Below are 112310 nucleotides of genomic sequence, written 5' to 3'. Positions count from 1 at the left end.
TGAGGAGGCGGGGTTATGGTGAACAAGTGAGTGAAGAGGCGGGGTTATGGTAAACAGCGGCATGAGGAGGCGGGGTTATGGTAAACAACTGAGTGAAGAGGCGGAGTTATGGAAAACAGCGGAGTGAGGAGGCGAGGTTATGGTAAACAGCAGAAGGAATTCATAGAGGAACAGTTTCAGGTTGGGGTCATCCTGAGGAGGAAGCTGTGGTTGACAGTTTCTGCACACACTGTCGACAGTCGCACTTGAACCAGAGAAAGGCTTTGCTATGTCTGTGAGCCTCATCTGGGGAAGGCTTTGCCATTCTCCTAGGTCAGAGCCATTGGTGTCTTTGATAATGGCCATGCCCATGCCAATAATACACAATCACTCAGGGCTCCCCTACTCCATGCAGGTCATCTGAGAGCTGAGTGCAATATTCTATCCGACTTTTAAAGAAAACCACAATATATCTCAGGTTATTATGTAAAAAGGAATGGTAACACTTCCAAATTCTCCTTATGAAGCCTTTATTGCCCTGCTACCCAGGCAAATAAAGAGAATTACAGGCTGATCTCCCCATATGGACATAGATGCAAAGATTCTTAATGGAATATTTTCAAATTTGATTCAAGAACATACCAAAAAGATATTTATGGTTTTATTCTAGACATGCAGTGTTGTTCAACATAACTAAATCAGGAAACGTAATTCATCACATAAGTGGTCCTGTGCTTGACTATATTGAAATAAACTAACACCCAAGTTTCTGGGCACACCTGTGGGGATATTTCTTGATTGGATCATTTGAGGTGGGAAGACCCACCCTAAGTCTGGGCCACACCTTCAGGTGACACTCTACATAAAAGAAATAAAACACGGAAGCTTTTTGCTTTTTTACCCAAGTTCAATTCCCAGCATTCACATGACAGCTCATAACTGTCTATAGCATGCATTTGACTGAATAGACATGCATCTGACTGAATAGGCATGTATTTGACTGAATAGGTATGCCTTTGACTGAGTAGACATGCATCTGACTGAATAGATATGCATCTGACTGAATAGACATGCATTTGACTGAATAGGTATGCATTTGATTCTGCTAAAACACTTAGGACTCACTCTGAATTTTAGGTGAAAAAATATTTTGAGTATACAGAAAAGAGCCACAGGAACAGACACCAGTGAGCCCATGGACCACTTATCATGATTAACTCCCCATCTCCTGCTTTCCTTTTTTATTTTATTTGAATGTTTGTTATTTAACTTTCTGAGCATTTCATACATGAATACACTGTATTACATCATTTAAAGCCCTCCAACTTCTTCTTTGTTCTCTCCTCAAACTAAAGACCCCCCTTTCTTCTATATCACACACACACACACACACACACACTCATGCACACCCACCCACCCCCTTCTGAATGTCACCCACTATGTTTATTTTAAGAAAATAAAGCACAGAAAAATATAGTTAAAAATCTGATCTTTTTCCTTTTCTTTCTTTTGCTTTTCTTTCTTTTTGCTTTTTTTTTTTCAAGACAGGGTTTCTCTGTAGCTTTGCAGGCTGTCCTGGAACTTGCTCTTGTAGACCAGGCTGGCATGGAACTCACAGAGATCCGCCTGCCTCTGCCTCTGGAGGGCTGGGATTAAAGGTGAGCGCCACCACTGCCCAGCTATGCTATTTTTCATATTGAGTTTTAAGAAATGTTTGTCAATTTTGGAATCTGATCCTTGAGATTTGATGTGTACTCCCTGTTGTGTTTACCCGCTCTTTAGTTAAATAAATACAACCAGAAGGCTGGCTTTTTGCATGCAAACCAGCAATAATACCACACCAGCCAACTCCTCTAAACTTCCTCTGCCGAACACCAGACAACTAGAACCTCTCTGCGCGGTGTGCTCTGTGCCACCACTGTGCACAGGAGCCTACCTAAGCCTGCTGGTTCCCCTTGTTCTTCTTGAAATCACACAGACCTCCTTTCACCTTTTGCCCTTTGCCCCAACCCACAATGGGCTGGGCACTCCCCCCATCAGTCACTAATTAAGACAATTCCCTACAGGCTTGCCTGCAGTCTGTCCCGAGGAGGCATTTTCTCTATCGAGGCTCCCTTCCCTTAGATGACTTTAGCTTATGTCAAATTGACATAAAACTATCCAGCACACATCTCCCTTTCTGTGGGATGCATTTGAAGACCTCCAGTAGATGCCTGCAGCCTTGGATGTTACCAAACCCTAAGTATATTGCATTTTTCCCTATGCACACCTAACTATGTTAAAAATTCACTTCCAGATTAAACACAGTAGAAAATTAGTGATGGTAACTAGCAGAAGACTAGCAATCCCAACATAGGATTTGGTGGTTGTGGGGTTTTTTTTGTTTTGTTTTTTTGTTTGTTTAGTTTTTTAGCTTTTTGAGATAGGCTTTATCTGTGTAGCCCTGTCTGTTCCAGAACTAGCTCTGTAGATCAGATTGACCTCGAATTCACAAAGATCTGCCTGCTTCTGCCTCCTGAGTTCTGGGATTAAAGGTGTGCGCCACTACCATAGCCCAGATGTTGCTGTTGTTCTTATTAAACACATTGTTGCTTAAAGGAAGCCCTTTGCATTTCGAGTGGAAGATCTGATTTTTCCAGGCATCAGCAGCCCTGTACTTTGGAGACATTTTTAAGTGCACTAGAAGTCTCCTGATGCAGACGCTGTGAACGCTCACCCAGCCTCATCACCAAGGTGGTTTACAGCAGACTGTGAGGCTGTGTATGCACAGTGCAGATTTGCTAGACAAAGATGTAAGTCATGGCCACCGTGATGGAGCAGAAAGCGGGGGACATTATCACACCACTGAGAATTATGCTACAAATTCTTTATTTCTGGAATTTTCCAGGTAGTATTTTTCTGATAGCAGTTGACCACAAAACTACAGGGTTCATAACTGTCTCTGATTTCAGACAACCTCTGAGGATTTTGGAATGTAGCCCAAGGATGGGGGAAATCACTGCAATGGAGGTCAAGGATTCTATCCTATGGCAACACAGGGGAGATGCAAAGCCTAGACTAGATGCCATGAAGAGCTGCATTTAGTTTGGGTTCTTTTCCAGACTCCTCTTTAGGTCCAGAAGCTCAAAGAGACTGATGGTGCAGACATCTAGGTAGAGTTTGCCTTTGGCTCCACTTCCTGACTAATGGATACTCACTCAGCACCTGAGTGTAAACAGAAATAGGTGCTGGTCTTCCATCTGACACAGGATACTTCCAAAACTTCTAGTCCTGTTCCTGGAAAAGCCAAGCTTCTTGCCCTGGCTCCAGCGCTCACATGCCCCATGGCCTCTGGTTCATCTATGATTTTCCACTCAGTCTTGTTTCTGGTTTTGAAATGTTTATCTTTTTTTTTTTTTTAGCTGACTTTATGTCGGGGACTCCTCTCTTAAATTCTACCTGTTGCTGTGATGCACTGGGAGCAGGGCCGCGTGCTGCAGTATGTCTTCTTGCAGGGTGTCTTAGAAAGCATTCCTCAGGAGCCACAGACTTAACCTGTAGAATTTGCAAGGATAAAGTCCATGGAACAGTGTACAGAGGAGCGGAGGTGACCAGAATGGATCTGAGCATTTTTGTTGCCAGAGCCAATGGAGAGTCTGGTCCATGTTTGGCTCCCAAGATCATTTCCTGTTTGTTTTTTTTTTAATCCACATTCTATCGATTGTTGCTGTCTCTGAGAGTCACAGCCTAGAAAAGAATATATATGGCATCTCTTGGCCCATCAATATGTTTCTTGGAGTAACTTGATTGACAGTTTTCATAAGATTATGTACAAGGAATGGTGAAAAACTTTGTTGTGGCCTCTGGAAGAAGGGGATGTGGCCGCTGGTCAGAACAAACTGCCGTAGCGTCCTCTGTTGCCAGAGCAGGCAGTGGAAGACAATAGGGATACCCAGCAGAAATATGTTACAAATTATCCACCTCCACACGCCTTTTGCATCTTTCTGTCTAGCTCGAGTGCTATTTCCTTCTGAGAATGTCAGATCCAGACAAAGAGGGCAGCAGAGGACAGGGGCAGGGCTTCAGTGATCCTGAGCAGTAGGCGGTGTGGACAAACACAAAGAAGGGATGATGGGACAGCCCTCCATATCTACTGATAGCTTCTTTTGTGGTTTGAATCACAGTATAGGCTTCTTTTAAAAACTGGGGACTAGGTGTGGGGGTGCATACCTTTAATCCGAGAACTCGAGAGGCAGAGGCTGGTGGATGCCTATGAGTTTGAGCCCAGTGTAAGGAGTTCTGTGAATTCATGGTCTATGTAGGGAGCTCCAAGAAAGCCAGGGCTGCATAGTTTCTATTAATTAATTAGTGATGCCAAGAATGGAACCCAAGAAGGGCTGCGTTATACTGCCCCATATTATAGGTGAGCAAACTGAGGCTGAATAGTTTTCAGTCACCTAGAGAGGGGGCATTCTGAATCTCTGCCTGGAGCTGCACAGATTGGGTGATCAAAAATCCAGGTAGCAAGATTCTCTTCTTTTCTGGTTCACCACCGCATCATAGGACATACACGCTTCTACATGAGCAACCACTGAAATGCTTCCCAGACTCATGAGTGCACAGACTGTCCTGTGCCGTCAGGGGGTTGAGGGACTACCATCTAGCCTGCTGACATGCGTGTTTTGAACAAGATGGTGCCCATCCATGATGGCTGGGGCCAGGACTTGTTTACATTTTAGACACGCTGTTTGGAAGACAGTAACCATCACTGTGACAAACTGAACTGTGTGCGGGAAAGGGTACTCTTTTCCCAAACGTTTCTCGGTGACATTGTTTTTCTAGGGAAAGTTCCACGGCACACTTTTGTTCCTTTGCCCTAACCTGCTCCGCACCTCCACACAGGATGGAGAGGGTCCAAGTGTTTTCAGTGCCCCGTTTGTATTCTCCCTCACTCGTCAGCACCACGCTCACCCCAGCCTTCTTCTGATTCCATCTGGGTTACACAGACCTGAGTTTGAGGATAGATTCTGCCTCTAACGGGTTTGTAGGGTGTGAGAAATTTCATTCTCTGAAATACCTTTTGTAGCATAATTTAGCGTATCCAGAAGATTGAATTCTGAATGTTGTCATTTCTTTGAGCGCATGTCCGGAGTTGACCAATAAGCAACACGTAAAGGTGGTGCAACATTCTTACTGCATCCCGGATAGATGCACGCTTGTTATCTATTGAGCAACAGCATCCGGACAGCAAGGCTTGTTAGCATGTAAGTCGGTGGGAGCTCATGAACACATTTGAAAAACATGGTATTTCCTCCTCACTCACAGCGGGTGACAGTATGAAGTCTCCAGAACAGTAGCCTGCGTCTGCCTGGAATAGAGACTAGGGGGTGGCTGCCTACCCGAGAAGTCAGCAGTGTTTGCTTTTGAAGGAGGAGGTGGCAGAGCCTGAGAGAAAGGAGGAGAAGAGGAAAGAGAGGGATTGCCTGGTAAGACAGGTGAGAGCTAGGGTTGGGGTGAATAGTTACATAAACTTGAGGAAGACATTCTGCTTTCTATTTTAAAACTTTATTCCTAATCAGTATGTGATTATTAAATACTCTTGTGAGGCATGGTATGATGTCTCAGTGTATGTAGACATTATGGAATGATTAGATCAGGCTAATTAGTAAGTCCACCACCTCAAACAGTCATTTCTTCATGGTGAGAGCATTTAAAATCATGTCTTCTGACTGAAATGTATAAGATATTGTGGTAAACTATGTTCGCTCTTAGGGTGGGTCGGTGGCTGCAACAAAGTTATGGTTAAATAGGAGGAGAAAGCTCCGGTGCTCCAAGGGGTGGTGGGGAAATGGGGAGGGCAGACTGGAGAGAAGAAGCACCAGTGAGGAGCATTTGATTTGTTGCACCTGCAGAGGACCCAGGTTCTGTTTCCAGCATCCACAAGGCAGCTAACGACTGTCTGTGACTCCAGTTACAGAGGCTCTGATGCCCCCTTCTGGCATCTGTGGGTACTGCATGCATATGGTGCATGTACATACATGCAGACAAAACACTGATACACAGAAAATAAAAATAAATCTTTAAAACCCTTGCTGTCACTACAGCATAGGATCCCCATTTGTCTACCCAGGCAATCAGAAATTCTGCTTAGCTGCATGGGGGCATCCAGGAGGGGGCTGATTGGAAGATGTCCCAAGTTAGAGGAGCATCAATAGCCATTTCCTACAGGATTGGAGTGGAGCATGCTAGGAGCTGTGGGAAGCTGCTGGTTCCTGTGTAGAGGTGCACTGGCCTTCCAGCTGCTCAGCAGCTGGCTGCATACCACTGTGTTATGTTTGGAGCTGCTTTGAAGGAAAATTATTTTGGTTCCAAGTGATAGTATCTAATTAATTCAAGCTGGCCTAAGAAAATCTGTGTCTTGGGAGATGTCCTACTCTGATTGACCAGACATGAGTCAGTAGCAGCAACAGGATGGCATGGAGTCTCATAGACCAAGGGGAGGAGAGGGGGAGGCTTCAAACAACTGGAGCATTGCTTAGAGAAACAGCCCCTGTCTAGCGCTATTGCTGAAGCCCCTTGGGAGTCCAGCTTCCGTGTCTCACTGGCAAGGATCTGCCAGACACCAGGACCCAAGAGAAACAGTTTCTCCAAGGAGTCAACTGCTCCCTAAAAGGAGATGCCAATCAATTGTAAGTAACTATGTGTACTATGCACTTCTCCTGGGACATTTAGACACTCCCAAACATGCTTCATGCCATGAAGAAAGAATACCACACTACCCCTTGGGGGTATGAATGGTACCAGCTCAGTTTTGGTAAGTTGTAGTGGATGGTTGCTTTTTGTACTAGTTACCTGTCAGTGTGACTACTAGTTTCTGTGTTTTGTCACAGTGGTCAAACACCCGACAAGAAGTAACTGAAGGGAACATTATTTCGACTCCTAATTTGAGGGCAACAGTGGATTGTGGCAGCAAAGGCATGAGGACTAGATTGTGATATAGTTAGTTACATTGTGTCTACCGTCAGAAAGTCAAGGGAGATGAATGCTGGCTCGCTCACCTTTAGTTTCCCCCTCAGTCCACATGATGGTGCCACCTATCTCCAGGGTGCATCTGCCCTCTCCAGTGAACCACCCCTCACAGTGATGCCCAGAGATGTGTCTCCTAGGTGATGACAAATCCAGTCAAGCTGACACTGAAGATGGACCATCGTGCCTTCTGTGTTCGCTGTACGACTTTGGAGAGTTGATGAGGTGACACCTGCGTGATTTCATCTTGGGTAAAAAAATGACATGGCAGTGACTGTTATGTGCTCTTGGTCCTGTCTGGAGAGGGACACAGCTACCATGTGTCAGATATTTCCTCAGAGACCCTGGAGCATGCAGGCTGTGTGAGACAAGAGGAGCCTACGTCTTTCTTCCACTACCCTGAGTCAAGTCACACTCTCTAGAGACAAGGTGTAGGGCAGAAACTGACCAATCACGAGCTCTGATGGAGGAAGGTCATTGGCTAATAAAGAAACTGCCTTGGCCAGCCTTTAGGTGGGTGGAGTAAACAGAACAGAATGCTGGGAGGAAGAGGAAGTGAGCTCATATGCCTTAGCTCTGCTCTCTGGGGCAGACACGATGAAGCTCTGACCCGGGATAGACGTAGGCTAGAATCTTCCTGGTAAGCGCACCTTGTGGTGCTACACACATTAATAGAAATGGGCCAAGCAGTGTTTATATGAATACAGTTTGTGTGTTGTTATTTCGGGTTATAAGCTAGCCAGGCGGCCGGGAGCTGGGCTGTGGGAAGAGGCCCGCAGCTCCTACTACAGAGCTCTTTGCTCATGTCACCAAAGACCCATGATAATGCAAGTCCCCTGAACAACATCAAGACAGGAAGGGAAATACAGCCCTAGGGAAGGAACGGTTGATCAGGAGTGTAGAGGAACTCTTGGTAGCCATGTGGAGAGTGCTTTGAAGGCAGAGGCCCTGGGGGCTGCTTTATGAGACAGGAAGCCAGGGAAATAGCTCAAGAGGGAGATGTCCCAACCACCCAAAGCAGAGGTGATAGTACCTCTGTGTACCGCAGCCTGGATATTAGCTGTCCCTGCAGAGCCCGTGTGTTCAAGGTATGGTACCCAGACAGGCACTGTTGGAAGGTGGAGCCCAGTGGGTGTTTTCCCTGCCACATGGGGGAGGCAGACCCTCACAGGCAAGAGTGGGCCCCAGCCCTTCCTCCTTTGCTTTGCTCCCCAGACAGTGTGAGTGATTTGCTCTGCTGCCCACACCTTCTGGGAAGTGTTGCTTCGCTACATACAGGGCTGAAAACAATGGGGGAGATTGATCAGGGGACTGGAAACTCCAGAGCTTGGGCCAAAGCAAGCATGCTCTCCTTCTAAATTGATTCTCTTAGCTGTTCGTTATGATGATGGAGACATGAGTAACACATGGTAGGAAAGGCAACTGGGTGACGGTTCAGGAAAATGGAAGATGGCAGGGGAGTAACGGTGACCGGCCCCAGCTTTCCAGAGTAAGCCACTGATACCTCGACTCAACACGGGGACAGTGATGACGAGCAGGTGTCTGGGGATAGAGAGGATATGTTGAATTTTGCTCTTTTTGGCTACTCTAGTCTTTCCTTTGGAAACTCATCCCTTTTCCATACCGGGTCTGTGGTTCTAACAGGATCAAATGTTCCACCTCTCTGTCCTAGAAGTGTTTGTGTGTGTGTGGTGGGGTGGCCAACCCAGGCCACCAGACCAATGTGAAATGAGTACATGACCCAATCAGGCCAAATCAGAGTTAGGTCACAGGACTTTTCCTGGAATTAATTGGGAAGGAAAAACTAGGACGTCCCAGGGAGGGAATCCCAGCCAGTCTGAGTTGCTAGTGACCATCTTGTTACTGTTTTGGGAAAGCATAGCCCAACCAGTGGCAAGAGAGGCCTGATTGTCACCTATGAAGCATTCATGGCCAGCCATAATTGAAGCTGGCTTTCTCCAATACACAAAGCAACATACAGCCATTTCCTTAAGTCAGTTGCAGTTGACTTAAAACCGATTGGTTCAGCCATAGGGATTTGGACTCTGGTCTTAGCAAGGGAAATAGGGCTTGAGGAACACATTGGGGTGCTAGAGTGGAGGTGCGACCTCAGAGTTGCAGGGGAGAAGATGGGTGTGGACAGAACCATGGGACGACCTATGGTCTGGAAGCTTGTCTAGGGATGCACTCAGAAACACATCTAACTCCAAAGCACTAACAATGCGCTGCTCTTACAAAAGCACTGATTTGGAGCAGATGGAGAAAATGCTTTAAGACAGAAGAAGGGGCCTGGGGAGGGAGACAGATCAGGTAGTAAAGTGCTTGCCTTGGAAGAATGCAGACCTGAGTTCAGACCCCCCAGCCAGGTGCGGCGGAGTACGAGTGCACACACCTGTAATGCCAGCAGTGGGGAGGCAGACAGCGGAGGACCCAGCTCTGGTAGCCAGCTAGTCTGGCTGAATTGGCAAGTTCCAAGTTCAATGAGAAAACAGTGTCTCAAAAACTAGTAAGGTGCTGAGCAATAGAAAAGACAACCATGTCAACCTCTGGCTTCCACATACACCTTCACCTCTCTCTCTCTCTCTCTCTCTCTCTCTCTCTCTCTCTCTCTCTCCCTCTCCCTCTCCCTCTCCCTCCCCCTCCCTCCCTCTCCCGTTTCTCTCTCTGCAATAGCACCAGCGTTTTGTTCTATACTGAAGACACAGTCTGACATTTTGGAAGCATTTTTAGAAAGGGGGAAAAGAGGTTCCCCTGAAGACCGTTTTCAGAGTTCCTGCCATGGGGATGTCACTGTACTTCTCTGAGACTCTGCAGAAAGTGTGTGAGATAATACGTACTTTGGGTATTTCTCTGCTAGGACTTGAGGTGTTCCATTTATTTCCCCAATGCTGTTGAGTCACCAGAGATAGTTAACGACCGTTTAAGGACATCTCAACTGCTGAGCCATTTCTCCAGCTACCAAGGAGCTCACTGTTGAGTTTTGACTACTTTTTAATTGTTTACAAACAATACCGCATGCGCTCATAGTGCAGGGTAGCAGCCGGGCAGCACAGACTTGAATAAGTAAAAGGGAGAGTCCTTCTTGTTCTCCCTGTTCACGCTGCTCTTGGGGTCTCTTTCAGTTGCACTTTTCCCTGTGTGAATTTGTGTGTCTATGACCCACACTTATATATACACATGTGCACACATCCTTTCATACGTCACACATACCAGGCCATTGTTAACGTATTTATGACACTGACATCTTTGCAAAGCCATTACATATAATAGAAAAGTACAATAAACAAATTCATTTTTAAGTTCTTTAAATAATTTAAGGGAGGCCATAGCTGCTTTTTTTGCTAACAGCTTTGTTAAGTATATGTATGTGTATATATATATATATATATATATATATATATATATATATATATGATCATGCAGTTTGCCCATTTTAAGTGCCCCGTTCTGTGGATTTTAGCATGTTCATTGACTGGTATAAGCATCATCAATTATAGGAAATTTTCATTATATAAAAGTAAGCCCTTTGTTAAGTGTGGTGGTGCATGCCTTTAATTCCAGCACTTGGGAGACAGAGGCAGGTGGATCTCGAGTTCAAGACCAGCCTAGTCTATAGAAGTGAGTTCAAGACAGTCAGAGGTACACAGAAAAACCCTGTCTTGAAAAACCAAAAAACAAATAAACAAGTCCCTTAATTTTTAGCTCTTGCCTTCTCAGTACCCTGTGTCAGCCCCATACAACCACTAATCTACATTCTGTCCCAGTATATTCATCTGACTTGAATTCTTTCATACTAATAGACTTATATGATACATGGCCCTTTAAAAAGATTTGTTTTTATTTTATGTGCATGTTTGCCTACATGTATGTATGTGTACCGTGTACCTTCCCTTCCTGCTGCTTTAGAAATCGGAAGAGGGTGCTGGATCTGCTGGAGCCAGAGTTATGTATGTTTGTGGGTGCTGGGAATCTGGCCCAGGTCCTCTGCAAAAGCAAGCGGTCTTAATGCCTGAGTCATCTCTCCAGCATCACAACCATGTTTTAGAGAGTTTCTTCGTTCCTATATACATTGATATGTGGATACTGTTAGGATAAATCACTGAAAGGAACTAATTCTGAATTAAAGGATATATACCCTAGCATTTTGACAAATAAAGCCAAGTTGTTGTGCAGACATCTCAGGAGCATGCTGTTTCTGTCCAGGAATAAGTGCTCCTTCAGCATCCACCTCAGACAGTGCCATCTCCTCTGATTTAACATCCCAGGTTTAATTTGCACTAACCTTATTATGAATGAGGTTAAGACATCATTTCCTGTAATGAAGAACCATTTATGTATCCTTTTCTGTGAACATTCTCTACATTTTCTTCGCCTTTCTTCCATGTTAGATGGTAGGATTTTGATTGGTTTGTCGGAGTTTTGTATTGATTAAAAATCTGAGTTGATTTCTTTGGGACTAAATAAAAGAAAAAAAATCTGAATGGAAAAGGCCCCTTTCCACATGTGTTTTTTTTTTTTAACTTCTAATGTGAGTTGCTACTTTGTAAATAAAAGAACTTTGAAATTTTCTTTCTTATGGAATCAAAGTTATCCATCTATCCTTCTATATGTTTGAGGGTATTGAGTCATATTTTCTTCAAAAGGCCTCCCTTATGGGGCCATTGGGGTGCTTGGCTCAGTGATCAAACTGTTTGCTTTGCAAGCCCAATGGCCTGAGTTCAATCCCTAGAACTCATATGGTGGAAGGAGAGAACCTCTGACCTCCACATATGTGCAGTGTCATGCATATCCCCTCCACACATGTCCAGTGGCGTGCATATCCCCTCCACACATGTCCTGTGGCATGCATATCCCCTCCACAAGCAAATAAATACAAATTCTTGAAAAAGAACAGCTTTCTTCAAAAATTTCATATTCGTGTTTTATTTGTTACATTTAAATCCCTAGAATTTATTCCAACCTTCTTCCTGGTTGTTGTCCAACTTCCCTACCATTTTTCGAATAAACACGATTCTCTCAGGAGGCTTGAAAAGGCTGTACCGTAAGCAGCATTCCTGGGTGGGTCAAATTTCAGTTCTACTCCACCTTGGGGGTCACTGTTGCTGGATAACATTTCAATATAAACATTGTAATTAGCTTGTCTTGTTTTCAAACAGCCCAGCTGGCATTTTTATTGGCGCAACGCTAGATTCATAGGAGAGCTGGTACGGTACAATGAATCTGCCTGAAGCACTTGGCAGGATGAGGAATGAGAGAGCTATGTGGAAATGTCCCCAGTCCTGAAATACTTTGTTCATCACAAGTGATAAGCCCTAAACGATGACCAGGTTCCCTCTGGTTCGGATGTCGGGGACATCCTGTCAGCATGAGGGACGCTGGTGGCCAGATTCCAAGGAGCCTGAAAGAGCGTGGGATATTCCTGTAGGGTGAGAGTCGCTGCTTCCCAGGCTGAGATCTAGGTTCAGGGCTAGACTGGGAAGACTCTGGAGGCTGGTAATCTTTGAACACGACTGGTTGTCCTCAGGCCTCCAGCCAGCGCTTGCTAACAGCGGCAGGAACGCTGGGGCCTCATGAGATGCAGGCAGGTTTGTAGGGTCTCTGTCTGCTCTTGGGACAGAGATAAGGGCCAGTGTGCTTCCAAACAGAACAGGAGCAGCAGCTGTGGTCATGGCCCGCAGAACCTGCTGGAGGTGAGTCAGGGTCTCCATGGAAGACCTTTGGCTCCTACAGTCCTTGACACTCCTGTCTAGAGACAATCCGGCTTGGAAGTGTGGGTTCGTCTTACAACCATTCAAGAGGACACTTCTGAGCAAACAGGGTTCTATTGCTGACCTTCCACACAAGCCTACAAACCAGGAAGAACCCCAGGATCTGGGCGGTGGACCTGAAAATCACTCACTTGCCTACAGTATCTTTGTGTTAAAATCCACACTTTTTATTTGTAAGTCTTTTACTTGGGATAAAAAGCAGGAGAGATGGGTATTCTAGGGGAAGGCGGCTGGAGCCGAGATTGTGAAGGAGTGGGGCTGAGACTGTCTCCCGGATACGTTCCATTTCTAACTCTATCTGAAGTCTCCGTGGAGACTAGTGTAGTACCCAGTTAGGGGATGAGCAGCTTGTTGAGCCCCTAATACAGATATGGCCATGTGATGAATGAAGAAAGCCGAGAACCAGTTCCAATTGCCGTGTTTCTTTCTCCCGGGTCTTTCTATCACTTTCCACCGGACGTCTGCATTGCTCCGGCTACTCCGTGATGGGTTACGGTTTTTCATGACATGTAAGTCCCACCACTGACTCACCTTTTATCCTACACATATCATCTCAGTTACTTTTCTATTGCCATCACAGAACAGGCTTAGAGTCTCTGACCCTCGTGGTAGGGAGTATGGAGCAGGCAGGAAGAAGTAGTTGAGAGCTCATCTCTGAGCCACAAACACAAGGCAGAGAGAGAGAAAGGCAGAGGCAGAGTCAACTGGAATGGCATGGGCTTTTGAAACCTGGAAGCCCACCCCAGTGACACACCCTTTCCAACAAGGCCACACCTCCTAATCCTTCCTAAAGAGTCCCAGTAACTGGTCCCATTCAAACATATGAGTCTATGGGGCCATCCTCATTCAAACCACCACACATATTATCAGAATACCCTAAATTCCTCAGGGTTCCTCAAAGTAAGGCACCACCTTTCCCTGGTCTCTACCTCCCTCGTCCTGGAATTCCCATGCTCTATGTTTGACTGACGGGACTCTCTCAGCTTTTAGGTCTGTGTTCACCTGTCACAGCCACTGCTGGCCATGTGGCACACATTCTGAGGATCATGGGGCTTGATGGCCTCTAACATCTGCATGACAGGCTCCGCCGTGAAAACGCCCCTTCTTTCTGCCTCTGCTCTGGAAGGTTAGCTGCCTGTTGAAACATCTCAACGGCATGACTGACCCTGGTCATTAGTGGCAACTTGTGACTTTATGAGTCAATTTGACATGGACACTGCCAAGATAATATGGCCCTATTTCCTCCCCCTCCTTCTGGATCCCTTTCCAATACCATCCCTTCCCCTCTACTTTCCTGCTTTTTCTAGAGTGAATGACAGAGGCAACTGTTTCCCTGGTGTGCGTGTGTGTGTGCATCTGTGTATCTTTGTGTGCTTGCACGCATATGCTGAACATCAGAATCAGCTGAAAAACACATTTACCGATGCAGGCTTCTCAATCCCATCCCAGACCCTACAACCATTAGGTAAGAAGGGGGCACAGACTGCCTCCAGGAAACGGCAATATCAGTGCATTCCTTGCAGCCAGAAGCTTAGCTCCTAGCATTATATGTTGAGAATATCACTGATACAGTATGGACTGTGCTCCCTCTAACTTGTTAACTGGTGTAACTTACCGTTCTTTCTCGGCTTGTCAGGGTCAGCTCTTGACCTCCCCTGAAGGGCCTCTAGAATGAGAGCATCTTCTTCACAAAGGTCCCTGACACAGCTGGTGGATGTAGCCCAGTACCTCTCAAGAGGCATTTCCCCACTGGTGTGTGTGTGTGTGTGTGTGTGTGTGTGTGTGTGTGTGCGTATGTGTGTACACACACACACGTGCACAGCTCTGCTTCATCTGGGCCCTGTGCTCAATCACAGGAACGGCGCAGCCTTTTAGGAACTAGGCATCTCCAGTGTCCTTTGGGAGAACTGGGAACAGTCTGTTTTCTTTACATGTGCAAACGATTGGGTCAAGTGTTTCATGGGAACAGAGTAGTTTACATAGCATCCCACTGCAGACAGGAAGAATAGACATGGAATTTACGAGGAAATTGTGGAATTTATAGGGAAAATAATGTCTAGGCCAAATGCCCACCTGTAGCAATCTTGAGCAAACAGTACAGAGGACCACTACCCTACTGACGGCCGTGAACATGCTTATTTCTCAGATAGCATTATGGGTTGTTTTGTTTTGTTCTGTTTTTTGAGACAGGGTTTCTCTGTGTAGTCCTGGCTGTCCTGGAACTTGCTTTGTATACCAGGCTGGTCTCAAACTTATAGAGAGCCACCTGCCTATGCCTCTCAAGTGCTGGGATTAAAGGTGTGGTACATTGTTTTTGTTTTTTTATTTTTTAAATTTATTTATTTATTTATTGAAGATTTCTGCCTCCTCCCTGCCACCGCATCCCATTTCCTTCCCCCTCCTCCGATCAAGTCCCCCTCCCTCATCAGCTCGAAGAGCAATCAGGGTTCCCTGACCTGTGGGAAGTCCAAGGACCACCCACCTCCATCCAGGTCTAGTAAGGTGAGCATCCAAACTGCCTAGGCTCCCCCAAAGCCAGTACGTGCAGTAGGATCAAAAACCCATTGCCATTGTTCTTGAGTTCTCAGTAGTCCTCATTGTCCGCTATGTTCAGTGAGTCCAGTTTTATCCCACGCTTTTTCAAACCCAGGCCAGCTGGCCTTGGTAGATTCCCAATAGAAATGAGCATTTAAAGATATAAGTGGGTTCTAGAACTTGTGCTTGGCATGAGGGAGGTCCTGCGTTCAATCCTTAGTACCAGAAAAAAAAAAGAGAAATAAAATAGAAACCTAGATTTGTAGCCTTTCTGGAAATATCTAGAAGATTAATAGTCTCCTCCTGGAAAGTAACAGTGATGTGGGAGGTGAGGGATGGCGGTACCAGAGCCTGAACGTGGTGCTCTGTCGGTGAAGGAGGCTGCTTGTTCTTTTCCCACCGCACAGATAGCTTAGACCCGAAATAATCACACAGAAACCATACTATTTAAATCACTGCTAGGCCCACTAGCCCTAACTTCTTACTGGCCTTCTTTCTCCCAGTATTCAGTCCAGTTTTCCCCGCCTACCTAAGTTCTGCCCTATCAAAAGGCCAAGGCAGTTTCTTTATTCATTAACCAATAAAAGCAGCACACAGACAGAAGGGCCTCCTACACCAGTGCCCTCCATGCTCACTTGGCAGCATTACTGTGCTGTTTGGTCCGCTTTCTTAGATGAGCTCAGCACTGTCAGCCCCCATAGCTCCAGATCATGAGTTACCTGGAGAAGGTCCCTTATCCACTTCCCGTAACTCGGGACACCAGCTCACAGCCAAGCTGAGAGCACCTGGCTGCACGACCCCCTCACGTTCCTTTCCCTTTAAATGGTCAGTCAGGAAGACTACCCCTCTGCTGGCATCTTCTTGCCCTTCACCCGGATCTGGCTAGCTGGTCTGTTTTTCTCGGAAACTTGGCACCCAGAGCGAGCATGCCTTGTTATCACCTGACATGGTTTTCCTGTAAGGCTGAATCACCCGCAAAGGCACCAGCTGGAAGTCAGGGTCTGAAGGAGGAAGATTTGAGTATCACATCCTAGGATTACTTTATCTGGGAGGTGTGTCCAAGGAAGTATCTTATCCCAGAGGGTACAAGGGTCTCTTTAGGGTCACCTCTCTGTCACGCTGCTGAGATGGTCCTGTGATTGCTCTCGTAAGCTGAGGTTCACAGGATCCTGGGCCATGGGTTTGAGGGTAAAAGTAACAGAGGAAGTAGGTGTGGTCAGCAGGTCTTCAAGAGTGGTCCTGCAAGCACTCCCCGCCCCCCCAGCCAACCTATTCATTAAACAATTTTAAAATGATGAAAAAAGCTTAGAGACTCCAAATTTCATTTTAAACTGTTGAGACAGAACCATGACTTTAATTTTATTCTAAAAAAAAAAAAAGACACTTTATGGATTCCACTACCAGTGGCATCAATTTGTCATTTCATAAATCTTGAAATGTGATTTAATTAAGTGGTGTTTTAAAGCATTAAAAGGCACCCGGATGTCTAGCTTGCTGAGGCACAGAGCACTTTTGTCTTGACAGGGAGCAAGCAAGTTTCTCTACAGAGAAGTGTCTTCAAGGAGGTGAAAGATAAGACAGAGTGACAGGGACATGTCCAGTCATTTCCAAAGAGGGACCATGTGGATAGATGGCTCCCATACCAAAGTCTTAAGCCTTTAACTCTGTGTGTTGCGCATGTGTGTGCATGCCTGTGTGTATGTGTGTAAGAGGACAGTTGTGGAGTTGATTCTTTCCTCTTAGATCTGGGAATTGAACTCAGATCTCTAGACTTGGTGGCAAGCCCCTTTATCCACCGAGTTATCTTGCTTACCCCTTAAGTTTATTTTCAATGTTTACTTGAAAGCCCTTTTCCTATGGTTTGAAATAGGTTTTTTTCCTGTAAGGTTTATGTGCTGAAAGTTTGGTCCCCAGTGCAGTGGTGGAATCTCTGAGAGGTGGAACCTAATAAGAAGGAGATGAGTCATGACTGCTTTTTGTGGAAGAGTCATAATGATATCATAATGGTATCATGAATCAGGTCTCGTAGTTCTCAAGAGGATGTTCTTATAAAAGCTAGACCATCCCTTGTCTCTGGCTTCATCTCTCACATGGATGTCATCTGCCATGTAATGACATATCACCCGACACCAGCGCCATGCTGCTTGGACTTTCTACTGAACAGAATCATGAACCAAATAAACTCATTTTCCTCATGTATTACCTAGGGCCAACTGCTGAGTTACAACTACACGGAATGGACTAAGACAGCTCCTGACACACGAGGAAGAAGAACAAGGCTCAGACAGTTAGCCAATGCTCAGCCACTTGGGAACAAGCTCAATAGGAAACGGTAAGTTAAAAGAAGAAACTGCAATGTGATCTTCAGGCACAGTGAAATTCTGTGTATGTTTGTTTCTGTGAATATCTAGGCCTAAAGAGAAGAAACTCAGACGGGAAATAGACCAAAATGATGATGAACTTGTTCTCTTACTTTGTTCGTTACTTTGTATTTTTCATAGTTCTTTAGTGAAAATATATGCCTCTAAATTCTATATTCTACATTGAAATAAATATGAAATTCTACATGCATTGTAATGAAACTGGATTCTGACTAAGGGAGGGAACTGCGCTGGATTCCATGTTTCTTACGAAGAGGATGATTAAATATGTGTAATCTGATCAGCTCTGACAAATGAAGCTTGGGCCAAGGGTGTAATTCATCACATGGAATCTCTACTGGCCTTTGTAATTTAGGGGTGTTGGGGAACCTGCTACTTCCCAGGGGGGTGGGAAGGACAGTTTCCCAGGTGGTGTAGGTCCCTGCGGAGTGTGGAACCACCTTTCTCTCTGCATAGTCTCTTGACTTCCGCTGGGGTCTTCTCAAATGTGAGAGGCAGCATCATGTGTGATACCATGCAGTGGTGTCTGCTTCCCTCTTCTCCATGCTTTTATAGTGAAGAATATACAGATATACACACATATATGTATATATGTATAAGAACATACATAAAATATATGTATATTCTTAACTATATAACTATATATAACATGCATATATGTATATTCTTAACGATATAATATGTAACTATATATAAAATACATGTACTATATAATATATCATATATAACTATATATAATATATATTCCTAAAAAAATTTAACCCACACAGCATAGGACTTGGAAAGCCAGTGCACATCATTTTAGCATGATTCTTTTTTTTTTTTTTTTTTACAATGCCTGCCACTAAAGTTGTGTTCTCCAACAAAGAGCCCAAGAGCCCCTCTCAGTGCCCCAGACTGTTTCCTGCCTCCTTCAGCACGGCCAGCTGAACTGGCTAACAGGAAAGCAGGCAGATACTTTCCTTGCTTGCAGCAGGACAAGCGAAGATTTGAACTCATCTAATTTTATACTAGAGATTAAAAATGTACTCCAGTATGCGCAAGAAATAAATCTGTAGGGACAGCCGTGTTTCCAGATTCTTCATTGACACTGGCTTGGTCCAGGCTTTCAGAGGCCTCATTCCCACCCCCTACCCAGGCGCGTTTTAATTTCACCTGTTCCTAGTTCTTGGCTTGCTTCAGAAGGAATGGCTAATGCTTCTGGCAACGGTACTTTATTAGGGGACGGCGCTCTGTTATTAGATTGCATTTTATTATTTCCTTTGGATGCACAGGCACCTGATATTGGTGCGCTCTCCCTATGGGTCGCCACTGAGAGATGCTGCCAGAGAGGTGGTTTTATTATCTTTGTGAATGTCTGTGCAACCAGATGAGAAACTCAAACTGTCCAGACTAGAGGACAGGTGCCATTGCCATGTTCTAACTGGTGGATCCCACTGTCCGTGTGCCCAATAAGCCCCTTGGGCTGGTATTGCAGACTGGAGGGCATAGCTGGCTTTCTTCTGTCTGCTCCATGAGATCAGAAGGCATCTAGCACAGCGATCCTGGCCTCTTCACACAGTGGGTCTAGTTTGCCGTCACCCCCTAGGGAAATAAATGACACACACCTTTTGGCCAGATTTATATACAGTTTGATGTAGTATTAAATACACCTTGAGCTTCCACTGGGAGCTTATTTGCAAAGACTACAGGCAGGTAAAACATGAAGTAGCCTCTAGCAGAGTCTTAGTGGATTTCTGAAGCTCTTACTCTCAGGCACAGGGAGATAGACACATGCCCACCTATGGGCCAGCAGATCCCTCAGGGCAAAGAAACGTGCAGAAAATAGCTAATATACTGTGGGTATACTCTAATTGTCTCAGAAGTCTAGGTGAAATAAATAAATGGAACAAAAATCACTTTGAAGGAAAATAATAATGAAACACATTATTAAAGTTAAAGAAACTAAACACAGACCTTATTTCCTTCCAATTCAATCATATATGAAAGCTGGCTCAGCTTCATTTTCATTCCTCTGCTGTCTCCAGTGCTTGGAGAAGAAGCTGGGCAGCACAGCACTCCAGTGTGAGTGAGTGAGTGAGTGTGTGTGTGTGTGAGAGAGAGAGTGTATGCATGTGGTGTGTGTGTATCATGGTATACGTGTGTGTATGTGTAGTCAGATTTTTCTTTGGGTCACCAGCTCACAAATAACGACATGGGAACTTAATAATTCTAAAGGCTTGGTCTTTAGCTTAGGCTTATCTCAACTAGCTCTTATAATTTAAATCAACCCATTTATATTAATTTCCATTCTGCTATGTGGTGTTACCTCATCTCTGTACTGCCCATCCCGCTTCCTTCAAGTCTAGCTAGCTATTTCAACTTTCTTCTTCCCAGAGTTCTCTCTCTGCCCAGAAGTCCCACCTACACCTCCTGCCTAGCAATGGGCCAATGGGCCGTTCAGCTTTTTATTACACCAATTACAGCAATACATCTTTACACAGTGTAAAAATATCCCACTACATTTCCCTCTTTTTGTCTAAATAAAAAGGAAAGGTTTTAACTCTAATACAGGAAAATTACATAATATAAGAACGATTATCAAGTAAGAATTACATTCATTCACAATGTCAAGTTCATTTTTATTTGACAAATCTGAAGAAATTACTCTATTATTTATTCTATCTTGATGAGTCCAAAGTTTTATACCAAAACCATTTTCTGTCATAACTTGTATGACTGTCCTAAAAATATCTTTTTAAACTTTGGAACATTTTTCTAGATAGATAACTTAAGTTTGTATGTTTCTCAACCTTATACACTTTACATCTTTTTTGTAAGTTTTTTTACTGAATTTGATAGCAAGGAAAGCTGTATAACTTTAACTGTCTAGGCTCTAATTCCATCAGAGACCCTAGAAGGATATGATCTTACCTAAGTAAACAGGAAGCATGAAACAAGCAACTTCTAAACCATAGACACAACAGAGACAGCTGGCTGCCTGGAAGTCCCCCAAGGTTCCTCTGCAACATTGGGGCATCCATCTTTGCCATATGGGCCTAGAATATTTGACAGATTTTACTATGAAGCAGGAATTTTGAGGGACTGTTCTACTTTGTCTTAACAAAGCTTGGCAATTGCTTTCTTTTGTGTCCTGCTTGTCCAATTTGAACAACATACTGTCAGCAGTCAAGGAAAGGGCAGTTTCTTGCCCAGTGGCTAAGTTTTCCACAATGAAAACAGATTCCATGTGAAGGTTCTTTGATGCCCATCATCCATATTTTTTTTAAGGTAAATTGATGTTGCCAGGAGCAGATGTGTCTCACTATCATAAAAAATCTTATGTTGTTAAAACATATTAAATGCCATATTCTGTAGATCTCTGAAGTGTTTGAAGACCACCTATCTATCTAAATGATATCTGATTAACCTTGAAAACATACATACATAACTACAAGTTTATTTGTTATAATGACTGCTAACCTACATTCCTTAATTATCCTAAACAGTTTGTAAAAATAGCTTTAAGGACTAGAACTTTATATTACATTGTTAAATGAGATGCATAGGTACAATACCTTAAATAGTAGAAACATATATACTGTATAACAAAAAACTTAAATTTGCACCTGATGTGGGAGTGTCATATATCAATCTGTTGATTTCATTGGCTAAGCAATAAAGAAACTGCTAGGCCCATTGGATAGGCCCACCCTTAGGTGGGTGGAGTAAACAGAACAGAATGCCGGGAGGAAGAGGAAGTGAGGTCAGACTCCGCAGCTCTGCTCTCCGGAGCAGACGCAGGAGAGACGCCATGCTACCTGCTCCAGGGAAGACGCACGCTATGAAGCTCCGACCCAGGATGGACTTAGGCTAGAATCTTCCCGGTAAGCGCACCTAGGGGCGCTACACAGATGATTAGAAATGGGCCAGAGCAGTGTTTAAAAGAATACAGTGTCCGTGTAATTATTTCGGGGCATAAGCTAGCCGGGCAGGCGGCTGGGGGTTTTGGGGACATAACCCCGCAGCCCCGCTGCCCCATATTACTACAAATGGCGCCCAACGTGGGGCTAACTGAACCCACTGAAAGCCTGAGAAAGCTTGGGAAAGAGTAAAGCATGTTTTCTTGATTGTGACAATTTCTCTGGTCTACTTTGCTTGCTAGAGGCAAGCAAGCGCCTCATCTAAGAGAGGCTTCCTGACTCAGCTTCAGCTGCAAAGCCTGCAGCTCATTAAGAGGTCCTGCCACGAAACATTTAAACGGTGTTGATGAAAAGCTGAACACATGCTTTTCGGTTTTCAGCCGTAGCAGGAAAAAAGCTGTGCCATTTAAAAATGCTGGCTTTCTGGGCCATCCTGCAAGGGCAAACTCTGACTGTTTGAGACAGGAGGGCCGGCTACCAAGAGAGGACTTGAGTGTTGTCTGTTGTAGCTCGCTGGCTGGCAGGGACCTTGAAACGCCATGAGGCTGGAAAGTTGAGGAATGGACTGGATCTAGCTGGCAAAGCCACGCCTTCAGTCCTACTGATATTGCTTGGTAAATTAAAGACTCATGTGGTCAGAAAAACAGAGAGAGATACAGTAAAGAGATTCAAAGACAGAGAAAAAATTTAAATGATTTACAGTGTTAACAATATATACAGACTAAAAGTTAAAATTCTTAAAGTAAACTTCTGTGACTTCAAGGTGTGGTAGCACACACCTTTAATCCCAGTGCCTAGAAGGCAGAGAGGAACAGATCTCTGTGAGTTCAAGGTGTGGTAGCACACGCCTTTAATCCCAATGCCTGGGAGGCAGAGACAGGCAGATCTCTGAGAGTTCAAAGACAGCCTGGTCTACAGGGTTATTCCAGGTCAAAGATGTATGCTCAAAAAGCAAAAAGTTAATCTAGGAATGTCTCAGATTAGATTCTTAATCGCCTAGTGATTTAAAGGCGTAAATCAAAAGTGCTCCTGGATAGTAAAAAATTGCAGATTCACAATAGGACAGATTCAGACCACTGAATGAGTCACACTGTTGGATGAATGTACGTTGGCTTGGGAGAGAGAAGAAAAAGAATATAGAGAATAAAGTTAATGGTTTTTTTTAAAAAAAAAGGTAAAGTCTTTAAAGAGACAGAATAAAGTAAAGTGATAGAGTAAAAATAAGCTGCGTAAAGATGAAAAATTCACAGAGAGTCTGGATTCTTTGTATTATTGTGTTTTCTTTAAAATTTTTGACTGTGAAGGAGCTAAGTACAGAGAGACATTTCATTACATGGGCTGCCAAGCTAAACCAGAATGGATATAAGGGTATTACGATTTCAGAATTTGGGTCTAAGGATCTGATGCTTTGGAGAGAGTCTTCTTTTGTTTTCACAGAGGATGAGACTCTATGGATTTCTTCTATTCTGATTTGGTATGATGGACCACGTCCTCCTGAAGGGTTGCTGTGAACATCTTCAGAAAATTGCTTTGCTCAACTGCCAACTGAGATGAAACTAGCACACAGGTTATACCATGAAAGACCTAATTAACGACGCCCCCATTCAGCAGGAAGCAGTTTGGAGAGAAAAAACTGCGTCCATGTTCCCAAATATAGTTTATAAATGTTCTTTTACATTTAAAGGGGGATATGATATAGACATGAATAATTTGCATTAGTATTGATTTTGCCTTATTGATAGAGATTTAAGGTCAATTTTGTTATATGTATAAATGTTTCTGATGTAACTTTTACTTGATAACTGTTTTGTTATATGTAATTTTGCTATGTTAAAGTTAAAGCCTTCCTTTTTTTTTGTTTAAACAGAAAAAGGGGAAGTGATGTGGGAGTGTCATATATCAATCTGTTGATTTCATTGGCTAAGCAATAAAGAAACTGCTAGGCCCATTGGATAGGCCCACCCTTAGGTGGGTGGAGTAAACAGAACAGAATGCCGGGAGGAAGAGGAAGTGAGGTCAGACTCCGCAGCTCTGCTCTCCGGAGCAGACGCAGGAGAGACGCCATGCTACCTGCTCCAGGGAAGACGCACGCTATGAAGCTCCGACCCAGGATGGACTTAGGCTAGAATCTTCCCGGTAAGCGCACCTAGGGGCGCTACACAGATGATTAGAAATGGGCCAGAGCAGTGTTTAAAAGAATACAGTGTCCGTGTAATTATTTCGGGCCATAAGCTAGCCGGAGCCGGGCGGCTGGGGTATTGGGGACGCAGCCCAGCCGCCGCTCCATATTACTACATGCACCAATGCAAAATATTTAAGACTAGTAGTTCCTTTTTTGTTTTAAAGGTAGATTCAATAATCTATCATCTTATCATTCATATAGAGGTGCGTCTGTGTCATGGAACATGTGTGTGTACATGTGTGTATACATGTGTGTAGTGTATTTGCATGTGTGCACATGTGTGTGACTGTGTATGCATGTGGTATATGTATATGTGTATGATATGTGTATGTACCATGGTATGTGTGTTCATGTGTGCGCATGCGCGTGTGACTGTGTATGTGTGTGTGCATGTGTGTGATATGTGTATGTACCATGGTGTGTGTGTGTGCACATGTGTGTGGTATGTGTGTGATATGTGTATTGTCATGGTGTGTGTGTGTATGTGTGTGATATGTGTATGTGACATAGTGTGTGTATGAATGTGTGTGTGTGCTGTTGTCTTTCATGTGCCCCAGGGAACAGGGCTCTTGATGTGAATTTGAAATGCAAAAATAACCCTAATTTGACTGTAGGCATGACTCCCTGACCAACTCAGCTAGAAACTGTGGGAGTTCTCGGCGGAGGCTGGGTGCAGAGCAGGGGCTTCCTAGAGCCTTACCAAACTCCAGGTCTTGGATATCACACTGGAAGACTGTTTCTTCATTTACCACAAGCTCCACCAGATTCCAGTCTTCTATCTGCTCCAAGATGATCTCATGTCCATCTTCAGCCAACACAGCTGGAAAACAGGGAGTGACGTGGGTGACATGGGGTGACATGGAGTGACTCCAGGTTAGCCTGTATCTATGTCCTCGTAGATGACAGCAGCTGGTCTCGTCCCTGTTGTTTATGGTCATAACCACCTGCTGGGTACTTAGATGGTCTCTGATCTCCATGTATCCTTATAGTCTCAGGAAAGCAAAGACAGATACCCAAGTGACACACCTCTAGGTTGTGGAATTACCCAGACTTAGAGGATCTGTTAGGAAATGACCCATCTCTCAGAAGTGGCCACTGCGTGTTCCACACCTTAGCCTTATAAGGACAATGGTCAGTAGATCTTTTCCTGCTTATGGAGATATAATTCAGTTGCCTTTCTAGAGGGCAATCCATAGCATAAGCCACAACCTTCAAAAACATGTTTTGAGAACACTGCACATAAAAGAAGCCATATAAGAGAAAAAAATCAGAAATACAGGTAGATTTTTTGCAACATGATGTTCTTTTTATCATATAATACCAAAATTCTGTGAACAATTCATAAGTCTGATAATAAAAGCATGACTGAGTAATAACGCTATGTGTTCATAATGAGATTTTAATTTGGAAATTTTACCGTTCTAGGATGGTGAGATGGCTCATTGGTTAAGGGTGCTTCCTGCCAAGACTTACAACCTGAAGTGGGAGAGGACCAACTCTTGCAGCCATCCTCTGATGTGCACATGTGTGTCATGATGTGGTGGTTTGACTAGAGATATGGTCCCCATAGACTTTGTATTTGAATACTTGGCCAATACTGAATGGCACTTTTGGAAGATGTAACCTTGTTGGAGGAAGTGTGTTACTGTGGAGGCGGGCTTTGAGGTCTCGTATATGCTCAAGCCATGCCCAGTGTGACAGTTCACTTCCTGTTGTCTGTGGAGCAAGATGTAGAACTCGCAGTTTCCTCTCCGGTACCCGTCTGCCTGCATGTCACCATGATTCTCACTAGGATAATGGACTAAACCTCTGAAGCTGTAAGCCAGCCCTGATTAAATGTTTTCCTTTATAGGAGTTGCTGTGGTCATGGTGTCTTGTAATGACAATAGAAATCCTAATTTTAAGACACATGATATACACACAAACACATACACATATAATATATACATGTAAACATTAAATAGGAACTTAGCTGGGCGGTAGAGAGGGTCTCTCGGGACTTTTGAGGAATGGTAAGCTGTTTGGGCTGGTAGAGGACGGTGTATAACAAGAGAGTTGGGTCTGTTTTACCCTTGACACCAAGGAGTTGGCAAAGGTGCCTGAGTGAAGAACAGGAGTTAGCTAGGCAGTGGTAGTACACACCTTTAATCCCAGCATTCGGGAGGCAGAGGCAGGCAGATCTCTGAGTTCAAGGCCAGCCTGGTCTACAGAGCAAGTTCCAGGACAGCCAGGGCTACAGAGAGAAACCCTGTCTCAGGGAAACAAAAAAAGGGGAACTTTTGAAATAGAGTAATACTTGTGATTACAACAAAAATAAGGATATAAATGTGTAATATATTAAGAATATATATGCAGTATAAATTAAAATATGTAAGAAAGAAGAGCCCTGTGTGGTGGCACATGCCTATAATCCCACCTTTTAGGTAGCCTGAGGCAGAAGGATATTGAGTTAGAGGCCAGCCTGTGCCACAAAATGAGAGCCTGTCTCAAAAGTCAAGGAAGAGAGCAAAGGAACTCAGTGTCCTTTGTCTCTGTGGTGAGATTATGTGAAACACTGACTTTTATTCTCTTAGCGATCTCTACTATGTCTATAACAATCAGTAAATTTGTTCCCCTCCAAGACAGTGTCACTCTGGCTGTCCTGGATGTAACCCTAACCTTAACCCCATGGCCTCAAACTCACAGAGATCCATCTGCCTCTGCCTCTTGAGTCCTGGGATTAAAGATGTGTGCTACCACTGCCCAGCTCAGAAAACTTTCAAGAAGAAAGCGTATTCGTTATTCTCACCTATGAGTCTGGGGCCTGCTTAGCGTTTACAGCTTGTGGCTCTTTCCCAGAGGTCAGCCACATATAACTTGTTGACTTAAATCTCTCTTCCTTTTCCTTATCCTTCCCCTGAGGATTGAACCTAGGTCTTCAGCGCGCTAGGCAAGTCTCCATTACACCCCGGCCTACTACGTATCTTGTCTGTGGTTAACAAGCCTGGCAACCTAGTCAGCTAGCCTGCCCAGGGCCATCTTCTCCAGTTCCCCTGATGTGCCCATTGCTCCACACATCTTAGAGTTGGTATGTCCCATTCCTTTAGCGTTCTGTGTGCAGCGCTGAATATCTCTGGATTAGAGGGAACAAGGCATCAGATGCGGTCATGTTTTTATTTTCAAGTCTAAGCATGCCAGTCAGTTTCAGGATGGAAAAACAGACATTTCTGCCAGTTAATTGCATTTAATTACAGAGACAATTGCTGTTTCAAAATGTTGTCCTGTCCACTTCTTCATCTTTCAATCAGCTCGAGAGCATCCAGCCCCAGCTGTGAGCATTTTAATTGCATAATTTTGATTTCACTTTTAGAAGGAAACTTGAGAAAGACTCAGTGAGGGTCTCCATTAACACGGTCACGCTCTTCAGGCACCCGGAGGCAGCCCTAATTGACCTGCCTCGGCTAATGCCTCTCTCCAAAGAACGCCTGCATCGTTCCTTTGGCGTATTTATGCTATTGTATCCTGTTCGAGTGTCTTGATCTTAAACATCTTTCAAGAGGGCACTCGGCTTGGACCAGCGACTTTTTAAATGGAAGTGGTCCAGCTGGTTTGGAAAGGCAGCTCCTCGTTGAGGGAGACATGACGTCAGTCCATGGTGGGGATTTCTGGCCTCACCTTCCCCTGCCCATAGCACCCTTCTCCCTAACAGGAAGTAGCTGCACATGGGAAAGTGTCCTATGGTCTCTAGGACCCTAGGCTTTGCATGGTCTGTAGACCCTCCTGGGGAGTGGACAGGAATCTGACAGAGACAACTCAGGAGTCTAGCTGTCATTCTGCTACAAACTCCCAAGGCCAGCTTTCTAAGACCTAAGGGACTCTGAGAGACTGGGGCTACCAGGACTAGGCAGGTGGTCCCTCAAGAGACCTCAGGAATAAGAACCTCCCAGCTGTCCCTGACAACCCCCTGACGATGCATGCCCCTTGACTCCCATCTGACTGAGCTTAGATTGCACTTGGGTTTGGAGTATTAGAGACAGAGTTACTCTTAGATGACAATCTACAAAAGAAAGGGTCATCTCTCCTTCTAGGGGCTGCCAGGTATAGGTACCTGAGCTCTGAAGGGGCAGGTCTCTTGACCCAGCCCTCCTCTGGGTACCTGGGGTCACCACTGTCTCCCCAAAGCAGCAAACATAAACGGAAGCTGAGTACCCACCCACTTCCCTTGTGGCTATTGGCCACCGGCCTGGTTTATACTCAAATGACAGTCTCAGGACATCATCCCCTTCCTGTCAGAGAGGAGTGACAGTGAGGCTGGCTGTAACATGGCTGGGGCAGGCTTAAGGGATGAGAGAAGAAGACACTTTGGAATCCCTGCAGCTCACCAAATGCCACCACTCGGCATGGAGGGGCCACGGTTTCCTGAGTTGCGCCTGGTTTGTCTATTCAAAGAAAGGTCAGATAAATACGCTCCCTAAAACAAAGTCTGTGCACAGGCAGTGGCTAAACTTCAGCATAAATCAGCCAGACGTGGTAAGCCACCCGCAGAACACCCGCCTCTTTGAAGTGGCCCCTCTTTCCTCACAGGAGACCTGGATAAAGTGGAGGCGACAGGAGAGGCTCCGTCCTCACGGAGCTGGCGGAGTCATGCGGTATCTGTAGATGATGTAAATGCTTCTGGGTAGGAAGTCGAAGTCCACTGGCTTCTCTCCTTCCTTTACACAGAGCAGACATGATGCCAGCGACCATTAATGAATACAGCTAATGCATCACTGGGGATGGAGGCTATCACTTGGGAGTCTTGACTAAATAAAGATGGATTCTATTTTTAATGGTCAGTTTCAGTGCCTTCCAATCCCTTTGAATGGCTCGTTTGGCAGGCTCAAGTACAGTAGACAAGGAGCGACCGTGGCCAGGGCAATTACTTAGCTCTCTTTTAAGGACTGGTTTAGTGGAGACATTTTTGCTGAGCGATTATAATTCATGGGTAATAAAGAACAGGAGTGTTCAGATTGCTTAGGGCATGGTACGATCAGAAAAGATCAGGCATCCTTCCAAAGACAGCAGGGCTTCGGGAAATGATAAAGGGCTATGTTTTTAAAAGTCCGATGCAGAATTCGGATGCAGATTTTACAGAGGAGGACCTACCAGTAGATCTGCCTGCTCAGTGTTAACACTGGTCTAAAGCGGGGGATGGGGGAGCAAATATTCCCTGCTTTGTTGCTATTAACACCTTGGCCCTTGTCACCAGGTCCTCTGTAAAAGTTGGCAGCTGTTATTAGATGCATTATCAAGCATGGGTGTACTCTACAAATCAGCCACCTGCAGATACCTTACAAACCTCTCCAGCCATCCAAATGCATCCAAATGCTCCCTGTCATCTTCTCAAAACACCCTTCCCTCCCCCAGAGGGAGCAGCAGCCTGAGTCTGTGGGCTTGGCTCTGCCAGTTCCCTTACCTCTGTACTTCTTGCCTCTCTGAGGTCGGAGAACCACACACTCAGTATTCACCCATCCCACATCCCTCTCCAATCCATATCTGCTTTCTCTACTCTCCTCCCTATCCCTCTCCTTCATCTACCCTTCCTTTACTTTATTTTTTTTGGGGGCAGGGGGAGCAGGCTAGTCTTGTGCTCATGATCCTCTTATCTCAACCTCCTGAATACTGGTGCTACCCTGACTGATTCTTCATCTTCCTCTTTTGTTGTTCTGCCCGTTTCAGAGTCTCATGTAGCCCAGGCTGGCTTGAATGCCTAATCCTCACTCTGCTTTCCAAGTGCCACAATTGTGCACAGATGTGTACTGGTTCTGTCTCTTTCCAAGAGCCACGATTACAGATGCGTGTGCACTGGTTTTTTCTTTCCAAGAGCCACGATTACAGATGTGCACTGGTTGTTTCTTTCCAAGAGCCACGATTACAGATGTGCACTGGTCTATTTCTTTCCAAGAGCCATGATTACAGATATGCACTGGCTCTATGTTTCTTTTCTTCTTTAGTAGATTTTTGCTGAAAAATAAGTATATCTAAAATATCAGATTGTAAATGTAAGGCGGATGTGAATCTGAAAAAAAAACCTTAGAAATTACAGAAAAGGACAAAATTTTAAAAACTACCCGGATTCTACCCTTTGTGCCTCTTCCCTTATCTACCTGTTTAAGCAAAGAGAGGTTGTGGTATGCAGGGAACTCAGAGGCAGGCTCTATCCCTAGTGCTGGGTTTACCCAACCCAGCCTCCCACCATCCCACGTCACATGACCGATGTGTTGCAATTTATCTAAACCAATTGCAGTTTCTGGTTGTTTCTACTGTTTTTCTTTTACCAACAATGCCAAAAACATTGGTAGTATGCCACCTGTGTGTGGGCTTTTTCAGTTAAGAAGACACCTAGAAATGAAGCCATTTGATTTCTGTGGTGTGGGCTGCATTTTATAGACCCTTCATCTATGGTGACTGACCCATTTGTCCTCCAATTGGAAACATGTGAGAACATTCGTTCTCTAAGCCTTCCATGACTGACAGCCCCGAGTGCATCTCTCTTTGGAGATAACGAAGGCTCAACAGTTCTGGGCCCGTTCCTTCTGGAACCGGCTCACATACCTTCTGGTACTTCTACATTGTCCCCCACTCTGCACTGTCCATCCCTGGCCAGCTGCCTGGTTCCGTCTCTCCCTGCAAACATGGGGCTCTATTTTTCTGATGAGTAGTTATGTCCTCAAAATATGCCCTCCTGGGGTGTGTAGCGTTAATTGTCTGCCTATTAAACCATGCCTATCCCAGTCAGCAACTGCAACTCCGCCCTTACCCGCAGCCGGAGGAAATTCTGTTCCTTCAGGCACCAACTCCCAACACTACTAAGAGAACTTATCTAAGTCTCTGTTCCATTAAAGAATTCAAGATTCAAAGGCTGAGGTAGAACCCTGCTTCCTAGAGAGGCTGAATAGCAAGCAGCTCATCTCCTCACATCTCCCAAGAAATCCTCGGGTTGCTCCTCGCTCCCCATTATAAACCCTTCTCCACCTGGCTCCTCCCTACTACTTCCTGTCAGCTAGTTGCTGACTCAGCCTCCAGAGCACAGGTAAGTTTTATTTACTTAAACACATGTTTGCATCATTAAATTTAACATGAGGGCTGCTGCTCTGGTTGAATTGTGCCTTCCCGATTTTGTATGCTGAAAGTCTAAACTCTCTCTGACAATACTTGTAGACAGGGCCTTTAAGACATAACGAGGCCATAGGGGGGCCCTGGTCTGACATGATTAGTTTCTTATCCTTTGTACATTTAACTAGGAAGCTAAAAGCATGTGAAGTTTTATGTGTTTGAAATGGAAAGTGACCATTGAAACCATGGCCCCTGCCTGGTGCTTTCCAGTTTGGTAGACGGCATTGCCATTCATTTGTTGCTAGCCAGACGTGGATAGATGTTGGTGGCATCCTCTTTACCATTGTCTACCCAGTCTCTTGTCCTAGGGAGTTCACTGCTGTTACTTGGCATAACTTCTCTTTATGGCTGTCTTGATCCAAGAGGTTCTCATTACAACCCGGGGCGGCACCACCAAAGTCCTTCTATGCCTCTCCCCCTTCCACCCGTTACCCTCTACTTGTGTTCAGAGCAGCTGAGGGTTCATTTCCCTGCCTGAAGCTTTCAGATGGCCCTGCATGTGTTGCCCTTCTGGCGTAACCTCCATCAGTTCAACATCTCAACACTTATTCAGACCACCAGTTCCTGAAGGGTCAGGTCTTCTGCCTGCAACGTCCCTGTACCAATTCTTCCTTCAATTTTTCTTTTTGTATTTTTTGTTGTTGTTGTTGTTTGTTTTTTGAGACAGTTTCTCCGTAGGCCAGGGTGGCCTTAAACTCACAGACTCTACCTGCCTCTGCCTTCTAAGTGCTAGGATTAAAGGTGTGCACCACCGCTGGGCTCTTTCTCCATTTGATCCTAAAGTTTAGTCAGTAGCCCGGGGATGGGTTTGATCTCATTGGACCCTTTATCCCTTCTCCTCCTCACTCTGCCACATTAACTCAATTTCTCTGCTTCTCTCAGCATATCTCTTTATTTATCATATGTGGGTGATATGGTGGCTATTCTTGGTTGTCAGCTTGAATATATCTGGAATGGACTGCAATCAGAAATGGAGGGCATGCCTGTGATTCAGAGCGTGTGGCTGGAAAGAAACGCGCCTTTGAACCAGCTCTTGAGGCGAGATGACACACCGTCAATCTGGGCCAGGCCTTCTGATGGAAGCCTATGTAAGGACAATGGGGAAGAAGGTTCCTTTGTTCACCTGCCTGCCTTCGCTGTGCCAGCACACTGTTGAGCTTACTTGGGGACCCCAGCGTATACAGAAGACTTTCTGAGACCCCCAGCCTCATGGACTGAGCAACTACTGGATTCCTGGACTTTCCATTCACAACTAGCTATTGTTGGGCCGCAACCTGTAAGACATAAGTCAAATTCATATATATATCCCATAAGTTCCGTGACTCTAGAGAACCCTGACTAACACAGGTGGTGGCTGTTTGGTCCCTTGGGTTCTTGGAGCTGGAGCTTATGCCGTGACATTCTGGTAACCCCACTGTAGATGGGTTCCCATGCACCCTCTAGTCTGTGAGGGTTTAGGCATGATTCTCAGCAATCAATGCTCTCCTGAACACATACATCCTGATCAACAGTGAGCCCATCTGCCCGAGTCTATGCAGACAGACGTTTAACACAGGCCTCACTGCATAGATGAAGAAGCACAGGATAGAATCTCAGCCCTGTCACTCCATGAAGGTCACTTATAATATTTCTGACCCTAAATTTCCCAGATTGTAATGTGGGATTAGGTACTTTTCCCTCTATTTGTGTATTTTGCCTGGTAACACTCAGGGTGCCCACAGATCATATTCGTTTTCAGGTTTCTATCCAAGCAGTGGGGACCAGAGGGAGGAGGGGCTAAGTTATCCTATGAAGGCTTCCTGGGGTATGAAAAGGGAAGGGGGGCCTAGGTAGAGGACTCGCCTGAGTCCCGGGGGCTGAGGCTCAAAAAGAGGCACTCAGTGGGGTGGCCCACCTTGCAGACCCTCCAGGCGGTAGGTGCGGTGCTCCACAGACAGGCCCACCGCGCTGTAGGGTCCGTAGCGCAAGGTCACTACCGCATGCTTGGGCATGGTGCTTCTTTCTCCCTGGCTGCCGGAGGTTGTCAAGGACTGGAGCAACACCTGCTGCTAGGCAACTGCCCTTCAGAAGTGTGGGCGTGGCTATGAGCTGGGCGGAGCCAAGTTTTTCTTGTTCCAAGTCCTCAGGCCTAGGACCGAGTTGCTAAATAGCCTCATAAACTTACTCAGTCTCCCCCTGCTGTGGTAAGTGCTGGTAGGGAAAGGGCGACCACTGACCAGCTATAGGAAGCTACGCTTCAAAGTTGCCTCGTTTTGTCAGTAACCGTCGCTCAAGGTGAGTTGCTGCCTGCCGTTTGTGTTTACTCAGCAGAGGCTCAGGAGCCTTGGCAGGCCGCGCAGGATAGAGTCGATGCATTTTCTCTACTTTCTGCCCTGTGTTTGATTGATTGTTTATACATACATACAAATAGTCGTGTCTTTGTTTTGTTGAAACCTCCCGAATGCTGGAATTTACAGGCATGTGCCCCCACGTGTGCGAACATGTTTTCAATTAGTCCATTCTCCTCTGGAAGCGTTTCCACTGCTTACTAGCTAACCTGTTCGGCTGAGACAAAACCTGATTCACCAAACTCACCCTTCACTCAGCTCTGGGGTTGGGATAAAGACCCAAAAGAGTCTTCGTCTGTCTGTCTGTCTCTCTCTCTGTCTCTATCCCCCTTCTTTCCTCCCTCCCTCTTTCTCCTTCACCTCCCCCCCCCCCCCCCCACACACACACAGATAATCCAGGGAGAACCTGGAGGCCCCATGGATGAGAGACGCCATGATAGGGCAGCCTCACAGCCTGCTTTATTTTGGCCGAGGAAGACAGAAGCGTTTGTTCTACAGTCCTGAGATTCAGGGGTGTTTTGTTTCCCCCACAGTGATTAGCCAAGCCTAACAATTACCTTTTTAGTGAACACAACACACATTTATGAAAACTAACATGGTCGATATTTTTATAGGGTTATGAAAAGTACAAGGATTAAAAACTCGTTCCCATGAGTTCTCCCAACATATGCTACTGTTGTGTGTTAATATCAATTCTTTCCACGTGTTGCCTGTCCTTCTGTGACACATATGGGTTGATCCCCATTGCCAGTAGAATTCTGACTTTTGGAGGGGCACAAAGAATCTCCCCTGAGCTCTGTTTCACACTGGCAATGCAAGGCACAACTTTCCCCCAAACAGGAATTTGGTGTTGTGAAAGCTAATGGTCTGTTTATATATTCCAAAACTTTTTTTTCAAGACATTAGGTCAGACAGGGACCTTAGCAATGAATAAGTATTAAGGGGAAAACCAATAAGCTAAGATAATGTGGGTTCTCAATCCAAACATTGCAACTCTCTACAACCGTGAGGTTCAGATCAACCAATCAGCCGTGCAGAATCTTTTACACATGCGCGTAGCTTTTTCCGGGAACTTGAGTTTACAGCACCACTGAATAGCAGGAAGTGAATCACAACACGGCTGAGCACAGCGATCTACAGAGAAAGGCTGCACAGTCCGGGACACCGGACTTCATCCTGGTCAATATGGCCTCGTGCCTTTTGGAAGGACCTAATTGTTCTGGCTCGTTTTATGCTGTTGTGCCCAAGTTGAGACCCCCAACAGAGGGACCACTGGAATCCAGCCAAGTCCAAGATGCAAAAGCAAAGTTTATTTAGCGCAGTGTGGAAGTGTAAGCCAAATAAACCGTTTCCTCCCCGAGTTGTCTTTGGTCGTGATGTTTCATCACAGCAATAGTAACCCTAAGACACTAACTATTGGTTTTCCCTAAACTTTGTATACTTTTAGAAGACAAAAATCTATTCTTCATTGGAGTACTACTGATTGGATTACTCTTTGTAAAGCCTTTAGAAGGACGTTCTTCTTGATTTCACTGCTAATCTGTTTTCATATTTCATCTCCTCCTTGTTTGTGTGTGTGCCTAATTATATGTGTGTGCTGTGGCGTGCGTGTGGAGGTCAGAGGTCAACGTGTGGGGCTTGTCTGTCTCTATGTGGGTTGCAGGGTTATCAGCCTTGGTGCCCAGAGCCTGGATTGACCAAGCCCTCTTATCAGCCTGCTACCCGGGGTTTCCTGTTAGTTTTGGTCTTTTGAGACAAGGTCTCTCTATAGAACCCTGGCTGTCCTTTAGCTTGCTATGTAGATTAGGCTGGCCTTGAACTCACTGCTACCTTCTGAGGGCTGGCGTGAGAAGTGTGTGCCACCATGCCTGGCACGGCCTTGGTTCTAGATACCATCTCTCTCACTGAACCCAGAGTTGAGTGATTTGACTAGACGGGTATCTTAGTGTTTCTGTTGCTGTGAAGACACCATGCCCACAGTAGGTCTTATAAAGGAAACCATTTCATTGGGGCTGGCTTACAGGTCAGAGGTTTAGTCCATTATCATCATGGCAGCAAGCATGGCGGAGTGCAGCCAGACTTGATGCTAGAGGAGGAGGTGAGAGTTAGATGTCTGGATCTTTAGTCATCAGGAAGAGATAATGACACTGGGCCTGGCTTGAGCATTTGAAACCCCAAAGATCTTACACAGGTAGCCACTGCTGCTAGGAATTCATGGGCACAATAGTTAGAAGTGTCTTCCCTGGCTAGCTTTCATAGTGCCATGTTTAGAAAATAGCATTTCATAGCACCCTTTCCTCTCCTCTCGCTCTTAGATTCTTTCCACATCCTCTTCCACAATATTCCATGGAGGAAGTGATATAGGCACTCAGCAGTTACTTCCTGTCTGCATCAACTACAAATAGAAGCTGCTCTGAACATTTCAGAGAGGGACGCTAGTCTATGTGTATAAACACCGGAAGGCAGTTTGGCACAATATCCATTCAGCAAAACAATAGTAGTAGGTTCCCATCTTTGGGTCTGGGACCTCCCTAGCCACCGTTTTTGACCAGGTTTGTATGTCGTATCAGACATGAATTCCTCTTGTGGAGAGAGCCTCAGATCCAGCAATAAAGTGATAGGACACTCCCATGTCAGACACCAATGAGCACACTTGCCTGGCAAATTGGTACTGTATAGTGCGCAGGGTTGATAGCTAGATCAGAATGTTGCCGCCTTTTCTCCAGCAGCAGACTAGATGCACATTGCAGCAGTATGAAAGTTAGCACACTTCCAGCTCATGTTTAGCTTGATTTATCAAGTAGTAGGGTCTTATCATCTGGTTGGTAACTGAAAACAATGGCAATGGCTTGTATCACTTTGGGGGGCAGTTCATCATAAGGTATCCTATGACCTAATGACCCTGGGACATTCTGGGAGCAGCATTGTTATATGATGTTTTTAACATTCTCTAAGTATTTTAAAGTTTATGCTGTCTTCTTTTCTCTGACCCATGATTTTTAGAATCGTTTTCTAGATTCTGGAATATTCTCAGTCATTTCTCATTGACAAGTGCTTTCTCACATTCTGTCTAATATACCCCTGTGCTAGCTTTTGTTTTGTCTGTCCCACAGAAGCAGAGTCATTGGGAAGAGGGAAGAGTTGCCTCCATCAGATTGGCCTGCGGTCCAGTTCAGGGGGACGTTTTCTTGACTAACAATTGATGTGGGAAGGTCTATTCATGTGGGTGGTATGACCCCTGGACAGGTGGTCCTGCACTGTATCAGAATGCAAACCGAGTAAGCCATGAGAGCAAGCCGGTAAGCAGCGCCCCTCCACGGCCTGTGCTTCAGTTCCCGCCTCCAGGTTCCTTCCTTGAGTTCCTGCTCTCCCTTCCCTCCGTGATGGAGTGTTCAAGATGTGTAAGCCAAAGGAATCCTTTCCTCCTTAAGCTGCCTTTGGCCACGGTATTTGTACAGCAGCAGGAAGCAAACGAGAATGCTTCCCCAACAGCTCCCACATGTCCGTCCGAGTTCCTTGTCTCCCTCAACAAAGTCTTTAGCAATATTCGACACATCTGTTTATGGGTTTCCCCAAAGCTGCTGCCGTCCTGACTCCTATTTGTTTTCTCTGCTGCGTTCCTGTCGTGCACATTATTTCCTCGCTTTGTATTTCTGACTGTGAACTCATCTGCAATAGACTGTGTCCCACTGTGGGTGTTTGATGTGTGCAAGGTGGGAAGTGGTTTTGTATGTGCCTCTCTGAGTCTTATTGTAGCAGGCCAATTTGACCTTTTAAAATGATTGTGTTAAATTCAGATTTTTTTCATCTTCACATGGCAAAGTTTGTGGTTTTAATTTCTCATGCCTTTCTTCCCCCTACATCGACCACCTTGAGTGGATGGCAGGCTTTCTTGCCTCGCCTGGGGCGGGGAGGGGCCTGATGGGAAGAGTTTTTCTAGTCCTTTTTGGAGGATGAAGATTCCTCTGGGAATTGTGCTGGACATTAAGTAGTTCTTCCACCCTCCGTGGGCTTGCACATCCTGTCAGCCCCAAGGGGCGGTGTGCGGGTGGGCTGGAGGGGTCTTGGGCTGGCTAGCTTTAAATGTCAACTTGTCACCACCACCTAGGCTCACCTGGGTAGATCAGGTCAGCCTGTCGGCACATCCTTGGAATTGACAGTTGGTGGGAAGACCCACCCTGAACATGAGTGGCCACTTTCATAGGCTGTGTCCTGAACTGTGTCAGAGTGAAGGAAGCCTGCTGAGCATTGCTAGTGCACAGCAGGGGTCCGTGTGTATCTTCTCTCTCTGATCCTGGCTGCAGATATGGTGCTTGAGGTTCCCACCTCCTGACTTCTCAGCCTGGAACTGGAAGCCAAATAAACCCTTCCCCCCTGCATGTTGCTCTTGGACAGGGTCTTTCACACAGCGACAGAGTGAAGCTAGGACAGACAGACATGTCATGTGTAAACCTATAGCTCCTGCTAACTATGGCGCCCTTCTTTCTGGAAGGTGAGCACTTTCTGTCTTCCTTCCTTCCTTCCTTCCTTCCTTCCTTCCTTCCTTCCTTTCTTTTTGTTTTGGAGACAGGCTTTCTTTACACAGCCCTGCCTGTCCTGGAACTTGCTTTGTAGACCAGAGTGGCTTTGAACTCACAGAGATCTCACTGCCTCTGCTTCCCAAGTGATGGAATATTTTTTTTTATCTTCTGAATGCCAGTATATAGGGTAAATATTTTCCCTTTAAATATATGTTTTCATAGTTGGAGGAGCCCTTCTGCATCAACTCAGCCTGCCATATCACTACTTCTCAGTTAGAAACAGAGAGCATAGACAGAACTCTTGGGCCCATGACATTAGGGACAGAGGTAGGAACAGAAACCCCTTTAAGAGCTAGAAGGAGCACATGATATGAGTGGAACCAAAGAGAGTTGGTTTAGAAAGGTCTTTGCACCTGATGTGAGGCCAGCTCTTCCCAGGAGAGCTTTGTGCTTACCCTTCATATGTAAAGGGATTTTGAAAGGAAAGCTCAGAAAAACACACACACATATACATACACACATACACATATATATCCACATACATACACACATGTTGAAATACATATATATATATGTGTGTGTATATATATGATGAACTGACCAAGGGAACAGCTACTGGTGTTTCCCCTCTAAGGAGACTACTGTTCTAGAATAATTTGGAAACATCTGGTTGCTCCTATGCCATTCAGAGGGATTCTATCTGCCTTTTTCTCCGGACATCAGCATCCACCCAATGGAAAGGAGGCATAATTTCATATTGTCTCGACTTCCTGTTCTCTGTGTTGTCTGCCTTTTCATGTCTGACTGTTTGGAGGCCATCTGCCATATGTGTGGCAGGTAAGAACAGCGCACATTGCTTTCATCCTCTCCTCCATCCTGGGGGTATTCTAAGCCATTTTCCCTTCACCTATGCATGTCAGTGTTCTGCTGGGAGGGCCCTGGGGTCCCCATCTGGAAGACTCCATTCTGGCACTGTGGATTGCTCATCTGTGGAGAGGGTCTTACAGCCAGGACCAGAATGAGCATGCATTTGTGAGCCTATAGCAAGAATGCTAGGTCTTTACGATAATTAGTGTTGGCCTCAACGTTCCCACATTACAGGTTGGGATTCTATGGTCTCAAAGCCCGATAGCACTCCCCAGGATCTTTAAGAAGTATGGAGTGCCCCTGGGCTTGTTAGCCACGTGATGGGGGAGAGTCTTCTGTTTTGTGTTAATTTCATTGGTTAAATAAAGGCCCTAATAGGACAGAAAATTAGGTAGGCGGAGTAGACAGAACAGAATGCTAGGAGAAAGAAGCTGAGTCAGAGAGTCGCCATGATTCTCCCACCAGACACAGCCGCAGGTTAAGATCTTCCCTGGTAAGCCACCTCGTGGGCTACACAGATTATTAGAAATGGGTTAGATCAATATGTAAGAGCTAGCCAATAAGAGGCTGGAACTAATGGGCCAGGCAGTGTTTAAAGGAATACAGTTTCCATGTAATTATTTCGGATAAAGCTAGCCCTGGGCCCCAGGAATGTAGCCCGCCACTCTTATCACAACAGCCACGCATCTGGCCTCAGAGACTGGAGGTTTTATCTCTACTTTATGCTGCCTGTACACATGTTTGGACATCCTTACAGGGAACACCTATCTCTATACTGAGTTCCTGTCGATCAATTAGAATGACATATGAAACCTGTGTCTCCCTCAATCACAATATGGCCTGCCATTTACATTAGCAAAGACTTAGTTCCCTTTGTCCTTTTTCTTCCATGGCCCAGTATCTTTTATTTTTAGATGCAGAATCTTTTTAGGCTACCCAGGTTGGCTTCAAACTCCTGACTTCATGTGATGTTCCAAGCCTCATTCTCTGACCTTGGTGCTGGCAGAGTCTAGATACAGGCCATTGAGCTGTGAATTTGTACCATCTGTCGGTAGGAACAGTAACATCGTCACTTTTCTTGGCATTACATTTTATTGAATACAGACTTATAGTCCTTATAAATATCTGGAATAGAATACTTTCAATATACTGTTCTTTATTCATACACGTATTTCTTTAAAGCACAGAACTATAAATTAAAATGTACATATACCATAAATCTAGAACTATATTATAAAAATAGAACCCAAACATCAACTTCATATATAATTTGGCAATGTAGCAGTATGATAAGGTGGCCATACTTTCAGTGCATCACTGCTTCAAACAACTGTCTCATTTTCCATCTCTTTAGGGACACATGGGAGAGTCTCCTTTCCCAGGTCCCCACAGAGCAGCCTGTGGCCACGGCTCAGTGTTGCCTTTGTTCTTGGAGGGGGAAGGCCAGCTTCCAGTCTCTTCCTAAGGGAGGAGGTGTTCCCTCCAGCCAAGGGTCTGCCACTCATGAGTCTTGACACCCTCACAGTGCATGGTTTGATATATCCAGTAAATACAGTGAATTCATTTCCTGATAAAGAACTGCAAGTATAGGCTTGGTTCGTCCAGATCAGTAAGTAGTTCAAAGATCACACAGACAATGCCTGCTGGACAGCGTCATCCCAAAGGGCTCTGCGACCATGCAGCCCTTACTCACAACCCAACCTTTAATCTTCACAGCCTTGCCCAAAGACTTAGTTCCCTCCGATATCAAATGAAGAAAATTGGCTCACTCTGTTTTTTCTTTCTGAATATCTGCATGAGATTATCTGAACTCAAGGAAGACTGCTGTGGACCATGGAAGGAAGGTCTTTGGGGGTATAGGCCTCTGTATTTTAATTTGCCTCGGGCTATATGTGTATCTGCGAGTGTGTGGAGAGATGGTGGCGGGTGACAATCCAGGGCTAACCTCTACCTTCATGTCTTATTGGGTCCATACCATGTGACGAGATGATGCATCCTGTCGTTAGGCAGAACTACTATGCACACCGCTGGGTGCTGCTGGGAACAAAGTACAAATGTTAAGTTTTTGCAGATCCTAGAGGAAGCTCCCAGCCCACCTAGGCTGCTTCCAAGCTGAGCTAGTCTCATTTCCACTGGTAAAGGCCAGAGACCACCTTGAAAAACAATGAGGGACTCTTTCTCCTAACATTCCAGGTTTGTGTGATGCCTCCCCACACAGCCTGATGGGTTGGGCCCACGAGGACAGGGGAGCAACAAAAAGCTGGGCTGGGGGATGGGAGCAGGGTTTGGTAGGGTCTGGCTCCTGCAGGAGGTCGGGCTAGTGGCCAGCGTTGAGATTGTTTGCCTTGGTTGGGTCTCTAGTGTGTTCCTTGGTTGCTGCTGGCTTGCCCTCAGCAGGCTGCCGTGCACTGCAGAGATCTCTCATGTCAGCAAGGCTTGCTCCCACAGCTTCTGCAAACTCCACGGAAGAGGTCTCTCTGCAGCTGTGAAAGCTGGAGATGCAGAAGAGGATGGCCTCAGGCTGGGGGTTGTAGCAGGCTCCATATCCGTTGGGGACCACGGGGCCATAACAGCAGAACATCTCCATGGTTGTGGGCACCTGGAGAAGGGCACAGGTCAGAAGCAGCTTACAGGGGCATTCAGCCTGGAACCTGTTAGGATGTGGCGGGTGAGTCCCTAGTTCCTAGGACCTCGGTGCTGTTTGTTTCCCTGTCTGTCTCCTCATCCTGGATTTGACCAGACTGAATGTGTTGGCATGAATGAATGGACATGGCTAGGGTAATAAAGAGGAGCCATCGAGGTGCATGGTGTCGAGGGAGAGAGACCCCAACTCACTCCCCAGTGCGCAATTGGCTCTGCTTGTAGAGCTGGAAGCTCCCAGGGCGACCTGCTGCTCCGGCTTGAGCCAAGACTTTCCTTCATCTAGGGGCCATTTGAGGCGCTGTGGCAATCAGGCTAATTTACTAAACAGCACCCTGGTGGCACCCAACCATTAGATGGCTTCCCACAGGGAGTAATTTATGAACTGGAGGAAATCTGGCCCATCTTCTCTGTTGATTTCCCCCAGATCCGTAATTACTGTCAGTACCGCCTGGCTGGCCTGATTTCCTCCCCAAGGCCCTCCCGTGCACAATTACTCGGCACCGGGCACCTCCAAACCTGCTGTCACCTGGAATTTTAGTTAATTGTCTAAGATGTTTTGAATTCAGAGGGTTGAGGCTTTGCAATACAGATCTCCGACCAAGAAAGTGTGTCTCTGAAAGCTCAGGCCATCAGCGCCACTTTCGGGCGGGAAAGAACGGCTCACACCCCACCCTCATTTTATCAGTTGGTTTTTGGAAAAGGAGAAGGGATTGTTGGGCTCCTGTAATGTGGGACAGAGTCCATGTTCACTCCACAGGTTTCTGGTGCTGTGTTCTTGGGCCTTCTCAAACGACACTGGCCATTTTAATGGGGCAGAACAAGCCATCAGTCTTGCTAATAGAGTCACTGCATTGTCAGATAAATTTGCCGTGCAATGCCTGAGGCCATGAAGCCATTCCAGAGTGCTCTCTGCCCATGGATGGTTTCCTGAAGAATTTATGTTGTAGTATTCTGCTCTCATTTATTCATGTCTGCAAGCTCACGGCTCTAATGACAAGATTAAATTACTGAGTGGGCTTTTATCCTCAACATTGCTTTGTCGGCCCCCTTTGCCGCCCACGTCCAGCGGTTTGCAGAGAAGGTGACTTCAGGAGGCTGGCGTGTTCATGTGTGCCCTCCCCTCCCCTGCAGCTCCCCACTAAAGAATGTCATTTTGTCCCTGTAGTTTTGGTTCTTTAACACCATCGGCATATGTACAGCACCAGGCTGGTGGCCTGGCTGTTCATTCTCATAATCCAATCCCCGTGACCTAATTGGGGACCCTCCAAGCAGGCCTGTTAGGCTTCAGATCCTAGGGTCCTCTGCAGTGGAATAAAGTCACATGACAGATGGCAAAACAGTACTGCAGGACCCCTAGAGCCCCCAGATGGGTGTGTTCTCAGGCTGCCTACCTTGGCTAAGGAAGCCTGTGGCCATTTCTGCTTAGGAGGTAGGAGAATATCAATTCCCTGAACATTTAGATGATTCTACAAAAGGGGACAGAACACTTAAGAAATAGAGCCTCAGACTGGAGAGATGGCTCAGTGGTTAAAAGAACTTGGAGCTCTTCCAGAGGACCCAAGTTAAATTACCAGCACTCATATCCGGCAGTTAGCTCACAGTTGCTTGTAACTCTAGCTCCAGGGGCTCTAACACCCTGTTGTGACCTCTGAGGGCATCAGCAGACACAGCATACACTCACATACATGTACACATACCTAGAAATACACACAAGTAAAGATAAAACTTGTTCAAAAATAAAAAGAAGAGCTGGGTGATGGGGTTGAGAGTGAAGAGGGTATTTGTTGACTTCAATGTTTGATGGCACAGTAGAAAGGATATGGTTGACAACAATGACTCAAATAGAAAGGACTTTGAATGTTCTCTAAATGACTAAGTTGATAGATAAACCAACTAGGCTGATCTGACTGCTCCCCATTATATGCAGATAATTCAGCATACACTGTACTCTGTAAGGATATATAATTATTTTTGCAAATTGACATATATTAAATATGCAAATATACTCATGAGTGAGTGAGTGAGAGAGAGAGAGAGAATGTGTGTGTTGTATGTATGTTAAAAATAACAGAGACAAAGATTCCCAGTCATTAATGTTTTCAGAAACTCCTTGGTTCTACTACGAGGCCCTGGTCACACATACAGAAGCTGTACCTGGCTGGTGGAGAGGACAAACCGGTTGCTCATCAAGTATGTTTCATCCATGAACATCTCGGGAGGTTCCTTGCACAGGTCCCGTGCCAGCTCCCTCAGTGCCAGCAGGTGGTTGTCAATGGCCATGCCTGTTATGGCCTAGAAGTCAGGAACACAGAAGACAATGAGACCTGCATTTCTCTCTACCTTCTTTCCCCTTCTTGTCTCTCAAAACCGGGGATGACTCCAGCAGTCACAGCCCTTACTTAAACTATTCTGGGTAGAGAGCCGGTATGACTGTATGATCTTCTGCTCAGGCTGACTGCTTTATATGTGGCCTCTGCTCCTGGACTTCCTTCCTTCCTTCCTTCCTTCCTTCCTTCCTTCCTTCCTTCCTTCCTTCCTTCCTTCCTTCCCTCCCTCCCTCCCTCCCTCCCTCCCTCCCTCCCTCCCTCCTTCCCTCCTTCCTTTCTTTTTTTGGCTTTTCAAAACAGGGTTTCTCTGTGTAACAGCCCTGAGTGCCCTGGAATTAGCTCTTGGCTGGCCTTGAACTCACAGAGATTTGCTAGCCTCTGCCTCCCGAGTGCCAGGATTAAAGGCACAAACCACCACTGCCCGGCCCTGCTCCTGGACTCTTGCATACTGTCGCTGTGTCCAGAGAGGGCTGGGATCTACTTTACAAATGTCTGGATGGAAGGTAGGTGAGCCCATCGCCTGCTACAGAGCTGCGCCAGCATGCTACTATAGCACAAGAATGGGCGAGCCTGCTCCCCGCACCAGCCTGCTCTGGCCAGGTAAAGAGCATGTGGGGAAAAGGCTGGCTCATGTGTTGGATCCAGGAATAGGGGAGGGGCGTCAAAACTGTCAGGGTTAGAATTGCACCATAACTAATTCTTCACCTTCTGACACAAAACTGGGACAGGGTTCATCACCCAGTTGGGACAATGTGTAGACTCACTGAAATTTGATTCATAATCTCAGGAATGAAGTCAGGAAGTAGATTGCTGAGCAAAAGCTCTGCTGATGCTAAAGGCAAAAATGTTAGCTGAATGATGTGGGCTCTCTCTCTCTCTCTCTCTCTCTCTCTCTCTCTCTCTCTCTCTCACACACACACACACACACACACACACACACACACACACACTCACACACATGCACGGATATGGTTAAACTCTTCAGTAGGTGGAGTGGAAGAGGGAGAACTTCAGGATGGCCTGAGGAGAGGATGCAGGGACTGGAACCAGGGCCAGAGCCTTCTTCTAGGTCTCTCCACCTTGAGGCCGGGTGGATGGCATCTACACTCCTTTATTTGCTTTTTGTCTGTGATTATGTGTTTTTTTGGGGCAATCGCAGAAGTGGGGAGACTCAGGAGACTGTTCCTAGACAGTAGTCATAACCTGGTTACCACCAGACTAATCCAACTTTTGGGGTTCGGTTATGTATGGTGGCCATTTAGCTGTTTCAGTCCCTGTCAGGTTGAAACCATTCTTTCCCAGTGACCTTTGCTTAGGTTTACAAGGCACATATTCATATCTGACAACGGCTCTCCTTCCGTTAAGAACAAATGCATAAAGATGCCACAGAGGCCCCGGTCTCTCTAAAGTTATCTAATTACAGTCTGAAAAGACAAGTTATAAAACGTCAGTGAACTTTATTCCTAATTTATTTATGTAAGGTGTTGCTGGAGATGGACTCGGGCACCTCATACATGCTAAGCAAGTATTCTACCAGGGAGCTACAGCCAGGTCCCATGGTTTGGTTCTTATATGCCCTGTTGGTACAGAGAGGAAGGACTCCAAGCCCTCCCCGGTAGGGGACACTTTTCCTCTCTCCGGTGACCTCTCTTTACCCTTTCACTGTGAAGGCCCACCCAGGGAGTTGTTAAGCAAAGCAGCCTGCTCTTGCTGCTCTTGTCAATCAACAGTCCTTCAGAGGGGTGGTAGCCATGGGTCCATCTCGGACCTCCAGGAGCTACTCTGTCCCTGATGCTGCTACCGTGGACGGCAGAGGTCTGTGTCGGTAGTCACCATTGTGTGAACTGCATGTAGCTATAAACCAAAAACAGAGGCTGGGAAGGAGGAGTGTTGAGAGACAGGAGAGTAGAGAGGGGGCCTGAGCCACCATGCCATCCCATGGGGGTGGGGTGGGGCTTTCCTTTCTATCTCTATCAAATAACACTCAAGCCGTCTTGTTCCTGTGTCTTTCCCCTGCTGCCATGGCTGACTGGTACTACTGTCACCTACCAGCTGCCTTCTTAGCTCTCCTCTCTCTGCTGCCCACTCCTGGATCAGTGGCTTTTGTCTGATCCCACTCCACGGGGCCAAGGCCTTTCTAGCTACTCCTTCTGATATTATTTATGTTCATTGTTCTTAATTCTGGCTTAAGAGCCAACTGCATTTTCCAGACTTGCTTATAAACTTCATGTTAGAAGAAATAAAATAGTAAACCAGGTGATGGTGGCACAGGCCTTTAATCCCAGAGGCAGAGGCAGGTGGATCTCTGTGAGTTCAAGGCCAGCCTGGTCTACAGAGTGAGTTCCAGGACAGTCAGGGATACACAGAGAAATCCTGTCTCAAAACAAACAAACAAACAAAAAGTAAAAAGAAATAAAACATTAACTTCTGATTCCTCTACCTACCCATACTTCTCGGTCTTTCCAATAGATCATATTTCAGCTCTTTGTGTTTGAGCAACAGCTAAGGCTTAGATGCTGTCATTATGTAAACATTTGCAGTTGGGTCTCATAACGTATTACACTTAGATCAGAACCCAGGACCTATCACATGTTAAGCAAATGCTCTGCCAGTTTAGCTATAGAATTTCTTTCTTATTAAACTTTTTGTTCTTCTACTTCTAACTAGTTCTCAACTGCGGCCATCACGTCATTTGTCCTCTCTCTCATCCGGCCTCTGCGTACTAATTGCTCTCTAGATGCTGAGTAGCTGTTGACTTCCTGTCTCCTTTTGGCATCATGGGCGAGTCCTTCTACTTCCTTTTAGTTTGTGTGTGTTGAACCTTCTGGTTTTTGTTAGCTTTGATGTCTCATTTTTCTCTTTGGAGACATGCAGCCTTTAGTAGTTTTATAAGAAAGATTATTTAGTAAGTAACAAACGCTAATTTCTTCTGTCTAAAATGTCTTTTTTCTCTCTCCAAGTCTGATGACAGTTTAGCTAGGTATGGAAAGCCCCTGAAGGCCTGGCTATGCTAGCATCGGTGGCAAGCTCTCCGCCACTGAGCTTTCCTTTGCTGTGTTCCTGAGTTGCTGTATTGATGATCCCTCCACTCTCCAGTTTCTCTTTCTGAACAACTTTTATTTGGGATACTGTTCACCCAAACAACCCACTGTATCTTTCTAATATCTCACCCATTTTTTGTTTGTGTTTAAAGCAGTTTGCCTCATATTGTCTCACAGTATTTCCACTGAAGTTTCTACTACATTCCTTCCTAGAACTTTATTTCTTGATAATAGTTTTTAGACTTTCCCGTTATTATTTATAGAAAAAGAAATCTTGAAAATCCATATTCTGAAAGTTACTAGTCAATGAAATACATTAAGAGGCCATGCTTTGGGGCTGGAGAGATGGCTCAGAAGTTAAGAGCACTGACTGCTCTTCCAGAGATCCTGAGTTCAGTTCCCAGCAACCACCTTGTGTCTTACGTATCATCTATAATGAGATCTGGTGCCCTCTTCTGGTGTGCAGGCAGAACACTGTACGTAATAAATAAATCTGAGAGAGAGGGGGAGAGAGAGAAAGAGAGAGAGAATGCTTTTAGTAAGTGATTAGGACATGAGTGTTCTGTCTTGTCAAGGCTCCTATAAGAGAGCCTCCACACAGCTCAGCCTCCTTGCCTTCTACCACATGGACATAGCACATCCTTCCAGTCTGGAAGATGCAGAGGCAGGAGCCATCTTGGAAGCAGGGACCAACAGCCTCCCTGCTATCCCCTTGATCTTAGACTCCCAGATTCCAGAAATGTGGAAAATCTCTGCTCTTGATAAATTATTCGTTCAAGGGATTCTATTAGAGCAGGCCAAACAGAAAAACCCATCAAGCAACCCTCTTCTTTCCATACACCCTGACTTTGGGTGCATCCAGGGTGCCTGAGCTACCCTGGGGTGCTGCAGTGCAGGTCGCTGGGGTTTCCAGCTTCTTTGCTGGTACCCTAAGCCACTGTCGTCTACTCGACTTTCCAGCTCTAATGCTTTGCTGTCGTCTTTCCTCCAATTTTCTCTCCCTCTGAGTGTTCTGGAAAATTTCAGAGCGGGGGACATTCAGCTCTTGTTTGACATGCTATGTTGAATCAGAAGCCCTTTGACCCTGGCCAGCCACAGTTTATAGACCAGTTTTCTCCAGTATCACACAGCTTCTGTTTGCCAAGCCACTCCCACAATGCAATTGTTTTTCTTTTGCCCCACGCTGGTGTTACAGACAACCCAGCTCTTCTGCTCCTTTGCAAGCTGCACACACTGAGCTGCTCTTCTCATCGCGTGCATTCACAAGACGCTTGCCCCTCTCATCGCGTGTATTCACAAGACGCCTGTGTCTCTCATCACATGTATTCACAAGATGCTTGTGCCTCTCATCACGTGTATTCACAAGATGCTTGTGCCTCTCATTGTGTGTGTTCACAAGATGCTTGCCTCTACAATATGCTGCTTTCTCTCCAGGGCTTGCTTGTTTCCTTCCTTCCTTCTTCTTCTTCTTCTTCTTCTTCTTCTTCTTCTTCTTCTTCTTCTTCTTCTTCTTCTTCTTCTTCTTCTTCTTCTTCTTTTTTTTGTTTTTTGAGACAGGGTTTCTCTGTGTAGTCCTAGCCCTGTCTGTCTTGGAACTCACTATGTAGAGCCAGGCTGACCTCGAACTCACAGAGATCCGCCCGCCTCTGCCTTCCCAGTGATGGGATTAAAGGCCTGCACCACCAACTCAGGCTTCCTTCTCTTTCTTAATCCTTCCTGCCTCACATTATGGACTGCTTCCCCTGGGAATTCATCTCAGCTTTTCAGAGGAGGGGAGAGAGAGTGCTCCTCCATGTTCCCTGTCACTCCTCACGATTCTCTGAGGTTGAACAGAACTTTGAAGCTCCTCTAGCTCAACGCCGTGTTGAACTCCATACTGACAGTGCACAGGGATTTGTTTCCGTATGTAGCACACTGCCTAGCATGAAGCAGGACAAAGGATAACTCACGGAATACAGAGAGGATTGTTGCTGGCATTTGGTTCTCACATGTTTCCAAAGGTGCCTCACAGACTTTAGGAGGTGGAGTTCATTGGAAGGGTTTCCTATGATGGTGGGCGTGCCCTTGAGGGGATTGGGCACCCAGCTCCTCCCTTTCTTCTTTCCCTTTTACTTTAACACAGAAGGGAACAGTTTTGTTTCATCGTGGCCTCCCTGTCATGATATACTGCCATTCCACAGACCTTAAAGTCCTGGAAGCCACCAACCATGGACTGACACCTCTGAAGCTGTGAGCCAAGGCAGCCTTTCCCTTTTCTGTGCCAGTGGGCTGGCTGCCTCAGCTATTTTGCTGGAGTAATGGAGAGCAACATTTTTGAGACAAGAGTCTCACTCATATACCAGGCTCGCCTAGAACTTGTGATCCTCCTGCTCTGGGCTCCTGAGTACTTGGAGCACAGGTTAATACAGTGCTTAAACAGAACAAGCACAGCTATTAAGATGATTAGGGATGGAGTCAGAGGAAATTCTACACTGATGATTCTAAACCCCAGACATATTTTGTGTTTGCTTTCAAGTACATAGAGAAAAATTTCGTCAATTCTTCTCATAGATTTTTGCCACCCTTCTGGTTGTTTTTGAGTAATCTGTAATTAGCATATTGATCACTAGCTCGAACCCCATTGTTTATATGCAAATAGTGGCTTTGAGATATTAAAAAATAAATTATTCCCTCAAACTAGAGAAATAGTCCCCACACAATTTTGATTTCACTATTAATTTTCAGCAAAGACCTTCAGTTCACAGGCAACATAAATGAACATATAGCAATCAAAAGGGAAAAGTAGCCCTGGGTGATAATAAATTCTGACTCCTTCCCAGTGTTCCAGGGACCAAGCTACAAGTATTCATAGTTATGGTTATATCAACAGATTTCACATACTATTCACTGTTCTCTGGTGGGACCTGGGGAGGGCAGGGAGGCTCTGCTGCCCATGTTGTAGAAACAAGACCTGTCCAGTGGTAGAAGTCTGTAACCAATCCCAGCCACTGGACAGACTGAAGTAAGAGGATCCCACATTAAAGGCCAACCTGGGCTAATAGTGAACTCAAGGCCAGCCTGGGCAACATAATGAGACTTTTGTCGCAAAATGAAAAATTTAAAAAGAAAAAAAGGACGTAGCCTATAGCTTAGTGCCAGAGCACTTGCCTAGCCTGTGTAAGACCATAGCATCAATCCCCAGTGCCACAGAATAACTTAAAAATGAATAAAAATCAGAGTTGGTAGCCTTGCTGAGTCACTGAGCAGTTGGTGTTGGGGAGGCACCGCCACTCACCATGACTGTGTACCCAGTCTGGGCCTGGATGGCTGACTTTAGCAGCTGAAGTTTCTCAGAAGCCTGTGGACAAAGGAGAGGGCGTAAGGGCAGCCGGAGCCAGAGAATCGTGTCGTGGAACAGAGTGCGCGGGCAGCCACGGCAGCCTCACGGGCCTCCTTGTGGCTCCTTAAGGCAGAGAGGGGTTTACCAGCGTGGCAGCCTTGTGGTCGGTCATGGCTTGCACAAAAGCTAGAGCCTCTGGCGTGGCTGATCTGATGTTGTCCACCCGGCCTTCCTGGAACCGGCGAATGGATGCACTCTCGTAGGTGGGCACCAGTCGCCGATACAGCCTGAACAAGACAAAAGATGGATGGCAAACAGTAATTTGTTCTCAGGGAGTCATAAATACTGAAAGAGAAATAGCCCCGGCAGGCTTTATTTTCATAGCTCTGACATGACGTGGCGTAGTATTTCATTTTAATGTTAATAGAATTCTAGAGGAGAACTCCAAAGATGAATGCCGGCAAGTCTTTGATGTGAAGAACCGTGTACACTTTTATACACTGGGGATACCGTGTTGATATAAATGAAGAGGTGATGGTTGCTTTTGAAAAACAAACACCACCAATCTGTAGGAAACCTGGAATTTTCTGTGAGGCCCAATGAGTGTTGATTGATGCCACAGCACAGATGAAAGGGCAATCCATCATACCTCTTAGGGAAGCCTGCTTTATTTTACATGGATCAGCCGTGGCCTCTGGCCAAAGCAGGTGAGGAAGGGGAGTGTGGACGGATGCCCAGGCCCACAAGCATGTCAAGGTGCCTCTCATGGGAAGGATTGTGCCTGGCAGCCCCACCCACTGTTTTCGTGTCCTGGCCATTCTAGCAGAGCTCATGCTGATGACGACAAAGCCCTTCTCCCTGAGCATGGAAACCAGGTGAACACGGCCAGGCTTGCATCCCTGACCAGCAGAATCCCCACTTCCCATCAACCAGTAAAGTCTGTGGAGTTGAGGGTAAGGAGTAAGACAGCAGAGCTCAGACCAGTGAAAGCCTAGTGAGTCGTGACTCTACGGCTTACTACCTTTATAGGGTGTGTCAGCTCCTGGAGGGACAGTTTGATATGATAGGAAACTGGGTGACAACAGAGCTCAAGATGCTTGCTTCTACTAAGAGTATCTCCAAACAGTCCTCTGAGAGGTGACATTTCCATTGGAAGTCTGTGAGCAGATTCACAGCCAGGGCAAAGGTCTGGAGGCCAAATAGTTCACAGGAGGGCCGCAAAGCACAAGGGTGGGCGCCAGGAGTACCAGACAGCAAGTGTTAGTCTTAGTTGCGCATGTCCAAGCCCTCTCTTCGTTGATCGTTTTGGAGGGACCAATGGTGGTGGTAGAGAGGACAGACAGCAGACTTGAGAGACATCTGGAGAACTGATATGGGGGTATGTGGGTGCAATAAAGGGAAAATAAGGAGCCTCTAGTCTTTGATTAGACTAACTTGGGGTGGGGTGGGTGTCATTGCTTCCATGCCTTGAACAAGGCTTGGAAGACCAGGGAGATAGGGGTCCCACCACAGGGGCTCAGATGGGTGGCAGGAATCAGGTGGAGGACAGTCTCTGCAGCTTCTTGGTCTTCCTAACCCGCCTGATTACCCTGCTCTGCATGGCAAGCTCTTGGGTCCCAGCTCAGGCAGTTCCCCCAGTTAGGACACTGTCCTTCTTCTGGAGTTTGATTCTGACCTGAAACCTACTTCAGATGGCAACATCTCCTTGCAGCTGGCGTTGGCCACCTCCAGCGCTCTGCCCGACCCTGAAAGTCACACCTCCCTTCGGGATGCTTCTAGACTCTAAGGCACCCGATTTGACAGTTGACCTGGGTGCAGGCTCATCTTGCCTTCACCCACCTGTAGAAGGCCAGCTGGAGGGCCACCTGGATGAAGGCATCAGGGCTGTATTTCTGCTTCTTAATAAATGTTTTCCCATAGTTGTCAAACTTATAAACAATGAAGTCCAGATTCTTTACTATTCTGTGGAAGAGAAAGAAGATATTCTGCGTGTGAGATGGGCCACCTCTACCACAGAGCCCACCCAAGCTTTCTGAACCTGGTCCATGCCCTCGTGGTCCAGAAGGTGAGTGCACAGCCCTTATCCTCCAGAAATGCCCTAGGGTATCAGAGACCTACCTTCAGCTATCATGCCTTTCTGAAAAGCTCAGCCTAAAGGGGCCTTCTAGGGAGAGCTGAGGTGGGAGGAGCATGGAAATGAGATATTTGCATGGGCAAGGTCAGCCTCACCCACACACCCCCACCTGCTGGCTGCCTATAAAACAAGCCTGAAAGAGACTGTAGGAACAGGGGTCCTGTGTCCCTGTGGATCCTCAGCTGTCCTAACAGTTAACTTCTCAGCCTGCTGTCACCCATGGACAACAGGACTTCATATCTGACCGTCACGGTAGCTCCAGCAAGGGCGGGGGCTTTGCTCATTTATTGCTTTACATGTAACAGAAATCCCAACTTATCTAGTGACTGCCGCTAGGTCTCGCAGGACACGCCTATCACTCTCAGAGTGTCCCAAAGCTTCCCTGTGTCTACACAGAAACACCTATGCCACCCCCATATTGACCAGTGCCATCCTTTATGAGTTAGGGGTCTGGTCTGACTGTCGTGGGGGCATTGCCTGCAAGGTGTATGCCGTTGTCTCAGGTCCTACAGGAATAACCTGTAACTGACAAATACTGTCCCTGGGACTGTAGCCATCCGCTGCCCCAGCCCACCTTAAATCAGTCCTCCTGCCTCACATGAACTGAGCTCCTAGGAGTCATGCAGCTGCTTGGGACAGGAAAGACCCCTACCTTTCGACAGATTCCTTGGGCAAATTTCTCTTTCACCATGGCCGCTCAGAAACCCCCTCCCCACACTTGGCTCACCTAGACCCGCCACATGTCACAGACTGTTCAGGTTCAGGAGACTCCTCATGCCCTGTTAGGAAGAAGCTCGGGGACTTAGGAGCGCACAGGGTCAGCTCAGGTCCCTGAGAATAAGCAGATCCTTTCTGATCCTTCAGCCATTTTCCTGACCCTCCTCTGGCCACCCACCCACTGTGGATCCCCATCGTAAAAGCTGAGATGTCAGCATCACTCCATGGACGCCTGGAAACCCCTTCCACACTCACTAAAGCTAGGCAGCCTCGACAGCAGCTCCACGTGAGGAGACCCCATTCTAGGTTTCCCAGCTTGGCCACACTGTCCTGCTCACCCGTGCTATCCCCTCATTGGCTCCCCCACAATTGCTGCTGAGGAGGGGCTCCTCAGCCTAAGCAAGGTAAGCTCTTCACAGCGTGGTCCAGATTCTCTTTTATGTCCCAATTCCAGCCAGCTTCTCATTTGCTGTCTCTATAGCATCCCGGATATTTATGAACCTTCAGTGGCTTAAACAAGCCACCATGTGCCTCCTCCCTGCCTGCTAGTCCCTCAAACTGCTTTCATCCTTCCAAGGCCTCCCTTGTTATCCAGGCAGAGATCAACCCTTGTCCACCGTCAGCTTAGGGTCTGTATGTCCGTCTGTTTTGGGCACTTCATGCCTTCTACCTCATTTGTTCTGGGGTCTGCTTCTCCCGCTAAAGTCTGGAGGATAAGCCCAGGGCACGTTCCTGAGTTCCCAGTGCTTTGCCACAAACCTGACACACTAGAGCTCTACAAGTCTGAGGAGTGAGTAAATGAGTGTTCTCACACTCATCTCCTGCAGGGACTGACACCCACAGTCCTTCTGCCTGTGTCCCTTAAGGCCCGAACCAGCCCCTCTCCTGGGAAAAAGGCCCCCTTGTCAAGTTGCCGTGTAAAGCCAAGCAAATTAAAATAGCTTGGATTCAAATGACTATTCAAAGTGGTTGTTTATTGCATCAACTCCCGGCCTTGACTCTGCCTACTCAGGTGAAACCTACAGGAAAAAAATAGCTTCATGTTTGCATTTTATGAAAATGGTGGATATTTGAGCAAGGTTATTTCCTGAGCCATGACTCCTCTTTAGCTTGACTGCTTTTCCGTGAGGGGTGAGAGTGGGTGGAGCCTGAAGGGGAACAGAGTCCCAAGGGCCTTTGGAACCATCCAGGGTGCTTCAGCAGCTGTTGAGGGGGCAGAGTGGGCCCCTAAAGGAAACTTAGGGTTCCCCTCACCTTTGAAGTTTCTCTGCCGAGGAGGCGAGGTGACCTTGAGTTTCTGGGGAACATTTCCACCTCAGTCTCCTGGGGGCAGGGAGCTCACTCACTGAGTCAGCTCGGACTAGCTTCTTGTTGCTCTTCATCCTGCAGACACAAAGGGACAACAGCCTCCTGAGACCCTGCAGCAGGGGACTGTGGGCGGCATTGCTTTCCCGTGCAGCCATCTCGGCTGCTTCTGTGCATGGCTCCTGGAGTTTAGGGGGTCTGAGCTGCCCACAGAAGCACCGAGCAGATAACAAACTCAGCGAATGACAGCCAGGAGCCCATCCGCTTCCGCCTGACTCCCAAGTGCGCCATTTGCTTCTATATGCCCTAGTGTTAAACCATGTTCAGGTTTGTGGAAGACTTGGGAATGACGTAACTAGCTGTGTGGTTCCGTCTCCAAAGGTTGGTTTGTGTCTCAATCACTCCAAAGACTCTTTGGAAGAGACTGAGAACCTACACGCGTGAAGGAGATGCTCGAAGAGAATGAGCAAAACCAGCTAAAAGGAATGCAGTGTGGTTAAGGCACAGAAAAGCAAGGCTTCACCCTAGCCAGCATGAAGGCTGGGGACCTAGCTGGTGATGGAGGGGATCTCCCTTTGTGCTGAGCCACCAAGTACCTGTTGCTGGTCTCAGGACCAACAACAAAGATGAATCAGAGGGGCTGGAGAGGTGGCTCAGTGGTTAAGAGCACCGGCTGCTCTTCCAGAGGTCCTGAGTTCAACTCCCAGCAACCATATGGTGGCTCACAACCATCTGTAATGAGATCTGGCACCCTCTTCCGGCGTGTGGGCCTACACGGAGGCAGAATGTTGTATACACAATAAATAAATAAATCTTTAAAAAAAAAAGATGAATCAGAGCTTCCCTGGATCAAAGCCTGGATCCCCTGCGTCTTCCTGTCTGCCCAGGGTTTCCTGCCCAACCTGGACCTCCCGTCCGTCTGTCTGGACCTCCCGTCTGTCTGTGGCGCACAAAGCTCTTTTCACAGTTCTCAAGCTGCTTTCCAAATCCATCTTTGGCTCAGCCGCTTTCTGGACTGACACCCCAGTTTCTCCTGGCTTTTCACGGCAGCACTCTGAGGCCTTCCTCTGCTCTTCCCCAGACTCACATATGTTTCAGCAGGTGCTCCGTGCACTGTACCAGAACGATGCCATCAAATGGGGAGTGCTCACACACCACACCGCAGGTGCCGTCTTGGCCCACCACAAACTGCAACAGGAAAGAGGCGGGTGAGCTGACCCTGCAGTGGGCATTTCCAACTAGGCTCTGGGCCTGGGTTAGGACCTCCTGGCCACTGGGGTATTTCTCTTTCAAGGATACCGAGGATCCCCATCTTTTGAAAAGGATGTGCTGCAGGCGCCTGAGAGTGCAGGAGTCTCAGGGAAGAGCCCACAGGACTTCAGGCAGTGAAGGGGCAGCCCCAGTTCCCCAGTGCAGCGGTCCCTGGGTCTTAGCAAGCTCACACCGTCTGGTGCATGGTCTATAGGGTTGAGTGGTGCTCAGTCCTGTTTGTCCTTAATGACATGCACAGCAGACACCATTCTCTGCCGCTTTTTGTAACCATTTGCCTAATGGACTGCCTCTGCTTCTCTGAGCCACTGTTGATTTTATTCCAGGGAGCTAGACCAGTGTCCATCCCCAGAGCAGCTGCCGGGTAATTGAGTTGCATGAATGAATAAAAAATAACAATGTGATTTGGTGGTGAGAGGATTTGTAGGGAGAAATAACAGGTTCCTTGGCAGGAGAGGTGTGGGGAGAATGTCCTGTTAAACAGACACCAGCTCCCAGTCTGCTGTTGCGTCTGGTTGAGGAGGAGACGTCCTCAGGACTCTTTGAACCCCTGGGCTTGACTCATTTAAACCTGCCCAGTAGAGCATCTTACAGGATTGAGATGCAATTTCGAGAGAAAGGCTCTGGGGGACCCACAGACACCATGAAGATACCTTGGGCCTTTTAAACCTGGTTTCTCAAAGACTGCATTGAGCTGACTTGGGAAAGGAATGCTCTCAGGGCTCAAAAGTGTTATGAGAAGGACAAGGCTTGACTCTTGGGGTATACCCCAAGTGAAGTGGGGTTCTCTGTTGTTCCTCATACTCAGACTGCCCTGGGTAATGGACAAACAAATAAGCAAAGGACTTGTTCCTCACACTCACGCTGCCCTGGGTAATGGACAAACAAATAAGCAAAGAACAAGTTCTTAGGGTGTTTCCTGAAAGCATGGCCCGGAACCAAAGCACACACACTTGGAGCTGCTTCTTCCCATACCATCCCCCGGTCTTGGTTATCTGTGCCAGACCCTGGAATCTCAATGTCTTCCAATAATCTAGCCAACAACAAACAGTCACACACCCACAGAGTCCCTTTAGACTCCTAGTATGCACCTTTCTCTCTCTCCCTGTGAAGACTCGCTCTCCGTCCCCTCAAGTTCAGGTTTATGACACCTCCGTAGCAGGTGTCGCCTGGCTCACCTGTTTTCCATCCTGTCCACAAAATGGTGAATCTGTACCCATGCCCTATGAGCACCTTTCTGTCCCCGTCACTTAAAAGAAGGGAGGAAAAGAGATCTTTGAAAAACTGCGCCCAGTGCTTTCTCTGCTCTGTGCCCCGGACATCCATTCTATGAGTTTCATTCCCAGCAAAGCTCTGTGAGTGAGCCTAAGCCATTAGTACCAGTGTGGAGGCTGAACAGCCAGCACTCATCAGAAATAACAGAATCACCATGCAAACCAATAAAGAAAATAACCCACCAAACGCAGGGATGGGGAGAGGAGAAAATGAGCTTTTTCTGGGAAATGCTTATGGGGGTGAGCTGTCCCAACCCAGAGAGACGGTTAACTTGCTTTTATGTGGTCACTGTGAAGGTGTGGTGGTATTAAATAAACGAGATTGTATTAGATGTTGGCAAATTGTGGGATAGGCAGGGTGTGGGGGGGTTGGGTAGAGGTCTGAACCAAACAGCCAACCTAGAGTACAGCCCATTTGCATGAGCGTTTTCCTCTCAGTCAGCATAAGATGTTGTCCTGATGCACATGAGTGAGAAGCCATGGATTATGTGATTGTAACTTAGGGTGTATTTAGGAAGTGCTGGATTGCCCTGCTTCTCGGCGTGTGTTGAAATAGTCAAACCAGGTGGTGGACATTCAGAAAAGCTGGCATCCCTGGTCAGATCAGAATCGTCCTGTTTAACGAACTGCTGAGGACTTACTGGGTGACCCTGTGGTGTTCTTCCACCCCAGGGTGCCATGGAGGTGGGGAATGAGCCCAGGTGTAACCAAGCTCTTCCAACACAGTGGTGGGGCAGTCAGAGAGTCTCCTGAAAAGAACTCTGGCTAGTCTATAGGTGACATGGTCATCCAGTCTGAGTGGCAGAAGCCAGTGAGAGCGTGTGCTGGCAGCCAGCTCCAGAAGAGGCTATGCAGTTGTAGGGCCACCAAAAAGGCACTTACCTGCAGGGACTTGTCATACCAGCGATTAGCCCCATTCAGGCTGCAGCCTCCGCCATGAAGGAGCTGGAGTGCCCTGTGAGTGTCACTGAGCTCCCCAGTCCCAGGAACATCCAGGCACACCAGGCAAATGCAGCGCTCAATCATGTCCAGGGAGTCCCGGTTGGTGGAGTCTGCAGGACAGGCGAGAGTGTGGCCTCAGCTCTGAGGCACCCAGAGTCCCACACGCCGCAGGCAGACTGCCTGTCTTGGCAGGACCCTGCAGTCAGATCTCCTGTCCTGAGCCTCTGCTCTACCCCACTGGTCTCGGGAAGGCTGTTGAAATCTATCAGTACCCGGTGTGAGGCCACTGGTTCTGCCTGCCCAGATGAAGGGGGCTGCTTCAGTCCTGTCCAGGATCCCACTCCCTTGTCCAACAGCACCCTCACCCTGACATGGATATTACCATATCTGTACACATTGATCATCCACTCTTTTTTTTCCAAGTACTTAACTTTGTTCCTGAAATTTTTAAATTAGGCAGTTTCACATGAAGATCTGAGAGAAAGGTGTTGCTTGTCCTCCATTTCCCGCGAGGGTGTGGGTTCAGAGTCTGAGCTGAAGGGGGATGGGCAAGCCTTAATGAGCTGGTGGGGCTGGTTAAGTCACAGAGAACTCATCAGAGCAAATGGGCTAGAAGCCCCTAGATGTGCAGGACACATGTCGTCTGGGAGCCCAGCTGACCTACAGCTTATTCTTATACACAGCCTCTAACACTTCCCAAGAGACTGTCAAGTCCACCTGGCAGGTGGTGCTGATCATGGGCACCTGTGGCCGCCACCTTTCCTTCTTCCAAACACGTGACTTTCTTGAGGCGATTCCGTTCTCCACCATCCCATGCTAGTTATGGATGTAATAACACATCTTTTGCCTTAAAGTTTGTCAAAATTTTAAGTCCACCCAAACTTCACAACTTTGATCTAAAATTCCAAGGAGCTACTTCAAGACCCAGAGAAGAGGGCTGAGCACAGCCTGGGGACTCGGAACTTGGGGCTGGATGCAGTGGCAGTATGGAGACAGGTACCCTCAGCGTCCGGGCAGGGTGAGAGTGCCCTATGCACAGAAGCTTTGGGATGTGGTATTAGGCACCATCATGCACTATGTGGCAGGGGATGCTGTCCATATCCTACAGCTTCCCTGCTCCCTTTACTAGAGGACCCTGCATTTAGCTTGGCACACGGACTACTGGCTAATCCTACAACTTCCAGCCTCCTCTCAGCTAGAAGCAAGCAAAGGTCTAAATTCTTCCAATAAAATCTAGAGGTAAGAGAGTCAAGCACCTATTCTCCTCACTGTGCTCCCCTCCCCACTGTGGCTCTCTGGCTGGGAAATGATCATTGTGCTTAGCCTTGCACTGTGTGCTCTATAGTCAGGGTGGCCACTGGGCTCCCAACTAGCCAGTGCCTTCAGAGCACAGGGAGGGTGTGCTTCATATTCTTCCCCTTACTCCCAGGGAGCGACCTTATAGAGAAGCAGCAAGTCCTCTTTGCCATTCTTCCCACCTTCCTCCATACTGTGTAACTCCTGAGCATGGGGCTATACCACCCTTCCCTGTCTGCTGTCCTGGGTCCTCAGGGTTCTGGCTGTCATGCAACCTTCCGGGGGCTCTGATTTGGTTAGTGTTCCATGTCTGTGGACTCAGTGAAGGTGAGACCTCCATGTAATGTGGGCAAAGAAGGATCCATAGTTAGTAACAGATATCAGGGCACTTTCCTGAGCTTAGGTTCAGATAGGAGTGAGAGCTATGGCCAGGTAAGAGATACATGCATACAATACTATAATAATGCATACAATACTATAATGATGCATACAATACTATAATAATGCATACAATACTATAATGATGCATACAATACTATAATAATGCATACATATGCATACTATAATGCATGCATACAATGCATACTATAATACATGCATACAATGCATACTATAATACATGCACACAATGCATACTATAATACATGCATACAATGCATACTATAATACATGCATACAATGCATACTATAATACATGCATACATATGCATACTATAATACATGCATACATATGCATATTGTAATAGGAGACTGGCATCATTATCATGTCCCATTTGCAGGAGGGGAAAAGAAAATAAATAATCTGACTGTAGGGCCATTTCCAAGATCATACTTAAGCATGAGGTCTGATAATAATTGCCCAGTAACTGGACAAGGCTATGTTTGTTCCAATCATGTAAGCCCCAGGCCCAGGTCAGGAGCAGAGCACCAAGAAGGTCAGACTTGGGTATGAGGAGTCCTCACAAGAGTCACTGAAGGATCCTGGACCGAGGCTATGTGGTTAGAGTAGAGTCAAGGATGCCTGCAGACATGGGAAGACTAAGACCTTGCAGGCTAGTGAGGGGCAATGGGCAGCGCAAATGCCATACATCATTTCCCTGTTGGCTTTGTATCTTCCTTAACCAGGAATTCTTAGAAACCAGTCCAAACCAGTGTGTGACAGACAGGCATTCCAGAAGTCCGTTACAAGCTTGTCCAGCCAGGAAGCTGCAGCAGGCCTGATCCTACCTCTGCAGGGAAGAGTGAAAGCTTGCCATGCCTCTCCCAGCTGTGCAGCACAGCTTGCCATGCCCTTCCCAGCTGTGCAGCACAGGCTTGCAGCAAAACGGCTGTTCCTCTGCCTGCTAGTAGCTCGACCTCCTTCAGACAGACGGCAAGGATCCCCGAGGAGCAGCTGAGGCAAACGCTGGCCATGTCTGGCCCAGCAGCTCAGCACCGCGTATTAGGAACCAGGCCCTGGCTCATTAGGCAGGATGAACTGGGAGCAGGACAGCGGCTCTGGGAAGCCAGGTGGCCTTGCAAATGAACTCCCTGAATGCAAGCGCGGATCCGTCCAATACTGACAAGTTTATTGTGTGAGGCAGGAAATGAAGTACACCCACTCTCATCCACCGTGCCTGTGGCCCAAGTGTAATAGGAATGCTGGGTGGTGGGCTGGAAGCTCGTGGCAGGGGCTGTTTGTCTTGTGACCTCCTCTCGGGGCACGCTAGGGCTTGACTAATGTTGTGCATCAATCTTCCTCAAGAAGCCCCTACTTCCTAGTAGGAGGTGGGAGCTAAGCAATAGGGAGTTTCTCCTGACCCTCACAGCGTCAGGGTGTGGAAATTCCAGAGGCCTGGAGGTTAGAAGCTTCTAGACTCACTCAGGTGTTCAAAGATACAACACATACCTCATGCCTCTGCCTCGGAAAGGCAAGACTCTCAGATCCCACTCTCTGACAGGTGTGCACATGTGTGCACAAACGCATACACATACTCAGCCCTCTCCAGGAAAGGTACAAGTCACGTTTCCTTCCAGGAGCTGAGGACTCCTCTGAGAGACAGAGCTTCTAATCTCTCGCCATGTCCATCATAACGCCTTTCCTTCCCAGCACGAGGGATTACATTTTTAGGAGATAAATTTTCCATCAAACAGCCGATATTTTCCCCTAATCTATGGACTTGGGGAGGTACTCTTTATCATCCCAGTTCCCAGTGGCTGAGATGTCAACGAAAGTATGTCTTTATCAGTGAAACCTCTCTCCTGTGAATCAGAACCAATTTGAATTGAGTTATAAAACTCTTTAAATTTTTCAAAAGGGAGAGTCTTGTCTTCCAGGAAAATGGACTAGGTTTATCCCCATCCATCCCACTGGATGTCCTGGGTAACTATTATATTTAAAACAAACATAAGGCGGCTCTGGAGGATGGGAAAGAAGAAAGCATGCCAAACAGGGACCTCATAACCTAAAAAAAAAAGCAGCATGGGGACAGGTCCGTTGAGTTGGACTAAAATATATTCCATGCAAATCATAAATTAAATTTCTAAGCTCCCTTATGACTGAATTTTGAGAGAGAAGTATTAAAGTAGTAACTGAGGTTAAATGAAGTCATAAGCAGGGGCTGTAATTCACCCATAGGTCTGGTTCATAGAACGAGAGGTACCAATGATAAGGACATAGTGAAAAGGCCTTTTAAAGACAAAGTGATAAGGTGGCAGTCTGCAAGCCAAGCAGTGAGGTTGCAGGAGAAACCATCCTTGCTGGTACGTTGCTCTTGGATTCCAGTTTCTGTAAGCTAGAAAGGCATTTCTGAGTCAGCCGGTCTGTGCTGTTTTTCTTATTGCTTCTTAAATAAACGAACACAGAGAGAGTTCCCCCTTCCTTTTTATCTAAAATAGCCCATTTCTGGAAGGGAGGAAATCAAAAACATGCAAATACAAATGGGGATACACATATACAAAGACAACACCCTACACAAACCTACTGTCTCTATCCATAGCAGAATAGAAAACTTTGGGATAAGCCAGATGGATTGGTGCTTGCTTTTAATACCAGCACTTGGGAGGCAGATCAGGTGGATAGCTGAAGGTGAAGCCAACCTGGTCTACACAGTGAGTTCCAGGACAGCCAGGGCTGCATTGTTTGTAATAGCCAGAACCTGGAAACAACCTAGATGCCCTTCAATGGAAGAATGGATGAAGAAAGTATGGAATATTTAGAGTACTACTCAGCAGTAAAAAACAATGACTTCTTGAATTTTGCATGCAAATGGACGGAAATAGAAAACACTATCCTGAGTGAGGTAAGCCAGACCCAAAAAGAGTAACATGGAATGTACTCACTCATATTTGGTTTCTAGCCATAAATAAAGGACATTGAGCCTATAATTCGTAATCCTAGAGAAGCTAAATAAGAAGGTGAACCCAAAGAAAAACATATAGTCATCCTCCTGGATATTAACCTTCATCAGGCGATGAAAGGAGACAGAGACAGAGACCCACATTGGAGCACCGGACTGAAATCCCAAGGTCCAAATCAGGAGCAGAAGGAGAAAGAGCACGAGCAAGGAACTCAGGACCGCGAGGGGTGCACCCACACACTGAGACAATGGGGATGTTCTATTGGGAACTCACCAAGGCCAGCTCGCCTGGGTATGAAAAAGCATGGGATAAATCCGGACTCACTGAACATAGTGGACAATGAGGACTACTGAGAAGTCAAGAACAATGGCACTGGGTTTTGATCCTACTGCATGTACTGGCTCTGTGGGAGCCTAGGCAGTTTGGAAGCCCACCTTACTAGACCTGGAAGGAGGTCCTTGGACTTCCCACAGGGCAGGGAACCCTGATTGCTCTTCGGGCTGATGGGGAAGGGGGACTTGATCGGGGGAGGGGGAGGGAAATGGGAGGCGGTGGCGGGGAGGAGGCAGAAATCTTTAATAAATAAATAAATTAATTAATTAATAACAAACAAACAAGCAAAAATCAAACAGAACAAAACAAAAATCCCTCCAAAAGAAAGAAAGTGCTTGGATAATAGCCTTTCTATTTCAAACAAATATCACCAGAAAAACTGTACAAGTCCCCAACTCTATATACACCTAGTTGTTCTGCCTCCCACTGCCAGCTCATGGTCAATGGAGAACCTAGTCTGCTTCACTGATCTGTACTGAGGCACCTCCCCCTCTGAGGATGTCAGAGAAGCCATGGTCTCTTATGGAAGCTGGAACTTCTATCTCCACCACACGGTGACCAGCTCACCCCACTACTTTTCACACGGCACCCAAAGAAATCATGGCAAGACCGCGAGTTCTTATTTAGCAGTAATAAGGACAATTCTCCCACCAGAATATCAACAGAATGAAGAACTTTGATTTCTGTCTTTACCTGGGTGTGATGAGGTAGCATCTCCCCCATCACCGGCTGCAGTAGTATGTGAATTAGACAATTGAATCAGTGGGTTAATATAACACCCAGAGCCTTATAACATAAGTCACCCAAGTTCCAGTAGAAACCGCTCACCACGTCAAGAACTGGGGAAAATTTGACTTAAGCAAAGGGAAAGAAGTGTTTAAGACATGTGACATGTTTTTAAATACAGCACTCAAGAAATGCATCAACAAGCAACTTTGAACATGTTTGAAAACACAGGTTTTTTTTTTAAAAAAAAAAGACAGAATGTATCAGCAGATAAATAGAAACTCTCGCAAAAAAATATATGAAGAACCAAATAGACAATTTAAAAATAGAAAACATAATACCAGTAAATATAAAACCAGTAGATGGATTTGAGAGCAGAATGTAGGAGGCAGAGAAGAGAGAAGCAAGCTTGAAGATGGAGTACCATCAGAGAGACTGGGAAAAAGAGAAGAGCACCTATAGGATCTGCAACACACACACACACAAATGTAACCTTCATGGCATCAAATTCCCAGAAGAAGAAGAAAAAGAGGGCAGAACAGAAAGTACTCAGAGAAACAATGGCTAATACTCACAGAATTAGTAAAAGCCCTCAGTCTAAAGACTGAAGAGACTAGCAACCCAAACAGGGTAAATCAAAAGAAATCTACACCAACATATATCATGCTGAATTATGAAAAGCAATAGCAGGCTGGTTTTTCTTTGCTTTATGTTTAAAAGCCACTTATGAGTGAGTTCATATTATATTTCCCTTTCTGAGTCTGGGTTACCGCACTCAATATGTTTTTTTTCTATATCCATTCATTTGCCTGCAGATTTCAAGATGGCATTATTCTTTACCACTGAGTAGTACTCCATTGCATAAACGAACCACATCCACAACCCCAGAGAACCTAGACTACAAAGAGGACCCTAAGAGAAACACATATGGATCTAAATAGGAAGGAGGAAAAGACAAGATCTCCTGAGTAAATTGGGAGCATGGGTTCACGGGAGAAGATAAAAGGGGAGAGGGGAGGACGGGAGGGAAGCAGAGAAAAATGTATAGTGCAGCAAAACAATAAAAAGGGAAACAGCAGAGGAAAGTATTGACAGAAATGGCGTGATCTATGGAAGAGAAACAGTGACAGCAGACTTCTTGCTGGATCCCATGGGGGCTGGAAGGAAGTAGGAGTAGAAATGAAAGATGTGTCAACACAGGATTCTACGTCCAAACAAAAAGCCCTTTAAAAAAAGAAGGGAAGCCAAAGCATTCTTAAAAGTGGGGAATGGGGTGCAACTCATTGGTAGGATGCTTGCCTTTGATCCTGGGGGTAGGGGAGAAAATGTATCTCTAGCTTGTCTACCATAAAACAGTGACTAAAGAATGTTCAAAAAACCAGGGGCTGTGATGAAAAGAATACTGGTACATCACCAAGGGTAAGACACTGGCCAGAGTAAAAGCCTGAGTGAAAAGTTCATTTTTTAATTTTTTTTTGTTTTTATGTTTAGTATGAAGCTAACTATATCAATACTGGGCATGGTTCTAAATACTTATGAAGACAAGATGAGTGTATCATAAAGGGAAAGTGGTAAGCTTCCTGCATGTCACCAGAGCTGATTTCTTCAACACAACACTGATAAACTCTATATACTCAAGACAATACTTACATGAACATTTAGAAAAGGTCATACGAACAGATAGCGTTAAAACACTAGAATTATTTTTTAAAAGACCATGTAATCTATAGAAAGGCAAGAAAGTTAAGAAGGAATTAGAATCCAGGGGAAAATAATTTAAAAACAGAGAAAACAAAAACATAAAACAGAAGAGGTATGTTGAAACATGCCAATAGCTATTTTATGTATAAATAATCTAAATATACCAATTGGAAATAGTGGTAGGCGCCAGGTGGTGGTGGTACACATCTTTAATCCCAGCATTTAGGAGGCAGAGAGGATCTCTGAGTTCGAGGTCAGCCTGGTATACAGAGTTCTAGGACAGCAAAGGCTACACAGAAAAACATTATCCCTACCCCACCCCACCTCATACACCCCAAAAACAAAGAAAAAAAAGAAAAGAAGAAAGAAATAGTGGTAGAATATATTAGAATGTTAGCCACCTATATGCTGCCTACAAAGAAGTCATAGCAAATATAACATAAATATAAAAGGAAAATACTATTTCATGCGAGCATTAATCAAAAGAAATCATGAATTTGAATTAGTATGATATACACTTAAAATCAAAACAGAACTAGAGACCTGGGAGCATAAATAAGGATAAATCTGCAAGATGGCAGTGCAGTGCATGTCTTATAGGTAACAAACACTCTGAAAGTATGTGAAGCAAAACTAACAGAACTGGAAGGAAAAACACCCAAACGGTGAGGTGAGACATCAGCCCTTCTCTGTCAGCAATGGACAGAAGAGCTGGGTATAAATCCAGCAAGGACACAGAACTTGATCCCAACACCCAAGAGCATGTGTTTGACATTTACAGAATGTTTCATCCAAGAATAACAGAATGAACAAAAAGCACCCCTGAACCTATGCCCAAACAGACTACATCTAGGACCATAGAACAGCCCTCAAAAACAGAAAAGAATGAAATAGTACTCTGTTCACTGACTATGAAGAAAATAAAATAGAAATAAATAACAGAAGATTGTCGCCATTGTCACACAGCACAGCTAGTTACCCTTAGTAATTCTTCAGATGTCCTACATAATCTATTAAGAACTCTCAGAGGGCTGGCAAGATGGCTCAATGAGTAGAGGTACTGCTGCCAAGCCTGGCAGCCTGATTTATCTCCAGAACCCATAGAGTGGAAGGAGAGGCCTAATTCCAGCAAATAGTTTTCTGATCTCTACAGAAGCAAGTGTGTGTTCACACATGCACATGCACACGCGCGCGCACACACACACACATGTTATAAAAAATTCTCAGAATTAATAAAGGAATTTGTCATATTACAAGATACACAATCAACACACTAAAGGTCAGTATAGCTTTGTATCCCAATGACAAACATTTATAAAAAATAAAACCCCAATTACAATAATTAAATAAAGATTAAATACCTCATTGCAAATCTAACAAAAATATATGGGACACTTTTAGGCTGAAAATATAAAACCGTAAATGAAAGAAAGAAAGCTCAAAATAAGAGGCGGGCTATGCTATGCTCTCGCTTTGAAGACCCAATATCGTGAAGCTCTCAGTTTTCCCACTGGATACATGGGTTTAGCAGAATTTCTATCAAGCTCAGAGCAGACTTCTTTTGCAGATAGACATGAGATTATTCCGAAAAAAAAAATGTATGAAAAGCCAATAGAAGTAAAATAGTTGAAATAAGTTGAAAAAGAACAGAGTTAGCAGAATCAGCGTATTGAATTTTAAGGCCAATGTATAGCTATACAAACACCACCATATCGTATTGGCAGAGGGATAAACACACACATAAGTGGGATAATACAAAGAACTCCCTAACACAGACTCACTGAACATGCCCCACAGGTACTGAAAAAGGTGCAAAGATCATTCAGTGGAAGAAGGTGAGCCATCTTCAACAAAGGGTCTCAAAGCAATTGAGACCTAATAGGAAAAAGAAAGAAAAATCTTTGACATGAATTTTATATCTTATGCAAACTAACTCAAGATGGATTCCTGACTTAATAGCATATGCTATAATGCTACAAAACTTCCAGAAAAAAAAAAAACACAGGAGAAAGGCCTTCACATCTAGGCTGAATCAGAGAATTCTTAGTCTTGACACCAAAAAAACAAACAACTCCCCCCAAAAAACAAAAAAAACCCCACACTTATAATTGATAAATTAAACCACAAGGAAATAAAAACGTATTAGAATGTTCCATTAAGATAAGCTATAGTCTGACATATTTGGAAGCCATGTATCCAACAACTTGAGTCTAGAATATACAAGCAGTTCTCCAAACTTATGATGAGAACATACCTAGTTAGCAAATAGTCACGGATGTGAAATGATGCGTCATCCAAGAGGACACACACGGAAAATTAGCACATGCAAAGACACTCGTGTCATTAGACATGTGTAAAGGCGAAAACACGCGTACGCCTAAGCTAAGAATAAGTAAATAAATAAAAGCTTGGCAAGCAATCACAATATGTCCTACTGGTTTCATGCCTGAACATTTCCTCGGAAATAATAACACATTCCTGTAAAACCCCATATGCTAAACTGGGTGGTGGTGGTGCACACCTTTGATCCCAGTATTCAGGAGGCAGAGACAGGCAAATCTCTGATTTCGAGACCAGCCTGGTCTATAAAGCAAGTGTCAGGACAGACAGGGCTACACAGATATAAGTCATAAGATAAAACCACCAAAAAAATTAAATAAGTCACTTGAGAATTATGCTGAGTAAAAAAAAATCTGACAACCACATATTCTATAGGATTTAATTTCTGTAATATTCTCAAAGCAACAACGTTATAAAAATGGAGAGATCTGCAGTTGCCAGGGGCTAAAGAGAGGCTGAGCTGGGAGAAGGCAAGTGTGACTCAGAAGTCTGCTTCAGGAGTTCCTGAAGTGACAGAGATGCCCTGCGATTGACTGTCAGCACGCTGGTGTTGGGCTGTACTGTAGCTTTGCAAGAGTCAGCTCTGGGGAAAGCAGAGACAACTGGCCTCTCTCTCTATGTTATGTCTAGCAACCTTGGGAACACCTATACTTATACCAAAATAAGTTTAACTCTTACTGGGGGGAAGAGAAAGAACTCTTTCCCATTCTTCCTCCTTTCCTCTATTACAATCTGGGAGTCTCGAGTCATGCCTGGTCCAGACTGCTTGTAGATCACACCCTAGCTCCATTTCCTGGGGATCCTGCCTACCCTTGGTGTACACCCAGCTTTCTTCATTCCTGTGGACTCTCTTAGGCCTCTCTTTGTGTCAGCCTCAGATACTGGAAATACTTTCTGCCTGGGACCCCCAGTGGCCACAGGAGCCATGGACTCAGCCATTACCAGAGATGCCTCCTCTTGCAGTAGATGGGAACTAATACAGAGACCACAGCTGGACAATCTACAGAGAGTGGGAAGCCTTAGAACATTCAGTCCTAAATGTGTTGTCTCCATCGAGCCCCTCCCCTTAGGCTCAGGGAGCTGTGAGGAAGAGGAAGCAGAAAGATTTTAAGAGCCGGAGGGGATGGGTGACATCAAGGAAACAGTGTCTTCCAGACACCACAGGACCAAGCACATATGAACTCACAGAGACTGTGACTGTATGCAGTGTCTACACAGGTTCAAGACAGATGGGGTCTCATGACTGAGAATGAAAGTGGGCATGAGCCCCCATCCCTAATCAAGAAGCTATCTCCAATTGAAAACCACTTGCAAAGGAACATTAGTCTTCTCCAATGGAGTCTCCCTGGGTATATAAACCACACCGAAGGGCAGGCCCCAAACCCAGTAGCTGGCTCACATGAACTCAATTGTATTTTTGTAGATTTTTTTTTGTCTCATATTGCTCTGTTTGGGCATTTTTTTTTAATCTTACTGGTCTCTTGCTTGTATATTATCGTTTCTTATTTTGTGTTTTTATGGGTTTTCAGTTTTTGTGGGGTTTTTTGTATATCTGTGTGTGTCTGTATGTATGTGTATGTGCATATCTGTATATGTGTTTGTATGTGTGTGTCTGTATGTGTGTGTGTGTCTGTATGTGTGTGTCTGTGTGTCTCTGTATGTGTGTGTATTTGTACGTGTGTGTCTGTGTGTGTATTTGCATGTGTGTGTGTCTGTATGTGTGTATCTTTGTGTATCTGTATATGTGTGTGTCTGTGTTTGTATTAGTATGTGTGTGTATATGTGTATATGTATGTGTGTGTCTATGTGTGTATCTGCATGTGTGTTTCTATATGTGTGTGTATGTGTCTCTGTACATGTGTATATCTGTATGCGTGTCTGTGTGTGTATCTATATGTGTGTCTGTGTGTATCTGTGTGTGTATGAGTGTGTGTGTCTGTTTGAATGTTTCTTGTGCTTTCTCTTTGCTGTTGCTATTGTTTTTATTCTAGTTTGTTTGTTTTTTATATATGCATGTTTGTTTTCTACACAGAGAGATTGGAGGTGTGCATAGAGACGCTGAGGAGATGGGGAGGACCTCCTGGGAGGAGATGGGGGAAAGGAAATCATGATCAGACACACTGTATGAAAAAAATGGTTTTCTTTTTTGGAGTTTGTTTGAGCCCTGGCTGTCCTGGAACTCGGTATGTAGACCAGGCTAGTCTTTAACTCACAGAGATATGTCTGCCTTGACTTCCTGAGTACTGGGACTAAAGGTGTGTGCTACCATGCCCAGCTATTAAAATTTATTTAAAGAAGAGGAAGAGGAAGAAGAAGGAGAAGGAGAAGGAGGAGGAGGAGAAGAAGAAGAAGAAGAAGAAGAAGAAGAAGAAGAAGAAGAAGAAGAAGAAGAAGAAGAAGAAGAAGAAGAAGAAGAAGAAGAAGAAGAGAAGGGAGGGAGGGAGGGAGGGAGGGAAGGAGGGAGGAAGGAAGGAAGAAAGGAAGGAAGGAAGGAAGGAAGAAAGAAAGAAAGAAAGAAAGAACTCAAGAATCAGGCAGAGCTCTTTCTCCTGGTTCTAACCTCCCTTCCAAGAAGAGAGAACATAAGGATTTCCGCTGTTCTAGAACTGGGGACAAGGGTGGCAATGGGGTAGCATGGTAGATAAGCAAAAACCGGTTCCTTAGATGCTTCAGATTTCAAATGCCTAAAATGGGACGCAAAGGCTGGAGAAATGAAGGTCAGAGACATTTTTATAAAGTGTGTGTGTGTGTGTGTGTGTGTGTGTGTGTGTGTGTGTAGAATATGATATGTAGAAGGCATAGGACACAAAATGCCCCCAAGGTAAAAGGCTTGTAAGTTAGGATGGCACGTAAGGAAGAAAGCCATGCAGCCTACAAGTCTGCAGGCCATTGTCTCTGACTACACGGGCAGTGCCCATGTGGACCCTAGGCAAACAGACCCAAAGATCTCCCCTATATCTAATAAGAGCTCTCATTTAGTGAACACCATTGGCACACCAGGTACCAGGCCATCTGCCCCTATTATACCATGGAGCGGGCTGCATTCTCCACCATGGAATAGGCTCCCAGGCTGTGACAGACAAGAACAACGGGTCAACACCAGACCTTTTGCTCTGGACCCCTCACTCCCCTCTGGATGTCACAAAGGCCTCTGTGCTTCTACCGCAGAGGGTGGTGTAGCCCCAGACCCTCCCTCCCTGGAGAAAGAAAATTGTATTCCGATCCGAAAGCTCAGGAGGTATTTCTGGGCCAATTAGATCAGAGATGCTGTTCTTGCTAATGCGTAATTGGTTTTAAAGCCAACAGACTTGCTGAGCTCTGGATGACAACATGTAAGCAGCATTTGCCCCCTTCCTGAGTGGTTCTTGTAAAGCATGACCATGGCCTTATGCAGCTGCAGCCACCTTCTGTCAGCTCCCTCCTTGGAAGCAGTGCCCTGGCTCTAATTGGCTGCTGGGGATAAATATTTACGGGGCTGTGTAAATGGAGAGCATCTGCCCGTGAGGTCTGTTCCCAGGATCGCCGCACAGCGCCTAAGAAAGCTAGAGGGCTCCGGGGGCCTCTCCGAGCTGGCCATACTTCTCCTACAAATTGACAAGCGCTGTAGTCTTCCAGACTCAGGGCTGAATGTCTAATTAAATTTCCAGACGATGATAATGGTGTTAGCTCCTCCCGGGTTCAGGAGGCCACGGTTTCACAGTTTGATGGGGAGGAAAGGCCTGTAAGGATGAGCAGACCCTCCTGAGGCCCTAAGGTCATCTTCAGACTCCACCCTCTCCCCCTGTAGTGTGGACCTCAGGCTGGGTAGCTGGGTCCTTCGTGTCCCCAGCCACTAGAAGGCTAGGACACTACACAAGTCGTGTGGGTAAAAATCTCTACTTCATAAGCAACATGGAAACTCTGACAAAGGAGAGAAATGCCCAGGTTGTGGCCACAAACAAGAGGAGGAGCTTGGTGAGTGGCTGAAGTTGATGTCTGAGGAAGAGGGTCCCAACCATAGCTTCACTCGAAGGTGACAGTATGCCTTTAAAATGGAATCCCCTGGGGCTTGGGAATCTTGTTTGCTTTTTTGTTTTTTTTTAACCAGCAGTGTTTCAGAGGACCTTCTCGTCATCAGTCAACCTCACTGTGTGGTTTCCTGGGCCTCTAAGCTATGACAGACCAGGCATGTGGCTCCACGTTCCTTCAGGATGCCTCTCTGGTTGTAACCCGGCACCAAGGCCTCCTAGAGGACTCTTAGCATTGGCCCCTAGGTGCTGGGACCTCCAATGGTACTGCCAGGGTGTGATGTCTGAGTAAGCTTGGAAGGGGAAGCAGCGTGGGCATAGGGAAGGGAGGGACTGTGTAGTGGGTAGGCTGCTCCCCTGAGAGGGCTATGCTTCCTGGTGGTCCCTGGATCTTCATGAGCCCATGTAGTGTCAGGAGAGCTCACCGAAGGGACAGTCCTAGTTGAGAGCCATGTAGGGGATCTGTGACATGGTCTAGAAGGAGAAAGGTTGACAATGTAGAGGGCTCAAGTGTCCAAGTCCCTGCCCCCTGACTCTCTGCTGGCTGGAGGAGGGCTCATTTCGACCATAGGGCACCTTTCCTATGAGCAGTGTCCATGGTCAACTCTTCTTCCAGGGGGAGAAGTGGAATGTTCCAGTCAATCTGCTGGACAGCACCTCTCTGGCCCTGTGCCAACACATGAGAGAGAGGCGGGACTCTTAGGCTTCAGTGGACAGTTGGGGTCTATGATGTCCGGAAACGGCTCAATAATGACACTGAGTTACTTTAGCCGGTAACTTGGTCATAGTGTCCTGCCCCTTGTTACTTCCCAAACGATTCACACTGCTCCTTGCCCTGGGCCAGTTCTCAGCATGGCTAACCCTGTTATGCATGTCCCATTCACTTGCTTCAACAGGAGCCTGATGCTCCCAAGGGCTCCCACCCCGGTGTGCCTCATACACGCTGCTGTTTTCCTTCACACACATGTATCCAGGGCCAAGTCGGGTAGGAGCCTTCTCAGCAACCCCTGCCCCTCATCCTCCAACCTCTTATCATGAGCGTCTGGGCTTCTCCACCCTCATTCTCTGCGACCTGAGCATCCGCCTGGATGAACCAGTCTCTTCTCTCTTCCTGGACCCACTCGGCTCTGACAGAGGAACACAGCACCCATTGGGGAACCTGTCTCTATTAGAAGCACCTCGTCTTGAAAGAGCTAATGAAGTAAATGAGGTCTCATCAGCATGGATCCTAATTGAACGGAAGAGGGAGGCTAGGTCACAGACCCACGCAGAAGAATGACCATGTGGAGCTGTCCCTCGCAAGGCACAAAGGGATGCCTCAGGAGAAAACAGCCCTGTGGATCTCCTGACGGTGGACTTTCAGCCTCCTAAACTGTGAACAGTCTGTTCTCTTGTTAACCAGAGTCTGTGACACTTGGCCATGGCAGCCTGAGCTTGCCATTGTAGCACTTACTCAACTCAGATTCCAGCGTCATAGCCTCTGCTTGCCCTACCTGTCTCCAAACTACAGGCACCCACCTTTCCCGAATCTGAGAAGCTGAACTGTGTGCGCATGCGTGCGTGCGTGTGAGTGCGTGACTCTTGTAATAATGTTAAATAGCTTTTTCTAAGACTGAGGGTTCCCAAACCCCCTTGTGTGGGCCCCGAACATTCCAGAAATCTCTGCATCCAGAGGAAGTCCCTTTCCCATTTCCCAAGAGGCTATTTACTTATCTCTCCAAAGAACCCCACCCTCACCTCTAACTCACGCTATGGTTCTGCCCATCCTGACCGGGAGCCACCCCCAGGAGCCTCCTTACCTTTCACCATGCCAGTCGTGAACCCTTGGGGATGGGTCTCGGACCTAACAAAGGTCTTTTACCATCTCCTGCTTTCACCTTTGTGAGCATTCCATGCCCTCGATCCCTCTCCTCACCGTCAATGTTCTTTACCCCGTTCCTTCAAGGCACTTGCCTGCCCACAGCTATGCACTTGTCTTTCCTACTAATACTGCTTCCCTGGCCCTTACCCTCTTCTGGAAATGTTCCACTATTCTGCTTTTTTTTTTTTATTTCCGAGTTTCTGAACAGTCACCCACACATGCTGGGTTTGGTCACCGACCACTTATCAACAATCCCCTGCTGCTGCTTCTACCCACATATGTACTGGTAATTTCTACCCTCTCATCATGGCCTCGTCAAACTCACGGACAATACAAAGTCAAGGTTGAAAAGCTCCTTTCTTAAGCTCTCAACAGCCTTCCATGTGACTGAACGCTCTCGCCTCCTCCCCTTGCAATCTTTGACTCGGCTCCTGATTTTCCTGTGCTGGCCAGGCTGTTTCTCGCTCCTTTTGCCTTTATCGACTTGACCCCCTGAGACCCTGTTCTACTTCTGGATGATCTCATCCAGCCCCATGACTTTAAATATCACTTAGGTTCTGATGCCTCTCAAATTTATAACTGTTTGTTTCTCTCTCTCTCTCTCTCTCTCTCTCTCTCTCTCTCTCTCTCTCCTTCTTGGAGCTGCAGACACATATATCTAACGTGACGCCTCTACTTACATGGCTCAGGGTGCCTCAAATCAAGTATGCTTAGACAGGATCTTCTCAGCTCAGTGAATGATCCCAGTGTCCACTCGGTGGTTCAAATAAGAAACTCGGGGCTCTCCTCCTTCATCCCTTTCCTTCCTGATGGGACTTGTGACCTGTCTAGACTCCCCACAGCTTTCCACCCCACTCTCACCCCTTGCCCACGCTGCCTGGAAACAGATATAATTTCTGGAATGGCTTCCCTGTTTCCCTTCTGTGGTGGTCTGGGGAAGAGGGTGCCATTCTGGGAGGAATTGGTTTCCTGCTGTGCCGAGGACACTGCCAGTGGCACTAATTGGATTAATTAATTTGCCCAAGGGGAGGGGTGTGTGTGTGTGTGTGTGTGATCCCTTTCTGCAGAACTTCCTTTAAAAACAGCTCTTCCATTCAGAAAGCCAGATCAAGTGCCATTAACAAATTAATTCTGATTACTGCTGCCCAAGCACTCAGACCTTAAGGCAATCCCGTTCAGTCATCCTGGGCCTGGCTGTCTAATAAAGTGGGAACTATCTGGGCAGCAGAGGTGATTATTTTGATGCCTGTCTCCATCCCCAGAGGGAAAAAGAGTAGGATGTGATTTCACCACAGTCTCCCGAGGGAATTAACTACTTTCAAATTCTAAGTTATTCATCCCCCAACGTGGCAGTCATGTCCGTGAAAATGGGTTTGGGGCACACCTTTCTGTAGCCCTCTATTTAGGACCAAATATCCAGCAGGTGCTCGATATTTGGATGAAACAATAATTAATTGGTAAGTGATAAATATGTCTGAGCCCAGTATCCTTAGAAGGCCTTTGTTGTTTTATTTAACGTGTGTAATCGCACTGCTTCTGTGGTTGGCCTTGTAGATATGGAAGTTAAACCATGAGGTCCCTGTCCTACCAGGCCTTATAGATGGTGGCGGGGAAGCAGAGCACTGACCAGACAAGAGCAGAGCTTCCTTCAGCTTGGCAAGTCATTCAAGATAAGAAAATAGGTCAAAAGGATTGTGGGAATGGTTTAGGGGTTAAGAGCACTTACAGCTCTTTCAGAGGACTTGAGTTTGGTCCGGGACCCACCCATGTATGGTGGGTTAAAACTGCCCATAGCACCACCTCCAGGGTTCTAGTACCTTCTTCACATCTCTATGGACACCTGCACTCATGTGCCCATATGCTCACACATGTGGCTGACAGCAATGAAGAAAGCTTAGGGAGGCCTGCAGCCTTGACACCAGTTGAACTTGCCACGGTACAAGGAGTCTACCAGGTCTGGAGGAAGAACTTTCTAGAAAGAGGAACTAGAAAACGCAAACACTTATCACCTGGAAGCCAGACCCCCGTCCACCTGACCAGCACCGACACCTGTTTCTCTTCTTGTGAGTCCAGGGCAATGTGTCCCTACAGTGTGACTGACTTTGTCCACACTAATCTATCTGCCTAAGCGACATCCTCTGTCCCACCTGCCTCTCTCGCTCATAGCTTCCCAACAAGACCTTTCAAGTCCTATTTGGAAGTGTTTCTTGTGTTCTCCAAAGCCCTGGGGCATTCATGTGGGACCTGTTCTCCCTGTTCTTCATATGGGTAAAGATGGCGTTCTTGTGTACGTGAACTTCCTCTTCATGCCTTCTCCTATCCCTGGGCTGCATGGGGGCAGAGGCTTTGTCCTTTCTGACTCTCACTCCCCAGGTGTGTGAGAGGCTCCTCAGTTCTACACGCACAGGCTGAATTATTGACTGGTCCTTTGTAATCCCTAGCAGTGGGTGAAGACACCCAAAAGTCTGGCTTCTCACAAGACATCCAACAGAGGCAAGAAAGGAAGCCATTCATTCCTCCAATGAAGGCTGGCTTTGGTTCCAAAAGTAGTTTCTAGAAGATGATTAGAAACTTAAAACTGGGGGTAGAGAGACAGTTGATAAAAATTGATAAAACATTGATAAAAATGGTTGCTTTGCAAGCACAAAGGACCAGTTTGGTTCTACTGAAACCATGTAAAGTTAAAACAAAAACCACACTGGGCATAATATAACACACTTGTAATCTCAGCGTGGGGAGAGACAGAGGCAGATGGATCTCTAGGGCTTTCTGGCCAGCCAGTCTTGCTTCCTTTCTGAATTCCAGGACAGAGAGAGATCATGTTTCAGAAAAGTGTGTGTGTGTGTGTGTGTGTGTTGTAGGGGGCACCTGATGAATGACAGCTAAAGTTGTTCTCTGACCTTCACATGTAGACATGCACACATGTGCACCTGCACACACATGAACACACACACACGGGGGGGGGGTAACTAGTTTTCTAACAGGGTTGTTTAGAAACATCATAAGAACAGCCAGAGGAACATGCATCAGGTTGAAGATGAAAAGTCGTATGACCAAGAAACCAGGTGAAGAAGGAGCCCAGCTATACTTCCAGAGGGAGGCCCTACACCAAATTCCCATCTGTCTTCTCTTCCAGGGACTCCAGTCTCCAAATGAACATTACACAGCCCACCAGTAAGACATAACTGCTGACTCTCATCAGAACTTGCTATTCCCAGATGACCCACAATTCGAGGGCTCCTTTCTCTCATCAAGAAAGCTAGAGAGCTAGGGTATCATCACATAGACTGCAAAGGCATAACAGGACCCTTCTGTTTCAAGGGATCTCCCCACTGTCCCATCCTGAGCTGGAGACAGTCCTTAGCTCCCCGCTATGGCTGATGGAGACAAGATCGTGTGCTTAACGCTGGAGGAGGAAAAGCTGATGGGCAGGAGGATGAGATGGAGGATGGGCTGGGTGCTGCAGCTAACCTTTTAGGAGGACCATCCTGGCCTTGGCCCACTCGCTCCTCCCGTCTGAAGTCAGCAGGCCGATTGGAGGCAAGCGTTCATCCTCGTTGGACGCCATTTTGACTATCTTTCTCAACTGAGTGAACAGATCACCCTCACTGAGACGGCGGAAATTAATGACAACATCCAAGACAAAGAACTGTAGGGGAAACAGGTCAAACACATCACTAGTGGCAGCCAGCCCAAGGCTCCAGACCTACATGGAGCTCAGGCTCAAGGTTCCCAAGGTGTTTAATATTTCTGAGTTGTCTTATTTTGGAGAGCACCCAAATCTGTTGACTGTACTTGACTCCAAGCTCTCTCTAACATAGACCTGATTAAACCTAGCTACAAGAAAGATCCTCAAAAAAAAAAAAAAAAGAAAGAAAGATTCTCTTTTCTTTTCTTTCTCTTCTCTTCTCTTCTCTTCTCTTCTCTTCTCTTCTCTTCTCTTCTCTTCCCTTCCCTTCCCTTCCCTTCCCTTCCCTTCCCTTCCCTTTCTTTTTCTTTTCTTTTCTTTTTTGGTTTCTAGCACATGCAAAATCATCATGTTTGCAGAGAGTCAAGTATAAATTGGTACAACCACTGTGGGAGGGCTGCGTCACTGTCAATCAAAACTAGAAGTACTTGTCTCTGACTCAGCAGCTGCACTTGTGTATGCAGAGTTTAGCCTAGGGCTTAGGGAAGCACATTCATGTGTACCGGAAGAATGGGAGATAGTGTGTGCGAATCAGACTTTTTGTATTGGCAAAACAATAGGAAGAGCCTGGGTGTTCTTTTGGAGTAGACTGGCTAAGTAAAATGCATTGCACAATGAACAAGAACAAACAGCTACAGGCAGAGCTTTGGGTACAGATCTAAACAGCACTAACAACACCAACAACAAACCAACAGTTGTAGACAAATATTAAAATAGAAAACCAACGCACAAAGCACTAGGTATACCTGTGCACACACCGACTGTGTATGCATGAGCTTGGCATGTATGCCCTGTGATGCTGAGATGCTGTAGCTTTGAAAGCCAGGGCCTTGCGTGGACTTGGTAAAACAGAATCATTCTTGGCACGGATTGCTGCCTCCTTTCCAGCATATGGACACGAGTAATCGCCCCACCCGCCACCCTCAGGGAGGTCCATGAAGTCTGGACTATGGTTGTTTCCAGAAGGCTTGAATAACGTGCCATATGGAGGCTAAGAAATGCTTGGTTTGACTTTCTTTGAATGAAGATGAAGAAAGGCTTTCACTTTATGACTGGCTGCTCAGAGTGTCACGTGACTGGGAAGCATCCTGCTAACTTTGAAGCCCTCAAACAGTGGTCACAGCTACGCTCAGATAATAAACTTTCCCCAAGCTCACAATTTACTGAAAGGAGCCCAGGAAGAAACCATTACACAATAAGTTGAGAGGGTGGATAGGGAGGCAGGGATGGCTGCCAAACTTAGACTTTTAATGTAAAAAGGCAGAAAGACACCCCCCCTCCCCGAACCCTACCTACTTTTTGTCACAAGAAATATTTTGTGAACCATCAGCATACAGGATAGACAGTGTGCTGGGCACTGTGACAGGGTCAGTAGCCTTCATGCTCAGCTTGTTCCCTTGCATGGGGACCCTTACCAGCCCTGTGGAACTGTGTCTGAAATCCTGTACTTTAGGCTATAGAGCCTGGCCTTGGGCAGCTGGTAGGACTTGACATCCTTCTTCCTCTTACACACACCATCAGCCTCCCTAAACCTCATCTTCTCGCCTGTCAATGCAGACTCAAAGGCCTCCTCTACAGCGTCATTGTGAATAATTAAATGAAGCTAATAAATGCAAGTTCTGGACCCGCAGTCTTACACATGGAGGTCTCTTCTGTTAATTCATACTCTGTCCATCCATCTGGTCTCCAGGAAGGACGGGGACTCTATGGAAATGAATAGCTGTGGAGATGAAGGCCCACTAAATGGGTCTTCAGCCTGACGGTTTCTCAGGGATAAGAACCCAGGGGGGCATTCCCTAACTGAAAATTCTTTTCATTCTTAAAATACAGTTGCCAGAGAGAAATGGATTGACAGAGCAGGGAGTCCTACCTGGGGGGTACCATGCCCCAAGCTCAGTGGATGACTCAGGGAAGCAGCCTGTGCGCTTGTGAAGGAGCGGAAATGGATGGGCACTCCTCCTGCGTGTGCCACTATTTGCTCCCCACCCTCTCAGAGTCTGAGAGCCCATGACAATGGGCCACTTACCTGGTTGCGGCAGGCCACAATGACGTGCTCAGGCTCAGGCATGACACTGCTCTTCTGAGCCACCAGTGTGTCCTGGGTATGGCCAGGAAGCCGGTAAGAGGAGAAGAGCCTGTAGTACTGCTTCATACAGAGGGGCTGCCCTGAGAGTTGGCCCTTGGCCGAGTCCGTAGGGAGGGAGTGGCTGGAAGGGGAGAGCACAGAGAGGGAGGCAGGCAGGTGTGAGAGGATGGAGGAGAGAAGGCGCTGGGATGGGCTCTATTGTGTTTGCATCAAACCCAGGGCTGTGTGCATACTAAGCAAATTTGCTACCCCTGGGCTGCTACCCCATGCTTTCTTATGACTAGGCTAGAGGTGCCCCAAACACGCGACTGCACTATGACAGAGCTCTTCTTTAGCTTGTGAAGCAATGGAATGTTCCATTTCCCCAAATCTCCACAGCTCCACCCTCATCCCATTCTCAAAGCAATATATGGGTAATTTTTGCCTTTTTAACCAACCCCCATGCCTTTGTTTACACTAATCTTTTCTCGGCACACCTTTCTCCCTACCCTTGTGCTCCATTGTCTTTTTAGAAAACTCCTCCTTCAAGACTCGATTCTATATTAGCTCGTCTTGAAACCTTCTTAAAGTTCAAAGTAGAAAGTTCCTTTTGTCATATGGTTTATGAATGGTATATCTATTATTCCATCTGTCCACCCAGCCATCCACCTACCCATCCATCCATCCATCCATCCATCCATCCACCCATCCACCTATTCATCCATCCATCCACCCACCCACCCATCCATCCACCCATCCATCCATCCATCCATCCATCCATCCATCCATCCATCCATTCATCCACCTATCCATCCACATATCCATCCACCTATATATCCACCCATCCATCCACCCACCCATCCACCTATCCATCCATCCATCCATCCATCCATCCATCCATCCATCCATCCATCCATCCACACATCCACCCATCCACCCATCTACCTATCCATCCATCCACCTATCCATCCACCTATCCATCCACCCATCCACCTATCCATCCATCCACCTATCCATCCACCCATCCATCTATCCGCCCATCCATCCATCCATCCATTCAACATTATGCATAGCTAAATCATCCATCTACCCATTTGCCTACTTATCTACTAAATCTATCAATTCATCCATGTATCCATCTCTCCAAATATTCATCCATCTATCATTCATTCACTACCACCATTACCCTTCCATCTATCTATCCATCCATCCACCTGCCCATCCATCCGTCTATCATACATTTTTCCATCTACCATCCAACCACTCACACACCCACCATGCACCTATCTATCCATATATACATCCTCCATCCAACCACAACCATCATTTATACATACATCCATACATCTGCTGTGGAATATTATTTTAACTAGGCAAAGAAGTGTTACACTTGTTTATGCTGCAGAATATTACTTTAACTGTGTAAAGGTGTGTTACTTTTGTTTATGCTGTATTTGTTTAATTATAAAGATGTGTTGCGTTTGTTTCCCCTTGCTAAGGCACCTGATTGGTTTTAAAAGGAGATGAATGGCCAATAGCTAGGCAGGAGAGGGATAGGCAGGACTTCCAGGCAGAGATAATAAATAGGAAGGAAAATCCAGGCTTGAGGGAAGAATGAGAAAAGGAGGAGGAAAGAACAAGGGAGATGCCCAGGGTTAAGCCAAGCAGCTTCCAACCATCAGGCATGAGAAGCAGTGAAGGTAATATATACAGAAGGAAAGAAAAATAAAAAGCCCTGAGGCAAAAGGTAGATAAAGAGAAACAGGTTAATTTATGTTAAAAGAGCTAGCCAGAAACTAGCCTAAATAAGACTGAGCATTCAAAACTTAATTCAAAACTATTAAGTCTCTCTGTCGTGATTTGGGAGCTGGTTGGTGGCCAAAAGAGAAAGCCTGGTACATCCATCTACCTAACATCCACCCATCATATGCTTATCCATGTGCTATCTGGTCATCCAGCCATCTACAGTCAACGCACTCATTCTTATACCTCTGTCATGCATTAACCCAGTGGTTCTCAATCTGTGGGTCACGACCCATTGCAGGGCGGCTGTCAAACAACCCTTCTACAGGGGTCACCTAAGACCACCAGAAAACACAGATATTTACATTATGATTCATAACAGTAGCAAAATTACTGTTATAAAGTAACAATGAAAATAATTTTGTGGTTGGGGGACCAATATAGCATAAGAAACTGGGTTGCAGCATAAGGAAGGTTTAGAACCATGGCATTAACCCGTCCACACATATGTCTATTCATTTACACATTAACACGCACGTTTATTACAAATGGATGTTATATATCTATCCATCCATCCACCCATCCATTCACTAATCCACCATCTATCTGTCTTTTGTGGGTTGAATGAGAAATGCTTCACTATAGGTTCGGGCAGGAGTCCAGGGCTAGGGGGAAGTTTCCTGAAGGCCTGTTTGACTGTGCTGAGCCCACAGCACTGCCACACAAAGCGAGGATGTTCCATGGAAATGTCACGACTGACCTGTAGTAAGATGAATGCCAGGATCCCAAAGCACCTGTAGCAATGCTCAGGATTTTACGCTGATTAAATTCAATACTAAAAGATGCGGTCTTACATTTTACACCTTTATAAACCTCATCTAGTGACTACTTTTTGGTTGTATTTCACAAAATTTGAAAATCAAGACCCTTCTCCAGAGATAGTTCTCCAGTGGGCCAGTGGAAGGCAGAAAGTAAGCCGGCAGGGTTACCACCAAGTGAAGAGTGAAGGAAAGGCTACAAAAATGAGCAGGGCCACCAGGTAGGGGTTGGCAGCTTATGTTTGGGACATTAAAAAAGGCCCTGGGGCTTCGACATGCAGGAGCATGATTTGAATTCCGTTTGCTTTTCTTTCTTTTGGGGCTAAGGGTTGAAGCTAGGGCCTCACCCATGCTAAGCACACACACCATCATGAAAACACAGCACTCCCAGCTCTGACTTTTGTGTGTGTGCGCATGTGGTTTGGTTTGGTTTTGTCAGTATCGGGGACTAAACCCAGGGCCTCACCCATGCGAGGCAAGCGCTCTAGTGCTCTACCACTGAGCTTCATTCCCAGCATGTCCTGTCCTGTTTTGTTATTCTTAACGGCCTAACTTCTATAGGGAGAGGACCAAGTCTGTCCCCGGAAGCACCAGGAAGAAGGCTGTAGTCAAGATGGGGAAGCCATGTGGGCCAGTTAGGAAAGATGTCTGGAAGCCAGCTGGGGTAGGTGGTAGCCACTTCTGAGCATCATGGATGTCACGGCGGGGGGGGGGGGGGCAGGGCGGGGAGGGCAGGGCGGGGAGAAAGAGTGGCCACAAGAGACTCGTGGATCTGCCAGTCCAGTACTACTGCCTGTACTGAGAAAGCAGGATGGGGGAGGGTTGAGTGCACATGGAAGAAGCAAACAGAGCTCACTGGGCCCCTTTGTAATGACCAGGAGATGCCCCAGTGGGGATGCCTCCTGTTGGGAGCAGGTAAGAGGCCTAATTTCCCATCACCTTCCCCCATCAACACACTATAATAAGTAAATGACCCAAGTGTCCTAGCCAGGCACTCTTCCAAATGCTCCAGTTTTATGGGATTTGCAAGCACAGGACACAGGAACCTTTATGTGAGCTTGGATGGAAACAGATGTCTGTGTGTATGCATGTAATGTGCTCTCGCTCTCTCTCTCTCTCTCTCTCTCTCTCTCTCTCTCTCTCTCTCTCACACACACACACACACACACACACACACACACATCTGCATACTCGTGTGAGAGTTGGGAGTCAAGCCTGCTGTGATGGATGGCTCAATGGTCCCTGGGCTCTGCTGCCAGGGTGGGAATCTTCTCTCCTCTGCTCTGCAGTAAGGGTGCTGAAGGGGGCAAGCTCTCTGAAGACAGAGATGCCATGTGAATGAAGAATGCATTCTAGAAAGCGCTCCAAAAATACGGCAGAAAAGGGCAGCCCAGTATGGATAGAGAGCTGTCAGACTGGCCCCAAGTCAACGCTCCTACCACTGTCTGAAACAATTCAGATACAAGTGTGCCCACCCCGGGGCCAGAACCTCACCTCTCTTCCCCTCTTCCCCAGAGGGAACGCGTGTCTTAGCTTCTGCCCCGAGGATGGGTAAACACTGACCAGGATCCACACAGAACAGAGTGAAGGTTACCCTTGTGCCCTCCTTGCCCTTCTTCTTCTTAGCTGTGTGGCCATGGATAAGTTGTGAAACGCTTCTGAGCTTCCTTCCTTGTCTATGCATAGGACATTGCTCTCGACCCCTCCTTCTTCTAGCCCCTGTGGCTCTTTGCTCTCCCAGTGTCTCTAGGGCCCTGGGATTGACTAGGAGAGGGACCTTCCTTCTAGAATGAAGAACTTACTGGCTGAGCAGCTCCAACCACCTATTGGAGTAGCCTGTGTTCACTAAGTTGGGGAGCATGTGGACACTAAGGCTCGAAGCAGGGAGACTATCATCCTGCTGGCATCATTTCCCTTATCACCACCTCCTCCCACACTGCTTCCTTCTCCACCCTTCCTGGGAGCTCCAGACCCAAAGTGTCTAATTCACGGCACAGGCAGAAAGAAGAACAACTTCAAAGGTCAGAGGAAGGCAGCGCCTACTCAAGGAAAAAAGAATGCTTGATGGCCAGATGGGCTGGGCTCGGGCTATTCTGATGCTGGACAGTGGGCAAGGGACACCACACAGCCGGAAAAAAGACCAGCTCCCTGCTCTCTATAGCTCCCTGCATATCTCTCAGCAGGAAGACAGATGTGGGAGGAGACCGCCAAGCGGGGCCCTCCCCCTCCCAGGCTGGGCACCCGGCCTACCTGTCCAGCAGAGCCTTGTAGCTGAGCACACCAGAGATGAGGTTGGCTGCAAACCTACAGGAACAAGGAGAGACCTAGGAGTCCTGTGAGCCCCTCACACACTCCCCGCCCCCCACCCCCTCCTCTCTCTCACTTTTCCTTCCTCCTTCCTAACTTCCTCCTCCCTTCCTTTCTCCTCCAGTGCTCTCCCTGCCCCTCCCTCTGCTTCAAACTCCCTCATCTATCGCCTGCCACACGCCAGGCCCCGTGTGCACTAATGGGATGTGGGTCCCGCCTCCCTTCCCCCCAGTGCTGTCAATCCCACCACAGTCTTGGATTAAAAATGGTCCTTCAGTGAGGACTGGGAATGCCTTCGCTCTGGGGGTGGGGAGAGGAAACCAGAATCACCTTGAGGAGGAAGAGGTGCCCAAAGGAGTGGTAGGAAAGGGAAGGTGAGGGGTGGGGTTCCCCTGGGCAAGGCCAGCCTGGTGCGACTGGATCTTCTGGGAAATGCAGTCTCCTGGGCAAGCCTGCAATTTGGATCCTTTTAGTGGCTAATGAAAAGGAAAGTGAGTCCTAGGAGGAAAGCCTCAGGGACCGGAGCCAGGGGACAGTGTCATCCCGTCCACGGATGATGAGGCCTGGCTTAATTGCATGGGGTGGGGGAAATGCCCCTCAGATGCAATGTGGAGAACTGCCCTCAGATTCTATCCACTCTCATTCTTTCTTCTCGGGGGAAGGGGGGCAAGTGGGAGCCTGGGCTGTGCCTATGTTCACCCCCATTGAAATATTAAGAGGATGAAATTCTGACAGATTCCAAAAGGGAGGCCCTTCTTCCCTGCCCCTACCCACCACTGCCACCATTCTCAGGGCACCTAGGGGCCCTTCCAGCTGCTCACTGAGCTCTGAAATTGCAGCAGATGGCAGCTGTGCAGGCGGGGAGGGATGTCCCTCCTCCAGGAGTCTGTTTGGAGCAAGGCTCCAGGGGTCACCTGGAGCAGTGTATCCCAGTCAGGACTGCTTTTAAATGACAACTCATAGACCCAGCTGGGTCAAAACCGCTGTGTGGGTCCCTAGGGCCCATGACCCCCATTAGTGCCATGAAAAAAAATGTGTTTGGGGGCAAGACTATGAGCTTATTACTGAGAACCACCATGCCTAACCGCCCTTCTGGCCTGATGGTGCCAGGAACTAATGTCTTGTACTGCTTGGCCCCGAAAGCTCAGCCAATGCACAAGCTCTGGCCTCTCCTTCCTGGCATGAAACAAGGCCCCAAATCTCAGTGGGTTCCTCTGCTGTGTACCCAGTAGCACCATGGCCTCACCTTAGCTGGTCATTGGTGTCCTGGAAGTGCTGCCGAGCAAAGATCACAGCGGGGCTAGAGTTGACTGGCAGGGCCAGGCGGTTATTGAGATACATGTCGTTCAGCCAGTATTCAGATACCTGCCGAGGAGCACAGGGGAGGGGTGCGTTACATCTGATCTCCAACAAACCTCTCATGAACAACAGGCACCATGCTGGCAAAAGTCACCAGCCCTCTTCTGACTACCCTGGATCAGCATCCAGCCCTGTGGATCAATCATTCGTTCATTCATTCATTCATTCATTCATTCATTCATTCATTCATTCACAAATGCACTAAGCCCCAGCTCGTGCTGAGCCTGCATCTTGCCATTCATCCAAGCCTGCCCTTTATCTCTACCCCATATTGTTTCCTTTATTTCTTCCTCTTTCCCCATCTTTAGTGAAAACATCCCTGCCCTGCCTGTTCTTGTCGTGCCTCAGTCCTACCTGTTCCCAGACTCTGCCTCTAAGATCATCTCTATCCCACTCTTTCCCTGTCCCTAGATCTGGGCCTCATCTCTCCCTATCTGCCACCTCTGTCTTCATCTTTCACCTTCTCTGTCCTACGCTTTCCCTTTCTCTTTCATCTTGCCAGCCTCTCTCCTTTGCTACCAGTCTGTTCCCATCTATTGTCCTATCCTAGTCTCCTCCCAGTCCCACCGACCTATTACCCTCACCCACATCATCTCATCTTCCTCCTTCCCCCTCCAGGGATCTCCTATCAGCTCCATCTAGCCGTCCTTACCCAGTTAGCTGTCTTCTTCTGCCTCTCCAAGAGTTTTTCCTGCAGAGTCTCACCCAGGCCACCAGGGGCCCCAAATCGCTTCACGATGGCCTGGCTCTTCCTGAACTGTTCCTCAGGTACCAGGTGTTGCATGCACTGCAGGTAGGTGGCCAGCGTTTGCTGCAGTGGAGGCACTGGCAATTTGGGTAGGTCCTGGAAAAGAGGGTTCACGGGCACTCACTCCCTTATCCTTAATGTGGTCCATACTTGTCCTTGAGTTGATGCCAAGACAGGTCCCATTCTGTCTTATCCACTCCCCATTCTGGGACCTGTTTACTGGGTTTAGTTCAGCACTCACATAAATTACAATCCTCCTGTTTGCTGTCCCTGGCACCGTACTATGCCTAGGTCTTAGGGAGGCACAAAACACAGATGATAAGGCTGGACTCACACCCTGCCCCTGCCGTTGGCATCCACAGGTCCGGGTTCACACCCTGACCTTGATGCTGCTCAGTTGTATGTCCTTGGGAAAGTTTCCTCCTCGGCAGGGGCAGGGCTCTTCACATGAAAAACGATGCTCTCACCGGATGGAAGGGATGACAGATGTGGACATGCTTACAGTCCATAAAGGATGGGTCTGGGATGAAAGATCATTGGCGAGACAGCTGACTGCTGGTCACTCTTCCCAGCTGTGCTCCAGGGCCTGCGAGCTCTCTTACAGAGAGAGCCGACTGGGTTAGGATAGCGTTGGGTGGGGACTCAGCTTCCTGGGGGTAGTGGTTACTTCTGCCCTGTGCTTCTTGTTTTGTGTTTCCAGGTGTGAAACCCAGGCAGGAGGCTGGTTCCATGTGGGGACTGGAGTCAGGTAGGGGACAGTGGAAATCTTTCCTGCCCAGATCTCTCCAAGCCTTGGGTCGTTTTCACCCATAGGATACGAACAGTAAGTCTTCCTACCTCATGGATCGCAAGAAAACAAAAAAGAAGTAACATTCTCCAATAAACATCTACTGGGGTTGGTTAACTGGCTCTATTCATCCAAAGGGAATCTCAAGAAGACATCTGTGGTCTCTGGGCTCCAGGGGGTTTGAGGACAGAAAGGAACCCTCACTGGAATCATCTCATAGGGGCATGGCCTGTTCAATTAATCAACCATGTTTGCCTAGGGGTCTTGTGTGCTTGTGTCTTCAATGTGTTACATAGCCGGGGTGAGGATTTCTGTCCATACGGATGAGAAAACTGTGAGCCACGGTGTGAAGAGACTAATCCTAGGTCCCATCTTAATTTTTAGTCAATGTGTTCTCACCTCTCCTCCCCTGCCCTGTCCTGCTCTCCCCTCCCCTCCCCTGCTCTCCCCTTTTCTGCCCTGCCCTCCCCCCTGCCCTCTCCTTCCTTGCCCTGCCCTCCTCTTCCTCAGGGCCTTGCACATGTTAGGTAAACGTTGCTGTTAAGCTACAGCCCCAGTTCAGGTCTCCTCCTTTCTCTGGGGATTTCCTCTCCTCCCCTTTCTGCTTTTTCCTCCTGTTTCCCTCTCAGCCCTTGATGACAGAGAAGCCATCTTTAATGCCATTGCTTCAATTGTTGGCACACAGCAGGGTGCCTTTCTTCAGGGGTTTCTTGTCTGTGAGGCGGTGAGTCAAGTTTCTCCAGGGTGGTCAAAGGCTTGCCTGCCCGCCGCCCACCCCAGTGGACTGCTGAAAGCACCTGTCTTCTCCTGAGGCTCAGCCCTGGGTGGCGGCAGAACAGGTACTGATGCATGAATATGTCCCCACCTGTCCGATCCTGTCTCTGGAACTCACTGCTCTGGCTGGAGGTGGAATGTCAGCCCCAGCTTCTGGAGCTGCTGTCCTGGGGAAGACTACAAATACAAGGGTGGGTCTGGACAGTTTAGCCCACTTCAGGCCAACCAGGTTGACCTCCCCTCAGCCACTCTTGTTCCTCCTCTCTTTATGGGGGTCTGTGTGGATCGGGCAGGCAAATATCCCCAGGAAGCATGGTCGTGTGGCCAAGAGTGGTGGCAGGTTTGACTAGAGTGTCTGGCTTTCACTTGTGCAGTCTGGGTGAATGGGAAGCAACGAATGGCAACACGCACAATCTCAGTTTAGACATCTCAGCTCCGGGCATCTCAGCTCCCGGCATGGTTCCTCCTGTGACTGTTGCCAACCTCCTGCCTTGTGAAGACTCAGAATTCTGCAGTCTGCATATTTCCTTGGCTGACTCCTATGAATCAGGCCCTGCACTGGTCTTAGAGACAGAGTCTGTCCTCCAGGAAGCTTCACCCCAATGCAGGTGAGGAAGAGGAACAGGCTATAGCAGCAGAAGCATTGGGGCAATGTTAGGAGCAAGTTCAAGGACAGAAGACTGAAAGTTCTGATAAGGCTGGCAGAGGAGCAAGAAGGGTGTGGCAGAGGGGCCAGCTCATGTAGGAACTTGAACTGAGATGCGCTGCTCTATCTCTGGAAGGTTAGGTGCAGCGAGAGGGAGGATGCCTTCTCAGGGAGGCTTTCCCAGAAGGGCAGTGTTGTTTCAAGGCAGTGGAAAAGATGATGCTTAATGTTCCTGGGCCGAGGCAGTGGCTGCAGTTGGAACTGGGATGTGCCAGGGCTTGAGGAGGGGATTCAGCTTTGCCTAGGCAAGCATGCTGGACTTGAAGCCATCTGAAGTAAAATTTGGGGTACCGTGAAGCTGGGAGAGGGAGATGGCGTCTGACTGGTGCTGGGGCCTTTCCTTAGACTTGAGATTAAGCAGTGCAGTCACCTGCATTCCCCAGCAGCCTGAGGCTATAGCTGGCATGTAGAAACTGCTTTTGCCCCAAAGCATTGATTCCTCACTTGGCCCACAAGGTAATTAAGAATGAGATGAAAGCCTGGCACCTTGACCTTCATGTTGAGTGTGTTCCATTTACTTTGGGTCAGACTCCTGCCTGGTTCTGCATGAAGGCACGATAACCACTCAAGGAGTATCTGTCTTTAAAAACAAAACAGCAACAGCAATACCTAACCTAACTCAGCCCTCTGCATGGCTGAAAGTACAAAGATAAGAGGAAATTAACCTAGCTAGGTGATGGTGGCACACACACTTTTAATCCCCGCACTTGGGAGGCAGAGGCAGGTGGATCTCTGAGTTCGAGGACAGCCTGGTCTACAGAGCGAGTTCCAGGACAGCCAGAGCTACCCAGAGAAACCCTGTCTCACAAAAGCAAAACAAAACAAAGAGGAACTTTACCATCTCTCACAGAGTTTCCAATGCTCCAGAACCTATAACGGTGCCTAACTCTCTCCGGTCATTGTTCTAAACACCAGTTACCTTGCCATTCCCCAAACAGCGCCAGCCGAAGCCTTCCAGAACAGATGCTCCTTCAAATCAGGGAAATTACTCGTAATAAGGAAGCTTCCCCTGGACCAGGAAAACTTGGAAACCAAACTGCTTCCCCCAAATGGCCACAGAAGCAACTTCTGACCATCTTGCAGAATCATAGGTAATGATCAACAAGACCACATCTTGATCTGGATCAGGACTGTTGAATTGCACATATTTTTGCTCCTTTGCTGGTTCTTCCTCGAAAACCTCCAGTTTATGAGCATGCCTTAAAGACAGACTTAGAATCACTGGACCCCTTTACCTGTTCATCTTCCCAATGTGTCAATTGCTCGTCTCTTTTATCTGCCTTTTGGTCATATTGCCTCCTTAATTGATATATTAAGGATAGATGGCTCAGTCTGGCCTGTAGGAACTACTGGAACCAGAGCTCCAATAATAGGGCTACTAACCCTTCAGACCCAATCAGACCTCTCTAAAGAACAGGACAGGGCTGGAATCTAGCCTTCTGCCTAGGAAAATACAGAGCTGGGTAATAATCCAAGGGCCGGTTCCCCTCAAGACTGTTCTGGGAATAAGAGTGTGCACGAGGAGAGACGGGTTAAGACACATGGCTCAGAAAGAACTCACCAGCTCCTCCTCGCTGCTAGAAGGCTTTGCAGCCATCTTTTGGGAGACCTTTTCCAGGATGGGCATCTTGGTGATTCTTGCTCCAGAGTAGCAGAGCTGTAGACCTTGGAACAGAGGAGAAGAGGCATCACGGAGAGCCACCGTGGTCAGAATGAAGCCCTTACCTCCCATACACGTCCAACCACACCAGAAGGAAGCCAGATCCTGACACTAGTGTGTCGGGAACTCAGTGCCACTGAGACTGCCGTCTCAGACCTCAGCCCTGTGTCCCTGACCACAGTGACTTCTCTGAATCCTGAGGCGAGAGAGAATGCATCCTCCTTGAGCCGCCAGCTGGAACCTGCTTCTGTGGAACTGCTGTGACTTAAGGCTCACTGACCACTCCGAGTAACCCTGGGAGGAGCTGGACTTGCCCACTCCCAACCTACCAGGCTCAGGGCACTAGCTTTGGTTTGCCTGGAATTCACCTTATACACACTGTGCTGGTCTCAACTTCTACCCAAAGCCATAGTTCCTCAAGGGCAAAGCCCTACCAGCTGTGTTCAGATCTCCCTCTAGGATGCCTGGCCTGAGTCAGGTATGGAGTAGAGGGATATGAGTTCAGAAAGCTCCCCCTCCCCTGCATGTGTATGAATATGTATGTGTGTAGGCTTGAGGGCCCTCAAGTCTTCTGAGACCCTGTATTCTTTGTGACATTCTGGGTTGCTTGAGGACTCTGAGGTCTGCTGGCAGAGTGGTGACTTGGGTAGTCTCTGGACAGCAGGCTTCAAGAGAGGGGACAGTGGGAATCTGGAAGGGCATGTGACACATGACACCAAACAGTAGGCAGTGGACCCCTGGGCTCTCCTGACCCGGGAAAGAGATTAATTTGGGAGGTAAATTAGAAATAAACTAGGCTAAGAAGGGCACAGGTCAATTTTTTTTGAGCTGTGGAATCCATCCTCTGCCCCACTAAACCAAAACCTGCACACATGCCCAGTCGAGATTTCTGCTAACCTACCCTTTATTTTCCCCCAAGAGGCTAAAGCAGAGACCAGCAGCAGCCTCACTCAGAATCAAGCACAACCAGGTGCTGGCATCGACTCAGTTCATCCTGGAGAGACACGGATCAGAAAGGTGGAAGAACCAGATCCAAAGATAGAAACGTTGCAAATGCCTGGCCCCGGTACACAGAGAGTGTAAAGGCCTTGCAGGCTTGTACATGTGCTGCCAACACAATAGTCCTTGAGTCCAACTGTGCCTAGAAATTGCTGATGAATATGTGGGTGTTCTGTTGGTTACATTAAGGGGTCAACCAAGCCAAGGTCAAGTTGATAAAGGTTTTACAGATTATTCAGCCAATGCTTCGTCTTGTGCCGTCTCAGTAGTGGGAAGGGGGAAAACTGGCCAGATCTCAGGAGGAAAATGGACCCCTGCCAGCTGACATTCTGATAGGTGTCCCCAGTTTCCCCAATCCCCCAGCTTCTTCCTCCTTTGCCCAGGCTTAGAGAGTTTGTATGTTTTTGTCTTCCTGTGTTTTGGTACTCTCCTCATTTCTGCTTCTGCTGACCTGATTTGTGAGGGCTACTGGGAGAGGTCTCTGCTCGGCAGTGAAGGTCCAACACCAGTCTGATCTGGCTGCCCAGGCTCTCTACTTTCATTCCTGCAGAAGTGCCACCTGCCCTGCTGGCATTCCCTACCTTCCCAAGAGTGGCTGAAGAAAACTGGGGCCCAGGGATGACAGCGACGGCCCCTAGTATTGGACACCAAAGCCACAAACCTTGGGTTTGGTAAATGTTAGTTGAAGTAAGAAATAATGTAGGTGGGCGGGAAAGATTAAGAGAGCCCTGATAACCAAGCCCTTCCCAACCTAGGTTTCCAGGAAGCAGAATCCCGCAGTCTCCCGGTTGTACCCCGACGACCACTGGTGCCTGGGACGCTGGCGACTCTGAGAATCTCGGCGTCTTTGGGCCCGGGAGCTGTCCCTCCGTGGACAGCTCTGCCGGAGGGACAGTGCCTAGGTCCGCAGCGCTCCGAGGCTCAGTTCTTCGCGCCAGCTCAGGGCTGCCCAGCCCTCCTCACCTGTTCTCCTGGGCTGTTCTGCGCCGAACCGGCGCTGCTCCACACCAAGCAGGGCTGGAGGCGGCTGTGTGAGCCAGAAGGACCAGGGGAGGAGGTGACAGCAGCGCCAGAGATTGGGGCCAGCAGTCTAGGTCTGTAGTAGAGCCTCCGACGACGTTGCCGGGTCCCAGCAGCCGCCGGACTGACAGCAAGCAAACCAGCCCCACCTCTCTCAGCTCCCTCCGCTTCCTCCTCCCTCCCCTTCTTTTTTCCCTCCCCTGTCCCTCCCTCTCCTCCCCACTGTCCTCTGCTCCCCCCACCCCACGCTCCGCCCTGAGATTTCCATCTTCTGTCCTCAAAACCTGTCTCGGACAGCTTCCCGGATGAGTTCATGCGCTGGCATCGCGTTTAGGCCCTGGAAAGGGGCACAGAACATTGTCCTGCTGATGCCCATCACCCCACCCCAGCCTTCCCCAGTCCCCACGCTCCCTCATCCGCATGGTCTCGTGTGCAGCTGCTTATGTAGAACCCTGCCGGAGAGTTTAGGTCAGAAGAAAATTTGCCCCCCCCCAACAAGCTAGACCAGACTGGGACCCTTCAGCACCCTCTAAAATACTATAATTAATGAGTTTAATGGCCATTCTGGGACCTCCCTTCCTTTCTTTTACCACCCCATTCTTGTAGACTCTTTGGGAAGGGAAGAGGAGACAAGGGAACACAGACTTGGTCCACTCTGGTGACAGGCAGGGACTCAATCAAAGGCCCACCCGCATTTCTTCAGGCAAAGTACCCCCTCATTCATATATATATATCTCACACAAGCAGACTCATAGACAAGGGCAGACAGACAGACAGAAACACACACACACACCAACAGTACACACACAACTTACCCTAACCCAACTGCCTCTCTACCCAGAGGGCTCCACGAACAGGCAGCAGGATCCAGGAATGAGTGTCTTGCCCGCAATCCAGGTCTCCACCACGGGAAATGGAGGGTGGGAAACTTCCCTGACATCCCTGAATGGCCACTTTTATTCGGGACAGGGCAGGCTAGAGATTGGCACCAGTTCCCACATCCCCATTCCTTCCTTCTCTGTTCAAACTGGCACAACTGAGAAAAGTCAGACTCGGGCAACCCTTCTCCCATTCCTCAGATAATAGAACCTAGCTTCTTAAGGAACACCGACCTCAGGCTGGAGCCCTGAACACTGGGGACTGCCTCCCCTTCTCTGAAGAAAATAGCTCCCTCTTGCTCCCTGCTTGACAAGATGAGATCCCAGTGTATAGGAAAACCCAGCTCAGGAACTGAAAGCTCCTGGTGCCAGGCGTCCTCCAAGGCCAGACACATTCTCAGGCTCCCTCGGGTGGAACCTCCAGGTGCTGCACTGAGCTGGGAAAGGAGGGATATGGCAAGTGTGGTGTGTGTGTGTGTGTGTGTGTGTGTGTGTGTGTGTTTCTAGGTATCTACGAGAAGAGCCCTATTTGAGTTTGTTTTCTTTTACTAGGCAGCAAAGGAGCCTATGGGCTCTCATTTCTCCTCAGGCCTGGATTGAACACGTGAAACCCAGGCCAGCCTTCTCTCTCCTCAGGTTTTGTACCACACCACCCACCCCTCATCAGTAAAGAGACAGCCGCCTCGGACAGATATGGTTTATTAATTCAGGCCGGAAGCACCAGGGTGCAGCAGACCAAGTTTGGCACTGGAAAGATCCACAGGAAGGACAAACAGTTGCATGAATATTTTGGGGCGCTGGGTCAGTGGTCGGTTTTCGCCCGCACACCTCTTCACCTCTGCCAGGAGGCCAATAGCTAGCTTCTCATGCCCCCCCCCCCGCTTTATTCCCTCAACGGATAAGAGATTGTGATGGGGAGGGGGGTTAGATTGAGATGGGACACCGAGAAGGGACTCCAGCAAGGGAATTCAAGACTAGGGAGGGAACTAGAGTACTTGCTGGAGGAGGTGGATCCCAAGACATAGTTGGCCAGTGCTCTCGCAGAATGACCAGCTTGACCTAAACGGGGAGGGTAGGTGGCCTGGAGAAGCAGGTCTGCTAGCTGCGGGTGTAGTAGCTGTAGTCGTCCTCGCATCCATCAAAAGGGCCAGGCGGGCTGCAAGGTTCACCGCTGTCGGTGCCCTGCACCGAACGCTCACGCAGGCGCACCGCATCGTACAGACCCTGCGGGGGTTCATCAAGCAGCACATCGCGTTCGGAACGCGAGCGTGTAAGGAGACCCACGTTACGCAAGAGCAGTAGGACCGGTGCGTAGAGCAGGTTGGCCAGACCCATGCCAAGGCTGAGCTGCTCAAAACCAAGGGAGTGGACGATATGGCCTGCCACTATGGGCCCTAGCGCGTAGGCCACAGAGTAGGAGATGTCAGCTATAGCATAGACGCTGCCATAGACTGATACGTGGCGCACGTCCACCAGGAAGGCGAGCGTGGGTAGCAGCGCCGTGTCCACTAACGCTATGCCAAAGCAGAGGCCGCAGAGCGAGACCACTAGCGGCGCGAAAGAGCGGCAGGCAGGCACGATGCACGAGCTCACTCCAATCACTGCCAGCCCGAGAGCGCCATACAGCCACTGCAGGTGTGGATAGCGCGCCGCTAGGCGCACGGTGAGATAGACGCCTAACACGTGCGGCACGAAAGCCGGGAGCCAAGCCATGCCCATCTCCCACTCGGATGCCGCCATTGTGTGCTTCATCCACGTGGCTATGGTGGGCTCGAGGAACGCAAGGGGAATGTTACAGGTCGTGAGCGCGCCGGCTACCACAGCGATGTAAGGGTCCAGCATGAGGCGATGGATAGGTGTGCCCACAGGCAGGTTGGCCCGCGCCCGAGCCGCAGCCGAGAAGGGCTTAGCAACCGCCAGCAGCAGGAGCGCGTCGAAGAGGGACACGGCAGCGAGCACTAGAAAGGGCACACGTTTGCCGGCGAACTCGTAGAGGATGCCCCCAAAGGGTGGCGCCACCAGACTTCCAAAACTGATGAAGGCCAGTGCCACGCCCAGGGCACGACTGCGCTCAGGCTCCTCCGGATACTTGTCGGCGATCATGGCGATGCCAGACGTGTCCGCGAAGGCTGAGCCCAGGCCTTGTAGACTGCGCGCAGCGAAGAGAGTGGCATAGTCCTCTGCAAAGGCAAACATGACCGTAGAGGCGAACATGACGCCCAGGCCAATAAGGAGCGGCACGTCGTAGCTCATGCGATCAATGAAAGGCCCGCTCAAGGGGTTCACCAGAAGCTGCAGGATGGCCTTAGAGGCAAACAACACGCCTATCTTCACATCTTCACTTTCTGTGGGGTAGCGAGGCCTCAGGATTGACCGACCAGACCCGGCAACCGTCGGGGACGCCGAGGTGTTGGCCAAGTAGGCGCTGGCATTAGCCTGAGTGGGTGGCGGCAGGGTGGGTTCCCACACCTCAGAGACCAGCGTAGGGCTCTCGCTGCCCCCTCGCATGTGGGCGATATAGTCGGGAACAATGGGCACGATGACCATGTACAACATGTTGTCCAGTAACAGTGCAACGCACACGATGACCAGCACCAGGCGCCGCTGCCTCTGGGGCTCTTGTAGCGCGGCTCCCACCGCTTCCGACAGCTTGGTGGCCGCCGCCCGGGCCTGACTGGTTGGCGTGGTGGGTTCCATGCCCCCACCCGCTGCTCTTCCGAAGATGCCTCCGCCGGTCGGCTGCCGGCGTCCCGCAGTGTGGAGGCTAGGGGGACAGGACTTCGGGGGCGCGGTCCTAGCCGCGTGGCGCCCCCTGTGCTTCAGGTGGCTGTGGGGCTCATATCCCCGAGCTCAGAGAAAAGCAAGAACTGTCCCGCGCTGCGCCGCTGCTCTTAGCTGCTCCAGGGACCAGTTGCCTCTGTTGCAGGTGCAACGGTGGAGGCGGGCGAGCAGAGGCGCTGAGGCGGGAGACTGGACGCGCGGTGCCCAGAGAGCGTAGGAGCAGCCCCTGCTGCGCAGAGAGGCCGTGTGCGCCCGCCCAGGGGCATGCTGCCACCGCCCGCCGTCTTTCCAGCCCCGCCGCCGCGCTCCCCTCCCCGCGCGTCCGCTCTTGCCTCTTCCTCCGCCGCCTCTTTTTTTTTCTCCCTCCACTTGGGGCTATGACGCGGTGAGTCTCGGCCTCCGAGTGATGCCCGGGCCACTGGCGTCTCTCATGCTAATGCGACGTCGTCGGGGCGGGGGCCGGGGGCGGGGCGCGTCCGGGCAGGGGTCCGCTTCCCAGATGCGCCCAGGCAGGAAGCCAAAGGAAGGGGTCTTGGGGAGCAAGAGTTCCAGACAAGCCTTTGGGGATGGGTGCGTCGTGGGAGGAACCGGCTTTCTGTTCCCCCCAATTCCGGGACCTATAGGAGTGAGGCCCTGTTCGTCCCCTACTTGGTAGGAGGGGTGCGGCAGCTGGTTCCCCGCAGCCTGGTGGGAGACCGGACAGCCGGGGGCTCTAGACCTCCTCCTCAGCCTGGACCTTGGCGCACAGCGGGCATGGAGCCCCCGAGGTGAGCCGCGCTGCCTCCATCTGTTCTCACAGCTGGAACGCGCAGCCGGGACCCTGGGACACAGAGCGCACAACCCCCTTCCTCGACCCCGCCCCCAGCCCCTCTCATCGCCCTCCTCCGGGAAGGGAGGGAGAAGGTACAGAGACTTCAGGGTCTGATTCCAACCCACCTGCCCTTGGGCAGAATGTCTTGGCAGCGAATTCCGGACTGTGCGCGTGTGAGGACTGAGGGGAGGAGTCGTTTTCTGCATCCAGGGTCCTAGACGTCAGCGTTAACCCTTTTTGACCTCCCCCTGCCTGGGTTCTCCCTTTCCGCTTTTCCGGTCGCGGGTTCCCTCCACCCTCGACCCCGCCTCTTTTCCCTTCCTTTCTCCTCTCCTCTCCTCATTCTAACTCCTCCCAGGTCCTCTTCTCTCCAGACCAAGCCCTTGCTCGACTCTTGCGAGCCTCCGCCCACTTTTCTGCATACCCCCCACCTCCACCAAGCCCTGAGTGGGCTCACAAGTGGTGTGGCGTTGCTAAGAAGCCCCGCGTGGAAGCCTCTGGGTCTCACGCGGCAGGGCCTCCGCAGCTTTGCTGTCAGTAGAGGCTCAGGAAGGCTCACCTTCCCTCCGGGAGGGCTGCACAGGCTGAGACTCCTGGTTTGCAGCCGACAAGCTGAGCTGATCAAGTTATGCTCTGGGCCCGGTTTGCCCTCATACAAACTTTGACCCTAGACGGCCCGTGAGGCCCGTGTTCCAGTCCACAGACTGGCAGGAGAGAGGGTACCAGTCAGCTGAGATTTGGGGTTGGAGGGAAGGCAGGGACTGATGTTGAGACTGCACTTTCTCTGTCTTCTGTAGTCATAGGAGCCTTCAGATACTTCAAGTCTTTAGATCCCAAGCTAGCATGGGGTCCAGCTTCCTCCTCCGTGCTTCCTACCAGGAAGGAGACATCCTAATATCTGGGCTTCAGAGGCAGACAGGATGGCTCCCAGCTCTGCCCCTTACTAGATAAAAGTGCCCAGGGAACTACTGTTTCCTCCTTCTGATCCAGTGCCCCTTTATTTATCTAAATGGAACAGGAGTACTTACCGCTTAAGGAGTGGTACACAAACAATAAGAAAGATCTGTATTTGCCGTTACTGTCAGAGCATGTGATGCCTTGTCTTTGCGTCGCGGTGGAAGGTCTTGTGAAAAGCTGATAGATGCCAGGAGCATCCTGAGTTTCTGGCTTATCCCTCGGATCTGGTAGGCATTGTGAGCCTGGGCCCTGTCTGGGCTGGTGGAAGCTACAGAAAGAACTGGAAAGTTGGCTTCTATTCTTAAGCCATCTGCAAGATGAGGTGATGGAGACCAGAATATCAGGGTGAAGGGCAGCAATCCTGTTGTCTAGTACCCAGCCTGTCAACCCACACATAGGTGCCCATGAGAGGAAGAGAAAGTCATATATTTAGGCTGCTGCCATCACATGCCCGATGATGGCCCAGCTGCCCTTTGTGTGAAGGAAGGACCTTGAATATGGGGACCACCATGGCTATGGGTGGCCTTGGGCAAGCCACAGCCTGGCCCGCCTGGCCTCTGTTCATTAAGAGGTTACCAAAATACACATTGCAGAAAGTGTAGGAAAACTACTTTACATATTATCCCACCCCCTTGATTCGCTGCACATTCTCCAGTTTCCTTCAGCTTGCTTCATGAACTTTTACGCCTGCCTGGCCCTCCAGACATTTGAGTTTAAGAACTCTGAGCTCCCCTGACTTTTCTACCAAAGCCTCATGGTTTTTAACAAGATATTTCCCCAACCTACATGGTAGCAATTGTTTATTCATATACTGTCACTCTGAATAAAATCAGAAGGTAGGATAAGACTGGAGGCAGAAGTTTCCTTTCTAATGGTTAATGGACAGTGGAATCTTCCAGAAAAGAAACCTCCCAGTGCTAGCCAGCAGCAGATCTTTCTCCCAGCTCTCCAGCCCACATAATAATCCATAGCTGTCCCTGAGAACAAAGCCAATTCATTTCGGGACTCACGCCCGACTCTCTGCTCCTCCTTTCCTCTATGGTAGAATGCAGGCTCACTGGTTCTGTGTCAGGACCATGTGTATGCTCTTCTTTCATCCCCCTCAATCCTGGTACAGTGGAGATGCTACAGTTCCCCCCCCCCCCCCCCGTATAGGAAACCAGGCATGGAGAAAGAAGCTTTCCCACTTGCCCGAGATTCCCGGCTGTTGGGACCTGCTTCATGGTCTTCATAGTGCCTGTCTATTCCTTGTGTTTATTACGCCTGTGTCACTCCAACGTGCCACATCTTGGCCGGGGAAGGGCAAGTGGCAGATAAAGACCTGGCTGGCTCCTTCGGGGTCTTTTTTTTTTCTTTCTTAGATTCCAAGTAAATAGGCAACAGTCTTTCCATCTGGACTGGGGTACAGGGGTTACAGATAGAGGAGGATGCCTTCAGCAAAAAGCCCTCCTTTCCAGGCATAGGAGGGGGAAAAAAAAAAAGAGCCGCTGGAACTGTCCATGGTGCTGGTCAGCTTGCTCACTGGCAGAGGCCTCCAAGGGCTGCATCCCTGCTGTGTTTCTGGGCCTGTGGCTTTTTTTCCCTCACCCCAGTGCTTGGCAAACTCCCCCCCCCCCCCCAGACTCCTGTGTCTGAGTATAATTTATAAACGAGAGGAAATTTCCTATTCAATCATGGAAGAAAAAAACAGAAGCGTGTCTTCCCCACTTCTTGAAATGAAGAAACTGTTACTATAGGATACATATGTTGACTGAGTGAAGGAAGGGGTTTATTTATTAAATCTGTAAAAGAGCTAGCAATGTGCCAGGCAGTGTACTAAGCATGAACTAAGTCATTTAATCACCTTGCTAACATTCATATATTCGTATTGGCTTTCTGTAGTCAGGGACACTGCAGCGAAGCGATCCACCCCGTCACAGCTAGTGCTGCCCCCACTGTAGCTGGACAGACAGCACGAGGGACTCACTACATGGTCTCAGGGACTAATGCTCGATCCGCAGTGGGAGTTTTATTATTACTTTGAATGGCTTTCTTCAGATGGCTTGGTGGGCTTTGGATGACAACTTTTCTTCTCATTTTATTCAGTGGACCCAGCTGTGGTCTTAGTCTGATAGAACAAAATCTGCTCCATTCTGGATCAGTGCCAAGGGGAGTTCTGGTGTAGGGGGAGTGTGGAGAGGGTGGGAATCGAGTCACGCTGCACCAGTGCCTTCTTGAGGTCATGGGTCTGTGGGTGCTGCTGTGGAGGGATGGTTCAGCCTGGCATGGTTTTATTTCTGGATGGGCGAAGAAGCCACATCAATTCCAGAGCTTCACCATCGTTGTTTTCTGGAGGAATTCATCCCAGAGAGTGGAACTGCCCGAGTGTCTGCGGAGGAGCAGGTTGGTGTGGTGGATTGCAGTGTGTGGGCGGGGTGCCCACTCCTGATTTATTATTTCTTTGTCTCCGTGGAAGCACTTAAGTGCAGGCTTGGTTCCAATGACGTTCATGAGCCTCTGGATTCCAGCACTGGGGGTGGGGGTGGGGTAGAGTGTTCTTGGGCCTCACTAGCCCCTCCCCCGTGTGCTGCAGTCTTGGGAGGGCCTCAGGGTTTCAGCATTACTTAATTAATTTAGGCCTCCACAGCCACATATTCTCAGATTCAAAAGAACAGAGTGGCCCGTGTCAGCCTTTCCCGGAAACCTGTGAGCCTGGTGGCTGGAAGCCAGAGGACTATGTGTCTGCCTGACTGCCCTTGGCCAGCCCATCCCGAGGGCCAGGCATGGACAATACAGTAGCCTCAGTAGGGTAAAGGACAATGTCTCCTGCATTGTGAATAGACCCTGATCTGCTCTAACAGCTCCCGGAGAAAGAGATGGCCAGCTCGTGACCCTTTGACTTGTAGATAGATATCTCACATGGATTTCCATAGGAAGCCTGGCCTCAAATCGCTTTGATTTTAGCCCTCAGGTTTACTTTCCATTTCAATTCAATGAGTTCCTCAGATTCACTTCTCCCTTCTAAATCTTGCCCCAGACCAGCAATCCTTATAAGTTGTGACCCCTTTGGAGGTCAAATGACCCTGTCACAGGGGTCAAGTAAGACCATCAGAAAACATTGATATTTAAATTATGATTCATAACAGTAGCAAAATTACAGTTATGAAGTAGCAGCAAAAATGATTTTATGGCTGGGGGTCACTCGACCATGAGGTGCTGTATTAAAGGGCCATGTTATGAGGGGGGGCGTTTGTTTGTTCCCAGCTTCTCAGCCCTGAAATAATCACACAGAAACTATATTATTTAAATCACTGCTTGGACCATTAGCTCTAGATTTTTACTGGCTAACTCTTATATCTTAATTTAACCCATTTTTAGTAATCTGTGTATTGCCACAAGGCTGTGGCTTACCAGCTAAACTCTGGCATCTGTGTCTGGCAGGGCTCAATGGCTTCTCTGGGACTCTGCCTCCTTTCTTCCAGCATTCAGTTTAGTTTTCTCCACCTAGCTCTACTCTTTTGCCCTATTACAGGCTAAGACAGTTCTTTATTAACCAATGGTATTCACAGCATACAGAAGGGAATCCCACATCAGGGTTGAGCATTAGAATGATTGAAAACCACCACTCTAGACTTTCCATCTTCCCCAAGACGGGGGCATTCAACAGCTCTCAACTGGGCTCTTCCCTCCTCACCTAACTAATGTATACTGGTACAACTCCAAATTTCTTTACTCAGTCACACTTTAGGCCAGTTCCCAGCTTGTCACCAGAGCCGCCCCCCCCCCCCACCTTCTGCTTGGCCCTCGCTTCTTCTCCTGGCATAGCGACCTCACAGACTTCCCTTCTTGGACTGTCCCTAATCAGTCCCAGCAGCTCATGGCCACCCTGTGGTGAGCCAGCAAGTCTGTGGTTGTTATTGTCATCCTGGAACTCTCCAAATGATCCTGCCTCAGCTTCCCAAGTGCTGGCATTTTGAGAGTGTGCCATCACGTCACCGGAGCCGTCCTCACACCACTTGGAGAGCTCTTTAGAAATGGGCTCTGTTTGTTAGGGGATCTGTACTGCATTGGCCACAGCGCTCTGCATGGGAGTTGGCATGTTAGTGGGTTTCACATTCACCTCAACACTTATTGAAATGAAAATAAACCACACAAATAATACAGGAATACATCCTGCTAAAGGAAATCATAGTGTTATTGATGTTTAGTCCCCCGTTGACTCTACTGTTTTAGGCATGTTTTCAAGCAAGCCCCTTCTAAACTTTCTGTGCATAGATATGAGCTCATATAAAATTTAACAAATGATGTTGTGTTTAGTAAGTGTATTTTAATGTGCATTGTCATGCATGTGTCATTCTGGGGATCCCTTATTTTCTACTTACATTATGTCCACTTTAGTTTATACAAAGGGGGTTTGTTTTCTCCCTTCCTTTAAAGGTTTATTTCTTTTTATGTATATGGGTGTTTTGCCTGCATGTATATCTGTGCACCAAGTGCAAGGATAGAGTTCACGGAGCAAGAGAGGGTGCTAGATCCTCTGGAACTGGAGTTACAGATAGTTGTGAATTGCTCTGTGGGTGCTGGAACTGAGCCCTGGTCCTCTGCAGAAATAATAAGTGCTCCATTTTCTTAGCTGATATTATACTATGGGATGTTTCTGTTGTAAAAAAAAATTACAGCATTAATTTCCCACTGACATCTTACCTATAGATGCATCTGGGTTTTTCCTGATTTCCTGATGCTACAATGTTGTAATGAATGTTTTCTTCCTCTTTTGTGGAGATGTTTCTCCCATTGAGAAACAAATAAGCGGGATTGTCATTCCTAACTCAGCAATCTATGCCCTTTTCTTTCTTTTCTTTTCTTTTCTTTTATATCTTAAGACAGGTCTCTTATATACGTGGACCTGGCTTGGCTTTGAACTCAAGGAGGCTTTTCCTGCCTAGACCTCCTGAATGCTGCCTCACACCAAGCACACTTTATGCTTGAAAAGAAATTTCCAGATTGCCTTCCAAATCGTTGCCTAAAGCCACACCCCCAAGCCTAGTCGGTGCCAGTCTTGGTCTTAGCTGTCTTTTCCTTTTGTCAGTTTGATGAGAGACAGTATTCACTGTCATTTCAATCATTAAATGCTTAATTGGCGGAGAACTTTTTGTATGTTTATAGGCCATCTGCATTCCCTTTTCATCTTTGTGTGTGTGTGTGTGTGTGTGAATGAATGAATTGCCTGTTGTTTCATGTCCCTATTTTTCTTTTAAATTGTCCTTTACTTCCTGAATCATAAGATTTTTTTTGATTTTTGTTTGTTTTTTTGAGACAGGGTTTCTCTGTGTAGTTTTGAAGCCTGTGCTGGATAGAACTCACTTTGTAGATCAGGCTGACCTCAGACTCACAGAAATCCCACCTGCCTCTGCCTCCCAAGTGCTGGGATTAAAAATGTGTGCCATCATGCCTAGCTCTGAACCATAAGGATTTTTAAATGTGCTGTCATCGCCCTGGACACGCCCATTATAGATGACAATTATTGCTAAACCATCACAGATTTAGCAGTTTAGACCTTTCAACCAGGATAAGGCAGAGCGAACGTGAGGCTCCCTGTATACTAAGAGCCTCTTTGACACGAGACAATTCAAGTTCCTTAGCTTGATGTAAAAGGTTCTCTATCTGATCCACCCTCTGCCCTGCTCTAATGCAGTGCCCAGATTCAATTACTGATTCCACACCTTCTATCTCTCTGGAAAAACTTGCTCAAATGCTCTGCATTTAGCATCTGCCATTTAAGAAAACCCGACAGAGTTGTTCTTTGTGTGCGTCTAAACCTCTGACCTTGCACAGCTTACTCAAGCTCACCAGACCTTACGTATTGTTGATGCAGTGGATGCATTTCTGACGCTCATAGAGTCTGCGATAGACGGACTGAGCTCACAGACGGTGCCCATCACTCCTGCCTTCCTGGTGGCCTGGACTCAATGCTTAGGGTCAAACCAACCTCTGAGTCAAACTGATCTTCCTTGTGTTGTGACCATGCGCCCTTCGCTGTGTGGATGGCATTGCGGTACATCAGTGCACCTTGTTTTTGCTAAGAGTGGGATCTGGGGTAGCTTAGCCTGGCTCCCTGCCGGGTGCAGAGCATCCTCGACAGATGACTGTGGGATCTGCCTATTTCAAAAAGAATCCGGGATTTTTCACTTTGCAAAGTGTAGAGCTTGGTTTGGGGGACACTTAGGGAGTAAATGACATATCTTTAAAAAAAAAATACCCCAGATCCATGATGGGAAGAACCGGGAAACATTTCTATGGACTGTTTGGGGAAGCTAAGGCAAGAAACTGCATTTTACAATCTAGAGTTGCCTTTGTCAGGGAAAGCAGAGGATAAATAAAGGCTGCCAGCCATCTCTCCTAGATGCCGAGGCCTGCTGTGACCGGAAAAGAGGTTTGATTAGGTGCCATTGCTTTTAATTTTTGTTTTGAAAAGTGTGGATTTGGGGAAGGGACTCGAGAACAGGGCCATGGGCCTCTCCATGTCCTAGAAGAACACATCAACACTGTGCAAATATCACCAAGCACAGTGCAGCCCAGTGCGGGTGGAGGACTCCTTGAATATCTAAAGAAAGGGCTACCAGATATGTTCCGTACATGTGGGCATAGTGCAAGACTGTCTGGAAGCCTCTGAAATCCAACTCCTCAGTGAGTGTAGTCAGCGGAGACGTAAGAAGAATGCCCCCTCTAGTGGCAAGGTGGCGCTTTGCAATGCCTGCACCTCTGCAGTCTCTGAGCTGGGAACTGGAGTCCAGAGAGGGCACTTTTTCAATGACTCTGCTTTTCTGAATGGCCTTCCAAAGGCTTCTGGCTGGTGCCTTGTCCAGGCAAGTCCACTGAGAAAGAGCCCAGTAGTAGGAGAGACCGCAGCCATGCCCAGGGCCAGCCTAGCAGAAGACTTTTACCCTTACAAGCTTTGTATCAAATCACCCTCAGGGAGGTTATTCCTTGAGTCCACTGGACCAAGTTCAGGTGAGCAGCACAGGTGTGGAGGATGAGCTGGAGCCACAGACAGTCTGACTTGTCCTTTGTTGCTCATCTGCTTTCTCCTGTGTCTTCAGCTCTTGGGATTTCGTGGGACTCCTCTGTGGGCTTTCATTGACATTCTCCTGGTCTCCCATAGGTAGTTCCAACTATGGAAGCTCCAGCCAGGAAAGAACCAACCACGCAACCAGAGAGACTGGAGAACTTTATTTAATTTTTTGCATAGACTGGAAACCAAGCTCATACTCTGGAAAAGTCCAGCAGCCTTCCATAATTCCTCACAGCTTCCAGAGGTCAGGTAGCAGTATGGCCTCTGTTCCATATCTCTACGTCACACATCTCCAAAAAAAAGTTTCTGTCATAGTTTGGTACGTTTACAAAAACAGCAAAAGCAGGAAGAAATATTTTCATGTAGATATTTTATAGATTATCAATAAAAACCATGCAAACATTCGTAGGTAACAATGAAAACAATTGCTTCCTTAGCCACTAGGATTTCCCCCTTCTTTTTGCATTGCTTTCTCTCAGTTGCTCGACCATACCTCCTATTATTCCAGATCTGTTTGGAAAGTAACACTATTCCTCATTTAAAAGTACAGAGTCCTTCTCGGTGGTCAGCAAACTTAAGCCTCTTCTAGTCTGGGGGACGACTCCTGCAGCAGAGACTACCTGTTCTCTTATGGTCTGTAGCGCCTGGGTTACCTGCTCCACGTCTTGCATCACTTTCGTGGCCGGTTGTTTATATTGGATCCCAGGGGATGCTAGTCCTCCAATATCAATCCAGTGCTTTGTTCCAAACCCAGCAACAAAGGCACAACTCGGACAGCTCTCCTAATGCACCCATGCGCTTCTCCTGCCATGCCAATCAGCCGGGGCAACCCAAGAGGCAGAAAAAGTCAGTAGTACCCAGCTAGGCTAGGATTTGACAAACTCAAGACTTGAAAGGTGGCACCCGGAAGCCCTATATGGCTATCTATCATATTGCTAGGGATTAGGAGTACAAGTGTCCTGTATATGTATGAGCGTCACTTGGCTGTCAGGTGGCGAGGGCATCCTACAACAGGGCAACATATGCTTTCTGACTGTTGACTAGAATACAACATTTTCCTCTGGCAGCAGAGCTTCTCACAGAGGATAACATCATCTGGGTGTTTAATATAAGGGGTCTGCGAAGTAACACACATGCCAATGGGATTGTGACCCTGCTGTATAAAATCTGGTCAAATCCCAGAGTTTAGGACTCTGACTGGCCCAAGAGTTTTAGAAATTGTTTTTACTGGGGGACGTAAGGCTGGCAGCTAAAATGTGGGTTTGTGAAGACCTCAAAAGGACTCCTACCTGAATTCACAATAAGGCATCCACAGGTAGAGAAAGCAAGTCATTCCTCTTAGCAAACTTGCTAGTCCTTTCTAAAGCATAGCAAAAATCATCCTCTGTGCCGGGCTCCAGTCTCAGGGAGCCATGGTGACGAGTCCTATAGAAAATAAAGGGACAATATCACCATAACTCCCACTGGAGCGAGGTAACATCATGACCCCCATTGCCGAACAACCACGTCAAGTACCTCAGGCTGTCACTGTGCATGTCTGCCCTGTGTAAACTAGCCAGCTTCCAGGTGTGACTAAGGCAAGCAGTTGCTCATTGTTCTTGAAGGGTGACTCAGAGAGGTTGGTCTAGGTTGGGCTTGTAGTCCAGGTCTCTTTCTTCTGATGGTATCATCCATTTAACCCATGTATGAAAGATCCATGGGGTAACACCTACAGTCTTAACAGCAGTGGGAGCAACCAAAATTCCCATATGAGGGCCTGTCTTTCTTGGGTGCAGGTAGACACTGCTAAGTTGAATGGAGTCAAGGTCATGATGTCCTATAGCTGGGCAGAAATTTTCTTATCGAGAAGAAAATTATTAGAGAGAAATAATTCGTTATATAATCTCACATAGTTAAGTATAGTACCCAATAAAAGGACCATATCTAGCATTTAATCTTTGACTCTACTTTCCTAAAGTTGGGGGTCTAAAACAGTGTAGGTGTCCAAGAGTAATCACTTGTTTTTGCTGTCAAGGTCAGTTGGAGATCTGACCTTCAGGGTCACTCGGTCTAGGGAGAAATCTCTGGTTTCTCTGTCCACTTGCATGACTTCCTTTTGCCAGTTGTTGCAGCTCTGTGAGAATACATAGAAGGCCTTGGAAGCACTGAGGAAATTATTCCTTTGCAATGGTGCTCCTCTTTGTAGACTAGACACTGGTTAGCGTTCACCAGGTGGGGAGACTTCCTGCCCAGGAGAACAGGTGAGTCCCCACCGTGACAGAACTTGTCAAAAGCTGTCCCAAAGTCCCTGGAACCTACCTGACCTTGGAAGACAAGGGGAAAACATTCTTCCTTTTAGTCCCTCCATGGACAAGAAAGGCCTTTTTGTTATGCTACAGAATTTTTCAAAGATAAAACTTCATTGTCTCAAGACTTAAAATGGCATGCTGGGATAAAAACTGCATCGATTTCAAGCCACCAGAAACCGTATTAATTTTAATCTTGTAATTTACTGGATTACAGGTGCCTCAGTAGCTCCTGTCCTTCCCCCTGAGCCTTTATAGGACCTTCCTGGTCATTCTTGTGGTGCTACCACACAGTGGCAGGCTTCTCAGACAGCGAGGTAGGTTTCAGGGCCCATGATAAAACTTCCTTCCGGAAACTGAGAACCTAACAGAGAACTAGAATGACAAACAGTGAAGTTATGGCAAGTGAACCAGAGTTGTCTCCTTGTTCTAGGCAGGGTCTAGGGGTCCCCAGAAGGAAAGAGTCCCCAAATGTCAATTGGTCCTTTTGTGTCAAAGAAAAAGAGATCTCCAGGCCAGCAGCTCAGTCCTGGAGTATAGAACGGGGAGGCTTCAGGGATACCAGTGAATCTGCAGGTAAGAGTGACCCCCAATCTTGACCAGACAGGAGGCTGATTTCCTTAAAGAAAAGTTTCCCAATGCCGAGGGCTGAGAGGTCTCTGTAGATTCTACCTTACACATTTCTTGGTTTTCCTTTCCTATGTTGATGATGTGAGACAGACAGAGAAGGACAAGGAGTCTCCTCCAAAGAGAAAAACCATTTGGTTACTTGTTGCAAGGGGGCCCTCTTGTTTGTCCCAGCCTCCTGACTAGCTTAGCCCCGAAATAATCACACAGAAATTGTATTGATTAAATCTCTGCTTGGCCCGTTACCTCTATCCTCTTATTGTCTAACTCTCACATCTTGATTTAACCCATTTCTATTCATCTGTATATTGCCACGTAGCGGTGGTTTACAGGGGAAGATTTCACATGTCTGACCCTGGTGGCTCTGCTTTCTTCCTCCCAGAACTTAGATCTGTCTTCTCCGCCTACCTAACTTCCGCCCTATCAACTAGGCCAAGGCAGTTTCTTGATTCATTAACCAATGAAAGCAACACACAAACAGAAGGAACTCCTACACGGGTTACTCCTATGTCCATGTACCTTTATCGAACTTTGGTGACAAGTGGACCCAGCTTTTCCCAATGGGCAGCCAGATTTCAATGTGGTGTCACCCTCAGATGAGCCTCACATAATCCACAGGCTTATGAGTTCTTTAAGGGCACCCAGCCATGGAACTACAAACTTGAACTTGACGTTCAAGCCAATAATCCACACACTGACTCAGAGGGGATCATGTTCCCTTGCCCCTTTGGGACAATCCTGGCCTGATGACCTTATGATGGTGTCTTTAGGATGGGATCGGGGTCCTCTTCTACCCCAACAGTGGGCCTGACTAGATCTCTAGCCTTCTGCGCTTTACCTTGTCCTGCCAGTTCTTCCTGTCAAGTTTGTTGCTCTCCCTTCAGCGAGTCTAGTCAGGGAGATCGGCTGTCTGGAGAGTACTTAGTCAGAGTACTGCTTCGAGGAGCGTCAGGTAGTATTTAGCACCTTCACTTGGAAATCCTTCAGCCTGGCCTGGCCGAGCTATTGTTTCCTCAGTGCAAAGGGCTGGTATGACTGTAATCTTGCTGGGGCCTCCAAAGAAAACCATGCAACCTGAAGGCAGAATACTTTTTTACGTGTAGGCTGGGACTCAAACTAATGCTTTTGAAAGGTCCAGCAGCGTCTCATAATTTCTTACAGCTTTTAGAGGTCAGGTAACAGTGTGGCCACCTGAGGGTGGTCTCTGAGTCCTGTGTCCACCAAAAGAAATTTCACATGTTTATAGGAACAGCGAAAGCAGGAGCAAACATTTGCAGGTAGATGTTTTGTAGGTAGCAACTAAAAGCACATAACTATTTGTAGATAGTAATACAAACAATTTCTTTCTTAACAGATAAGATCTACAGAATAGCTATGGGAAGAGATAGCTTTGGGAATCACTCCTTAACAAACTTTCTTTTAAGTATAAGGGACAGGGACTTCAACAAGTGGTCAGAAATCAGTACGTAAGTAAATCATTAATTCATTCTACTTCTGCAAAACCCTGTAGTTTCTAGGCAAAGATTTTAATTAGGCTAGCATAGCATAGAGTAATACTTTGATTTCATTAGGTACTTACATAGAAATACAAAATAGATATTCATATCCTCTTCATTAGTGCAGCATCCACATTGTCACCACCACTGGTTGTTGGGGATTATCTTACCTTAGGCACAAAAGGGTAGGCTCGGCTTCAGAGGTCCATCCCCAACACACAGCAATGCTGACTAATGGTAGTTCATGAAGCTGGGTGACTCATAGGTCAGGAGGTCACACCGAGCCTGCCAGGTGCTGGGGACACCATGGTGATGGATCTGAGGGAGCAACAGATCACAAGCTATTTCTGGTGTGTCGTTTTGGGTAGCAAATGAGTGTTGTTCAATGCCTGATACTGTTCCATTGCATCTCCAGCATCTGGTACCGTTCCTGGCATATGTAGAATCTCTCACAGCAAGGAAAATGTCCAGCATCCTGATTCTTTCTTATTGAGGGTCTAAATCGTTAAACCTATCTGAAGAATCTTAGTGTTACACTGTGCTCACATGGCAAAGGTCTCTGCCAGGGAAAAATCATCTGGGCTGATGAACTGATAGTGGAGGGGGTCTATCTTCTAAACTCTTGCCAGCACTAGGCATGTTAGTATTAGGCACTGTATCTAAGTGGAATGAGAGTGTGGTGCATGGTTCTGATGGACCTTGACTGTCCAGATTAGACACAAGTATCAAGTTCCATTGCTAGACTTGACCCATGGTGGCTGGACAGAGGAAAGGAATTCTCTGGAATGGTGTTAGAGCTTGGAATGGTGATGTGAGCAGGGACTCAGATTTTGTACTTGGGGACAGGAATGCAGGCATAGCTTCCCTCCCACAGGTGTGTGGGGACCAGGCAGCATCGAGAGGTGGCTTCAGGGAAGGCCACCGAGACACTCTAGTTCATATGAAAGCATCATCTGTCAAGAAGAGTAACAAGAACAATTGTGTCCTGGGTAATTATGATGCAATTGATCAAGCTTCATTTAAAGTTAGTGTCAAACTAATCATGGCATATCCATCCATCCATCTATCACAAAGGAGAGTGCCTGTCTCCCTAGCACCTGAGAGTGAAGTCTACTAAGATGTGTTTGGCCACTGGCTGGCTCCATGCCCGGCCAGGCAGCCTCTCAGAGTCAACTGCCTGAAGATGTGCAAACGACAGGTGCCATTTCCTCATTTGAACTCCTCAGATGCCATCTGGGAGCAGAGCTCACAACCTGGAGCATTCTCATTGACCCCGGATGTTGAGTCACTCAGTTCCAGACTCCCTTGTGGAGTGTTCAGGCTGCATGGTGGATGATTGGTTCAGACAGCCTCTAAGTGACTGGACAGAGAACAGAAGGGTTATGCCTCTTCGGGATTGGCCCTTTTAAGTTTCCCTCGAGAGGAGGGACAGGATTATTGCAAGTGCCCAGAGCTCTAGAGGTACCTAGGCTGTACCCTATATAGAAGATTCTGGTCATGCTAGGAAAGGCTGGCCCAAGCTGTCTTCCCTCTCTCTGAGGCCTCTGTAGGAGAGATACAGAGGACCCCTTACTCCTGAACTGAAAGCATTTATGGGGTCAGAGGTCTTCCAGGCCTCATGGTCCTGGCCTCAGTGTGAGCCCTTTGAACAAGAAGGAATCCAGGGGCTTATCTCAAGTAGAGAGTGCTGCTTACATAGCCAGCTTAGTTTTCTGGAAGGGAGCTATTGGGCCTGACTTCCTTATCTGGGTTTGTCCTCTACTCCCCACCACTGCCAGGCTACTCGAACAGCCAAATAGGTCTCCAAATGGTGCATTCAGGGGACCTGGAGACTCCTGAAGTCAGGAAGTCCTGCAAAGTCTTCATGTTTCTGCCCCAGCAACTAGGAGGAAGGCCATGATTGGTCCTACCCCCGAGGGAAAGGGACCAATGGGTCCCTTCTTCATGGTGTGTGAAATGCAAGCGCCACAGGTTGGCTTGCCTTTCTCCTGAGCGTAGGAAGTAGGGACGAGGAGGACAGGGGAGCCGGTGCCAGCAGGTGACTGGTGTGAAATGAAGGACATTATTTGAAGATGTGGCAGGGCAAAGGAGCACTAGATCAGCTAACGAGGCAGTTTTAGGAACCCGTCATTCCACGGGGACTGTGGATGACTAGTGACCCCTACAGGATGCTTGAGATCAGAAAGGAAAAAGTGCTTTGGAGCCATGGGGAGGGGGTGTGCTGCTTACTACATGAGCCAGAGCAGGGCCAGGCCAGCAACACCAGCACAACTGTGTCTCTACTGAAAGGAGCACAACCCAGCCTCCTGAGTGACCCTGACCACCCTGTGTGAGAGCCTCAAAGATCCACACATTCCTCTCGGAGACTCTGGACCTTCATTGATTTTGGAATGGAACATCTTAAATATTTTAGGGAAATAAGATGATACATGTAAAACATATAATGTGCCTTGTATCTTTCCTCCATTATATTTGGGGTAATTTACCTATCAACAAATAGTGTGGAAAATTTGTGCAGGAAAGTGAATAAATATTCCTAATTTTGGAAGATCAATAGAGCATAAAAAGACTCATGTCATTTCAGGTCAAGTTTTGCCACCAAATGACGTAAGTTCAGACAGTGTTGGGAGCCATATGAGTCACAAAAAGTCTTCTGCCTTTCAGTGCCTTTTAGAGTTGACATTGCAACTAAAGGGTTGCTGGTCTGTACTGTCCCCACACTGACAATCTGAGAATGGCTGAGCAAAGGAGACAGAGCTGGGACACAAAGGAGCTGTCCCCTGAGACCTCTTCCTCCAAGTCATGGAGATAGATGGCTATCATATCTACTTTATCCATCTTCTAAGAGGACTTTGAGACCCCAGTGTAAGTCCTTCCTGCTAACCAAATTACCTGATAAAGACCACCAGATATGAGTCCTTAGAGCCCAGCAAAGTTACCTTTCTCCCTTTTCTGGAGCAGAAAGATGGGCTGTCCACCTGAGACCTGTGGCTTCCTACAAGAGGAGAGGCAGAGCTCCTGCAGGTCTGGATGGAACACTTGAGAAGACTGATGTGAGCAGGCTTTAGGAAAAGGGTTGTACTAGGAAGCGAGTTGGGTTCCTGTCCTCCTAAACCACAGTTATGATTCATACACCATGCTGGGTCCAAGGCTTGACCTAGGACTCTACATCTGAGTTGGACATGAAACCGCTTCTCTAGGTCTTGGCGACTCCTGGCTTCTCTAAGCCTCGGTGACTCCTGGCTCAAGTCCTCAAAATACAGCTGGGCTATCCTCTTCTCAGTCACAATTCCAACAGCCCTCTCTGGCCATCGGTGGTTTTAGAGAACAGGATTTCTCAGAGTTTTCACAGATGGGTATCAGCCACAGAATGCTCCCCAGCACGGCACAGCTTGAAGGCCTTTTGCTAGAACTACATCGCTGGTCTCTTCTGCCTGGGGGCGGGCAGCCTGGCAAGCCTGAGAGGAGGCTAGACCCTGGCTTTGTGTCTGGGTCTCTAACACTGACTAGTTAGAGACTTCCAGACAGTCCCTCAAGTATGATGGTGCCAGTAAGTTCCAGCCGTGCATGGCCCAG

General features: G+C 47.4%; 3 protein-coding genes across 4 annotated transcripts; all 3 read right to left on the bottom strand.

The window, feature by feature from the left end:
- Positions 1-18968: 18968 nt before the first annotated feature.
- Positions 18969-32886, bottom strand: C10H10orf53 (chromosome 10 C10orf53 homolog). The gene is made up of 3 exons (XM_075987530.1): positions 32781-32886; positions 24453-24572; positions 18969-19252 (listed from the first exon to the last, which is right to left on the bottom strand). Exons 1-3 carry the CDS (start codon positions 32875-32877, stop codon positions 19188-19190), a joined length of 282 nt encoding a protein of 93 aa, XP_075843645.1. The 5' UTR covers positions 32878-32886; the 3' UTR covers positions 18969-19187.
- A 6794-nt stretch (positions 32887-39680) lies between these two features.
- On the bottom strand, positions 39681-92013 carry Chat (choline O-acetyltransferase). 2 transcript variants are annotated; one of them, XM_075987528.1, is made up of 16 exons: positions 91792-92013; positions 90731-90823; positions 89731-89834; positions 85807-85998; positions 85042-85160; positions 83739-83792; positions 78889-79069; positions 76646-76823; positions 57512-57681; positions 55174-55274; positions 54036-54164; positions 51770-51892; positions 50076-50217; positions 49886-49948; positions 43398-43535; positions 39681-41199 (listed from the first exon to the last, which is right to left on the bottom strand). In XM_075987528.1, the coding sequence occupies exons 3-16, from the start codon at positions 89794-89796 to the stop codon at positions 40918-40920; spliced, it is 1938 nt and encodes a 645-aa protein (XP_075843643.1). In that variant the 5' UTR covers positions 89797-89834; positions 90731-90823; positions 91792-92013; the 3' UTR covers positions 39681-40917. The 2 variants fall into 2 exon arrangements, with proteins under 2 accessions (XP_075843643.1, XP_075843642.1); XM_075987527.1 differs by lacking the exon at positions 90731-90823 and having other exon boundaries at positions 91792-91979.
- Positions 92014-93416: 1403 nt separating this feature from the next.
- Slc18a3 (solute carrier family 18 member A3) lies at positions 93417-95868 on the bottom strand. Its single transcript, XM_075987526.1, has one exon. It carries the CDS (start codon positions 95421-95423, stop codon positions 93825-93827), a length of 1599 nt encoding a protein of 532 aa, XP_075843641.1. The 5' UTR covers positions 95424-95868; the 3' UTR covers positions 93417-93824.
- Between the last annotated feature and the right edge of the window lie 16442 nt (positions 95869-112310).

The sequence above is a fragment of the Microtus pennsylvanicus genome, chromosome 10 (genome assembly GCF_037038515.1).
Source record: "Microtus pennsylvanicus isolate mMicPen1 chromosome 10, mMicPen1.hap1, whole genome shotgun sequence".
Classification (NCBI taxonomy): domain Eukaryota; kingdom Metazoa; phylum Chordata; class Mammalia; order Rodentia; family Cricetidae; genus Microtus; species Microtus pennsylvanicus.
This window is presented reverse-complemented; position numbering and strand designations above follow the sequence as displayed.

What these genes read in the sequence shown, in the direction of transcription:
- C10H10orf53 (XM_075987530.1), bottom strand. Translation starts at nt 32,877, where the DNA reads ATGCCCAAGCATGCGGTAGTGACCTTGCGCTACGGACCCTACAGCGCG. An exon ending in CCGCCTGGAGGGTCTGCAAG is followed by an intron (nt 24,573 to 32,780) that starts GTGGGCCACCCC and finishes CCTGTTTTCCAG; the next exon opens with CTGTGTTGGCTGAAGATGGA. An exon ending in TATCCAAGACCTGGAGTTTG is followed by an intron (nt 19,253 to 24,452) that starts GTAAGGCTCTAG and finishes TTATTTCCCTAG; the next exon opens with GGGGTGACGGCAAACTAGAC.
- Chat (XM_075987528.1), bottom strand. Translation starts at nt 89,796, where the DNA reads ATGCCCATCCTGGAAAAGGTCTCCCAAAAGATGGCTGCAAAGCCTTCT. An exon ending in CAGGATGGTCCTCCTAAAAG is followed by an intron (nt 57,682 to 76,645) that starts GTTAGCTGCAGC and finishes CCTGTCCTGCAG; the next exon opens with ACTCCACCAACCGGGACTCC. An exon ending in TTGTCCTCTCCACCAGCCAG is followed by an intron (nt 41,200 to 43,397) that starts GTACAGCTTCTG and finishes GCCCTTCTCCAG; the next exon opens with GTGCCCACAACCATGGAGAT.
- Slc18a3 (XM_075987526.1), bottom strand. Translation starts at nt 95,423, where the DNA reads ATGGAACCCACCACGCCAACCAGTCAGGCCCGGGCGGCGGCCACCAAG.